This window comes from Pristiophorus japonicus, unplaced genomic scaffold (genome assembly GCF_044704955.1).
Source record: "Pristiophorus japonicus isolate sPriJap1 unplaced genomic scaffold, sPriJap1.hap1 HAP1_SCAFFOLD_346, whole genome shotgun sequence".
Taxonomy (NCBI): domain Eukaryota; kingdom Metazoa; phylum Chordata; class Chondrichthyes; family Pristiophoridae; genus Pristiophorus; species Pristiophorus japonicus.
In genome coordinates this window covers 478,303-622,481 of record NW_027253281.1, presented here as the reverse complement: position 1 = coordinate 622,481, position 144,179 = coordinate 478,303, and positions in this window count along the sequence as shown.

Here is a 144,179-nt window from a genome sequence, read left to right as displayed (position 1 = left end):
TTAGATTGGTGGGATATTAACAGTAATGGGCAGTGAGCAGGAGGTTGGGATTAGACTGGGTGGGATATTAACATTAATGGGCAGTGAGCAGGAGGTTGGGATTAGACTGGGTGGGATATTGAAAGTAATGGGCAGTGAGCAGGAGGTTGGCATTAGACAGGGTGGGATAGTAACATTAATGGACAATGAGCAGGAGGTTGGGATTAGACTGGGTGGGATAATAACAGTAATGGACAGTGAGCAGGAGGTTGGGATGAGACTGGGTGGGATATTAACGGTAATGGACAGTAAGCAGGAGATTGGGATTAGACTGGGTGGGATATTAACAGTAATGGACAGTGAGCAGGCGTTTGGGATTTGACTGGGTGAGATATTAACGGAAATGGACAGTGAGCAGGAGGTTGAGATTAGATTGGGTGGGATATTTACAGTAATGGTAGTTAGCAGGAGGTTGGGATTAGAAAGGGTGGGATATTAACCATAATGGGCAGTGAGCAGGTTGGCATTAGAGGTTGGGATATTAACGGTGATGGGCAGTGACCAGGAAGTTGGGCTTAGACTGGGTGGGATATTAACGGTAATGGGCAGTGAGCAGGAGGTTGGGATTTGACTGGGTAGAATATTAACGGTAATGGGTCGTGAGCAGTATGTTGGGAACAGACTCGGTGGGATATTAACGGTAATGGGTAGTGAGCAGGATATTGGGATCAGACTCGGTGGGATATTAACGGTAATGGGCAGTGAGCAGGAGGTTGGAATTAGACTGGGTGGGATATTAACAGTAATGGACAGTGAGCAGGACGTTGGGATTGGATTGGGTGAGATATTGACAGTAATGGGCAGTGAGAAGGAGGTTGGGATTAGACTGGGTGAGATATTAACGGTAATGGACAGCGAGCAGGAGGTTGGGATTAGACTGGGTGGGATATTGACGGTAATGGACAGTGAGCAGGACGTTGGGATCAGACTGGGTGAGATATTAACAGTAATGGACAGTGAGCAGGAGGTTGGGATTAGACTGGGTGGGATATTAACAGTAAAGGGCAGTGAGCAGGTTGGGATTAGACTGGCTGGGATATTAACAGTAATGGGCAGTGAGCAGGAGGTTCGGATTAGAAAGGGTGGGATATTAACCGGAATGGGCAGTGAGCAGGTTGGGATTAGAAGGTGGGATATTAACGGTAATGGGTAGTGAGCAGGATGTTGGGATTAGACTCGGTGGGATATTAACGGTAGCGGGCAGTGAGCAAGAGGTTGGGATTAGACTGGGTGGGATATTTACAGTAATGGGCAGTGAGCAGGAGGTTGGGATTTGACTGGGTGGGATATGAACGGTAATGGGTAGTGAGCAGGACGTTGGGATCAGACTGGGTGAGATATTAACAGTAATGGACAGTGAGCAGCAGGTTGGGATTAGACTGGGTGGGATATTAACAGTAATGGACAGTGAGCAGAAGGTTGGGATTGGAATGGGTGGGATATTAACAGTACAGGGCAGTGAGCAGGTTGGGATTAGACTGGCTGGGATATTAACAGTAATGTGCAGTGAGCAGGTGGTTGGGATTAGACTGGGTGGGATAATAACAGTAATGGGTAGTGAGCAAGTTGGGATTAGAGGGTGGGATATTAACGGTGATGGGTAACGAGCAGGAAGTTGGGCTTAGACTGTGTGGGATATTTACAGTAATGGGCAGTAAGCAGGAGGTTGGGATGAGACAGGGTGGGTTATTAACAGTAATGGGCAGTGAGCAGGAGGTTGGGATTAGACTGGGTGGGATATTAACAGTAATTGACAGTGAGCAGGAGGTTGGGGTTAGATTGGTGGGATATTAACAGTAATGGGCAGTGAGCAGGAGGTTGGGATTAGACTGGGTGGGATATTAACAGTAATGGGCAGTGAGCAGGAGGTTGGGATTAGACTGGGTGGGATATTGAAAGTAATGGGCAGTGAGCAGGAGGTTGGCATTAGACAGGGTGGGATAGTAACATTAATTGACAATGAGCAGGTTGGCATTAGACTGGGTGGGATATTAACAGTAATGGGCAGTGAGCAGGTTGGGATTAGAAGGTGGGATATTAACAGTAATGGGTAGTGAGCAGGATGTTGGGATCAGACTCGGTGGGATATTAACGGTAATGGGCAGTGAGCAAGAAGTTGGGATGAGACTGGGTGGGATATTAATGGTAATGGGCAGTGAGCAGGAGGTTGGGATTAGACTGGGTGGGATAATTACAGTAATGGGCAGTGAGCAGGAGGTTGGGATTTGACTGGGTGGGATATGAACGGTAATGGGTAGTGAGCAGGACGTTTATATTAGACTGGGTGAGATATTAACAGTAATGGACAGTGAGCAGGAGGTTGGGATGAGATAGGGTGGGATATTAACAGTAATGGGTAGTGAGCAGGAAGTTGGGATTCGACTGGGTGGGATAATAACAGTAATGGACAGTGAGCAGGAGGTTGGGATTAGTCTGGGTGGGAGATTAACATTAATGGGCAGTGAGCAGGGAGGTTGGGGTTAGACAGGGTGGGATATTAACAGTAGTGGGTAGTGAGAAGGAAGTTGGGATTCGACTGGGTGGGATAATAACAGTAATGGACAGTGAGCAGGAGGTTGGGATGAGACTGGTTTGGGATATTTACGGTAATGGACAGTAAGCAGGAGATTGGGATTAGACTGTGTGGGATATTAACAGTAATGGACAGTGAGCAGGACATTGGGATTAGACGGTGAGATATTAACAGGAATGAGCAGTGAGCAGGAGGTTGGGATTAGTCTGGGTGGGATATTAACATTAATGGGCAGTGAGCAGGAGGTTGGGATGAGACAGGGTGGGATATTAACAGTAATGGGTAGTGAGCTGGGAGTTGGGATTCGACTGGGTGGGATATTAACAGTAATGGACAGTGAACAGGAGGTTGGGATTAGACTGGGTGGGATATTAACAGTAATGGACAGTGAGCAGGAGGTTGGGATTAGACAAGGTGGGATATTAACAGTAATGGACAGAGAGCAGGAGGTTGGGATTACACTGGGTGGGATATTAACATTAATGGACAGTGAGCAGGAGGTTGGGATTAGTCTGTGTGGGATATTAACAATAATGGACAGTGAGCAGGAGGTTGGCATTCGACTGGGTGCGATATTAAAAGTAGTTGGCAGTGACAAGTTTGGGATTAGACTGGGTGGGATATTAACAGTAATGGGCAGTGAGCAGGTGGTTGAGATCAGACTGGGTGGGATATTAACAGTAATGGGCAGTGAGCAGGAGGTTGGGATTAGACAGGGTGGGATATTAACATTAATGGACAGTGAGCAGGAGATTGGGATTAGACTGGGTAGGATATTAACAATAATGGACAGTGAGCAGGACATTGGTATTAGTCTGGGTGGGAGATTAACATTAATGGGCAGTGAGCAGGAGGTTGGGGTTAGACAGGGTGGGATATTAACAGTAATGGGTAGTGAGCAGGAAGTTGGGATTCGACTGGGTGGGATAATAACAGTAATGGACAGTGAGCAGGAGGTTGGGATGAGACTGGTTTGGGATATTTACGGTAATGGACAGTAAGCAGGAGATTGGGATTAGACTGTGTGGGATATTAACAGTAATGGACAGTGAGCAGGACATTGGGATTAGACGGTGAGATATTAACAGGAATGAGCAGTGAGCAGGAGGTTGGGATTAGTCTGGGTGGGATATTAACATTAATGGATAGTGAGGAGGAGGTTGGGATTAGACAGGGTGGGATATTAACAGGAATGAGCAGTGAGCAGGAGGTTGGGATTTGACTGGGTGGGATATTTACAGTAATGGACAGTGAGCAGGAATTTGGGATGAGACTGGGTTGGATATTAACAGTAATTGACAGTGAGCAGGAGGTTGGGATTAGACTGGGTGGGATATTGAAAGCAATGGGCAGTGAGCAGGAGGTTGGGATTTGACTGGGTGAGATATTAACGGAAATGGACAGTGAGCAGGAGGTTGGGATTAGATTGGTTGGGATATTTACAGTAATGGGTAGTGAGCAGGACGTTGGGATTAGACTGGGTGGGATATTAACAGTAATGGACAGTGAGCAGGAGGTTGGGATTAGACTGGGTGGGATATTAAAAGTAATGGGCAGAGAGCAGGAGGTCGGGATTAGACTGGGTGGGATAGTAACATTAATGGACAGTGAGCAGGACATTGGGATTAGACGGTGAGAAAATAACAGGAATGAGCAGGGAGCAGGAGGTTGGGATTAGTCTGGGTGGGATATTAACAGTAATGGACAGTGAGCAGGAGGTTGGGATTAGACTGGGTGGGATATTAACAGTAATGGACAGTGAGCAGGAGGTTGGGATTAGACTGGTTGGGATATTAACAGTAATGGACAGTGAGCAGGAGGTTGGGATTAGACTGGTTGGGATATTAACAGTAATGGACAGTGAGCAGGAGTTTGGGATTAGACTGGGTGGGATATTGACGCTAATGGACAGTGAGCAGGAGGTTGGGATTAGACTGGGTGGGATATTAACAGTAATGGGCAGTGAGCAAGTTGGCATTAGAGGTTGGAATATTAACGGTGATGGGCAGTGAGCAGAAAGTTGGGCTTAGACTGGGTGGGATATTAACAGTAATGGGCAGTGAGCAGGAGGTTGGGATTTGACTGGGTAGGATATTAACGGTAATGGGTAGTGAGCAGGATGTTGGGATCAGACTCGGTGGGATATTAACGGTAATGGGCAGTGAGCAGGAGTTTGTGATTAGACTGGGTGGGATATTAACAGTAATTGACAGTGAGCAGGAGGTTGGGGTTCGACTGGGTGGGATATTGACAGTAATGAAAAGTGAGCAGGAGGTTGGGATTAGATTAGGTGGGATATTAACAGTAATGGGCAGTGCGCAGTAGGTTGGGATGAGACAGGGTGGGATATTAACATTAATGGACAATGAGCAGGAGGTTGGGATTAGACTGGGTGGGATATTAACAGTAATGGGCAGTGAGCAGAAGGTTTGCATTAGACTGGGTGGGATATTTACAGTAATGGTAGTGAGCAGGAGGTTGGGATTAGACTGGGTGGGATATTAACAGTAATGGACAGTGAGCAGGAGCTTGGGATTAGACTGGGTGGGATATTAACAGTAATGGACAGTGAGCAGGAGGTTGGGATTAGACTGGTTGGGATATTAACAGTAATGGACAGTGAGCAGGAGGTTGGGATTAGACTGGTTGGGATATTAACAGTAATGGACAGTGAGCAGGAGTTTGGGATTAGACTGGGTGGGATATTGACGCTAATGGACAGTGAGCAGGAGGTTGGGATTAGACTGGGTGGGATATTAACAGTAATGGGCAGTGAGCAGGTTGGCATTAGAGGTTGGGATATTAACGGTGATGGGCAGTGAGCAGAAAGTTGGGCTTAGACTGGGTGGGATATTAACAGTAATGGACATTGAGCAGGAGGTTGGGGTTCGACTGGGTGGGATATTGACAGTAATGGGCAGTGAGCAGGGGTTTGGGATTAGACTGGGTGGGATATTTACTGTAATGGGCAGTGAGCAGGAGGTTGGGATTTGACTGGGTAGGATATTAACGGTAATGGGTAGTGAGCAGGATGTTGGGATCAGACTCGGTGGGATATTAACGGTAATGGGCAGTGAGCAGGAGTTTGTGATTAGACTGGGTGGGATATTAACAGTAGTTGACAGTGAGAAGGTTGGGATTAGACTGGGTGGGATATTAACAGGAATGGGCAGTGAGCAGGTGGTTGGGATGAGACTGGGTAGGATATTTACAGTAATGGGCAGTGAGCAGGAGGTTGGGATTAGAAAGCGTGCGATATTAACAGTAATGGGCAGTGAGCAGGTTGGGATTAGAGGGTGGGATATTAACAGTGATGGGTAGTGAGCAGGAAGTTGGGCTGACACTGGGTGGGATATTAACGTTAATGGGCAGTGAGCAGGAGGTTGGGATAAGACTGGGTGGGATATTTACAGTCATGGACAATGAGCAGGACATTGGGATTAGACTGGGTGAGATATTAATAGGAATGATCAGTGAGCAGGAGGTTGGGATTAGACTGGGTGGGATATTAACAGTAATGGACAGTGAGCATGAGTTTGGGATTAGACTGGGTGGGATATTAACAGTAATGGGCAGTGAGCAGAAGGTTGGCATTAGACTGGGTGGGATATTAACAATAATGGGCAGTGAGAAGGAGGTTGGGATGAGACAGGGTGGGATATTAATAGTAATGGGCAATGAGCAAGAGGTTGGGATTAGACTGGGTGGGGTATTGGCGGATAATGGACAGTGAGCAGGAGGCTGGGATTCGACTGGGTGGGATATTAACGGTAATGGACAGTGAGCAGGAGGTTGGGATTAGACTGGGTGGGATATTAACGGTAATGGACAGTGAGCAGGAGGTTGGGATTAGACTGGGTGGGATATTAACAGTAATGGACAGTGAGCAGGAGGTTGGGATTAGATTGGGTGGGATATTTACAGTAATGGTAGTGAGCAGGAGGTTGGGATTAGACTGGGTGGGATATTAATCGGTAATGGACAGTGAGCAGGAGGTTGGGATGAGACTGGGTCGGATATTAACAGTCATGGGCAGTGAGCAGGTTGGGAATAGACTGGGTGGGATATTAACGGTAATGGGTAGTAAGCAGGAGGTTGGGATTCGACTGGGTGGGATATTAACAGTAATGGACAGTGAGCAGGAGGTTGGGATTAGACTGGGTGGGATATTAACAGTAATGGACAGTGAGCAGGAGGTTGGGATTCGACTGGGTGGGATATTAACGGTAATGGGCAGTGAGCAGGTTGGGATTAGACTGGCTGGGATATTAACAGTAATGGGCAGTGAGCAGGTGGTTGGGATTAGATTGGGTGAGATATTAACAGTGATGGGCAGTGAGCAGGAGGTTGGGATTAGAAAGGGTGGGATAGTAACAGTAATGGGCAGTGAGCAGGTTGGGATTAGAGGGTGGGATATTAACGGTGATGGGTAACGAGCTAGAAGTTGGGCTTAGACTGGGTGGGATATTAACGATCATGGGTAGTGAGCAGGAGGTTGGGATTAGACTGGGTGGGATATTTAGAGTAATGGGCAGTGAGCAGGTTGGGATTAGACTGGGCAGTGAGCAGAAGGTTGGGATTAGAAAGGATGGGATATTAACCGTAATGGGCGGTGAGCAGGTTGGGAGTAGAGGGTGGGATATTAACAGTAATGGACAGAGAGCAGGAGGTTGGGATTAGACTGGGTGGAGTATTGGCGGATAATGGACAGTGAGCAGGAGGCTGGGATTCGACTGGGTGGGATATTAACGGTAATGGACAGTGAGCAGGAGGTTGGGATTCGACTGGGTGGGATATTAACAGTAATGGACAGTGAGCAGGAGGTTGGGATTAGAATGGGTGGGATATTAACGGTAATGGACAGTGAGCAGGAGGTTGGGATTAGACTGGGTGGGATATTAACAGTAATGGACAGTGAGCAGGAGGTTGGAATTAGACTGGGTGGGATATTGAAAGTAATTGGCAGTGAGCAGGAGGTTGGGATTAGACTGGGCCGGATATTAACGGTAATGGGCAGTGAGCAGGATTTAGGATTAGACTGGGTGGGATATTAATAGTAATGGACAGTGCGCAGGACGTTGGGATTAGAGTGGGTGAGATATTAATAGGAATAAGCATTGAGCAGGAGGTTGGGATTAGATTGGGTGGGATATTAACGGTAATGGGCAGTGAGCAGGACGTTGGGGTTAGACTGGGTGAGATATTGAAAGTAATGGGCAGTGAGCAGGTGGTTGGGATTAGAGTGGGTGGGATATTAACAGTAATGGGCAGTGAGCAGGAGGTTGGGATGAGACAGGATGGGATATTACCAGTAATGGGCAGTGAGCAGGAGGTTGGGATTAGATTGGGTGGGATATTTACAGTAATGGGCAGTGAGAAGTTTGGGATTAGTCTGGGTGGGATATTAACAGGAATGGGCAGTGAGCAGGTGGTTGGGATGAGACTGGGTAGGATATTTACAGTAATGGGCAGTGAGCAGGAGGTTGGGATTAGAAAGCGTGCGATATTAACAGTAATGGGCAGTGAGCAGGAGTTTGGGATTAGACTGGGTGGGATATTAACAGTAATTGACAGTGAGCAGGAGGTTGAGGTTAAACTGGGTGGGATATTAATAGTAATGGGCAATGAGCAAGCGGTTGGGATTAGACTGGCTGGGATATTAAGAGTAATGGGCAGTGAGCAGAAGGTTGGCATTAGACTGGGTGGGATATTAACAATAATGGGCAGTGAGCAGGAGGTTGGGATGAGACAGGATGGGATATTAACAGTAATTGACAGTGAGCAGGAGGTTGAGGTTAAACTGGGTGGGATATTAACGGTAATGGGCAGTGAGCAAGAAGTTGGGATGAGACTAGGTGGGATATTAATGGTAATGGGCAGTGAGCAGGAGGTTGGGATTAGACTGGGTGGGATATTTACAGTAATGGGCAGTGAGCAGGAGGTTGGGATTTGACTGGGTGGGATATGAACGGTAATGGGTAGTGAGCAGGATGTTGATATTAGACTGGTTGAGATATTAACAGTAATGGACAGTGAGCAGGAGGTTGGGATCAGACTGGGTGGGATATTGACGGTAATGGACAGTGAGCAGGAGGTTGGGATTAGACTGGGTCGGATATTAACGGTAATGGGCAGTGAGCAGGACGTTGGGATTTGACTGGGTGGGATATTAACGGTAATGGACAGTGAGCAGGAGGTTGGGATTAGAGTGGGTGGGATATTAACAGTAATGGGCAGTGAGCAGGAGGTTGGGATTAGATTGGGTGGGATATTTACAGTAATGGGCAGTGAGAAGGTTGGGATTAGACTGGGTGGGATATTAACAGGAATGGGCAGTGAGCAGGTGGTTGGGATGAGACTGGGTAGGATATTTACAGTAATGGGCAGTGAGCAGGAGGTTGGGATTAGAAAGCGTGCGATATTATCAGTAATGGGCAGTGAGCAGGTTGGGATTAGAGGGTGGGATATTAACAGTGATGGGTAGTGAGCAGGAAGTTGGGCTGACACTGGGTGGGATATTAACGTTAATGGGCAGTGAGCAGGAGGTTGGGATAAGACTGGGTGGGATATTTACAGTCATGGACAATGAGCAGGACATTGGGATTAGACTGGGTGAGATATTAATAGGAATGATCAGTGAGCAGGAGGTTGGGATTAGACTGGGTGGGATATTAACAGTAATGGACAGTGAGCATGAGTTTGGGATTAGACTGGGTGGGATATTAACAGTAATTGACAGTGAGCAGGAGGTTGAGGTTAAACTGGGTGGGATATTAACAGTAATGGGCATTGAGCAGGAGGTTGGGATTAGACTGGGTGGGATATTAACAGTAATGGGCAGTGAGCAGGAGGTTGGGATGAGACAGGGTGGGATATTAATAGTAATGGGCAATGAGCAAGAGGTTGGGATTAGACTGGCTGGGATATTAACAGTAATGGGCAGTGAGCAGAAGGTTGGCATTAGACTGGGTGGGATATTAACAATAATGGGCAGTGAGAAGGAGGTTGGGATGAGACAGGGTGGGATATTAACAGTAATGGGCAGTGAGCAGGTTGGCATTAGACTGGGTGGGATATTAACAGTAATGGGCAGTGAGCAGGTTGGGATTAGAAGGTGGGATATTAACGGTAATGGGTAGTGAGCAGGATGTTGGGATCAGACTCGGTGGGATATTAACGGTAATGGGCAGTGAGCAAGAAGTTGGGATGAGACTGGGTGGGATATTAATGGTAATGGGCAGTGAGCAGGAGGTTGGGATTAGACTGGGTGGGATAATTACAGTAATGGGCAGTGAGCAGGAGGTTGGGATTTGACTGGGTGGGATATGAACGGTAATGGGTAGTGAGCTGGACGTTTATATTAGACTGGGTGAGATATTAACAGTAATGGACAGTGAGCAGGAGGTTGGGATTAGACTGGGTGGGATATTGACGGTAGTGGACAGTGAGCAGGAGGTTGGGATTAGACTGGGTGGGATATTGAAAGTAATGGGCAGTGAGCAGGAGGTTGGGATTAGAGTGGGTGGGATATTAACAGTAATGGGCAGTGAGCAGGAGGTTGGTGTGAGACAGGGTGGGATATTAACCGTAATGGGCAGTGAGCAGGAGGTTGGGATTAGAGAGTGGGATATTAACGGTAATGGGTAGTGAGCAGGAGGTTGGGATTAGATTGGGTGGGATATTAACAGTAATGGACAGTGAGCAGGAGGTTGGGATTAGACTGGGTATAATATTAACAGTAATAGACAGTGAGCAGGAGGTTGGGATTAGAGTGGGTGGGATATTAACAGTAATGGGCAGTGAGCAGGAGGTTGGGATTAGATTGGGTGGGATATTTACAGTAATGGGCAGTGAGAAGGTTGGGATTAGACTGGGTGGGATATTAACAGGAATGGGCAGTGAGCAGGTGGTTGGGATGAGACTGGGTAGGATATTTACAGTAATGGGCAGTGAGCAGGAGGTTGGGATTAGAAAGCGTGCGATATTAACAGTAATGGGCAGTGAGCAGGTTGGGATTAGAGGGTGGGATATTAACAGTGATGGGTAGTGAGCAGGAAGTTGGGCTGACACTGGGTGGGATATTAACGTTAATGGGCAGTGAGCAGGAGGTTGGGATAAGACTGGGTGGGATATTTACAGTCATGGACAATGAGCAGGACATTGGGATTAGACTGGGTGAGATATTAATAGGAATGATCAGTGAGCAGGAGGTTGGGATTAGACTGGGTGGGATATTAACAGTAATGGACAGTGAGCATGAGTTTGGGATTAGACTGGGTGGGATATTAACAGTAATTGACAGTGAGCAGGAGGTTGAAGTTAAACTGGGTGGGATATTAACAGTAATGGGCATTGAGCAGGAGGTTGGGATTAGACTGGGTGGGATATTAACAGTAATGGGCAGTGAGCAGGAGGTTGGGATGAGACAGGGTGGGATATTAATATTAATGGGCAATGAGCAAGAGGTTGGGATTAGACTGGCTGGGATATTAACAGTAATGGGCAGTGAGCAGGAGGCTGGGATTAGAAATTGTGGGATATTAACCAGAATGTGCAGTGAGCAAGTTGGGATGAGAAGGTGGGATATTAACGGTGATGGGTAATGAGCAGGAAGTTGGGCTTATACTGGGTGGGATATTAACGGTCATGGGTCGTGAGCAGGAGGTTGGGATTAGACTGGGTGGGACATTTACAGTAATGGGCAGTGAGCAGGAGGTTGGGATGAGACAGGGTGGGATGTTAACAGAAATGGGCAGTGAGCAGGACTTGGGATGAGACAGGGTGGGATATTTACAGTAATGGGCAGTGAGCAGGAGGTTGGGATTAGACTGGGTGGGATATTTACAGTAATGGGCAGTGAGCAGGAGGTTGGGATTAGACTGGGTGGGATATTAACAGTAATTGACAGTGAGCAGGACGTTGGGATGAGATAGGGTGGGATATTAACAGTAATGGGCAGTGAGCAGGAGGTTGGGATTAGACTGGGTGGGATATTAACAGTAATGGGCAGTGAGCAGGAGGTTGGGATGAGATAGGGTGGGATATTAACAGTAATGGGCAGTGAGCAGGAGGTTGGGATTAGACTGGGTGGGATATTGAAAGTAATGGGCAGTGAGCAGGAGGTTGGCATTAGACAGGGTGGGATAGTAACATTAATGGACAATGAGCAGGAGGTTGGGATTAGACTGGGTGGGATAATAACAGTAATGGACAGTGAGCAGGAGGTTGGGATGAGACTGGGTGGGATATTAACGGTAATGGACAGTAAGCAGGAGATTGGGATTAGACTGGGTGGGATATTAACAGTAATGGACAGTGAGCAGGCGTTTGGGATTTGACTGGGTGAGATATTAACGGAAATGGACAGTGAGCAGGAGGTTGGGATTAGATTGGGTGGGATATTTACAGTAATGGTAGTTAGCAGGAGGTTGGGATTAGAAAGGGTGGGATATTAACCATAATGGGCAGTGAGCAGGTTGGCATTAGAGGTTGGGATATTAACGGTAATGGGCAGTGAGCAGGAGGTTGGGATTTGACTGGGTAGAATATTAACGGTAATGGGTCGTGAGCAGTATGTTGGGAACAGACTCGGTGGGATATTAACGGTAATGGGTAGTGAGCAGGATATTGGGATCAGACTCGGTGGGATATTAACGGTAATGGGCAGTGAGCAGGAGGTTGGAATTAGACTGGGTGGGATATGAACGGTAATGGGGAGTGAGCAGGACGTTGGGATTAGACTGGGTGCGATATTGAAAGTAATGGGCAGTGAGCAGGAGGTTGGGATTAGAGTTGGTGGGATATTAACAGTAATGGGCAGTGAGCAGGAGGTTGGGATGAGACAGGGTGGGATATTAACCGTAATGGGCAGTGAGCAGGAGGTTGGGATTAGAGGGTGGGAAATTCACGGTAATGGGTAGTGAGCAGGAGGTTGGGATTAGATTGGGTGGGATATTAACAGTAATGGACAGTGAGCAGAATGTTGGGATTCGACTGGGTGGGATATTAACAGTACAGGGCAGTGTGCAGGTTGGGATTAGACTGGCTGGGATATTAACAGTAATGGGCAGTGAGCAGGAGGTTCGGATTAGAAAGGGTGGGATATTAACCGTAATGGGCAGTGAGCAGGTTGGGATTAGAAGGTGGGATATTAACGGTAATGGGTCGTGAGCAGGATGTTGGGATCAGACTCGGTGGGATATTAACGGTAATGGGCAGTGAGCAAGAGGTCGGGATTAGACTGGGTGGGATATTAATGGTAATGGGCAGTGAACAGGAGGTTGGGATTAGACTGGGTGGGATATTAACAGTAATGGGCAGTGAGCAGGAGGTTGGGATGAGACCGGGTGGTATATTAACCGTAATGGGCAGTGAGCAGGAGGTTGGGATTAGAGGGTGGGATATTAACGGTAATGGGTAGTGAGCAGGAGGTTGGGATTAGATTGGGTGGGATATTAACAGTAATGGACAGTGAGCAGGAGGTTGGGATGAGATAGGGTGGGATATTAACAGTAATGGGCAGTGAGCAGGAGGTTGGGATTAGACTGGGTGGGATATTGAAAGTAATGGGCAGTGAGCAGGAGGTTGGCATTAGACTGGGTGGGATAGTAACATTAATGGACAATGAGCAGGAGGTTGGGATTAGACTGGGTGGGATAATAACAGTAATGGACAGTGAGCAGGAGGTTGGGATGAGACTGGGTGGGATATTAACAGTAATGGACAGTGAGCAGGCGTTTGGGATTTGACTGGGTGAGATATTAACGGAAATGGACAGTGAGCAGGAGGTTGGGATTAGATTGGGTGGGATATTTACAGTAATGGTAGTAAGCAGGAGGTTGGGATTAGACTGGGTGGGATATTAACCATAATGGGCAGTGAGCAGGTTGGCATTAGAGGTTGGGATATTAACGGTGATGGGCAGTGACCAGGAAGTTGGGCTTAGACTGGGTGGGATATTAACGGTAATGGGCAGTGAGCAGGAGGTTGGGATTTGACTGGGTAGCATATTAACGGTAATGGGTAGTGAGCAGTATGTTGGGATCAGACTCGGTGGGATATTAACAGTAATGGACAGTGAGCAGGAGGTTGGGATTCGACTGGGTGGGATATTAACAGTAATGGACAGTGAGCAGGAGGTTGGCATTCGACTGGGTGGGATATTAACAGTAATGGACAGTGAGCAGGAGGTTGGCATTCGACTGGGTGGGATATTAACAGTAATGGGCAGTGACCAGTTTGGGATTAGACTGGGTGGGATATTAACAGTAATGGGCAGTGAGCAGGTGGTTGAGTTAAGAATGGTGGTATATTAACAGTAAAGGGCAGTGAGCAGGAGGCTGGGATTAGAAATTGTGGGATATTAACCAGAATGGGCAGTGAGCAAGTTGGGATGAGAAGGTGGGATATTAACGGTGATGGGTAATGAGCAGGAAGTTGGGCTTATACTGGGTGGGATATTAACGGTCATGGGTCGTGAGCAGGAGGTTGGGATTAGACTGGGTGGGACATTTACAGTAATGGGCAGTGAGCAGGAGGTTGGGATGAGACAGGTGGGATGTTAACAGAAATGGGCAGTGAGCAGGACTTGGGATGAGACAGGGTGGGATATTTACAGTAATGGGCAGTGAGCAGGAGGTTGGGATTAGACTGGGTGGGATATTAACGGTAATGGGCACTGAGCAGGACGTTGGGATTAGACTGGGTGAGATATTAACGGTAATGGACAGCGAGCAGGAGGTTGGGATTAGACTGGGTGGGATATTGACGGTAATGGACAGTGAGCAGGACGTTGGGATCAGACTGGGTGAGATATTAACAGTAATGGACAGTGAGCAGGAGGTTGGGATTAGACTGGGTGGGATATTAACAGTAAAGGGCAGTGAGCAGGTTGGGATTAGACTGGCTGGGATATTAACAGTAATGGGCAGTGAGCAGGAGGTTCGGATTAGAAAGGGTGGGATATTAACCGGAATGGGCAGTGAGCAGGTTGGGATTAGAAGGTGGGATATTAACGGTAATGGGTAGTGAGCAGGATGTTGGGATTAGACTCGGTGGGATATTAACGGTAGCGGGCAGTGAGCAAGAGGTTGGGATTAGACTGGGTGGGATATTTACAGTAATGGGCAGTGAGCAGGAGGTTGGGATTTGACTGGGTGGGATATGAACGGTAATGGGTAGTGAGCAGGACGTTGGGATCAGACTGGGTGAGATATTAACAGTAATGGACAGTGAGCAGCAGGTTGGGATTAGACTGGGTGGGATATTGACGGTAATGGACAGTGAGCAGGAGGTTGCGATTAGACTGGGTGGGATATTGAAAGTAATGGGCAGTGAGCAGGAGGTTGGGATTAGATTGGGTGGGATATTAACAGTAATGGACAGTGAGCAGGAGGTTGGGATTAGACTGGGTGGGATATTAACAATAATGGACAGTGAGCAGGAGGTTGGGATTAGACTGGGTGGGATATTAACAGTAATGTACAGTGAGAAGGTTGGGATTTGACTGGGTGGGATATTAACAGTACAGGGCAGTGAGCAGGTTGGGATTAGACTGGCTGGGATATTAACAGTAATGGGCAGTGAGCAGGTGGTTGGGATTAGACTGGGTGGGATAATAACAGTAATGGGCAGTGAGCAAGTTGGTATTAGAGGGTGGGATATTAACGGTGATGGGTAACGAGCAGGAAGTTGGGCTTAGACTGGGTGGGATATTAACGGTCATGGGTAGTGAGCAGGAGGTTGGGATTAGACTGGGTGGGATATTAACAGTAATGGGCAGTGACCAGTTTGGGATTAGACTGGGTGGGATATTAACAGTAATGGGCAGTGAGCAGGTGGTTGAGTTAAGAATGGTGGTATATTAACAGTAAAGGGCAGTGAGCAGGAGGCTGGGATTAGAAATTGTGGGATATTAACCAGAATGGGCCGTGAGCAAGTTGGGATGAGAAGGTGGGATATTAACGGTGATGGGTAATGAGCAGGAAGTTGGGCTTATACTGGGTGGGATATTAACGGTCATGGGTCGTGAGCAGGAGGTTGGGATTAGACTGGGTGGGACATTTACAGTAATGGGCAGTGAGCAGGAGGTTGGGATGAGACAGGGTGGGATGTTAACAGAAATGGGCAGTGAGCAGGACTTGGGATGAGACAGGGTGGGATATTTACAGTAATGGGCAGTGAGCAGGAGGTTGGGATTAGACTGGGTGGGATATTAACGGTAATGGGCACTGAGCAGGACGTTGGGATTAGACTGGGTGAGATATTAACGGTAATGGACAGCGAGCAGGAGGTTGGGATTAGACTGGGTGGGATATTTACAGTAATGGGCAGTGAGCAGGAGGTTGGGATGAGACAGGATGGGATATTAACAGTAATGGGCAGTGAGCAGGAGGTTGGGATTAGACTGGGTGGGATAATAACAGTAATGGGCAGTGAGCAGGAGGTTGGGAATAGACTGGGTGGGATATTAACAGTAATGGACAGTGAGCAGGAGGTTGGGATTAGACTGGGTGGGATATTAACAGTAATGGACAGTGAGCAGGAGGTTGGCATTCGACTGGGTGGGATATTAACAGTAATGGGCAGTGACCAGTTTGGGATTAGACTGGGTGGGATATTAACAGTAATGGGCAGTGAGCAGGTGGTTGAGTTAAGAATGGTGGTATATTAACAGTAAAGGGCAGTGAGCAGGAGGCTGGGATTAGAAATTGTGGGATGTTAACCAGAATGGGCAGTGAGCAAGTTGGGATGAGAAGGTGGGATATTAACGGTGATGGGTAATGAGCAGGAAGTTGGGCTTATACTGGGTGGGATATTAACGGTCATGGGTCGTGAGCAGGAGGTTGGGATTAGACTGGGTGGGACATTTACAGTAATGGGCAGTGAGCAGGAGGTTGGGATTAGACTGGGTGGGATATTAACGGTAATGGACAGCGAGCAGGAGGTTGGGATTAGACTGGGTGGGATATTGACGGTAATGGACAGTGAGCAGGACGTTGGGATCAGACTGGGTGAGATATTAACAGTAATGGACAGTGAGCAGGAGGTTGGGATTAGACTGGGTGGGATATTAACAGTAAAGGGCAGTGAGCAGGTTGGGATTAGACTGGCTGGGATATTAACAGTAATGGGCAGTGAGCAGGAGGTTCGGATTAGAAAGGGTGGGATATTAACCGGAATGGGCAGTGAGCAGGTTGGGATTAGAAGGTGGGATATTAACGGTAATGGGTAGTGAGCAGGATGTTGGGATTAGACTCGGTGGGATATTAACGGTAGCGGGCAGTGAGCAAGAGGTTGGGATTAGACTGGGTGGGATATTTACAGTAATGGGCAGTGAGCAGGAGGTTGGGATTTGACTGGGTGGGATATGAACGGTAATGGGTAGTGAGCAGGACGTTGGGATCAGACTGGGTGAGATATTAACAGTAATGGACAGTGAGCAGCAGGTTGGGATTAGACTGGGTGGGATATTAACAGTAATGGACAGTGAGCAGCAGGTTGGGATTAGACTGGGTGGGATATTAACAGTAATGTGCAGTGAGCAGGTGGTTGGGATTAGACTGGGTGGGATAATAACAGTAATGGGTAGTGAGCAAGTTGGGATTAGAGGGTGGGATATTAACGGTGATGGGTAACGAGCAGGAAGTTGGGCTTAGACTGTGTGGGATATTTACAGTAATGGGCAGTAAGCAGGAGGTTGGGATGAGACAGGGTGGGTTATTAACAGTAATGGGCAGTGAGCAGGAGGTTGGGATTAGACTGGGTGGGATATTAACAGTAATTGACAGTGAGCAGGAGGTTGGGGTTAGATTGGTGGGATATTAACAGTAATGGGCAGTGAGCAGGAGGTTGGGATTAGACTGGGTGGGATATTAACATTAATGGGCAGTGAGCAGGAGGTTGGGATTAGACTGGGTGGGATATTGAAAGTAATGGGCAGTGAGCAGGAGGTTGGCATTAGACAGGGTGGGATAGTAACATTAATGGACAATGAGCAGGAGGTTGGGATTAGACTGGGTGGGATAATAACAGTAATGGACAGTGAGCAGGAGGTTGGGATGAGACTGGGTGGGATATTAACGGTAATGGACAGTAAGCAGGAGATTGGGATTAGACTGGGTGGGATATTAACAGTAATGGACAGTGAGCAGGCGTTTGGGATTTGACTGGGTGAGATATTAACGGAAATGGACAGTGAGCAGGAGGTTGAGATTAGATTGGGTGGGATATTTACAGTAATGGTAGTTAGCAGGAGGTTGGGATTAGAAAGGGTGGGATATTAACCATAATGGGCAGTGAGCAGGTTGGCATTAGAGGTTGGGATATTAACGGTGATGGGCAGTGACCAGGAAGTTGGGCTTAGACTGGGTGGGATATTAACGGTAATGGGCAGTGAGCAGGAGGTTGGGATTTGACTGGGTAGAATATTAACGGTAATGGGTCGTGAGCAGTATGTTGGGAACAGACTCGGTGGGATATTAACGGTAATGGGTAGTGAGCAGGATATTGGGATCAGACTCGGTGGGATATTAACGGTAATGGGCAGTGAGCAGGAGGTTGGAATTAGACTGGGTGGGATATTAACAGTAATGGACAGTGAGCAGGACGTTGGGATTGGATTGGGTGAGATATTGACAGTAATGGGCAGTGAGAAGGAGGTTGGGATTAGACTGGGTGAGATATTAACGGTAATGGACAGCGAGCAGGAGGTTGGGATTAGACTGGGTGGGATATTGACGGTAATGGACAGTGAGCAGGACGTTGGGATCAGACTGGGTGAGATATTAACAGTAATGGACAGTGAGCAGGAGGTTGGGATTAGACTGGGTGGGATATTAACAGTAAAGGGCAGTGAGCAGGTTGGGATTAGACTGGCTGGGATATTAACAGTAATGGGCAGTGAGCAGGAGGTTCGGATTAGAAAGGGTGGGATATTAACCGGAATGGGCAGTGAGCAGGTTGGGATTAGAAGGTGGGATATTAACGGTAATGGGTAGTGAGCAGGATGTTGGGATTAGACTCGGTGGGATATTAACGGTAGCGGGCAGTGAGCAAGAGGTTGGGATTAGACTGGGTGGGATATTTACAGTAATGGGCAGTGAGCAGGAGGTTGGGATTTGACTGGGTGGGATATGAACGGTAATGGGTAGTGAGCAGGACGTTGGGATCAGACTGGGTGAGATATTAACAGTAATGGACAGTGAGCAGCAGGTTGGGATTAGACTGGGTGGGATATTAACAGTAATGGACAGTGAGCAGAAGGTTGGGATTGGAATGGGTGGGATATTAACAGTACAGGGCAGTGAGCAGGTTGGGATTAGACTGGCTGGGATATTAACAGTAATGTGCAGTGAGCAGGTGGTTGGGATTAGACTGGGTGGGATAATAACAGTAATGGGTAGTGAGCAAGTTGGGATTAGAGGGTGGGATATTAACGGTGATGGGTAACGAGCAGGAAGTTGGGCTTAGACTGTGTGGGATATTTACAGTAATGGGCAGTAAGCAGGAGGTTGGGATGAGACAGGGTGGGTTATTAACAGTAATGGGCAGTGAGCAGGAGGTTGGGATTAGACTGGGTGGGATATTAACAGTAATTGACAGTGAGCAGGAGGTTGGGGTTAGATTGGTGGGATATTAACAGTAATGGGCAGTGAGCAGGAGGTTGGGATTAGACTGGGTGGGATATTAACAGTAATGGGCAGTGAGCAGGAGGTTGGGATTAGACTGGGTGGGATATTGAAAGTAATGGGCAGTGAGCAGGAGGTTGGCATTAGACAGGGTGGGATAGTAACATTAATTGACAATGAGCAGGTTGGCATTAGACTGGGTGGGATATTAACAGTAATGGGCAGTGAGCAGGTTGGGATTAGAAGGTGGGATATTAACAGTAATGGGTAGTGAGCAGGATGTTGGGATCAGACTCGGTGGGATATTAACGGTAATGGGCAGTGAGCAAGAAGTTGGGATGAGACTGGGTGGGATATTAATGGTAATGGGCAGTGAGCAGGAGGTTGGGATTAGACTGGGTGGGATAATTACAGTAATGGGCAGTGAGCAGGAGGTTGGGATTTGACTGGGTGGGATATGAACGGTAATGGGTAGTGAGCAGGACGTTTATATTAGACTGGGTGAGATATTAACAGTAATGGACAGTGAGCAGGAGGTTGGGATGAGATAGGGTGGGATATTAACAGTAATGGGTAGTGAGCAGGAAGTTGGGATTCGACTGGGTGGGATAATAACAGTAATGGACAGTGAGCAGGAGGTTGGGATTAGTCTGGGTGGGAGATTAACATTAATGGGCAGTGAGCAGGGAGGTTGGGGTTAGACAGGGTGGGATATTAACAGTAGTGGGTAGTGAGAAGGAAGTTGGGATTCGACTGGGTGGGATAATAACAGTAATGGACAGTGAGCAGGAGGTTGGGATGAGACTGGTTTGGGATATTTACGGTAATGGACAGTAAGCAGGAGATTGGGATTAGACTGTGTGGGATATTAACAGTAATGGACAGTGAGCAGGACATTGGGATTAGACGGTGAGATATTAACAGGAATGAGCAGTGAGCAGGAGGTTGGGATTAGTCTGGGTGGGATATTAACATTAATGGGCAGTGAGCAGGAGGTTGGGATGAGACAGGGTGGGATATTAACAGTAATGGGTAGTGAGCTGGGAGTTGGGATTCGACTGGGTGGGATATTAACAGTAATGGACAGTGAACAGGAGGTTGGGATTAGACTGGGTGGGATATTAACAGTAATGGACAGTGAGCAGGAGGTTGGGATTAGACAAGGTGGGATATTAACAGTAATGGACAGAGAGCAGGAGGTTGGGATTACACTGGGTGGGATATTAACATTAATGGACAGTGAGCAGGAGGTTGGGATTAGTCTGTGTGGGATATTAACAATAATGGACAGTGAGCAGGAGGTTGGCATTCGACTGGGTGCGATATTAAAAGTAGTTGGCAGTGACAAGTTTGGGATTAGACTGGGTGGGATATTAACAGTAATGGGCAGTGAGCAGGTGGTTGAGATCAGACTGGGTGGGATATTAACAGTAATGGGCAGTGAGCAGGAGGTTGGGATTAGACAGGGTGGGATATTAACATTAATGGACAGTGAGCAGGAGATTGGGATTAGACTGGGTAGGATATTAACAATAATGGACAGTGAGCAGGACATTGGTATTAGTCTGGGTGGGAGATTAACATTAATGGGCAGTGAGCAGGAGGTTGGGGTTAGACAGGGTGGGATATTAACAGTAATGGGTAGTGAGCAGGAAGTTGGGATTCGACTGGGTGGGATAATAACAGTAATGGACAGTGAGCAGGAGGTTGGGATGAGACTGGTTTGGGATATTTACGGTAATGGACAGTAAGCAGGAGATTGGGATTAGACTGTGTGGGATATTAACAGTAATGGACAGTGAGCAGGACATTGGGATTAGACGGTGAGATATTAACAGGAATGAGCAGTGAGCAGGAGGTTGGGATTAGTCTGGGTGGGATATTAACATTAATGGATAGTGAGGAGGAGGTTGGGATTAGACAGGGTGGGATATTAACAGGAATGAGCAGTGAGCAGGAGGTTGGGATTTGACTGGGTGGGATATTTACAGTAATGGACAGTGAGCAGGAATTTGGGATGAGACTGGGTTGGATATTAACAGTAATTGACAGTGAGCAGGAGGTTGGGATTAGACTGGGTGGGATATTGAAAGCAATGGGCAGTGAGCAGGAGGTTGGGATTTGACTGGGTGAGATATTAACGGAAATGGACAGTGAGCAGGAGGTTGGGATTAGATTGGTTGGGATATTTACAGTAATGGGTAGTGAGCAGGACGTTGGGATTAGACTGGGTGGGATATTAACAGTAATGGACAGTGAGCAGGAGGTTGGGATTAGACTGGGTGGGATATTAAAAGTAATGGGCAGAGAGCAGGAGGTCGGGATTAGACTGGGTGGGATAGTAACATTAATGGACAGTGAGCAGGACATTGGGATTAGACGGTGAGAAAATAACAGGAATGAGCAGGGAGCAGGAGGTTGGGATTAGTCTGGGTGGGATATTAACAGTAATGGACAGTGAGCAGGAGGTTGGGATTAGACTGGGTGGGATATTAACAGTAATGGACAGTGAGCAGGAGGTTGGGATTAGACTGGTTGGGATATTAACAGTAATGGACAGTGAGCAGGAGGTTGGGATTAGACTGGTTGGGATATTAACAGTAATGGACAGTGAGCAGGAGTTTGGGATTAGACTGGGTGGGATATTGACGCTAATGGACAGTGAGCAGGAGGTTGGGATTAGACTGGGTGGGATATTAACAGTAATGGGCAGTGAGCAAGTTGGCATTAGAGGTTGGAATATTAACGGTGATGGGCAGTGAGCAGAAAGTTGGGCTTAGACTGGGTGGGATATTAACAGTAATGGGCAGTGAGCAGGAGGTTGGGATTTGACTGGGTAGGATATTAACGGTAATGGGTAGTGAGCAGGATGTTGGGATCAGACTCGGTGGGATATTAACGGTAATGGGCAGTGAGCAGGAGTTTGTGATTAGACTGGGTGGGATATTAACAGTAATTGACAGTGAGCAGGAGGTTGGGGTTCGACTGGGTGGGATATTGACAGTAATGAAAAGTGAGCAGGAGGTTGGGATTAGATTAGGTGGGATATTAACAGTAATGGGCAGTGCGCAGTAGGTTGGGATGAGACAGGGTGGGATATTAACATTAATGGACAATGAGCAGGAGGTTGGGATTAGACTGGGTGGGATATTAACAGTAATGGGCAGTGAGCAGAAGGTTTGCATTAGACTGGGTGGGATATTTACAGTAATGGTAGTGAGCAGGAGGTTGGGATTAGACTGGGTGGGATATTAACAGTAATGGACAGTGAGCAGGAGCTTGGGATTAGACTGGGTGGGATATTAACAGTAATGGACAGTGAGCAGGAGGTTGGGATTAGACTGGTTGGGATATTAACAGTAATGGACAGTGAGCAGGAGGTTGGGATTAGACTGGTTGGGATATTAACAGTAATGGACAGTGAGCAGGAGTTTGGGATTAGACTGGGTGGGATATTGACGCTAATGGACAGTGAGCAGGAGGTTGGGATTAGACTGGGTGGGATATTAACAGTAATGGGCAGTGAGCAGGTTGGCATTAGAGGTTGGGATATTAACGGTGATGGGCAGTGAGCAGAAAGTTGGGCTTAGACTGGGTGGGATATTAACAGTAATGGACATTGAGCAGGAGGTTGGGGTTCGACTGGGTGGGATATTGACAGTAATGGGCAGTGAGCAGGGGTTTGGGATTAGACTGGGTGGGATATTTACTGTAATGGGCAGTGAGCAGGAGGTTGGGATTTGACTGGGTAGGATATTAACGGTAATGGGTAGTGAGCAGGATGTTGGGATCAGACTCGGTGGGATATTAACGGTAATGGGCAGTGAGCAGGAGTTTGTGATTAGACTGGGTGGGATATTAACAGTAGTTGACAGTGAGAAGGTTGGGATTAGACTGGGTGGGATATTAACAGGAATGGGCAGTGAGCAGGTGGTTGGGATGAGACTGGGTAGGATATTTACAGTAATGGGCAGTGAGCAGGAGGTTGGGATTAGAAAGCGTGCGATATTAACAGTAATGGGCAGTGAGCAGGTTGGGATTAGAGGGTGGGATATTAACAGTGATGGGTAGTGAGCAGGAAGTTGGGCTGACACTGGGTGGGATATTAACGTTAATGGGCAGTGAGCAGGAGGTTGGGATAAGACTGGGTGGGATATTTACAGTCATGGACAATGAGCAGGACATTGGGATTAGACTGGGTGAGATATTAATAGGAATGATCAGTGAGCAGGAGGTTGGGATTAGACTGGGTGGGATATTAACAGTAATGGACAGTGAGCATGAGTTTGGGATTAGACTGGGTGGGATATTAACAGTAATGGGCAGTGAGCAGAAGGTTGGCATTAGACTGGGTGGGATATTAACAATAATGGGCAGTGAGAAGGAGGTTGGGATGAGACAGGGTGGGATATTAATAGTAATGGGCAATGAGCAAGAGGTTGGGATTAGACTGGGTGGGGTATTGGCGGATAATGGACAGTGAGCAGGAGGCTGGGATTCGACTGGGTGGGATATTAACGGTAATGGACAGTGAGCAGGAGGTTGGGATTAGACTGGGTGGGATATTAACGGTAATGGACAGTGAGCAGGAGGTTGGGATTAGACTGGGTGGGATATTAACAGTAATGGACAGTGAGCAGGAGGTTGGGATTAGATTGGGTGGGATATTTACAGTAATGGTAGTGAGCAGGAGGTTGGGATTAGACTGGGTGGGATATTAATCGGTAATGGACAGTGAGCAGGAGGTTGGGATGAGACTGGGTCGGATATTAACAGTCATGGGCAGTGAGCAGGTTGGGAATAGACTGGGTGGGATATTAACGGTAATGGGTAGTAAGCAGGAGGTTGGGATTCGACTGGGTGGGATATTAACAGTAATGGACAGTGAGCAGGAGGTTGGGATTAGACTGGGTGGGATATTAACAGTAATGGACAGTGAGCAGGAGGTTGGGATTCGACTGGGTGGGATATTAACGGTAATGGGCAGTGAGCAGGTTGGGATTAGACTGGCTGGGATATTAACAGTAATGGGCAGTGAGCAGGTGGTTGGGATTAGATTGGGTGAGATATTAACAGTGATGGGCAGTGAGCAGGAGGTTGGGATTAGAAAGGGTGGGATAGTAACAGTAATGGGCAGTGAGCAGGTTGGGATTAGAGGGTGGGATATTAACGGTGATGGGTAACGAGCTAGAAGTTGGGCTTAGACTGGGTGGGATATTAACGATCATGGGTAGTGAGCAGGAGGTTGGGATTAGACTGGGTGGGATATTTAGAGTAATGGGCAGTGAGCAGGTTGGGATTAGACTGGGCAGTGAGCAGAAGGTTGGGATTAGAAAGGATGGGATATTAACCGTAATGGGCGGTGAGCAGGTTGGGAGTAGAGGGTGGGATATTAACAGTAATGGACAGAGAGCAGGAGGTTGGGATTAGACTGGGTGGAGTATTGGCGGATAATGGACAGTGAGCAGGAGGCTGGGATTCGACTGGGTGGGATATTAACGGTAATGGACAGTGAGCAGGAGGTTGGGATTCGACTGGGTGGGATATTAACAGTAATGGACAGTGAGCAGGAGGTTGGGATTAGAATGGGTGGGATATTAACGGTAATGGACAGTGAGCAGGAGGTTGGGATTAGACTGGGTGGGATATTAACAGTAATGGACAGTGAGCAGGAGGTTGGAATTAGACTGGGTGGGATATTGAAAGTAATTGGCAGTGAGCAGGAGGTTGGGATTAGACTGGGCCGGATATTAACGGTAATGGGCAGTGAGCAGGATTTAGGATTAGACTGGGTGGGATATTAATAGTAATGGACAGTGCGCAGGACGTTGGGATTAGAGTGGGTGAGATATTAATAGGAATAAGCATTGAGCAGGAGGTTGGGATTAGATTGGGTGGGATATTAACGGTAATGGGCAGTGAGCAGGACGTTGGGGTTAGACTGGGTGAGATATTGAAAGTAATGGGCAGTGAGCAGGTGGTTGGGATTAGAGTGGGTGGGATATTAACAGTAATGGGCAGTGAGCAGGAGGTTGGGATGAGACAGGATGGGATATTACCAGTAATGGGCAGTGAGCAGGAGGTTGGGATTAGATTGGGTGGGATATTTACAGTAATGGGCAGTGAGAAGTTTGGGATTAGTCTGGGTGGGATATTAACCGGAATGGGCAGTGAGCAGGTGGTTGGGATGAGACTGGGTAGGATATTTACAGTAATGGGCAGTGAGCAGGAGGTTGGGATTAGAAAGCGTGCGATATTAACAGTAATGGGCAGTGAGCAGGAGTTTGGGATTAGACTGGGTGGGATATTAACAGTAATTGACAGTGAGCAGGAGGTTGAGGTTAAACTGGGTGGGATATTAATAGTAATGGGCAATGAGCAAGCGGTTGGGATTAGACTGGCTGGGATATTAAGAGTAATGGGCAGTGAGCAGAAGGTTGGCATTAGACTGGGTGGGATATTAACAATAATGGGCAGTGAGCAGGAGGTTGGGATGAGACAGGATGGGATATTAACAGTAATTGACAGTGAGCAGGAGGTTGAGGTTAAACTGGGTGGGATATTAACGGTAATGGGCAGTGAGCAAGAAGTTGGGATGAGACTAGGTGGGATATTAATGGTAATGGGCAGTGAGCAGGAGGTTGGGATTAGACTGGGTGGGATATTTACAGTAATGGGCAGTGAGCAGGAGGTTGGGATTTGACTGGGTGGGATATGAACGGTAATGGGTAGTGAGCAGGATGTTGATATTAGACTGGTTGAGATATTAACAGTAATGGACAGTGAGCAGGAGGTTGGGATCAGACTGGGTGGGATATTGACGGTAATGGACAGTGAGCAGGAGGTTGGGATTAGACTGGGTGGGATATTAACAGTAATGGGCAGTGAGCAGGTGGTTGAGTTAAGAATGGTGGTATATTAACAGTAAAGGGCAGTGAGCAGGAGGCTGGGATTAGAAATTGTGGGATATTAACCAGAATGGGCCGTGAGCAAGTTGGGATGAGAAGGTGGGATATTAACGGTGATGGGTAATGAGCAGGAAGTTGGGCTTATACTGGGTGGGATATTAACGGTCATGGGTCGTGAGCAGGAGGTTGGGATTAGACTGGGTGGGACATTTACAGTAATGGGCAGTGAGCAGGAGGTTGGGATGAGACAGGGTGGGATGTTAACAGAAATGGGCAGTGAGCAGGACTTGGGATGAGACAGGGTGGGATATTTACAGTAATGGGCAGTGAGCAGGAGGTTGGGATTAGACTGGGTGGGATATTAACGGTAATGGGCACTGAGCAGGACGTTGGGATTAGACTGGGTGAGATATTAACGGTAATGGACAGCGAGCAGGAGGTTGGGATTAGACTGGGTGGGATATTTACAGTAATGGGCAGTGAGCAGGAGGTTGGGATGAGACAGGATGGGATATTAACAGTAATGGGCAGTGAGCAGGAGGTTGGGATTAGACTGGGTGGGATAATAACAGTAATGGGCAGTGAGCAGGAGGTTGGGAATAGACTGGGTGGGATATTAACAGTAATGGACAGTGAGCAGGAGGTTGGGATTAGACTGGGTGGGATATTAACAGTAATGGACAGTGAGCAGGAGGTTGGCATTCGACTGGGTGGGATATTAACAGTAATGGGCAGTGACCAGTTTGGGATTAGACTGGGTGGGATATTAACAGTAATGGGCAGTGAGCAGGTGGTTGAGTTAAGAATGGTGGTATATTAACAGTAAAGGGCAGTGAGCAGGAGGCTGGGATTAGAAATTGTGGGATGTTAACCAGAATGGGCAGTGAGCAAGTTGGGATGAGAAGGTGGGATATTAACGGTGATGGGTAATGAGCAGGAAGTTGGGCTTATACTGGGTGGGATATTAACGGTCATGGGTCGTGAGCAGGAGGTTGGGATTAGACTGGGTGGGACATTTACAGTAATGGGCAGTGAGCAGGAGGTTGGGATTAGACTGGGTGGGATATTAACGGTAATGGACAGCGAGCAGGAGGTTGGGATTAGACTGGGTGGGATATTGACGGTAATGGACAGTGAGCAGGACGTTGGGATCAGACTGTGTGAGATATTAACAGTAATGGACAGTGAGCAGGAGGTTGGGATTAGACTGGGTGGGATATTAACAGTAAAGGGCAGTGAGCAGGTTGGGATTAGACTGGCTGGGATATTAACAGTAATGGGCAGTGAGCAGGAGGTTCGGATTAGAAAGGGTGGGATATTAACCGGAATGGGCAGTGAGCAGGTTGGGATTAGAAGGTGGGATATTAACGGTAATGGGTAGTGAGCAGGATGTTGGGATTAGACTCGGTGGGATATTAACGGTAGCGGGCAGTGAGCAAGAGGTTGGGATTAGACTGGGTGGGATATTTACAGTAATGGGCAGTGAGCAGGAGGTTGGGATTTGACTGGGTGGGATATGAACGGTAATGGGTAGTGAGCAGGACGTTGGGATCAGACTGGGTGAGATATTAACAGTAATGGACAGTGAGCAGCAGGTTGGGATTAGACTGGGTGGGATATTAACAGTAATGGACAGTGAGCAGCAGGTTGGGATTAGACTGGGTGGGATATTAACAGTAATGTGCAGTGAGCAGGTGGTTGGGATTAGACTGGGTGGGATAATAACAGTAATGGGTAGTGAGCAAGTTGGGATTAGAGGGTGGGATATTAACGGTGATGGGTAACGAGCAGGAAGTTGGGCTTAGACTGTGTGGGATATTTACAGTAATGGGCAGTAAGCAGGAGGTTGGGATGAGACAGGGTGGGTTATTAACAGTAATGGGCAGTGAGCAGGAGGTTGGGATTAGACTGGGTGGGATATTAACAGTAATTGACAGTGAGCAGGAGGTTGGGGTTAGATTGGTGGGATATTAACAGTAATGGGCAGTGAGCAGGAGGTTGGGATTAGACTGGGTGGGATATTAACATTAATGGGCAGTGAGCAGGAGGTTGGGATTAGACTGGGTGGGATATTGAAAGTAATGGGCAGTGAGCAGGAGGTTGGCATTAGACAGGGTGGGATAGTAACATTAATGGACAATGAGCAGGAGGTTGGGATTAGACTGGGTGGGATAATAACAGTAATGGACAGTGAGCAGGAGGTTGGGATGAGACTGGGTGGGATATTAACGGTAATGGACAGTAAGCAGGAGATTGGGATTAGACTGGGTGGGATATTAACAGTAATGGACAGTGAGCAGGCGTTTGGGATTTGACTGGGTGAGATATTAACGGAAATGGACAGTGAGCAGGAGGTTGAGATTAGATTGGGTGGGATATTTACAGTAATGGTAGTTAGCAGGAGGTTGGGATTAGAAAGGGTGGGATATTAACCATAATGGGCAGTGAGCAGGTTGGCATTAGAGGTTGGGATATTAACGGTGATGGGCAGTGACCAGGAAGTTGGGCTTAGACTGGGTGGGATATTAACGGTAATGGGCAGTGAGCAGGAGGTTGGGATTTGACTGGGTAGAATATTAACGGTAATGGGTCGTGAGCAGTATGTTGGGAACAGACTCGGTGGGATATTAACGGTAATGGGTAGTGAGCAGGATATTGGGATCAGACTCGGTGGGATATTAACGGTAATGGGCAGTGAGCAGGAGGTTGGAATTAGACTGGGTGGGATATTAACAGTAATGGACAGTGAGCAGGACGTTGGGATTGGATTGGGTGAGATATTGACAGTAATGGGCAGTGAGAAGGAGGTTGGGATTAGACTGGGTGAGATATTAACGGTAATGGACAGCGAGCAGGAGGTTGGGATTAGACTGGGTGGGATATTGACGGTAATGGACAGTGAGCAGGACGTTGGGATCAGACTGGGTGAGATATTAACAGTAATGGACAGTGAGCAGGAGGTTGGGATTAGACTGGGTGGGATATTAACAGTAAAGGGCAGTGAGCAGGTTGGGATTAGACTGGCTGGGATATTAACAGTAATGGGCAGTGAGCAGGAGGTTCGGATTAGAAAGGGTGGGATATTAACCGGAATGGGCAGTGAGCAGGTTGGGATTAGAAGGTGGGATATTAACGGTAATGGGTAGTGAGCAGGATGTTGGGATTAGACTCGGTGGGATATTAACGGTAGCGGGCAGTGAGCAAGAGGTTGGGATTAGACTGGGTGGGATATTTACAGTAATGGGCAGTGAGCAGGAGGTTGGGATTTGACTGGGTGGGATATGAACGGTAATGGGTAGTGAGCAGGACGTTGGGATCAGACTGGGTGAGATATTAACAGTAATGGACAGTGAGCAGCAGGTTGGGATTAGACTGGGTGGGATATTAACAGTAATGGACAGTGAGCAGAAGGTTGGGATTGGAATGGGTGGGATATTAACAGTACAGGGCAGTGAGCAGGTTGGGATTAGACTGGCTGGGATATTAACAGTAATGTGCAGTGAGCAGGTGGTTGGGATTAGACTGGGTGGGATAATAACAGTAATGGGTAGTGAGCAAGTTGGGATTAGAGGGTGGGATATTAACGGTGATGGGTAACGAGCAGGAAGTTGGGCTTAGACTGTGTGGGATATTTACAGTAATGGGCAGTAAGCAGGAGGTTGGGATGAGACAGGGTGGGTTATTAACAGTAATGGGCAGTGAGCAGGAGGTTGGGATTAGACTGGGTGGGATATTAACAGTAATTGACAGTGAGCAGGAGGTTGGGGTTAGATTGGTGGGATATTAACAGTAATGGGCAGTGAGCAGGAGGTTGGGATTAGACTGGGTGGGATATTAACAGTAATGGGCAGTGAGCAGGAGGTTGGGATTAGACTGGGTGGGATATTGAAAGTAATGGGCAGTGAGCAGGAGGTTGGCATTAGACAGGGTGGGATAGTAACATTAATTGACAATGAGCAGGTTGGCATTAGACTGGGTGGGATATTAACAGTAATGGGCAGTGAGCAGGTTGGGATTAGAAGGTGGGATATTAACAGTAATGGGTAGTGAGCAGGATGTTGGGATCAGACTCGGTGGGATATTAACGGTAATGGGCAGTGAGCAAGAAGTTGGGATGAGACTGGGTGGGATATTAATGGTAATGGGCAGTGAGCAGGAGGTTGGGATTAGACTGGGTGGGATAATTACAGTAATGGGCAGTGAGCAGGAGGTTGGGATTTGACTGGGTGGGATATGAACGGTAATGGGTAGTGAGCAGGACGTTTATATTAGACTGGGTGAGATATTAACAGTAATGGACAGTGAGCAGGAGGTTGGGATGAGATAGGGTGGGATATTAACAGTAATGGGTAGTGAGCAGGAAGTTGGGATTCGACTGGGTGGGATAATAACAGTAATGGACAGTGAGCAGGAGGTTGGGATTAGTCTGGGTGGGAGATTAACATTAATGGGCAGTGAGCAGGGAGGTTGGGGTTAGACAGGGTGGGATATTAACAGTAGTGGGTAGTGAGAAGGAAGTTGGGATTCGACTGGGTGGGATAATAACAGTAATGGACAGTGAGCAGGAGGTTGGGATGAGACTGGTTTGGGATATTTACGGTAATGGACAGTAAGCAGGAGATTGGGATTAGACTGTGTGGGATATTAACAGTAATGGACAGTGAGCAGGACATTGGGATTAGACGGTGAGATATTAACAGGAATGAGCAGTGAGCAGGAGGTTGGGATTAGTCTGGGTGGGATATTAACATTAATGGGCAGTGAGCAGGAGGTTGGGATGAGACAGGGTGGGATATTAACAGTAATGGGTAGTGAGCTGGGAGTTGGGATTCGACTGGGTGGGATATTAACAGTAATGGACAGTGAACAGGAGGTTGGGATTAGACTGGGTGGGATATTAACAGTAATGGACAGTGAGCAGGAGGTTGGGATTAGACAAGGTGGGATATTAACAGTAATGGACAGAGAGCAGGAGGTTGGGATTACACTGGGTGGGATATTAACATTAATGGACAGTGAGCAGGAGGTTGGGATTAGTCTGTGTGGGATATTAACAATAATGGACAGTGAGCAGGAGGTTGGCATTCGACTGGGTGCGATATTAAAAGTAGTTGGCAGTGACAAGTTTGGGATTAGACTGGGTGGGATATTAACAGTAATGGGCAGTGAGCAGGTGGTTGAGATCAGACTGGGTGGGATATTAACAGTAATGGGCAGTGAGCAGGAGGTTGGGATTAGACAGGGTGGGATATTAACATTAATGGACAGTGAGCAGGAGATTGGGATTAGACTGGGTAGGATATTAACAATAATGGACAGTGAGCAGGACATTGGTATTAGTCTGGGTGGGAGATTAACATTAATGGGCAGTGAGCAGGAGGTTGGGGTTAGACAGGGTGGGATATTAACAGTAATGGGTAGTGAGCAGGAAGTTGGGATTCGACTGGGTGGGATAATAACAGTAATGGACAGTGAGCAGGAGGTTGGGATGAGACTGGTTTGGGATATTTACGGTAATGGACAGTAAGCAGGAGATTGGGATTAGACTGTGTGGGATATTAACAGTAATGGACAGTGAGCAGGACATTGGGATTAGACGGTGAGATATTAACAGGAATGAGCAGTGAGCAGGAGGTTGGGATTAGTCTGGGTGGGATATTAACATTAATGGATAGTGAGGAGGAGGTTGGGATTAGACAGGGTGGGATATTAACAGGAATGAGCAGTGAGCAGGAGGTTGGGATTTGACTGGGTGGGATATTTACAGTAATGGACAGTGAGCAGGAATTTGGGATGAGACTGGGTTGGATATTAACAGTAATTGACAGTGAGCAGGAGGTTGGGATTAGACTGGGTGGGATATTGAAAGCAATGGGCAGTGAGCAGGAGGTTGGGATTTGACTGGGTGAGATATTAACGGAAATGGACAGTGAGCAGGAGGTTGGGATTAGATTGGTTGGGATATTTACAGTAATGGGTAGTGAGCAGGACGTTGGGATTAGACTGGGTGGGATATTAACAGTAATGGACAGTGAGCAGGAGGTTGGGATTAGACTGGGTGGGATATTAAAAGTAATGGGCAGAGAGCAGGAGGTCGGGATTAGACTGGGTGGGATAGTAACATTAATGGACAGTGAGCAGGACATTGGGATTAGACGGTGAGAAAATAACAGGAATGAGCAGGGAGCAGGAGGTTGGGATTAGTCTGGGTGGGATATTAACAGTAATGGACAGTGAGCAGGAGGTTGGGATTAGACTGGGTGGGATATTAACAGTAATGGACAGTGAGCAGGAGGTTGGGATTAGACTGGTTGGGATATTAACAGTAATGGACAGTGAGCAGGAGGTTGGGATTAGACTGGTTGGGATATTAACAGTAATGGACAGTGAGCAGGAGTTTGGGATTAGACTGGGTGGGATATTGACGCTAATGGACAGTGAGCAGGAGGTTGGGATTAGACTGGGTGGGATATTAACAGTAATGGGCAGTGAGCAAGTTGGCATTAGAGGTTGGAATATTAACGGTGATGGGCAGTGAGCAGAAAGTTGGGCTTAGACTGGGTGGGATATTAACAGTAATGGGCAGTGAGCAGGAGGTTGGGATTTGACTGGGTAGGATATTAACGGTAATGGGTAGTGAGCAGGATGTTGGGATCAGACTCGGTGGGATATTAACGGTAATGGGCAGTGAGCAGGAGTTTGTGATTAGACTGGGTGGGATATTAACAGTAATTGACAGTGAGCAGGAGGTTGGGGTTCGACTGGGTGGGATATTGACAGTAATGAAAAGTGAGCAGGAGGTTGGGATTAGATTAGGTGGGATATTAACAGTAATGGGCAGTGCGCAGTAGGTTGGGATGAGACAGGGTGGGATATTAACATTAATGGACAATGAGCAGGAGGTTGGGATTAGACTGGGTGGGATATTAACAGTAATGGGCAGTGAGCAGAAGGTTTGCATTAGACTGGGTGGGATATTTACAGTAATGGTAGTGAGCAGGAGGTTGGGATTAGACTGGGTGGGATATTAACAGTAATGGACAGTGAGCAGGAGCTTGGGATTAGACTGGGTGGGATATTAACAGTAATGGACAGTGAGCAGGAGGTTGGGATTAGACTGGTTGGGATATTAACAGTAATGGACAGTGAGCAGGAGGTTGGGATTAGACTGGTTGGGATATTAACAGTAATGGACAGTGAGCAGGAGTTTGGGATTAGACTGGGTGGGATATTGACGCTAATGGACAGTGAGCAGGAGGTTGGGATTAGACTGGGTGGGATATTAACAGTAATGGGCAGTGAGCAGGTTGGCATTAGAGGTTGGGATATTAACGGTGATGGGCAGTGAGCAGAAAGTTGGGCTTAGACTGGGTGGGATATTAACAGTAATGGACATTGAGCAGGAGGTTGGGGTTCGACTGGGTGGGATATTGACAGTAATGGGCAGTGAGCAGGGGTTTGGGATTAGACTGGGTGGGATATTTACTGTAATGGGCAGTGAGCAGGAGGTTGGGATTTGACTGGGTAGGATATTAACGGTAATGGGTAGTGAGCAGGATGTTGGGATCAGACTCGGTGGGATATTAACGGTAATGGGCAGTGAGCAGGAGTTTGTGATTAGACTGGGTGGGATATTAACAGTAGTTGACAGTGAGAAGGTTGGGATTAGACTGGGTGGGATATTAACAGGAATGGGCAGTGAGCAGGTGGTTGGGATGAGACTGGGTAGGATATTTACAGTAATGGGCAGTGAGCAGGAGGTTGGGATTAGAAAGCGTGCGATATTAACAGTAATGGGCAGTGAGCAGGTTGGGATTAGAGGGTGGGATATTAACAGTGATGGGTAGTGAGCAGGAAGTTGGGCTGACACTGGGTGGGATATTAACGTTAATGGGCAGTGAGCAGGAGGTTGGGATAAGACTGGGTGGGATATTTACAGTCATGGACAATGAGCAGGACATTGGGATTAGACTGGGTGAGATATTAATAGGAATGATCAGTGAGCAGGAGGTTGGGATTAGACTGGGTGGGATATTAACAGTAATGGACAGTGAGCATGAGTTTGGGATTAGACTGGGTGGGATATTAACAGTAATGGGCAGTGAGCAGAAGGTTGGCATTAGACTGGGTGGGATATTAACAATAATGGGCAGTGAGAAGGAGGTTGGGATGAGACAGGGTGGGATATTAATAGTAATGGGCAATGAGCAAGAGGTTGGGATTAGACTGGGTGGGGTATTGGCGGATAATGGACAGTGAGCAGGAGGCTGGGATTCGACTGGGTGGGATATTAACGGTAATGGACAGTGAGCAGGAGGTTGGGATTAGACTGGGTGGGATATTAACGGTAATGGACAGTGAGCAGGAGGTTGGGATTAGACTGGGTGGGATATTAACAGTAATGGACAGTGAGCAGGAGGTTGGGATTAGATTGGGTGGGATATTTACAGTAATGGTAGTGAGCAGGAGGTTGGGATTAGACTGGGTGGGATATTAATCGGTAATGGACAGTGAGCAGGAGGTTGGGATGAGACTGGGTCGGATATTAACAGTCATGGGCAGTGAGCAGGTTGGGAATAGACTGGGTGGGATATTAACGGTAATGGGTAGTAAGCAGGAGGTTGGGATTCGACTGGGTGGGATATTAACAGTAATGGACAGTGAGCAGGAGGTTGGGATTAGACTGGGTGGGATATTAACAGTAATGGACAGTGAGCAGGAGGTTGGGATTCGACTGGGTGGGATATTAACGGTAATGGGCAGTGAGCAGGTTGGGATTAGACTGGCTGGGATATTAACAGTAATGGGCAGTGAGCAGGTGGTTGGGATTAGATTGGGTGAGATATTAACAGTGATGGGCAGTGAGCAGGAGGTTGGGATTAGAAAGGGTGGGATAGTAACAGTAATGGGCAGTGAGCAGGTTGGGATTAGAGGGTGGGATATTAACGGTGATGGGTAACGAGCTAGAAGTTGGGCTTAGACTGGGTGGGATATTAACGATCATGGGTAGTGAGCAGGAGGTTGGGATTAGACTGGGTGGGATATTTAGAGTAATGGGCAGTGAGCAGGTTGGGATTAGACTGGGCAGTGAGCAGAAGGTTGGGATTAGAAAGGATGGGATATTAACCGTAATGGGCGGTGAGCAGGTTGGGAGTAGAGGGTGGGATATTAACAGTAATGGACAGAGAGCAGGAGGTTGGGATTAGACTGGGTGGAGTATTGGCGGATAATGGACAGTGAGCAGGAGGCTGGGATTCGACTGGGTGGGATATTAACGGTAATGGACAGTGAGCAGGAGGTTGGGATTCGACTGGGTGGGATATTAACAGTAATGGACAGTGAGCAGGAGGTTGGGATTAGAATGGGTGGGATATTAACGGTAATGGACAGTGAGCAGGAGGTTGGGATTAGACTGGGTGGGATATTAACAGTAATGGACAGTGAGCAGGAGGTTGGAATTAGACTGGGTGGGATATTGAAAGTAATTGGCAGTGAGCAGGAGGTTGGGATTAGACTGGGCCGGATATTAACGGTAATGGGCAGTGAGCAGGATTTAGGATTAGACTGGGTGGGATATTAATAGTAATGGACAGTGCGCAGGACGTTGGGATTAGAGTGGGTGAGATATTAATAGGAATAAGCATTGAGCAGGAGGTTGGGATTAGATTGGGTGGGATATTAACGGTAATGGGCAGTGAGCAGGACGTTGGGGTTAGACTGGGTGAGATATTGAAAGTAATGGGCAGTGAGCAGGTGGTTGGGATTAGAGTGGGTGGGATATTAACAGTAATGGGCAGTGAGCAGGAGGTTGGGATGAGACAGGATGGGATATTACCAGTAATGGGCAGTGAGCAGGAGGTTGGGATTAGATTGGGTGGGATATTTACAGTAATGGGCAGTGAGAAGTTTGGGATTAGTCTGGGTGGGATATTAACAGGAATGGGCAGTGAGCAGGTGGTTGGGATGAGACTGGGTAGGATATTTACAGTAATGGGCAGTGAGCAGGAGGTTGGGATTAGAAAGCGTGCGATATTAACAGTAATGGGCAGTGAGCAGGAGTTTGGGATTAGACTGGGTGGGATATTAACAGTAATTGACAGTGAGCAGGAGGTTGAGGTTAAACTGGGTGGGATATTAATAGTAATGGGCAATGAGCAAGCGGTTGGGATTAGACTGGCTGGGATATTAAGAGTAATGGGCAGTGAGCAGAAGGTTGGCATTAGACTGGGTGGGATATTAACAATAATGGGCAGTGAGCAGGAGGTTGGGATGAGACAGGATGGGATATTAACAGTAATTGACAGTGAGCAGGAGGTTGAGGTTAAACTGGGTGGGATATTAACGGTAATGGGCAGTGAGCAAGAAGTTGGGATGAGACTAGGTGGGATATTAATGGTAATGGGCAGTGAGCAGGAGGTTGGGATTAGACTGGGTGGGATATTTACAGTAATGGGCAGTGAGCAGGAGGTTGGGATTTGACTGGGTGGGATATGAACGGTAATGGGTAGTGAGCAGGATGTTGATATTAGACTGGTTGAGATATTAACAGTAATGGACAGTGAGCAGGAGGTTGGGATCAGACTGGGTGGGATATTGACGGTAATGGACAGTGAGCAGGAGGTTGGGATTAGACTGGGTCGGATATTAACGGTAATGGGCAGTGAGCAGGACGTTGGGATTTGACTGGGTGGGATATTAACGGTAATGGACAGTGAGCAGGAGGTTGGGATTAGAGTGGGTGGGATATTAACAGTAATGGGCAGTGAGCAGGAGGTTGGGATTAGATTGGGTGGGATATTTACAGTAATGGGCAGTGAGAAGGTTGGGATTAGACTGGGTGGGATATTAACAGGAATGGGCAGTGAGCAGGTGGTTGGGATGAGACTGGGTAGGATATTTACAGTAATGGGCAGTGAGCAGGAGGTTGGGATTAGAAAGCGTGCGATATTATCAGTAATGGGCAGTGAGCAGGTTGGGATTAGAGGGTGGGATATTAACAGTGATGGGTAGTGAGCAGGAAGTTGGGCTGACACTGGGTGGGATATTAACGTTAATGGGCAGTGAGCAGGAGGTTGGGATAAGACTGGGTGGGATATTTACAGTCATGGACAATGAGCAGGACATTGGGATTAGACTGGGTGAGATATTAATAGGAATGATCAGTGAGCAGGAGGTTGGGATTAGACTGGGTGGGATATTAACAGTAATGGACAGTGAGCATGAGTTTGGGATTAGACTGGGTGGGATATTAACAGTAATTGACAGTGAGCAGGAGGTTGAGGTTAAACTGGGTGGGATATTAACAGTAATGGGCATTGAGCAGGAGGTTGGGATTAGACTGGGTGGGATATTAACAGTAATGGGCAGTGAGCAGGAGGTTGGGATGAGACAGGGTGGGATATTAATAGTAATGGGCAATGAGCAAGAGGTTGGGATTAGACTGGCTGGGATATTAACAGTAATGGGCAGTGAGCAGAAGGTTGGCATTAGACTGGGTGGGATATTAACAATAATGGGCAGTGAGAAGGAGGTTGGGATGAGACAGGGTGGGATATTAACAGTAATGGGCAGTGAGCAGGTTGGCATTAGACTGGGTGGGATATTAACAGTAATGGGCAGTGAGCAGGTTGGGATTAGAAGGTGGGATATTAACGGTAATGGGTAGTGAGCAGGATGTTGGGATCAGACTCGGTGGGATATTAACGGTAATGGGCAGTGAGCAAGAAGTTGGGATGAGACTGGGTGGGATATTAATGGTAATGGGCAGTGAGCAGGAGGTTGGGATTAGACTGGGTGGGATAATTACAGTAATGGGCAGTGAGCAGGAGGTTGGGATTTGACTGGGTGGGATATGAACGGTAATGGGTAGTGAGCTGGACGTTTATATTAGACTGGGTGAGATATTAACAGTAATGGACAGTGAGCAGGAGGTTGGGATTAGACTGGGTGGGATATTGACGGTAGTGGACAGTGAGCAGGAGGTTGGGATTAGACTGGGTGGGATATTGAAAGTAATGGGCAGTGAGCAGGAGGTTGGGATTAGAGTGGGTGGGATATTAACAGTAATGGGCAGTGAGCAGGAGGTTGGTGTGAGACAGGGTGGGATATTAACCGTAATGGGCAGTGAGCAGGAGGTTGGGATTAGAGAGTGGGATATTAACGGTAATGGGTAGTGAGCAGGAGGTTGGGATTAGATTGGGTGGGATATTAACAGTAATGGACAGTGAGCAGGAGGTTGGGATTAGACTGGGTATAATATTAACAGTAATAGACAGTGAGCAGGAGGTTGGGATTAGAGTGGGTGGGATATTAACAGTAATGGGCAGTGAGCAGGAGGTTGGGATTAGATTGGGTGGGATATTTACAGTAATGGGCAGTGAGAAGGTTGGGATTAGACTGGGTGGGATATTAACAGGAATGGGCAGTGAGCAGGTGGTTGGGATGAGACTGGGTAGGATATTTACAGTAATGGGCAGTGAGCAGGAGGTTGGGATTAGAAAGCGTGCGATATTAACAGTAATGGGCAGTGAGCAGGTTGGGATTAGAGGGTGGGATATTAACAGTGATGGGTAGTGAGCAGGAAGTTGGGCTGACACTGGGTGGGATATTAACGTTAATGGGCAGTGAGCAGGAGGTTGGGATAAGACTGGGTGGGATATTTACAGTCATGGACAATGAGCAGGACATTGGGATTAGACTGGGTGAGATATTAATAGGAATGATCAGTGAGCAGGAGGTTGGGATTAGACTGGGTGGGATATTAACAGTAATGGACAGTGAGCATGAGTTTGGGATTAGACTGGGTGGGATATTAACAGTAATTGACAGTGAGCAGGAGGTTGAAGTTAAACTGGGTGGGATATTAACAGTAATGGGCATTGAGCAGGAGGTTGGGATTAGACTGGGTGGGATATTAACAGTAATGGGCAGTGAGCAGGAGGTTGGGATGAGACAGGGTGGGATATTAATATTAATGGGCAATGAGCAAGAGGTTGGGATTAGACTGGCTGGGATATTAACAGTAATGGGCAGTGAGCAGGAGGCTGGGATTAGAAATTGTGGGATATTAACCAGAATGTGCAGTGAGCAAGTTGGGATGAGAAGGTGGGATATTAACGGTGATGGGTAATGAGCAGGAAGTTGGGCTTATACTGGGTGGGATATTAACGGTCATGGGTCGTGAGCAGGAGGTTGGGATTAGACTGGGTGGGACATTTACAGTAATGGGCAGTGAGCAGGAGGTTGGGATGAGACAGGGTGGGATGTTAACAGAAATGGGCAGTGAGCAGGACTTGGGATGAGACAGGGTGGGATATTTACAGTAATGGGCAGTGAGCAGGAGGTTGGGATTAGACTGGGTGGGATATTTACAGTAATGGGCAGTGAGCAGGAGGTTGGGATTAGACTGGGTGGGATATTAACAGTAATTGACAGTGAGCAGGACGTTGGGATGAGATAGGGTGGGATATTAACAGTAATGGGCAGTGAGCAGGAGGTTGGGATTAGACTGGGTGGGATATTAACAGTAATGGGCAGTGAGCAGGAGGTTGGGATGAGATAGGGTGGGATATTAACAGTAATGGGCAGTGAGCAGGAGGTTGGGATTAGACTGGGTGGGATATTGAAAGTAATGGGCAGTGAGCAGGAGGTTGGCATTAGACAGGGTGGGATAGTAACATTAATGGACAATGAGCAGGAGGTTGGGATTAGACTGGGTGGGATAATAACAGTAATGGACAGTGAGCAGGAGGTTGGGATGAGACTGGGTGGGATATTAACGGTAATGGACAGTAAGCAGGAGATTGGGATTAGACTGGGTGGGATATTAACAGTAATGGACAGTGAGCAGGCGTTTGGGATTTGACTGGGTGAGATATTAACGGAAATGGACAGTGAGCAGGAGGTTGGGATTAGATTGGGTGGGATATTTACAGTAATGGTAGTTAGCAGGAGGTTGGGATTAGAAAGGGTGGGATATTAACCATAATGGGCAGTGAGCAGGTTGGCATTAGAGGTTGGGATATTAACGGTAATGGGCAGTGAGCAGGAGGTTGGGATTTGACTGGGTAGAATATTAACGGTAATGGGTCGTGAGCAGTATGTTGGGAACAGACTCGGTGGGATATTAACGGTAATGGGTAGTGAGCAGGATATTGGGATCAGACTCGGTGGGATATTAACGGTAATGGGCAGTGAGCAGGAGGTTGGAATTAGACTGGGTGGGATATGAACGGTAATGGGGAGTGAGCAGGACGTTGGGATTAGACTGGGTGCGATATTGAAAGTAATGGGCAGTGAGCAGGAGGTTGGGATTAGAGTTGGTGGGATATTAACAGTAATGGGCAGTGAGCAGGAGGTTGGGATGAGACAGGGTGGGATATTAACCGTAATGGGCAGTGAGCAGGAGGTTGGGATTAGAGGGTGGGAAATTCACGGTAATGGGTAGTGAGCAGGAGGTTGGGATTAGATTGGGTGGGATATTAACAGTAATGGACAGTGAGCAGAATGTTGGGATTCGACTGGGTGGGATATTAACAGTACAGGGCAGTGTGCAGGTTGGGATTAGACTGGCTGGGATATTAACAGTAATGGGCAGTGAGCAGGAGGTTCGGATTAGAAAGGGTGGGATATTAACCGTAATGGGCAGTGAGCAGGTTGGGATTAGAAGGTGGGATATTAACGGTAATGGGTAGTGAGCAGGATGTTGGGATCAGACTCGGTGGGATATTAACGGTAATGGGCAGTGAGCAAGAGGTCGGGATTAGACTGGGTGGGATATTAATGGTAATGGGCAGTGAACAGGAGGTTGGGATTAGACTGGGTGGGATATTAACAGTAATGGGCAGTGAGCAGGAGGTTGGGATGAGACCGGGTGGTATATTAACCGTAATGGGCAGTGAGCAGGAGGTTGGGATTAGAGGGTGGGATATTAACGGTAATGGGTAGTGAGCAGGAGGTTGGGATTAGATTGGGTGGGATATTAACAGTAATGGACAGTGAGCAGGAGGTTGGGATGAGATAGGGTGGGATATTAACAGTAATGGGCAGTGAGCAGGAGGTTGGGATTAGACTGGGTGGGATATTGAAAGTAATGGGCAGTGAGCAGGAGGTTGGCATTAGACTGGGTGGGATAGTAACATTAATGGACAATGAGCAGGAGGTTGGGATTAGACTGGGTGGGATAATAACAGTAATGGACAGTGAGCAGGAGGTTGGGATGAGACTGGGTGGGATATTAACAGTAATGGACAGTGAGCAGGCGTTTGGGATTTGACTGGGTGAGATATTAACGGAAATGGACAGTGAGCAGGAGGTTGGGATTAGATTGGGTGGGATATTTACAGTAATGGTAGTAAGCAGGAGGTTGGGATTAGACTGGGTGGGATATTAACCATAATGGGCAGTGAGCAGGTTGGCATTAGAGGTTGGGATATTAACGGTGATGGGCAGTGACCAGGAAGTTGGGCTTAGACTGGGTGGGATATTAACGGTAATGGGCAGTGAGCAGGAGGTTGGGATTTGACTGGGTAGCATATTAACGGTAATGGGTAGTGAGCAGTATGTTGGGATCAGACTCGGTGGGATATTAACAGTAATGGACAGTGAGCAGGAGGTTGGGATTCGACTGGGTGGGATATTAACAGTAATGGACAGTGAGCAGGAGGTTGGCATTCGACTGGGTGGGATATTAACAGTAATGGACAGTGAGCAGGAGGTTGGCATTCGACTGGGTGGGATATTAACAGTAATGGGCAGTGACCAGTTTGGGATTAGACTGGGTGGGATATTAACAGTAATGGGCAGTGAGCAGGTGGTTGAGTTAAGAATGGTGGTATATTAACAGTAAAGGGCAGTGAGCAGGAGGCTGGGATTAGAAATTGTGGGATATTAACCAGAATGGGCAGTGAGCAAGTTGGGATGAGAAGGTGGGATATTAACGGTGATGGGTAATGAGCAGGAAGTTGGGCTTATACTGGGTGGGATATTAACGGTCATGGGTCGTGAGCAGGAGGTTGGGATTAGACTGGGTGGGACATTTACAGTAATGGGCAGTGAGCAGGAGGTTGGGATGAGACAGGTGGGATGTTAACAGAAATGGGCAGTGAGCAGGACTTGGGATGAGACAGGGTGGGATATTTACAGTAATGGGCAGTGAGCAGGAGGTTGGGATTAGACTGGGTGGGATATTAACGGTAATGGGCACTGAGCAGGACGTTGGGATTAGACTGGGTGAGATATTAACGGTAATGGACAGCGAGCAGGAGGTTGGGATTAGACTGGGTGGGATATTGACGGTAATGGACAGTGAGCAGGACGTTGGGATCAGACTGGGTGAGATATTAACAGTAATGGACAGTGAGCAGGAGGTTGGGATTAGACTGGGTGGGATATTAACAGTAAAGGGCAGTGAGCAGGTTGGGATTAGACTGGCTGGGATATTAACAGTAATGGGCAGTGAGCAGGAGGTTCGGATTAGAAAGGGTGGGATATTAACCGGAATGGGCAGTGAGCAGGTTGGGATTAGAAGGTGGGATATTAACGGTAATGGGTAGTGAGCAGGATGTTGGGATTAGACTCGGTGGGATATTAACGGTAGCGGGCAGTGAGCAAGAGGTTGGGATTAGACTGGGTGGGATATTTACAGTAATGGGCAGTGAGCAGGAGGTTGGGATTTGACTGGGTGGGATATGAACGGTAATGGGTAGTGAGCAGGACGTTGGGATCAGACTGGGTGAGATATTAACAGTAATGGACAGTGAGCAGCAGGTTGGGATTAGACTGGGTGGGATATTGACGGTAATGGACAGTGAGCAGGAGGTTGCGATTAGACTGGGTGGGATATTGAAAGTAATGGGCAGTGAGCAGGAGGTTGGGATTAGATTGGGTGGGATATTAACAGTAATGGACAGTGAGCAGGAGGTTGGGATTAGACTGGGTGGGATATTAACAATAATGGACAGTGAGCAGGAGGTTGGGATTAGACTGGGTGGGATATTAACAGTAATGTACAGTGAGAAGGTTGGGATTTGACTGGGTGGGATATTAACAGTACAGGGCAGTGAGCAGGTTGGGATTAGACTGGCTGGGATATTAACAGTAATGGGCAGTGAGCAGGTGGTTGGGATTAGACTGGGTGGGATAATAACAGTAATGGGCAGTGAGCAAGTTGGTATTAGAGGGTGGGATATTAACGGTGATGGGTAACGAGCAGGAAGTTGGGCTTAGACTGGGTGGGATATTAACGGTCATGGGTAGTGAGCAGGAGGTTGGGATTAGACTGGGTGGGATATTAACAGTAATGGGCAGTGACCAGTTTGGGATTAGACTGGGTGGGATATTAACAGTAATGGGCAGTGAGCAGGTGGTTGAGTTAAGAATGGTGGTATATTAACAGTAAAGGGCAGTGAGCAGGAGGCTGGGATTAGAAATTGTGGGATATTAACCAGAATGGGCCGTGAGCAAGTTGGGATGAGAAGGTGGGATATTAACGGTGATGGGTAATGAGCAGGAAGTTGGGCTTATACTGGGTGGGATATTAACGGTCATGGGTCGTGAGCAGGAGGTTGGGATTAGACTGGGTGGGACATTTACAGTAATGGGCAGTGAGCAGGAGGTTGGGATGAGACAGGGTGGGATGTTAACAGAAATGGGCAGTGAGCAGGACTTGGGATGAGACAGGGTGGGATATTTACAGTAATGGGCAGTGAGCAGGAGGTTGGGATTAGACTGGGTGGGATATTAACGGTAATGGGCACTGAGCAGGACGTTGGGATTAGACTGGGTGAGATATTAACGGTAATGGACAGCGAGCAGGAGGTTGGGATTAGACTGGGTGGGATATTTACAGTAATGGGCAGTGAGCAGGAGGTTGGGATGAGACAGGATGGGATATTAACAGTAATGGGCAGTGAGCAGGAGGTTGGGATTAGACTGGGTGGGATAATAACAGTAATGGGCAGTGAGCAGGAGGTTGGGAATAGACTGGGTGGGATATTAACAGTAATGGACAGTGAGCAGGAGGTTGGGATTAGACTGGGTGGGATATTAACAGTAATGGACAGTGAGCAGGAGGTTGGCATTCGACTGGGTGGGATATTAACAGTAATGGGCAGTGACCAGTTTGGGATTAGACTGGGTGGGATATTAACAGTAATGGGCAGTGAGCAGGTGGTTGAGTTAAGAATGGTGGTATATTAACAGTAAAGGGCAGTGAGCAGGAGGTTCGGATTAGAAATTGTGGGATATTAACCGGAATGGGCAGTGAGCAGGTTGGGATTAGAAGGTGGGATATTAACGGTAATGGGTAGTGAGCAGGATGTTGGGATTAGACTCGGTGGGATATTAACGGTAGCGGGCAGTGAGCAAGAGGTTGGGATTAGACTGGGTGGGATATTTACAGTAATGGGCAGTGAGCAGGAGGTTGGGATTTGACTGGGTGGGATATGAACGGTAATGGGTAGTGAGCAGGACGTTGGGATCAGACTGGGTGAGATATTAACAGTAATGGACAGTGAGCAGCAGGTTGGGATTAGACTGGGTGGGATATTAACAGTAATGGACAGTGAGCAGCAGGTTGGGATTAGACTGGGTGGGATATTAACAGTAATGTGCAGTGAGCAGGTGGTTGGGATTAGACTGGGTGGGATAATAACAGTAATGGGTAGTGAGCAAGTTGGGATTAGAGGGTGGGATATTAACGGTGATGGGTAACGAGCAGGAAGTTGGGCTTAGACTGTGTGGGATATTTACAGTAATGGGCAGTAAGCAGGAGGTTGGGATGAGACAGGGTGGGTTATTAACAGTAATGGGCAGTGAGCAGGAGGTTGGGATTAGACTGGGTGGGATATTAACAGTAATTGACAGTGAGCAGGAGGTTGGGGTTAGATTGGTGGGATATTAACAGTAATGGGCAGTGAGCAGGAGGTTGGGATTAGACTGGGTGGGATATTAACATTAATGGGCAGTGAGCAGGAGGTTGGGATTAGACTGGGTGGGATATTGAAAGTAATGGGCAGTGAGCAGGAGGTTGGCATTAGACAGGGTGGGATAGTAACATTAATGGACAATGAGCAGGAGGTTGGGATTAGACTGGGTGGGATAATAACAGTAATGGACAGTGAGCAGGAGGTTGGGATGAGACTGGGTGGGATATTAACGGTAATGGACAGTAAGCAGGAGATTGGGATTAGACTGGGTGGGATATTAACAGTAATGGACAGTGAGCAGGCGTTTGGGATTTGACTGGGTGAGATATTAACGGAAATGGACAGTGAGCAGGAGGTTGAGATTAGATTGGGTGGGATATTTACAGTAATGGTAGTTAGCAGGAGGTTGGGATTAGAAAGGGTGGGATATTAACCATAATGGGCAGTGAGCAGGTTGGCGTTAGAGGTTGGGATATTAACGGTGATGGGCAGTGACCAGGAAGTTGGGCTTAGACTGGGTGGGATATTAACGGTAATGGGCAGTGAGCAGGAGGTTGGGATTTGACTGGGTAGAATATTAACGGTAATGGGTCGTGAGCAGTATGTTGGGAACAGACTCGGTGGGATATTAACGGTAATGGGTAGTGAGCAGGATATTGGGATCAGACTCGGTGGGATATTAACGGTAATGGGCAGTGAGCAGGAGGTTGGAATTAGACTGGGTGGGATATTAACAGTAATGGACAGTGAGCAGGACGTTGGGATTGGATTGGGTGAGATATTGACAGTAATGGGCAGTGAGAAGGAGGTTGGGATTAGACTGGGTGAGATATTAACGGTAATGGACAGCGAGCAGGAGGTTGGGATTAGACTGGGTGGGATATTGACGGTAATGGACAGTGAGCAGGACGTTGGGATCAGACTGGGTGAGATATTAACAGTAATGGACAGTGAGCAGGAGGTTGGGATTAGACTGGGTGGGATATTAACAGTAAAGGGCAGTGAGCAGGTTGGGATTAGACTGGCTGGGATATTAACAGTAATGGGCAGTGAGCAGGAGGTTCGGATTAGAAAGGGTGGGATATTAACCGGAATGGGCAGTGAGCAGGTTGGGATTAGAAGGTGGGATATTAACGGTAATGGGTAGTGAGCAGGATGTTGGGATTAGACTCGGTGGGATATTAACGGTAGCGGGCAGTGAGCAAGAGGTTGGGATTAGACTGGGTGGGATATTTACAGTAATGGGCAGTGAGCAGGAGGTTGGGATTTGACTGGGTGGGATATGAACGGTAATGGGTAGTGAGCAGGACGTTGGGATCAGACTGGGTGAGATATTAACAGTAATGGACAGTGAGCAGCAGGTTGGGATTAGACTGGGTGGGATATTAACAGTAATGGACAGTGAGCAGAAGGTTGGGATTGGAATGGGTGGGATATTAACAGTACAGGGCAGTGAGCAGGTTGGGATTAGACTGGCTGGGATATTAACAGTAATGTGCAGTGAGCAGGTGGTTGGGATTAGACTGGGTGGGATAATAACAGTAATGGGTAGTGAGCAAGTTGGGATTAGAGGGTGGGATATTAACGGTGATGGGTAACGAGCAGGAAGTTGGGCTTAGACTGTGTGGGATATTTACAGTAATGGGCAGTAAGCAGGAGGTTGGGATGAGACAGGGTGGGTTATTAACAGTAATGGGCAGTGAGCAGGAGGTTGGGATTAGACTGGGTGGGATATTAACAGTAATTGACAGTGAGCAGGAGGTTGGGGTTAGATTGGTGGGATATTAACAGTAATGGGCAGTGAGCAGGAGGTTGGGATTAGACTGGGTGGGATATTAACAGTAATGGGCAGTGAGCAGGAGGTTGGGATTAGACTGGGTGGGATATTGAAAGTAATGGGCAGTGAGCAGGAGGTTGGCATTAGACAGGGTGGGATAGTAACATTAATTGACAATGAGCAGGTTGGCATTAGACTGGGTGGGATATTAACAGTAATGGGCAGTGAGCAGGTTGGGATTAGAAGGTGGGATATTAACAGTAATGGGTAGTGAGCAGGATGTTGGGATCAGACTCGGTGGGATATTAACGGTAATGGGCAGTGAGCAAGAAGTTGGGATGAGACTGGGTGGGATATTAATGGTAATGGGCAGTGAGCAGGAGGTTGGGATTAGACTGGGTGGGATAATTACAGTAATGGGCAGTGAGCAGGAGGTTGGGATTTGACTGGGTGGGATATGAACGGTAATGGGTAGTGAGCAGGACGTTTATATTAGACTGGGTGAGATATTAACAGTAATGGACAGTGAGCAGGAGGTTGGGATGAGATAGGGTGGGATATTAACAGTAATGGGTAGTGAGCAGGAAGTTGGGATTCGACTGGGTGGGATAATAACAGTAATGGACAGTGAGCAGGAGGTTGGGATTAGTCTGGGTGGGAGATTAACATTAATGGGCAGTGAGCAGGGAGGTTGGGGTTAGACAGGGTGGGATATTAACAGTAGTGGGTAGTGAGAAGGAAGTTGGGATTCGACTGGGTGGGATAATAACAGTAATGGACAGTGAGCAGGAGGTTGGGATGAGACTGGTTTGGGATATTTACGGTAATGGACAGTAAGCAGGAGATTGGGATTAGACTGTGTGGGATATTAACAGTAATGGACAGTGAGCAGGACATTGGGATTAGACGGTGAGATATTAACAGGAATGAGCAGTGAGCAGGAGGTTGGGATTAGTCTGGGTGGGATATTAACATTAATGGGCAGTGAGCAGGAGGTTGGGATGAGACAGGGTGGGATATTAACAGTAATGGGTAGTGAGCTGGGAGTTGGGATTCGACTGGGTGGGATATTAACAGTAATGGACAGTGAACAGGAGGTTGGGATTAGACTGGGTGGGATATTAACAGTAATGGACAGTGAGCAGGAGGTTGGGATTAGACAAGGTGGGATATTAACAGTAATGGACAGAGAGCAGGAGGTTGGGATTACACTGGGTGGGATATTAACATTAATGGACAGTGAGCAGGAGGTTGGGATTAGTCTGTGTGGGATATTAACAATAATGGACAGTGAGCAGGAGGTTGGCATTCGACTGGGTGCGATATTAAAAGTAGTTGGCAGTGACAAGTTTGGGATTAGACTGGGTGGGATATTAACAGTAATGGGCAGTGAGCAGGTGGTTGAGATCAGACTGGGTGGGATATTAACAGTAATGGGCAGTGAGCAGGAGGTTGGGATTAGACAGGGTGGGATATTAACATTAATGGACAGTGAGCAGGAGATTGGGATTAGACTGGGTAGGATATTAACAATAATGGACAGTGAGCAGGACATTGGTATTAGTCTGGGTGGGAGATTAACATTAATGGGCAGTGAGCAGGAGGTTGGGGTTAGACAGGGTGGGATATTAACAGTAATGGGTAGTGAGCAGGAAGTTGGGATTCGACTGGGTGGGATAATAACAGTAATGGACAGTGAGCAGGAGGTTGGGATGAGACTGGTTTGGGATATTTACGGTAATGGACAGTAAGCAGGAGATTGGGATTAGACTGTGTGGGATATTAACAGTAATGGACAGTGAGCAGGACATTGGGATTAGACGGTGAGATATTAACAGGAATGAGCAGTGAGCAGGAGGTTGGGATTAGTCTGGGTGGGATATTAACATTAATGGATAGTGAGGAGGAGGTTGGGATTAGACAGGGTGGGATATTAACAGGAATGAGCAGTGAGCAGGAGGTTGGGATTTGACTGGGTGGGATATTTACAGTAATGGACAGTGAGCAGGAATTTGGGATGAGACTGGGTTGGATATTAACAGTAATTGACAGTGAGCAGGAGGTTGGGATTAGACTGGGTGGGATATTGAAAGCAATGGGCAGTGAGCAGGAGGTTGGGATTTGACTGGGTGAGATATTAACGGAAATGGACAGTGAGCAGGAGGTTGGGATTAGATTGGTTGGGATATTTACAGTAATGGGTAGTGAGCAGGACGTTGGGATTAGACTGGGTGGGATATTAACAGTAATGGACAGTGAGCAGGAGGTTGGGATTAGACTGGGTGGGATATTAAAAGTAATGGGCAGAGAGCAGGAGGTCGGGATTAGACTGGGTGGGATAGTAACATTAATGGACAGTGAGCAGGACATTGGGATTAGACGGTGAGAAAATAACAGGAATGAGCAGGGAGCAGGAGGTTGGGATTAGTCTGGGTGGGATATTAACAGTAATGGACAGTGAGCAGGAGGTTGGGATTAGACTGGGTGGGATATTAACAGTAATGGACAGTGAGCAGGAGGTTGGGATTAGACTGGTTGGGATATTAACAGTAATGGACAGTGAGCAGGAGGTTGGGATTAGACTGGTTGGGATATTAACAGTAATGGACAGTGAGCAGGAGTTTGGGATTAGACTGGGTGGGATATTGACGCTAATGGACAGTGAGCAGGAGGTTGGGATTAGACTGGGTGGGATATTAACAGTAATGGGCAGTGAGCAAGTTGGCATTAGAGGTTGGAATATTAACGGTGATGGGCAGTGAGCAGAAAGTTGGGCTTAGACTGGGTGGGATATTAACAGTAATGGGCAGTGAGCAGGAGGTTGGGATTTGACTGGGTAGGATATTAACGGTAATGGGTAGTGAGCAGGATGTTGGGATCAGACTCGGTGGGATATTAACGGTAATGGGCAGTGAGCAGGAGTTTGTGATTAGACTGGGTGGGATATTAACAGTAATTGACAGTGAGCAGGAGGTTGGGGTTCGACTGGGTGGGATATTGACAGTAATGAAAAGTGAGCAGGAGGTTGGGATTAGATTAGGTGGGATATTAACAGTAATGGGCAGTGCGCAGTAGGTTGGGATGAGACAGGGTGGGATATTAACATTAATGGACAATGAGCAGGAGGTTGGGATTAGACTGGGTGGGATATTAACAGTAATGGGCAGTGAGCAGAAGGTTTGCATTAGACTGGGTGGGATATTTACAGTAATGGTAGTGAGCAGGAGGTTGGGATTAGACTGGGTGGGATATTAACAGTAATGGACAGTGAGCAGGAGCTTGGGATTAGACTGGGTGGGATATTAACAGTAATGGACAGTGAGCAGGAGGTTGGGATTAGACTGGTTGGGATATTAACAGTAATGGACAGTGAGCAGGAGGTTGGGATTAGACTGGTTGGGATATTAACAGTAATGGACAGTGAGCAGGAGTTTGGGATTAGACTGGGTGGGATATTGACGCTAATGGACAGTGAGCAGGAGGTTGGGATTAGACTGGGTGGGATATTAACAGTAATGGGCAGTGAGCAGGTTGGCATTAGAGGTTGGGATATTAACGGTGATGGGCAGTGAGCAGAAAGTTGGGCTTAGACTGGGTGGGATATTAACAGTAATGGACATTGAGCAGGAGGTTGGGGTTCGACTGGGTGGGATATTGACAGTAATGGGCAGTGAGCAGGGGTTTGGGATTAGACTGGGTGGGATATTTACTGTAATGGGCAGTGAGCAGGAGGTTGGGATTTGACTGGGTAGGATATTAACGGTAATGGGTAGTGAGCAGGATGTTGGGATCAGACTCGGTGGGATATTAACGGTAATGGGCAGTGAGCAGGAGTTTGTGATTAGACTGGGTGGGATATTAACAGTAGTTGACAGTGAGAAGGTTGGGATTAGACTGGGTGGGATATTAACAGGAATGGGCAGTGAGCAGGTGGTTGGGATGAGACTGGGTAGGATATTTACAGTAATGGGCAGTGAGCAGGAGGTTGGGATTAGAAAGCGTGCGATATTAACAGTAATGGGCAGTGAGCAGGTTGGGATTAGAGGGTGGGATATTAACAGTGATGGGTAGTGAGCAGGAAGTTGGGCTGACACTGGGTGGGATATTAACGTTAATGGGCAGTGAGCAGGAGGTTGGGATAAGACTGGGTGGGATATTTACAGTCATGGACAATGAGCAGGACATTGGGATTAGACTGGGTGAGATATTAATAGGAATGATCAGTGAGCAGGAGGTTGGGATTAGACTGGGTGGGATATTAACAGTAATGGACAGTGAGCATGAGTTTGGGATTAGACTGGGTGGGATATTAACAGTAATGGGCAGTGAGCAGAAGGTTGGCATTAGACTGGGTGGGATATTAACAATAATGGGCAGTGAGAAGGAGGTTGGGATGAGACAGGGTGGGATATTAATAGTAATGGGCAATGAGCAAGAGGTTGGGATTAGACTGGGTGGGGTATTGGCGGATAATGGACAGTGAGCAGGAGGCTGGGATTCGACTGGGTGGGATATTAACGGTAATGGACAGTGAGCAGGAGGTTGGGATTAGACTGGGTGGGATATTAACGGTAATGGACAGTGAGCAGGAGGTTGGGATTAGACTGGGTGGGATATTAACAGTAATGGACAGTGAGCAGGAGGTTGGGATTAGATTGGGTGGGATATTTACAGTAATGGTAGTGAGCAGGAGGTTGGGATTAGACTGGGTGGGATATTAATCGGTAATGGACAGTGAGCAGGAGGTTGGGATGAGACTGGGTCGGATATTAACAGTCATGGGCAGTGAGCAGGTTGGGAATAGACTGGGTGGGATATTAACGGTAATGGGTAGTAAGCAGGAGGTTGGGATTCGACTGGGTGGGATATTAACAGTAATGGACAGTGAGCAGGAGGTTGGGATTAGACTGGGTGGGATATTAACAGTAATGGACAGTGAGCAGGAGGTTGGGATTCGACTGGGTGGGATATTAACGGTAATGGGCAGTGAGCAGGTTGGGATTAGACTGGCTGGGATATTAACAGTAATGGGCAGTGAGCAGGTGGTTGGGATTAGATTGGGTGAGATATTAACAGTGATGGGCAGTGAGCAGGAGGTTGGGATTAGAAAGGGTGGGATAGTAACAGTAATGGGCAGTGAGCAGGTTGGGATTAGAGGGTGGGATATTAACGGTGATGGGTAACGAGCTAGAAGTTGGGCTTAGACTGGGTGGGATATTAACGATCATGGGTAGTGAGCAGGAGGTTGGGATTAGACTGGGTGGGATATTTAGAGTAATGGGCAGTGAGCAGGTTGGGATTAGACTGGGCAGTGAGCAGAAGGTTGGGATTAGAAAGGATGGGATATTAACCGTAATGGGCGGTGAGCAGGTTGGGAGTAGAGGGTGGGATATTAACAGTAATGGACAGAGAGCAGGAGGTTGGGATTAGACTGGGTGGAGTATTGGCGGATAATGGACAGTGAGCAGGAGGCTGGGATTCGACTGGGTGGGATATTAACGGTAATGGACAGTGAGCAGGAGGTTGGGATTCGACTGGGTGGGATATTAACAGTAATGGACAGTGAGCAGGAGGTTGGGATTAGAATGGGTGGGATATTAACGGTAATGGACAGTGAGCAGGAGGTTGGGATTAGACTGGGTGGGATATTAACAGTAATGGACAGTGAGCAGGAGGTTGGAATTAGACTGGGTGGGATATTGAAAGTAATTGGCAGTGAGCAGGAGGTTGGGATTAGACTGGGCCGGATATTAACGGTAATGGGCAGTGAGCAGGATTTAGGATTAGACTGGGTGGGATATTAATAGTAATGGACAGTGCGCAGGACGTTGGGATTAGAGTGGGTGAGATATTAATAGGAATAAGCATTGAGCAGGAGGTTGGGATTAGATTGGGTGGGATATTAACGGTAATGGGCAGTGAGCAGGACGTTGGGGTTAGACTGGGTGAGATATTGAAAGTAATGGGCAGTGAGCAGGTGGTTGGGATTAGAGTGGGTGGGATATTAACAGTAATGGGCAGTGAGCAGGAGGTTGGGATGAGACAGGATGGGATATTACCAGTAATGGGCAGTGAGCAGGAGGTTGGGATTAGATTGGGTGGGATATTTACAGTAATGGGCAGTGAGAAGTTTGGGATTAGTCTGGGTGGGATATTAACCGGAATGGGCAGTGAGCAGGTGGTTGGGATGAGACTGGGTAGGATATTTACAGTAATGGGCAGTGAGCAGGAGGTTGGGATTAGAAAGCGTGCGATATTAACAGTAATGGGCAGTGAGCAGGAGTTTGGGATTAGACTGGGTGGGATATTAACAGTAATTGACAGTGAGCAGGAGGTTGAGGTTAAACTGGGTGGGATATTAATAGTAATGGGCAATGAGCAAGCGGTTGGGATTAGACTGGCTGGGATATTAAGAGTAATGGGCAGTGAGCAGAAGGTTGGCATTAGACTGGGTGGGATATTAACAATAATGGGCAGTGAGCAGGAGGTTGGGATGAGACAGGATGGGATATTAACAGTAATTGACAGTGAGCAGGAGGTTGAGGTTAAACTGGGTGGGATATTAACGGTAATGGGCAGTGAGCAAGAAGTTGGGATGAGACTAGGTGGGATATTAATGGTAATGGGCAGTGAGCAGGAGGTTGGGATTAGACTGGGTGGGATATTTACAGTAATGGGCAGTGAGCAGGAGGTTGGGATTTGACTGGGTGGGATATGAACGGTAATGGGTAGTGAGCAGGATGTTGATATTAGACTGGTTGAGATATTAACAGTAATGGACAGTGAGCAGGAGGTTGGGATCAGACTGGGTGGGATATTGACGGTAATGGACAGTGAGCAGGAGGTTGGGATTAGACTGGGTCGGATATTAACGGTAATGGGCAGTGAGCAGGACGTTGGGATTTGACTGGGTGGGATATTAACGGTAATGGACAGTGAGCAGGAGGTTGGGATTAGAGTGGGTGGGATATTAACAGTAATGGGCAGTGAGCAGGAGGTTGGGATTAGATTGGGTGGGATATTTACAGTAATGGGCAGTGAGAAGGTTGGGATTAGACTGGGTGGGATATTAACAGGAATGGGCAGTGAGCAGGTGGTTGGGATGAGACTGGGTAGGATATTTACAGTAATGGGCAGTGAGCAGGAGGTTGGGATTAGAAAGCGTGCGATATTATCAGTAATGGGCAGTGAGCAGGTTGGGATTAGAGGGTGGGATATTAACAGTGATGGGTAGTGAGCAGGAAGTTGGGCTGACACTGGGTGGGATATTAACGTTAATGGGCAGTGAGCAGGAGGTTGGGATAAGACTGGGTGGGATATTTACAGTCATGGACAATGAGCAGGACATTGGGATTAGACTGGGTGAGATATTAATAGGAATGATCAGTGAGCAGGAGGTTGGGATTAGACTGGGTGGGATATTAACAGTAATGGACAGTGAGCATGAGTTTGGGATTAGACTGGGTGGGATATTAACAGTAATTGACAGTGAGCAGGAGGTTGAGGTTAAACTGGGTGGGATATTAACAGTAATGGGCATTGAGCAGGAGGTTGGGATTAGACTGGGTGGGATATTAACAGTAATGGGCAGTGAGCAGGAGGTTGGGATGAGACAGGGTGGGATATTAACAGTAATGGGCAGTGAGCAGAAGGTTGGCATTAGACTGGGTGGGATATTAACAATAATGGGCAGTGAGAAGGAGGTTGGGATGAGACAGGGTGGGATATTAACAGTAATGGGCAGTGAGCAGGTTGGCATTAGACTGGGTGGGATATTAACAGTAATGGGCAGTGAGCAGGTTGGGATTAGAAGGTGGGATATTAACGGTAATGGGTAGTGAGCAGGATGTTGGGATCAGACTCGGTGGGATATTAACGGTAATGGGCAGTGAGCAAGAAGTTGGGATGAGACTGGGTGGGATATTAATGGTAATGGGCAGTGAGCAGGAGGTTGGGATTAGACTGGGTGGGATAATTACAGTAATGGGCAGTGAGCAGGAGGTTGGGATTTGACTGGGTGGGATATGAACGGTAATGGGTAGTGAGCTGGACGTTTATATTAGACTGGGTGAGATATTAACAGTAATGGACAGTGAGCAGGAGGTTGGGATTAGACTGGGTGGGATATTGACGGTAGTGGACAGTGAGCAGGAGGTTGGGATTAGACTGGGTGGGATATTGAAAGTAATGGGCAGTGAGCAGGAGGTTGGGATTAGAGTGGGTGGGATATTAACAGTAATGGGCAGTGAGCAGGAGGTTGGTGTGAGACAGGGTGGGATATTAACCGTAATGGGCAGTGAGCAGGAGGTTGGGATTAGAGAGTGGGATATTAACGGTAATGGGTAGTGAGCAGGAGGTTGGGATTAGATTGGGTGGGATATTAACAGTAATGGACAGTGAGCAGGAGGTTGGGATTAGACTGGGTATAATATTAACAGTAATAGACAGTGAGCAGGAGGTTGGGATTAGAGTGGGTGGGATATTAACAGTAATGGGCAGTGAGCAGGAGGTTGGGATTAGATTGGGTGGGATATTTACAGTAATGGGCAGTGAGAAGGTTGGGATTAGACTGGGTGGGATATTAACAGGAATGGGCAGTGAGCAGGTGGTTGGGATGAGACTGGGTAGGATATTTACAGTAATGGGCAGTGAGCAGGAGGTTGGGATTAGAAAGCGTGCGATATTAACAGTAATGGGCAGTGAGCAGGTTGGGATTAGAGGGTGGGATATTAACAGTGATGGGTAGTGAGCAGGAAGTTGGGCTGACACTGGGTGGGATATTAACGTTAATGGGCAGTGAGCAGGAGGTTGGGATAAGACTGGGTGGGATATTTACAGTCATGGACAATGAGCAGGACATTGGGATTAGACTGGGTGAGATATTAATAGGAATGATCAGTGAGCAGGAGGTTGGGATTAGACTGGGTGGGATATTAACAGTAATGGACAGTGAGCATGAGTTTGGGATTAGACTGGGTGGGATATTAACAGTAATTGACAGTGAGCAGGAGGTTGAAGTTAAACTGGGTGGGATATTAACAGTAATGGGCATTGAGCAGGAGGTTGGGATTAGACTGGGTGGGATATTAACAGTAATGGGCAGTGAGCAGGAGGTTGGGATGAGACAGGGTGGGATATTAATAGTAATGGGCAATGAGCAAGAGGTTGGGATTAGACTGGCTGGGATATTAACAGTAATGGGCAGTGAGCAGGAGGCTGGGATTAGAAATTGTGGGATATTAACCAGAATGTGCAGTGAGCAAGTTGGGATGAGAAGGTGGGATATTAACGGTGATGGGTAATGAGCAGGAAGTTGGGCTTATACTGGGTGGGATATTAACGGTCATGGGTCGTGAGCAGGAGGTTGGGATTAGACTGGGTGGGACATTTACAGTAATGGGCAGTGAGCAGGAGGTTGGGATGAGACAGGGTGGGATGTTAACAGAAATGGGCAGTGAGCAGGACTTGGGATGAGACAGGGTGGGATATTTACAGTAATGGGCAGTGAGCAGGAGGTTGGGATTAGACTGGGTGGGATATTTACAGTAATGGGCAGTGAGCAGGAGGTTGGGATTAGACTGGGTGGGATATTAACAGTAATTGACAGTGAGCAGGACGTTGGGATGAGATAGGGTGGGATATTAACAGTAATGGGCAGTGAGCAGGAGGTTGGGATTAGACTGGGTGGGATATTAACAGTAATGGGCAGTGAGCAGGAGGTTGGGATGAGATAGGGTGGGATATTAACAGTAATGGGCAGTGAGCAGGAGGTTGGGATTAGACTGGGTGGGATATTGAAAGTAATGGGCAGTGAGCAGGAGGTTGGCATTAGACAGGGTGGGATAGTAACATTAATGGACAATGAGCAGGAGGTTGGGATTAGACTGGGTGGGATAATAACAGTAATGGACAGTGAGCAGGAGGTTGGGATGAGACTGGGTGGGATATTAACGGTAATGGACAGTAAGCAGGAGATTGGGATTAGACTGGGTGGGACATTTACAGTAATGGGCAGTGAGCAGGAGGTTGGGATGAGACAGGGTGGGATGTTAACAGAAATGGGCAGTGAGCAGGACTTGGGATGAGACAGGGTGGGATATTTACAGTAATGGGCAGTGAGCAGGAGGTTGGGATTAGACTGGGTGGGATATTAACGGTAATGGGCACTGAGCAGGACGTTGGGATTAGACTGGGTGAGATATTAACGGTAATGGACAGCGAGCAGGAGGTTGGGATTAGACTGGGTGGGATATTTACAGTAATGGGCAGTGAGCAGGAGGTTGGGATGAGACAGGATGGGATATTAACAGTAATGGGCAGTGAGCAGGAGGTTGGGATTAGACTGGGTGGGATAATAACAGTAATGGGCAGTGAGCAGGAGGTTGGGAATAGACTGGGTGGGATATTAACAGTAATGGACAGTGAGCAGGAGGTTGGGATTAGACTGGGTGGGATATTAACAGTAATGGACAGTGAGCAGGAGGTTGGCATTCGACTGGGTGGGATATTAACAGTAATGGGCAGTGACCAGTTTGGGATTAGACTGGGTGGGATATTAACAGTAATGGGCAGTGAGCAGGTGGTTGAGTTAAGAATGGTGGTATATTAACAGTAAAGGGCAGTGAGCAGGAGGCTGGGATTAGAAATTGTGGGATGTTAACCAGAATGGGCAGTGAGCAAGTTGGGATGAGAAGGTGGGATATTAACGGTGATGGGTAATGAGCAGGAAGTTGGGCTTATACTGGGTGGGATATTAACGGTCATGGGTCGTGAGCAGGAGGTTGGGATTAGACTGGGTGGGATATTGACGGTAATGGACAGTGAGCAGGACGTTGGGATCAGACTGGGTGAGATATTAACAGTAATGGACAGTGAGCAGGAGGTTGGGATTAGACTGGGTGGGATATTAACAGTAAAGGGCAGTGAGCAGGTTGGGATTAGACTGGCTGGGATATTAACAGTAATGGGCAGTGAGCAGGAGGTTCGGATTAGAAAGGGTGGGATATTAACCGGAATGGGCAGTGAGCAGGTTGGGATTAGAAGGTGGGATATTAACGGTAATGGGTAGTGAGCAGGATGTTGGGATTAGACTCGGTGGGATATTAACGGTAGCGGGCAGTGAGCAAGAGGTTGGGATTAGACTGGGTGGGATATTTACAGTAATGGGCAGTGAGCAGGAGGTTGGGATTTGACTGGGTGGGATATGAACGGTAATGGGTAGTGAGCAGGACGTTGGGATCAGACTGGGTGAGATATTAACAGTAATGGACAGTGAGCAGCAGGTTGGGATTAGACTGGGTGGGATATTAACAGTAATGTGCAGTGAGCAGGTGGTTGGGATTAGACTGGGTGGGATAATAACAGTAATGGGTAGTGAGCAAGTTGGGATTAGAGGGTGGGATATTAACGGTGATGGGTAACGAGCAGGAAGTTGGGCTTAGACTGTGTGGGATATTTACAGTAATGGGCAGTAAGCAGGAGGTTGGGATGAGACAGGGTGGGTTATTAACAGTAATGGGCAGTGAGCAGGAGGTTGGGATTAGACTGGGTGGGATATTAACAGTAATTGACAGTGAGCAGGAGGTTGGGGTTAGATTGGTGGGATATTAACAGTAATGGGCAGTGAGCAGGAGGTTGGGATTAGACTGGGTGGGATATTAACAGTAATGGGCAGTGAGCAGGAGGTTGGGATTAGACTGGGTGGGATATTGAAAGTAATGGGCAGTGAGCAGGAGGTTGGCATTAGACAGGGTGGGATAGTAACATTAATGGACAATGAGCAGGAGGTTGGGATTAGACTGGGTGGGATAATAACAGTAATGGACAGTGAGCAGGAGGTTGGGATGAGACTGGGTGGGATATTAACGGTAATGGACAGTAAGCAGGAGATTGGGATTAGACTGGGTGGGATATTAACAGTAATGGACAGTGAGCAGGCGTTTGGGATTTGACTGGGTGAGATATTAACGGAAATGGACAGTGAGCAGGAGGTTGAGATTAGATTGGGTGGGATATTTACAGTAATGGTAGTTAGCAGGAGGTTGGGATTAGAAAGGGTGGGATATTAACCATAATGGGCAGTGAGCAGGTTGGCATTAGAGGTTGGGATATTAACGGTGATGGGCAGTGACCAGGAAGTTGGGCTTAGACTGGGTGGGATATTAACGGTAATGGGCAGTGAGCAGGAGGTTGGGATTTGACTGGGTAGAATATTAACGGTAATGGGTCGTGAGCAGTATGTTGGGAACAGACTCGGTGGGATATTAACGGTAATGGGTAGTGAGCAGGATATTGGGATCAGACTCGGTGGGATATTAACGGTAATGGGCAGTGAGCAGGAGGTTGGAATTAGACTGGGTGGGATATTAACAGTAATGGACAGTGAGCAGGACGTTGGGATTGGATTGGGTGAGATATTGACAGTAATGGGCAGTGAGAAGGAGGTTGGGATTAGACTGGGTGAGATATTAACGGTAATGGACAGCGAGCAGGAGGTTGGGATTAGACTGGGTGGGATATTGACGGTAATGGACAGTGAGCAGGACGTTGGGATCAGACTGGGTGAGATATTAACAGTAATGGACAGTGAGCAGGAGGTTGGGATTAGACTGGGTGGGATATTAACAGTAAAGGGCAGTGAGCAGGTTGGGATTAGACTGGCTGGGATATTAACAGTAATGGGCAGTGAGCAGGAGGTTCGGATTAGAAAGGGTGGGATATTAACCGGAATGGGCAGTGAGCAGGTTGGGATTAGAAGGTGGGATATTAACGGTAATGGGTAGTGAGCAGGATGTTGGGATTAGACTCGGTGGGATATTAACGGTAGCGGGCAGTGAGCAAGAGGTTGGGATTAGACTGGGTGGGATATTTACAGTAATGGGCAGTGAGCAGGAGGTTGGGATTTGACTGGGTGGGATATGAACGGTAATGGGTAGTGAGCAGGACGTTGGGATCAGACTGGGTGAGATATTAACAGTAATGGACAGTGAGCAGCAGGTTGGGATTAGACTGGGTGGGATATTAACAGTAATGGACAGTGAGCAGAAGGTTGGGATTGGAATGGGTGGGATATTAACAGTACAGGGCAGTGAGCAGGTTGGGATTAGACTGGCTGGGATATTAACAGTAATGTGCAGTGAGCAGGTGGTTGGGATTAGACTGGGTGGGATAATAACAGTAATGGGTAGTGAGCAAGTTGGGATTAGAGGGTGGGATATTAACGGTGATGGGTAACGAGCAGGAAGTTGGGCTTAGACTGTGTGGGATATTTACAGTAATGGGCAGTAAGCAGGAGGTTGGGATGAGACAGGGTGGGTTATTAACAGTAATGGGCAGTGAGCAGGAGGTTGGGATTAGACTGGGTGGGATATTAACAGTAATTGACAGTGAGCAGGAGGTTGGGGTTAGATTGGTGGGATATTAACAGTAATGGGCAGTGAGCAGGAGGTTGGGATTAGACTGGGTGGGATATTAACAGTAATGGGCAGTGAGCAGGAGGTTGGGATTAGACTGGGTGGGATATTGAAAGTAATGGGCAGTGAGCAGGAGGTTGGCATTAGACAGGGTGGGATAGTAACATTAATTGACAATGAGCAGGTTGGCATTAGACTGGGTGGGATATTAACAGTAATGGGCAGTGAGCAGGTTGGGATTAGAAGGTGGGATATTAACAGTAATGGGTAGTGAGCAGGATGTTGGGATCAGACTCGGTGGGATATTAACGGTAATGGGCAGTGAGCAAGAAGTTGGGATGAGACTGGGTGGGATATTAATGGTAATGGGCAGTGAGCAGGAGGTTGGGATTAGACTGGGTGGGATAATTACAGTAATGGGCAGTGAGCAGGAGGTTGGGATTTGACTGGGTGGGATATGAACGGTAATGGGTAGTGAGCAGGACGTTTATATTAGACTGGGTGAGATATTAACAGTAATGGACAGTGAGCAGGAGGTTGGGATGAGATAGGGTGGGATATTAACAGTAATGGGCAGTGAGCAGGAGGTTGGGATTAGACTGGGTGGGATATTGAAAGTAATGGGCAGTGAGCAGGAGGTTGGCATTAGACTGGGTGGGATAGTAACATTAATGGACAATGAGCAGGAGGTTGGGATTAGACTGGGTGGGATAATAACAGTAATGGACAGTGAGCAGGAGGTTGGGATGAGACTGGGTGGGATATTAACAGTAATGGACAGTGAGCAGGCGTTTGGGATTTGACTGGGTGAGATATTAACGGAAATGGACAGTGAGCAGGAGGTTGGGATTAGATTGGGTGGGATATTTACAGTAATGGTAGTAAGCAGGAGGTTGGGATTAGACTGGGTGGGATATTAACCATAATGGGCAGTGAGCAGGTTGGCATTAGAGGTTGGGATATTAACGGTGATGGGCAGTGACCAGGAAGTTGGGCTTAGACTGGGTGGGATATTAACGGTAATGGGCAGTGAGCAGGAGGTTGGGATTTGACTGGGTAGCATATTAACGGTAATGGGTAGTGAGCAGTATGTTGGGATCAGACTCGGTGGGATATTAACAGTAATGGACAGTGAGCAGGAGGTTGGGATTAGACTGGGTGGGATATTAACAGTAATGGACAGTGAGCAGGAGGTTGGCATTCGACTGGGTGGGATATTAACAGTAATGGACAGTGAGCAGGAGGTTGGCATTCGACTGGGTGGGATATTAACAGTAATGGGCAGTGACCAGTTTGGGATTAGACTGGGTGGGATATTAACAGTAATGGGCAGTGAGCAGGTGGTTGAGTTAAGAATGGTGGTATATTAACAGTAAAGGGCAGTGAGCAGGAGGCTGGGATTAGAAATTGTGGGATATTAACCAGAATGGGCAGTGAGCAAGTTGGGATGAGAAGGTGGGATATTAACGGTGATGGGTAATGAGCAGGAAGTTGGGCTTATACTGGGTGGGATATTAACGGTCATGGGTCGTGAGCAGGAGGTTGGGATTAGACTGGGTGGGACATTTACAGTAATGGGCAGTGAGCAGGAGGTTGGGATGAGACAGGGTGGGATGTTAACAATAATGGGCACTGAGCAGGACGTTGGGATTAGACTGGGTGAGCTATTAACGGTAATGGACAGCGAGCAGGAGGTTGGGATTAGACTGGGTGGGATATTGACGGTAATGGACAGTGAGCAGGATGTTGGGATCAGACTGGGTGAGATATTAACAGTAATGGACAGTGAGCAGGAGGTTGGGATTAGACTGGGTGGGATATTAACAGTAAAGGGCAGTGAGCAGGTTGGGATTAGACTGGCTGGGATATTAACAGTAATGGGCAGTGAGCAGGAGGTTCGGATTAGAAAGGGTGGGATATTAACCGGAATGGGCAGTGAGCAGGTTGGGATTAGAAGGTGGGATATTAACGGTAATGGGTAGTGAGCAGGATGTTGGGATTAGACTCGGTGGGATATTAACGGTAGCGGGCAGTGAGCAAGAGGTTGGGATTAGACTGGGTGGGATATTTACAGTAATGGGCAGTGAGCAGGAGGTTGGGATTTGACTGGGTGGGATATGAACGGTAATGGGTAGTGAGCAGGACGTTGGGATCAGACTGGGTGAGATATTAACAGTAATGGACAGTGAGCAGCAGGTTGGGATTAGACTGGGTGGGATATTAACAGTAATGGACAGTGAGCAGAAGGTTGGGATTGGAATGGGTGGGATATTAACAGTACAGGGCAGTGAGCAGGTTGGGATTAGACTGGCTGGGATATTAACAGTAATGTGCAGTGAGCAGGTGGTTGGGATTAGACTGGGTGGGATAATAACAGTAATGGGTAGTGAGCAAGTTGGGATTAGAGGGTGGGATATTAACGGTGATGGGTAACGAGCAGGAAGTTGGGCTTAGACTGTGTGGGATATTTACAGTAATGGGCAGTAAGCAGGAGGTTGGGATGAGACAGGGTGGGTTATTAACAGTAATGGGCAGTGAGCAGGAGGTTGGGATTAGACTGGGTGGGATATTAACAGTAATTGACAGTGAGCAGGAGGTTGGGGTTAGATTGGTGGGATATTAACAGTAATGGGCAGTGAGCAGGAGGTTGGGATTAGACTGGGTGGGATATTAACAGTAATGGGCAGTGAGCAGGAGGTTGGGATTAGACTGGGTGGGATATTGAAAGTAATGGGCAGTGAGCAGGAGGTTGGCATTAGACAGGGTGGGATAGTAACATTAATTGACAATGAGCAGGTTGGCATTAGACTGGGTGGGATATTAACAGTAATGGGCAGTGAGCAGGTTGGGATTAGAAGGTGGGATATTAACAGTAATGGGTAGTGAGCAGGATGTTGGGATCAGACTCGGTGGGATATTAACGGTAATGGGCAGTGAGCAAGAAGTTGGGATGAGACTGGGTGGGATATTAATGGTAATGGGCAGTGAGCAGGAGGTTGGGATTAGACTGGGTGGGATAATTACAGTAATGGGCAGTGAGCAGGAGGTTGGGATTTGACTGGGTGGGATATGAACGGTAATGGGTAGTGAGCAGGACGTTTATATTAGACTGGGTGAGATATTAACAGTAATGGACAGTGAGCAGGAGGTTGGGATGAGATAGGGTGGGATATTAACAGTAATGGGCAGTGAGCAGGAGGTTGGGATTAGACTGGGTGGGATATTGAAAGTAATGGGCAGTGAGCAGGAGGTTGGCATTAGACTGGGTGGGATAGTAACATTAATGGACAATGAGCAGGAGGTTGGGATTAGACTGGGTGGGATAATAACAGTAATGGACAGTGAGCAGGAGGTTGGGATGAGACTGGGTGGGATATTAACAGTAATGGACAGTGAGCAGGCGTTTGGGATTTGACTGGGTGAGATATTAACGGAAATGGACAGTGAGCAGGAGGTTGGGATTAGATTGGGTGGGATATTTACAGTAATGGTAGTAAGCAGGAGGTTGGGATTAGACTGGGTGGGATATTAACCATAATGGGCAGTGAGCAGGTTGGCATTAGAGGTTGGGATATTAACGGTGATGGGCAGTGACCAGGAAGTTGGGCTTAGACTGGGTGGGATATTAACGGTAATGGGCAGTGAGCAGGAGGTTGGGATTTGACTGGGTAGCATATTAACGGTAATGGGTAGTGAGCAGTATGTTGGGATCAGACTCGGTGGGATATTAACAGTAATGGACAGTGAGCAGGAGGTTGGGATTAGACTGGGTGGGATATTAACAGTAATGGACAGTGAGCAGGAGGTTGGCATTCGACTGGGTGGGATATTAACAGTAATGGACAGTGAGCAGGAGGTTGGCATTCGACTGGGTGGGATATTAACAGTAATGGGCAGTGACCAGTTTGGGATTAGACTGGGTGGGATATTAACAGTAATGGGCAGTGAGCAGGTGGTTGAGTTAAGAATGGTGGTATATTAACAGTAAAGGGCAGTGAGCAGGAGGCTGGGATTAGAAATTGTGGGATATTAACCAGAATGGGCAGTGAGCAAGTTGGGATGAGAAGGTGGGATATTAACGGTGATGGGTAATGAGCAGGAAGTTGGGCTTATACTGGGTGGGATATTAACGGTCATGGGTCGTGAGCAGGAGGTTGGGATTAGACTGGGTGGGACATTTACAGTAATGGGCAGTGAGCAGGAGGTTGGGATGAGACAGGGTGGGATGTTAACAATAATGGGCACTGAGCAGGACGTTGGGATTAGACTGGGTGAGCTATTAACGGTAATGGACAGCGAGCAGGAGGTTGGGATTAGACTGGGTGGGATATTGACGGTAATGGACAGTGAGCAGGATGTTGGGATCAGACTGGGTGAGATATTAACAGTAATGGACAGTGAGCAGGAGGTTGGGATTAGACTGGGTGGGATATTAACAGTAAAGGGCAGTGAGCAGGTTGGGATTAGACTGGCTGGGATATTAACAGTAATGGGCAGTGAGCAGGAGGTTCGGATTAGAAAGGGTGGGATATTAACCGGAATGGGCAGTGAGCAGGTTGGGATTAGAAGGTGGGATATTAACGGTAATGGACAGTAAGCAGGAGATTGGGATTAGACTGGGTGGGATATTAACAGTAATGGACAGTGAGCAGGCGTTTGGGATTTGACTGGGTGAGATATTAACGGAAATGGACAGTGAGCAGGAGGTTGGGATTAGATTGGGTGGGATATTTACAGTAATGGTAGTAAGCAGGAGGTTGGGATTAGACTGGGTGGGATATTAACCATAATGGGCAGTGAGCAGGTTGGCATTAGAGGTTGGGATATTAACGGTGATGGGCAGTGACCAGGAAGTTGGGCTTAGACTGGGTGGGATATTAACGGTAATGGGCAGTGAGCAGGAGGTTGGGATTTGACTGGGTAGCATATTAACGGTAATGGGTAGTGAGCAGTATGTTGGGATCAGACTCGGTAGGATATTAACAGTAATGGACAGTGAGCAGGAGGTTGGGATTCGACTGGGTGGGATATTAACAGTAAAGGGCAGTGAGCAGGTTGGGATTAGACTGGCTGGGATATTAACAGTAATGGGCAGTGAGCAGGAGGTTCGGATTAGAAAGGGTGGGATATTAACCGTAATGGGCAGTGAGCAGGTTGGGATTAGAAGGTGGGATATTAACGGTAATGGGCAGTGAGCAGGATGTTGGGATCAGACTCGGTGGGATATTAACGGTAATGGGCAGTGAGCAAGAGGTTGGGATTAGACTGGGTGGGATTTTCATGGTAATGGGCAGTGAGCGGGAGGTTGGGATTAGATTGGGTGGGATATTTACAGTAATGGGCAGTGAGCAGGAGGTTGGGATTTGACTGGGTGGGATATGAACGTTAATGGGCAGTGAGCAGGACGTTGGGATCAGACTGGGTGAGATATTAACAGTAATGGACAGTGAGCAGGAGGTTGGGATTAGACTGGGTGGGATATTGACGGTAATGGACAGTGAGCAGGAGGTTGCGATTAGACTGGGTGGGATATTGAAAGTAATGGGCAGTGAGCAGGAGGTTGGGATTAGACTGGGTGGGATATTAACAATAATGGACAGTGAGCAGGAGGTTGGGCTTAGACTGGGTGGGATATTAACGGTCATGGGTAGTGAGCAGGAGGTTGGGATTAGACTGGGTGGGATATTAACAGTACAGGGCAGTGAGCAGGTTGGGATTAGACTGGCTGGGATATTAACAGTAATGGGCAGTGAGCAGGTGGTTGGGATTAGACTGGGTGGGATAATAACAGTAATGGGCAGTGAGCAAGTTGGTATTAGAGGGTGGGATATTAACGGTGATGGGTAACGAGCAGGAAGTTGGGCTTAGACTGGGTGGGATATTAACGGTCATGCGTAGTGAGCAGGAGGTTGGGATTAGACTGGGTGGGATATTAACGGTCATGGGCAGTGAGCAGGAGGTTGGGATGAGACAGGATGGGATATTAACAGTAATGGGCAGTGAGCAGGAGGTTGGGATTAGACTGGGTGGGATAATAACAGTAATGGGCAGTGAGCAGGAGGTTGGGAATAGACTGGGTGGGATATTAACAGTAATGGACAGTGAGCAGGAGGTTGGGATTAGACTGGGTGGGATATTAACAGTAATGGACAGTGAGCAGGAGGTTGGCATTCGACTGGGTGGGATATTAACAGTAATGGGCAGTGACCAGTTTGGGATTAGACTGGGTGGGATATTAACAGTAATGGGCAGTGAGCAGGTGGTTGAGTTAAGAATGGTGGTATATTAACAGTAAAGGGCAGTGAGCAGGAGGCTGGGATTAGAAATTGTGGGATATTAACCAGAATGGGCAGTGAGCATGTTGGGATGAGAAGGTGGGATATTAACGGTGATGGGTAATGAGCAGGAAGTTGGGCTTATACTGGGTGGGATATTAACGGTCATGGGTCGTGAGCAGGAGGTTGGGATTAGACTGGGTGGGACATTTACAGTAATGGGCAGTGAGCAGGAGGTTGGGATGAGACAGGGTGGGATGTTAACAGAAATGGGCAGTGAGCAGGACTTGGGATGAGACAGGGTGGGATATTTACAGTAATGGGCAGTGAGCAGGAGGTTGGGATTAGACTGGGTGGGATATTAACGGTAATGGGCACTGAGCAGGACGTTGGGATTAGACTGGGTGAGATATTAACGGTAATGGACAGCGAGCAGGAGGTTGGGATTAGACTGGGTGGGATATTGACGGTAATGGACAGTGAGCAGGACGTTGGGATCAGACTGGGTGAGATATTAACAGTAATGGACAGTGAGCAGGAGGTTGGGATTAGACTGGGTGGGATATTAACAGTAAAGGGCAGTGAGCAGGTTGGGATTAGACTGGCTGGGATATTAACAGTAATGGGCAGTGAGCAGGAGGTTCGGATTAGAAAGGGTGGGATATTAACCGGAATGGGCAGTGAGCAGGTTGGGATTAGAAGGTGGGATATTAACGGTAATGGGTAGTGAGCAGGATGTTGGGATTAGACTCGGTGGGATATTAACGGTAGCGGGCAGTGAGCAAGAGGTTGGGATTAGACTGGGTGGGATATTTACAGTAATGGGCAGTGAGCAGGAGGTTGGGATTTGACTGGGTGGGATATGAACGGTAATGGGTAGTGAGCAGGACGTTGGGATCAGACTGGGTGAGATATTAACAGTAATGGACAGTGAGCAGCAGGTTGGGATTAGACTGGGTGGGATATTAACAGTAATGGACAGTGAGCAGAAGGTTGGGATTCGAATTGTTGGGATATTAACAGTACAGGGCAGTGAGCAGGTTGGGATTAGACTGGCTGGGATATTAACAGTAATGTGCAGTGAGCAGGTGGTTGGGATTAGACTGGGTGGGATAATAACAGTAATGGGTAGTGAGCAAGTTGGGATTAGAGGGTGGGATATTAACGGTGATGGGTAACGAGCAGGAAGTTGGGCTTAGACTGTGTGGGATATTTACAGTAATGGGCTGTAAGCAGGAGGTTGGGATCAGACAGGGTGGGTTATTAACAGTAATGGGCAGTGAGCAGGAGGTTGGGATTAGACTGGGTGGGATATTAACAGTAATTGACAGTGAGCAGGAGGTTGGGGTTAGATTGGTGGGATATTAACAGTAATGGGCAGTGAGCAGGAGGTTGGGATTAGACTGGGTGGGATATTAACAGTAATGGGCAGTGAGCAGGAGGTTGGGATGAGATAGGGTGGGATATTAACAGTAATGGGCAGTGAGCAGGAGGTTGGGATTAGACTGGGTGGGATATTGAAAGTAATGGGCAGTGAGCAGGAGGTTGGCATTAGACAGGGTGGGATAGTAACATTAATGGACAATGAGCAGGAGGTTGGGATTAGACTGGGTGGGATAATAACAGTAATGGACAGTGAGCAGGAGGTTGGGATGAGACTGGGTGGGATATTAACGGTAATGGACAGTAAGCAGGAGATTGGGATTAGACTGGGTGGGATATTAACAGTAATGGACAGTGAGCAGGCGTTTGGGATTTGACTGGGTGAGATATTAACGGAAATGGACAGTGAGCAGGAGGTTGGGATTAGATTGGGTGGGATATTTACAGTAATGGTAGTTAGCAGGAGGTTGGGATTAGAAAGGGTGGGATATTAACCATAATGGGCAGTGAGCAGGTTGGCATTAGAGGTTGGGATATTAACGGTGATGGGCAGTGACCAGGAAGTTGGGCTTAGACTGGGTGGGATATTAACGGTAATGGGCAGTGAGCAGGAGGTTGGGATTTGACTGGGTAGAATATTAACGGTAATGGGTCGTGAGCAGTATGTTGGGAACAGACTCGGTGGGATATTAACGGTAATGGGTAGTGAGCAGGATATTGGGATCAGACTCGGTGGGATATTAACGGTAATGGGCAGTGAGCAGGAGGTTGGAATTAGACTGGGTGGGATATTAACAGTAATGGACAGTGAGCAGGACGTTGGGATTAGATTGGGTGAGATATTGACAGTAATGGGCAGTGAGAAGGAGGTTGGGATTAGACTGGGTGGGATATTAACAGTAATGGACAGTGAGCAGGAGGTTGGGATGAGACAGGGTGCGATATTGACGTTAATGGGCAGTGAGCAGGAGGTTGGAATTAGACTGGGTGGGATATGAACGGTAATGGGGAGTGAGCAGGACGTTGGGATCAGACTGGGTGAGATATTAACAGTAATGGACAGTGAGCAGGAGGTTGGGATTAGACTGGGTGCGATATTGAAAGTAATGGGCAGTGAGCAGGAGGTTGGGATTAGAGTTGGTGGGATATTAACAGTAATGGGCAGTGAGCAGGAGGTTGGGATGAGACAGGGTGGGATATTAACCGTAATGGGCAGTGAGCAGGAGGTTGGGATTAGAGGGTGGGAAATTCACGGTAATGGGTAGTGAGCAGGAGGTTGGGATTAGATTGGGTGGGATATTAACAGTAATGGACAGTGAGCAGAATGTTGGGATTCGACTGGGTGGGATATTAACAGTACAGGGCAGTGTGCAGGTTGGGATTAGACTGGCTGGGATATTAACAGTAATGGGCAGTGAGCAGGAGGTTCGGATTAGAAAGGGTGGGATATTAACCGTAATGGGCAGTGAGCAGGTTGGGATTAGAAGGTGGGATATTAACGGTAATGGGTAGTGAGCAGGATGTTGGGATCAGACTCGGTGGGATATTAACGGTAATGGGCAGTGAGCAAGAGGTCGGGATTAGACTGGGTGGGATATTAATGGTAATGGGCAGTGAACAGGAGGTTGGGATTAGACTGGGTGGGATATTAACAGTAATGGACAGTGAGCAGGAGGTTGGGATTAGACTGGGTGGGATATTAACAGTAATGGGCAGTGAGCAGGAGGTTGGGATGAGACCGGGTGGTATATTAACCGTAATGGGCAGTGAGCAGGAGGTTGGGATTAGAGGGTGGGATATTAACGGTAATGGGTAGTGAGCAGGAGGTTGGGATTAGATTGGGTGGGATATTAACAGTAATGGACAGTGAGCAGGAGGTTGGGATGAGATAGGGTGGAATATTAACAGTAATGGGCAGTGAGCAGGAGGTTGGGATTAGACTGGGTGGGATATTGAAAGTAATGGGCAGTGAGCAGGAGGTTGGCATTAGACTGGGTGGGATAGTAACATTAATGGACAATGAGCAGGAGGTTGGGATTAGACTGGGTGGGATAATAACAGTAATGGACAGTGAGCAGGAGGTTGGGATGAGACTGGGTGGGATATTAACAGTAATGGACAGTGAGCAGGCGTTTGGGATTTGACTGGGTGAGATATTAACGGAAATGGACAGTGAGCAGGAGGTTGGGATTAGATTGGGTGGGATATTTACAGTAATGGTAGTAAGCAGGAGGTTGGGATTAGACTGGGTGGGATATTAACCATAATGGGCAGTGAGCAGGTTGGCATTAGAGGTTGGGATATTAACGGTGATGGGCAGTGACCAGGAAGTTGGGCTTAGACTGGGTGGGATATTAACGGTAATGGGCAGTGAGCAGGAGGTTGGGATTTGACTGGGTAGCATATTAACGGTAATGGGTAGTGAGCAGTATGTTGGGATCAGACTCGGTGGGATATTAACAGTAATGGACAGTGAGCAGGAGGTTGGGATTAGACTGGGTGGGATATTAACAGTAATGGACAGTGAGCAGGAGGTTGGCATTCGACTGGGTGGGATATTAACAGTAATGGACAGTGAGCAGGAGGTTGGCATTCGACTGGGTGGGATATTAACAGTAATGGGCAGTGACCAGTTTGGGATTAGACTGGGTGGGATATTAACAGTAATGGGCAGTGAGCAGGTGGTTGAGTTAAGAATGGTGGTATATTAACAGTAAAGGGCAGTGAGCAGGAGGCTGGGATTAGAAATTGTGGGATATTAACCAGAATGGGCAGTGAGCAAGTTGGGATGAGAAGGTGGGATATTAACGGTGATGGGTAATGAGCAGGAAGTTGGGCTTATACTGGGTGGGATATTAACGGTCATGGGTCGTGAGCAGGAGGTTGGGATTAGACTGGGTGGGACATTTACAGTAATGGGCAGTGAGCAGGAGGTTGGGATTAGACTGGGTGGGATATTAACGGTAATGGGCACTGAGCAGGACGTTGGGATTAGACTGGGTGAGATATTAACGGTAATGGACAGCGAGCAGGAGGTTGGGATTAGACTGGGTGGGATATTAACAGTAAAGGGCAGTGAGCAGGTTGGGATTAGACTGGCTGGGATATTAACAGTAATGGGCAGTGAGCAGGAGGTTCGGATTAGAAAGGGTGGGATATTAACCGGAATGGGCAGTGAGCAGGTTGGGATTAGAAGGTGGGATATTAACGGTAATGGGTAGTGAGCAGGATGTTGGGATTAGACTCGGTGGGATATTAACGGTAGCGGGCAGTGAGCAAGAGGTTGGGATTAGACTGGGTGGGATATTTACAGTAATGGGCAGTGAGCAGGAGGTTGGGATTTGACTGGGTGGGATATGAACGGTAATGGGTAGTGAGCAGGACGTTGGGATCAGACTGGGTGAGATATTAACAGTAATGGACAGTGAGCAGCAGGTGGGATTAGACTGGGTGGGATATTAACAGTAATGGACAGTGAGCAGAAGGTTGGGATTCGAATTGTTGGGATATTAACAGTACAGGGCAGTGAGCAGGTTGGGATTAGACTGGCTGGGATATTAACAGTAATGTGCAGTGAGCAGGTGGTTGGGATTAGACTGGGTGGGATAATAACAGTAATGGGTAGTGAGCAAGTTGGGATTAGAGGGTGGGATATTAACGGTGATGGGTAACGAGCAGGAAGTTGGGCTTAGACTGTGTGGGATATTTACAGTAATGGGCAGTAAGCAGGAGATTGGGATGAGACAGGGTGGGTTATTAACAGTAATGGGCAGTGAGCAGGAGGTTGGGATTAGACTGGGTGGGATATTAACAGTAATTGACAGTGAGCAGGAGGTTGGGGTTAGATTGGTGGGATATTAACAGTAATGGGCAGTGAGCAGGAGGTTGGGATTAGACTGGGTGGGATATTAACAGTAATGGGCAGTGAGCAGGAGGTTGGGATTAGACTGGGTGGGATATTGAAAGTAATGGGCAGTGAGCAGGAGGTTGGCATTAGACAGGGTGGGATAGTAACATTAATGGACAATGAGCAGGAGGTTGGGATTAGACTGGGTGGGATAATAACAGTAATGGACAGTGAGCAGGAGGTTGGGATGAGACTGGGTGGGATATTAACGGTAATGGACAGTAAGCAGGAGATTGGGATTAGACTGGGTGGGATATTAACAGAAAAGGGCAGTGAGCAGGTTGGGATTAGACTGGCTGGGATATTAACAGTAATGGGCAGTGAGCAGGAGGTTCGGATTAGAAAGGGTGGGATATTAACCGGAATGGGCAGTGAGCAGGTTGGGATTAGAAGGTGGGATATTAACGGTAATGGACAGTAAGCAGGAGATTGGGATTAGACTGGGTGGGATATTAACAGTAATGGACAGTGAGCAGGCGTTTGGGATTTGACTGGGTGAGATATTAACGGAAATGGACAGTGAGCAGGAGGTTGGGATTAGATTGGGTGGGATATTTACAGTAATGGTAGTAAGCAGGAGGTTGGGATTAGACTGGGTGGGATATTAACCATAATGGGCAGTGAGCAGGTTGGCATTAGAGGTTGGGATATTAACGGTGATGGGCAGTGACCAGGAAGTTGGGCTCAGACTGGGTGGGATATTAACGGTAATGGGCAGTGAGCAGGAGGTTGGGATTTGACTGGGTAGCATATTAACGGTAATGGGTAGTGAGCAGTATGTTGGGATCAGACTCGGTAGGATATTAACAGTAATGGACAGTGAGCAGGAGGTTGGGATTCGACTGGGTGGGATATTAACAGTAAAGGGCAGTGAGCAGGTTGGGATTAGACTGGCTGGGATATTAACAGTAATGGGCAGTGAGCAGGAGGTTCGGATTAGAAAGGGTGGGATATTAACCGTAATGGGCAGTGAGCAGGTTGGGATTAGAAGGTGGGATATTAACGGTAATGGGCAGTGAGCAGGATGTTGGGATCAGACTCGGTGGGATATTAACGGTAATGGGCAGTGAGCAAGAGGTTGGGATTAGACTGGGTGGGATTTTCATGGTAATGGGCAGTGAGCGGGAGGTTGGGATTAGATTGGGTGGGATATTTACAGTAATGGGCAGTGAGCAGGAGGTTGGGATTTGACTGGGTGGGATATGAACGTTAATGGGCAGTGAGCAGGACGTTGGGATCAGACTGGGTGAGATATTAACAGTAATGGACAGTGAGCAGGAGGTTGGGATTAGACTGGGTGGGATATTGACGGTAATGGACAGTGAGCAGGAGGTTGCGATTAGACTGGGTGGGATATTGAAAGTAATGGGCAGTGAGCAGGAGGTTGGGATTAGATTGGGTGGGATATTAACAGTAATGGACAGTGAGCAGGAGGTTGGGATTAGACTGGGTGGGATATTAACAATAATGGACAGTGAGCAGGAGGTTGGGCTTAGACTGGGTGGGATATTTACAGTAATGGGCAGTGAGCAGGAGGTTGGGATGAGACAGGATGGGATATTAACAGTAATGGGCAGTGAGCAGGAGGTTGGGAATAGACTGGGTGGGATATTAACAGTAATGGACAGTGAGCAGGAGGTTGGGATTCGACTGGGTGGGATATTAACAGTAATGGACAGTGAGCAGGAGGTTGGCATTCGACTGGGTGGGATATTAACAGTAATGGGCAGTGACCAGTTTGGGATTAGACTGGGTGGGATATTAACAGTAATGGGCAGTGAGCAGGTGGTTGAGTTAAGAATGGTGGTATATTAACAGTAAAGGGCAGTGAGCAGGAGGCTGGGATTAGAAATTGTGGGATATTAACCAGAATGGGCAGTGAGCAAGTTGGGATGAGAAGGTGGGATATTAACGGTGATGGGTAATGAGCAGGAAGTTGGGCTTATACTGGGTGGGATATTAACGGTCATGGGTCGTGAGCAGGAGGTTGGGATTAGACTGGGTGGGACATTTACAGTAATGGGCAGTGAGCAGGAGGTTGGGATGAGACAGGGTGGGATGTTAACAATAATGGGCACTGAGCAGGACGTTGGGATTAGACTGGGTGAGATATTAACGGTAATGGACAGCGAGCAGGAGGTTGGGATTAGACTGGGTGGGATATTGACGGTAATGGACAGTGAGCAGGATGTTGGGATCAGACTGGGTGAGATATTAACAGTAATGGACAGTGAGCAGGAGGTTGGGATTAGACTGGGTGGGATATTAACAGTAAAGGGCAGTGAGCAGGTTGGGATTAGACTGGCTGGGATATTAACAGTAATGGGCAGTGAGCAGGAGGTTCGGATTAGAAAGGGTGGGATATTAACCGGAATGGGCAGTGAGCAGGTTGGGATTAGAAGGTGGGATATTAACGGTAATGGACAGTAAGCAGGAGATTGGGATTAGACTGGGTGGGATATTAACAGTAATGGACAGTGAGCAGGCGTTTGGGATTTGACTGGGTGAGATATTAACGGAAATGGACAGTGAGCAGGAGGTTGGGATTAGATTGGGTGGGATATTTACAGTAATGGTAGTAAGCAGGAGGTTGGGATTAGACTGGGTGGGATATTAACCATAATGGGCAGTGAGCAGGTTGGCATTAGAGGTTGGGATATTAACGGTGATGGGCAGTGACCAGGAAGTTGGGCTTAGACTGGGTGGGATATTAACGGTAATGGGCAGTGAGCAGGAGGTTGGGATTTGACTGGGTAGCATATTAACGGTAATGGGTAGTGAGCAGTATGTTGGGATCAGACTCGGTAGGATATTAACAGTAATGGACAGTGAGCAGGAGGTTGGGATTCGACTGGGTGGGATATTAACAGTAAAGGGCAGTGAGCAGGTTGGGATTAGACTGGCTGGGATATTAACAGTAATGGGCAGTGAGCAGGAGGTTCGGATTAGAAAGGGTGGGATATTAACCGTAATGGGCAGTGAGCAGGTTGGGATTAGAAGGTGGGATATTAACGGTAATGGGCAGTGAGCAGGATGTTGGGATCAGACTCGGTGGGATATTAACGGTAATGGGCAGTGAGCAAGAGGTTGGGATTAGACTGGGTGGGATTTTCATGGTAATGGGCAGTGAGCGGGAGGTTGGGATTAGATTGGGTGGGATATTTACAGTAATGGGCAGTGAGCAGGAGGTTGGGATTTGACTGGGTGGGATATGAACGTTAATGGGCAGTGAGCAGGACGTTGGGATCAGACTGGGTGAGATATTAACAGTAATGGACAGTGAGCAGGAGGTTGGGATTAGACTGGGTGGGATATTGACGGTAATGGACAGTGAGCAGGAGGTTGCGATTAGACTGGGTGGGATATTGAAAGTAATGGGCAGTGAGCAGGAGGTTGGGATTAGACTGGGTGGGATATTAACAATAATGGACAGTGAGCAGGAGGTTGGGCTTAGACTGGGTGGGATATTAACGGTCATGGGTAGTGAGCAGGAGGTTGGGATTAGACTGGGTGGGATATTAACAGTACAGGGCAGTGAGCAGGTTGGGATTAGACTGGCTGGGATATTAACAGTAATGGGCAGTGAGCAGGTGGTTGGGATTAGACTGGGTGGGATAATAACAGTAATGGGCAGTGAGCAAGTTGGTATTAGAGGGTGGGATATTAACGGTGATGGGTAACGAGCAGGAAGTTGGGCTTAGACTGGGTGGGATATTAACGGTCATGCGTAGTGAGCAGGAGGTTGGGATTAGACTGGGTGGGATATTAACGGTCATGGGCAGTGAGCAGGAGGTTGGGATGAGACAGGATGGGATATTAACAGTAATGGGCAGTGAGCAGGAGGTTGGGATTAGACTGGGTGGGATAATAACAGTAATGGGCAGTGAGCAGGAGGTTGGGAATAGACTGGGTGGGATATTAACAGTAATGGACAGTGAGCAGGAGGTTGGGATTAGACTGGGTGGGATATTAACAGTAATGGACAGTGAGCAGGAGGTTGGCATTCGACTGGGTGGGATATTAACAGTAATGGGCAGTGACCAGTTTGGGATTAGACTGGGTGGGATATTAACAGTAATGGGCAGTGAGCAGGTGGTTGAGTTAAGAATGGTGGTATATTAACAGTAAAGGGCAGTGAGCAGGAGGCTGGGATTAGAAATTGTGGGATATTAACCAGAATGGGCAGTGAGCATGTTGGGATGAGAAGGTGGGATATTAACGGTGATGGGTAATGAGCAGGAAGTTGGGCTTATACTGGGTGGGATATTAACGGTCATGGGTCGTGAGCAGGAGGTTGGGATTAGACTGGGTGGGACATTTACAGTAATGGGCAGTGAGCAGGAGGTTGGGATGAGACAGGGTGGGATGTTAACAGAAATGGGCAGTGAGCAGGACTTGGGATGAGACAGGGTGGGATATTTACAGTAATGGGCAGTGAGCAGGAGGTTGGGATTAGACTGGGTGGGATATTAACGGTAATGGGCACTGAGCAGGACGTTGGGATTAGACTGGGTGAGATATTAACGGTAATGGACAGCGAGCAGGAGGTTGGGATTAGACTGGGTGGGATATTGACGGTAATGGACAGTGAGCAGGACGTTGGGATCAGACTGGGTGAGATATTAACAGTAATGGACAGTGAGCAGGAGGTTGGGATTAGACTGGGTGGGATATTAACAGTAAAGGGCAGTGAGCAGGTTGGGATTAGACTGGCTGGGATATTAACAGTAATGTGCAGTGAGCAGGAGGTTCGGATTAGAAAGGGTGGGATATTAACCGGAATGGGCAGTGAGCAGGTTGGGATTAGAAGGTGGGATATTAACGGTAATGGGTAGTGAGCAGGATGTTGGGATTAGACTCGGTGGGATATTAACGGTAGCGGGCAGTGAGCAAGAGGTTGGGATTAGACTGGGTGGGATATTTACAGTAATGGGCAGTGAGCAGGAGGTTGGGATTTGACTGGGTGGGATATGAACGGTAATGGGTAGTGAGCAGGACGTTGGGATCAGACTGGGTGAGATATTAACAGTAATGGACAGTGAGCAGCAGGTTGGGATTAGACTGGGTGGGATATTAACAGTAATGGACAGTGAGCAGAAGGTTGGGATTCGAATTGTTGGGATATTAACAGTACAGGGCAGTGAGCAGGTTGGGATTAGACTGGCTGGGATATTAACAGTAATGTGCAGTGAGCAGGTGGTTGGGATTAGACTGGGTGGGATAATAACAGTAATGGGTAGTGAGCAAGTTGGGATTAGAGGGTGGGATATTAACGGTGATGGGTAACGAGCAGGAAGTTGGGCTTAGACTGTGTGGGATATTTACAGTAATGGGCAGTAAGCAGGAGGTTGGGATCAGACAGGGTGGGTTATTAACAGTAATGGGCAGTGAGCAGGAGGTTGGGATTAGACTGGGTGGGATATTAACAGTAATTGACAGTGAGCAGGAGGTTGGGGTTAGATTGGTGGGATATTAACAGTAATGGGCAGTGAGCAGGAGGTTGGGATTAGACTGGGTGGGATATTAACAGTAATGGGCAGTGAGCAGGAGGTTGGGATGAGATAGGGTGGGATATTAACAGTAATGGGCAGTGAGCAGGAGGTTGGGATTAGACTGGGTGGGATATTGAAAGTAATGGGCAGTGAGCAGGAGGTTGGCATTAGACAGGGTGGGATAGTAACATTAATGGACAATGAGCAGGAGGTTGGGATTAGACTGGGTGGGATAATAACAGTAATGGACAGTGAGCAGGAGGTTGGGATGAGACTGGGTGGGATATTAACGGTAATGGACAGTAAGCAGGAGATTGGGATTAGACTGGGTGGGATATTAACAGTAATGGACAGTGAGCAGGCGTTTGGGATTTGACTGGGTGAGATATTAACGGAAATGGACAGTGAGCAGGAGGTTGGGATTAGATTGGGTGGGATATTTACAGTAATGGTAGTTAGCAGGAGGTTGGGATTAGAAAGGGTGGGATATTAACCATAATGGGCAGTGAGCAGGTTGGCATTAGAGGTTGGGATATTAACGGTGATGGGCAGTGACCAGGAAGTTGGGCTTAGACTGGGTGGGATATTAACGGTAATGGGCAGTGAGCAGGAGGTTGGGATTTGACTGGGTAGAATATTAACGGTAATGGGTCGTGAGCAGTATGTTGGGAACAGACTCGGTGGGATATTAACGGTAATGGGTAGTGAGCAGGATATTGGGATCAGACTCGGTGGGATATTAACGGTAATGGGCAGTGAGCAGGAGGTTGGAATTAGACTGGGTGGGATATTAACAGTAATGGACAGTGAGCAGGACGTTGGGATTAGATTGGGTGAGATATTGACAGTAATGGGCAGTGAGAAGGAGGTTGGGATTAGACTGGGTGGGATATTAACAGTAATGGACAGTGAGCAGGAGGTTGGGATGAGACAGGGTGCGATATTGACGTTAATGGGCAGTGAGCAGGAGGTTGGAATTAGACTGGGTGGGATATGAACGGTAATGGGGAGTGAGCAGGACGTTGGGATCAGACTGGGTGAGATATTAACAGTAATGGACAGTGAGCAGGAGGTTGGGATTAGACTGGGTGCGATATTGAAAGTAATGGGCAGTGAGCAGGAGGTTGGGATTAGAGTTGGTGGGATATTAACAGTAATGGGCAGTGAGCAGGAGGTTGGGATGAGACAGGGTGGGATATTAACCGTAATGGGCAGTGAGCAGGAGGTTGGGATTAGAGGGTGGGAAATTCACGGTAATGGGTAGTGAGCAGGAGGTTGGGATTAGATTGGGTGGGATATTAACAGTAATGGACAGTGAGCAGAATGTTGGGATTCGACTGGGTGGGATATTAACAGTACAGGGCAGTGTGCAGGTTGGGATTAGACTGGCTGGGATATTAACAGTAATGGGCAGTGAGCAGGAGGTTCGGATTAGAAAGGGTGGGATATTAACCGTAATGGGCAGTGAGCAGGTTGGGATTAGAAGGTGGGATATTAACGGTAATGGGTAGTGAGCAGGATGTTGGGATCAGACTCGGTGGGATATTAACGGTAATGGGCAGTGAGCAAGAGGTCGGGATTAGACTGGGTGGGATATTAATGGTAATGGGCAGTGAACAGGAGGTTGGGATTAGACTGGGTGGGATATTAACAGTAATGGGCAGTGAGCAGGAGGTTGGGATGAGACCGGGTGGTATATTAACCGTAATGGGCAGTGAGCAGGAGGTTGGGATTAGAGGGTGGGATATTAACGGTAATGGGTAGTGAGCAGGAGGTTGGGATTAGATTGGGTGGGATATTAACAGTAATGGACAGTGAGCAGGAGGTTGGGATGAGATAGGGTGGGATATTAACAGTAATGGGCAGTGAGCAGGAGGTTGGGATTAGACTGGGTGGGATATTGAAAGTAATGGGCAGTGAGCAGGAGGTTGGCATTAGACTGGGTGGGATAGTAACATTAATGGACAATGAGCAGGAGGTTGGGATTAGACTGGGTGGGATAATAACAGTAATGGACAGTGAGCAGGAGGTTGGGATGAGACTGGGTGGGATATTAACAGTAATGGACAGTGAGCAGGCGTTTGGGATTTGACTGGGTGAGATATTAACGGAAATGGACAGTGAGCAGGAGGTTGGGATTAGATTGGGTGGGATATTTACAGTAATGGTAGTAAGCAAGAGGTTGGGATTAGACTGGGTGGGATATTAACCATAATGGGCAGTGAGCAGGTTGGCATTAGAGGTTGGGATATTAACGGTGATGGGCAGTGACCAGGAAGTTGGGCTTAGACTGGGTGGGATATTAACGGTAATGGGCAGTGAGCAGGAGGTTGGGATTTGACTGGGTAGCATATTAACGGTAATGGGTAGTGAGCAGTATGTTGGGATCAGACTCGGTGGGATATTAACAGTAATGGACAGTGAGCAGGAGGTTGGGATTAGACTGGGTGGGATATTAACAGTAATGGACAGTGAGCAGGAGGTTGGCATTCGACTGGGTGGGATATTAACAGTAATGGACAGTGAGCAGGAGGTTGGCATTCGACTGGGTGGGATATTAACAGTAATGGGCAGTGACCAGTTTGGGATTAGACTGGGTGGGATATTAACAGTAATGGGCAGTGAGCAGGTGGTTGAGTTAAGAATGGTGGTATATTAACAGTAAAGGGCAGTGAGCAGGAGGCTGGGATTAGAAATTGTGGGATATTAACCAGAATGGGCAGTGAGCAAGTTGGGATGAGAAGGTGGGATATTAACGGTGATGGGTAATGAGCAGGAAGTTGGGCTTATACTGGGTGGGATATTAACGGTCATGGGTCGTGAGCAGGAGGTTGGGATTAGACTGGGTGGGACATTTACAGTAATGGGCAGTGAGCAGGAGGTTGGGATGAGACAGGTGGGATGTTAACAGAAATGGGCAGTGAGCAGGACTTGGGATGAGACAGGGTGGGATATTTACAGTAATGGGCAGTGAGCAGGACGTTGGGATTAGACTGGGTGAGATATTAACGGTAATGGACAGCGAGCAGGAGGTTGGGATTAGACTGGGTGGGATATTGACGGTAATGGACAGTGAGCAGGACGTTGGGATCAGACTGGGTGAGATATTAACAGTAATGGACAGTGAGCAGGAGGTTGGGATTAGACTGGGTGGGATATTAACAGTAAAGGGCAGTGAGCAGGTTGGGATTAGACTGGCTGGGATATTAACAGTAATGGGCAGTGAGCAGGAGGTTCGGATTAGAAAGGGTGGGATATTAACCGGAATGGGCAGTGAGCAGGTTGGGATTAGAAGGTGGGATATTAACGGTAATGGGTAGTGAGCAGGATGTTGGAATTAGACTCGGTGGGATATTAACGGTAGCGGGCAGTGAGCAAGAGGTTGGGATTAGACTGGGTGGGATATTTACAGTAATGGGCAGTGAGCAGGAGGTTGGGATTTGACTGGGTGGGATATGAACGGTAATGGGTAGTGAGCAGGACGTTGGGATCAGACTGGGTGAGATATTAACAGTAATGGACAGTGAGCAGCAGGTTGGGATTAGACTGGGTGGGATATTAACAGTAATGGACAGTGAGCAGAAGGTTGGGATTCGAATTGTTGGGATATTAACAGTACAGGGCAGTGAGCAGGTTGGGATTAGACTGGCTGGGATATTAACAGTAATGTGCAGTGAGCAGGTGGTTGGGATTAGACTGGGTGGGATAATAACAGTAATGGGTAGTGAGCAAGTTGGGATTAGAGGGTGGGATATTAACGGTGATGGGTAACGAGCAGGAAGTTGGGCTTAGACTGTGTGGGATATTTACAGTAATGGGCAGTAAGCAGGAGGTTGGGATGAGACTGGGTGGGATATTAACAGTAATGGGCAGTGAGCAGGAGGTTGGGATTAGACTGGGTGGGATATTGAAAGTAATGGGCAGTGAGCAGGAGGTTGGCATTAGACAGGGTGGGATAGTAACATTAATGGACAATGAGCAGGAGGTTGGGATTAGACTGGGTGGGATAATAACAGTAATGGACAGTGAGCAGGAGGTTGGGATGAGACTGGGTGGGATATTAACGGTAATGGACAGTAAGCAGGAGATTGGGATTAGACTGGGTGGGATATTAACAGTAATGGACAGTGAGCAGGCGTTTGGGATTTGACTGGGTGAGATATTAACGGAAATGGACAGTGAGCAGGAGGTTGGGATTAGATTGGGTGGGATATTTACAGTAATGGTAGTAAGCAGGAGGTTGGGATTAGACTGGGTGGGATATTAACCATAATGGGCAGTGAGCAGGTAGGCATTAGAGGTTGGGATATTAACGGTGATGGGCAGTGACCAGGAAGTTGGGCTTAGACTGGGTGGGAAATTAACGGTAATGGGCAGTGAGCAGGAGGTTGGGATTTGACTGGGTGGGATATTAACAGTAATGGGCAGTGAGCAGGAGGTTGGGATGAGATAGGGTGGGATATTAACAGTAATGGGCAGTGAGCAGGAGGTTGGGATTAGACTGGGTGGGATATTAACCATAATGGGCAGTGAGCAGGTTGGCATTAGAGGTTGGGATATTAACGGTGATGGGCAGTGACCAGGAAGTTGGGCTTAGACTGGGTGGGATATTAACGGTAATGGGCAGTGAGCAGGAGGTTGGGATTTGACTGGGTAGCATATTAACGGTAATGGGTAGTGAGCAGTATGTTGGGATCAGACTCGGTGGGATATTAACAGTAATGGACAGTGAGCAGGAGGTTGGGATTAGACTGGGTGGGATATTAACAGTAATGGACAGTGAGCAGGAGGTTGGCATTCGACTGGGTGGGATATTAACAGTAATGGACAGTGAGCAGGAGGTTGGCATTCGACTGGGTGGGATATTAACAGTAATGGGCAGTGACCAGTTTGGGATTAGACTGGGTGGGATATTAACAGTAATGGGCAGTGAGCAGGTGGTTGAGTTAAGAATGGTGGTATATTAACAGTAAAGGGCAGTGAGCAGGAGGCTGGGATTAGAAATTGTGGGATATTAACCAGAATGGGCAGTGAGCAAGTTGGGATGAGAAGGTGGGATATTAACGGTGATGGGTAATGAGCAGGAAGTTGGGCTTATACTGGGTGGGATATTAACGGTCATGGGTCGTGAGCAGGAGGTTGGGATTAGACTGGGTGGGACATTTACAGTAATGGGCAGTGAGCAGGAGGTTGGGATGAGACAGGTGGGATGTTAACAGAAATGGGCAGTGAGCAGGACTTGGGATGAGACAGGGTGGGATATTTACAGTAATGGGCAGTGAGCAGGACGTTGGGATTAGACTGGGTGAGATATTAACGGTAATGGACAGCGAGCAGGAGGTTGGGATTAGACTGGGTGGGATATTGACGGTAATGGACAGTGAGCAGGACGTTGGGATCAGACTGGGTGAGATATTAACAGTAATGGACAGTGAGCAGGAGGTTGGGATTAGACTGGGTGGGATATTAACAGTAAAGGGCAGTGAGCAGGTTGGGATTAGACTGGCTGGGATATTAACAGTAATGGGCAGTGAGCAGGAGGTTCGGATTAGAAAGGGTGGGATATTAACCGGAATGGGCAGTGAGCAGGTTGGGATTAGAAGGTGGGATATTAACGGTAATGGGTAGTGAGCAGGATGTTGGAATTAGACTCGGTGGGATATTAACGGTAGCGGGCAGTGAGCAAGAGGTTGGGATTAGACTGGGTGGGATATTTACAGTAATGGGCAGTGAGCAGGAGGTTGGGATTTGACTGGGTGGGATATGAACGGTAATGGGTAGTGAGCAGGACGTTGGGATCAGACTGGGTGAGATATTAACAGTAATGGACAGTGAGCAGCAGGTTGGGATTAGACTGGGTGGGATATTAACAGTAATGGACAGTGAGCAGAAGGTTGGGATTCGAATTGTTGGGATATTAACAGTACAGGGCAGTGAGCAGGTTGGGATTAGACTGGCTGGGATATTAACAGTAATGTGCAGTGAGCAGGTGGTTGGGATTAGACTGGGTGGGATAATAACAGTAATGGGTAGTGAGCAAGTTGGGATTAGAGGGTGGGATATTAACGGTGATGGGTAACGAGCAGGAAGTTGGGCTTAGACTGTGTGGGATATTTACAGTAATGGGCAGTAAGCAGGAGGTTGGGATGAGACTGGGTGGGATATTAACAGTAATGGGCAGTGAGCAGGAGGTTGGGATTAGACTGGGTGGGATATTGAAAGTAATGGGCAGTGAGCAGGAGGTTGGCATTAGACAGGGTGGGATAGTAACATTAATGGACAATGAGCAGGAGGTTGGGATTAGACTGGGTGGGATAATAACAGTAATGGACAGTGAGCAGGAGGTTGGGATGAGACTGGGTGGGATATTAACGGTAATGGACAGTAAGCAGGAGATTGGGATTAGACTGGGTGGGATATTAACAGTAATGGACAGTGAGCAGGCGTTTGGGATTTGACTGGGTGAGATATTAACGGAAATGGACAGTGAGCAGGAGGTTGGGATTAGATTGGGTGGGATATTTACAGTAATGGTAGTAAGCAGGAGGTTGGGATTAGACTGGGTGGGATATTAACCATAATGGGCAGTGAGCAGGTTGGCATTAGAGGTTGGGATATTAACGGTGATGGGCAGTGACCAGGAAGTTGGGCTTAGACTGGGTGGGAAATTAACGGTAATGGGCAGTGAGCAGGAGGTTGGGATTTGACTGGGTGGGATATTAACAGTAATGGGCAGTGAGCAGGAGGTTGGGATGAGATAGGGTGGGATATTAACAGTAATGGGCAGTGAGCAGGAGGTTGGGATTAGACTGGGTGGGATATTGAAAGTAATGGGCAGTGAGCAGGAGGTTGGCATTAGACAGGGTGGGATATTAACATTAATGGACAATGAGCAGGAGGTTGGGATTAGACTGGGTGGGATAATAACAGTAATGGACAGTGAGCAGGAGGTTGGGATGAGACTGGGTGGGATATTAACGGTAATGGACAGTAAGCAGGAGATTGGGATTAGACTGGGTGGGATATTAACAGTAATGGACAGTGAGCAGGCGTTTGGGATTTGACTGGGTGAGATATTAACGGAAATGGACAGTGAGCAGGAGGTTGGGATTAGATTGGGTGGGATATTTACAGTAATGGTAGTTAGCAGGAGGTTGGGATTAGAAAGGGTGGGATATTAACCATAATGGGCAGTGAGCAGGTTGGCATTAGAGGTTGGGATATTAACGGTGATGGGCAGTGACCAGGAAGTTGGGCTTAGACTGGGTGGGATATTAACGGTAATGGGCAGTGAGCAGGAGGTTGGGATTTGACTGGGTAGAATATTAACGGTAATGGGTCGTGAGCAGTATGTTGGGAACAGACTCGGTGGGATATTAACGGTAATGGGTAGTGAGCAGGATATTGGGATCAGACTCGGTGGGATATTAACGGTAATGGGCAGTGAGCAGGAGGTTGGAATTAGACTGGGTGGGATATTAACAGTAATGGACAGTGAGCAGGACGTTGGGATTAGATTGGGTGAGATATTGACAGTAATGGGCAGTGAGAAGGAGGTTGGGATTAGACTGGGTGGGATATTAACAGTAATGGACAGTGAGCAGGAGGTTGGGATGAGACAGGGTGCGATATTGACGTTAATGGGCAGTGAGCAGGAGGTTGGAATTAGACTGGGTGGGATATGAACGGTAATGGGGAGTGAGCAGGACGTTGGGATCAGACTGGGTGAGATATTAACAGTAATGGACAGTGAGCAGGAGGTTGGGATTAGACTGGGTGCGATATTGAAAGTAATGGGCAGTGAGCAGGAGGTTGGGATTAGAGTTGGTGGGATATTAACAGTAATGGGCAGTGAGCAGGAGGTTGGGATGAGACAGGGTGGGATATTAACCGTAATGGGCAGTGAGCAGGAGGTTGGGATTAGAGGGTGGGAAATTCACGGTAATGGGTAGTGAGCAGGAGGTTGGGATTAGATTGGGTGGGATATTAACAGTAATGGACAGTGAGCAGAATGTTGGGATTCGACTGGGTGGGATATTAACAGTACAGGGCAGTGTGCAGGTTGGGATTAGACTGGCTGGGATATTAACAGTAATGGGCAGTGAGCAGGAGGTTCGGATTAGAAAGGGTGGGATATTAACCGTAATGGGCAGTGAGCAGGTTGGGATTAGAAGGTGGGATATTAACGGTAATGGGTAGTGAGCAGGATGTTGGGATCAGACTCGGTGGGATATTAACGGTAATGGGCAGTGAGCAAGAGGTCGGGATTAGACTGGGTGGGATATTAATGGTAATGGGCAGTGAACAGGAGGTTGGGATTAGACTGGGTGGGATATTAACAGTAATGGACAGTGAGCAGGAGGTTGGGATTAGACTGGGTGGGATATTAACAGTAACGGGCAGTGAGCAGGAGGTTGGGATGAGACCGGGTGGTATATTAACCGTAATGGGCAGTGAGCAGGAGGTTGGGATTAGAGGGTGGGATATTAACGGTAATGGGTAGTGAGCAGGAGGTTGGGATTAGATTGGGTGGGATATTAACAGTAATGGACAGTGAGCAGGAGGTTGGGATGAGATAGGGTGGGATATTAACAGTAATGGGCAGTGAGCAGGAGGTTGGGATTAGACTGGGTGGGATATTGAAAGTAATGGGCAGTGAGCAGGAGGTTGGCATTAGACTGGGTGGGATAGTAACATTAATGGACAATGAGCAGGAGGTTGGGATTAGACTGGGTGGGATAATAACAGTAATGGACAGTGAGCAGGAGGTTGGGATGAGACTGGGTGGGATATTAACAGTAATGGACAGTGAGCAGGCGTTTGGGATTTGACTGGGTGAGATATTAACGGAAATGGACAGTGAGCAGGAGGTTGGGATTAGATTGGGTGGGATATTTACAGTAATGGTAGTAAGCAGGAGGTTGGGATTAGACTGGGTGGGATATTAACCATAATGGGCAGTGAGCAGGTTGGCATTAGAGGTTGGGATATTAACGGTGATGGGCAGTGACCAGGAAGTTGGGCTTAGACTGGGTGGGATATTAACGGTAATGGGCAGTGAGCAGGAGGTTGGGATTTGACTGGGTAGCATATTAACGGTAATGGGTAGTGAGCAGTATGTTGGGATCAGACTCGGTGGGATATTAACAGTAATGGACAGTGAGCAGGAGGTTGGGATTAGACTGGGTGGGATATTAACAGTAATGGACAGTGAGCAGGAGGTTGGCATTCGACTGGGTGGGATATTAACAGTAATGGACAGTGAGCAGGAGGTTGGCATTCGACTGGGTGGGATATTAACAGTAATGGGCAGTGACCAGTTTGGGATTAGACTGGGTGGGATATTAACAGTAATGGGCAGTGAGCAGGTGGTTGAGTTAAGAATGGTGGTATATTAACAGTAAAGGGCAGTGAGCAGGAGGCTGGGATTAGAAATTGTGGGATATTAACCAGAATGGGCAGTGAGCAAGTTGGGATGAGAAGGTGGGATATTAACGGTGATGGGTAATGAGCAGGAAGTTGGGCTTATACTGGGTGGGATATTAACGGTCATGGGTCGTGAGCAGGAGGTTGGGATTAGACTGGGTGGGACATTTACAGTAATGGGCAGTGAGCAGGAGGTTGGGATGAGACAGGTGGGATGTTAACAGAAATGGGCAGTGAGCAGGACTTGGGATGAGACAGGGTGGGATATTTACAGTAATGGGCAGTGAGCAGGAGGTTGGGATTAGACTGGGTGGGATATTAACGGTAATGGGCACTGAGCAGGACGTTGGGATTAGACTGGGTGAGATATTAACGGTAATGGACAGCGAGCAGGAGGTTGGGATTAGACTGGGTGGGATATTGACGGTAATGGACAGTGAGCAGGACGTTGGGATCAGACTGGGTGAGATATTAACAGTAATGGACAGTGAGCAGGAGGTTGGGATTAGACTGGGTGGGATATTAACAGTAAAGGGCAGTGAGCAGGTTGGGATTAGACTGGCTGGGATATTAACAGTAATGGGCAGTGAGCAGGAGGTTCGGATTAGAAAGGGTGGGATATTAACCGGAATGGGCAGTGAGCAGGTTGGGATTAGAAGGTGGGATATTAACGGTAATGGGTAGTGAGCAGGATGTTGGGATTAGACTCGGTGGGATATTAACGGTAGCGGGCAGTGAGCAAGAGGTTGGGATTAGACTGGGTGGGATATTTACAGTAATGGGCAGTGAGCAGGAGGTTGGGATTTGACTGGGTGGGATATGAACGGTAATGGGTAGTGAGCAGGACGTTGGGATCAGACTGGGTGAGATATTAACAGTAATGGACAGTGAGCAGCAGGTTGGGATTAGACTGGGTGGGATATTAACAGTAATGGACAGTGAGCAGAAGGTTGGGATTCGAATTGTTGGGATATTAACAGTACAGGGCAGTGAGCAGGTTGGGATTAGACTGGCTGGGATATTAACAGTAATGTGCAGTGAGCAGGTGGTTGGGATTAGACTGGGTGGGATAATAACAGTAATGGGTAGTGAGCAAGTTGGGATTAGAGGGTGGGATATTAACGGTGATGGGTAACGAGCAGGAAGTTGGGCTTAGACTGTGTGGGATATTTACAGTAATGGGCAGTAAGCAGGAGGTTGGGATGAGACAGGGTGGGTTATTAACAGTAATGGGCAGTGAGCAGGAGGTTGGGATTAGACTGGGTGGGATATTAACAGTAATTGACAGTGAGCAGGAGGTTGGGGTTAGATTGGTGGGATATTAACAGTAATGGGCAGTGAGCAGGAGGTTGGGATTAGACTGGGTGGGATATTAACAGTAATGGGCAGTGAGCAGGAGGTTGGGATTAGACTGGGTGGGATATTGAAAGTAATGGGCAGTGAGCAGGAGGTTGGCATTAGACAGGGTGGGATAGTAACATTAATGGACAATGAGCAGGAGGTTGGGATTAGACTGGGTGGGATAATAACAGTAATGGACAGTGAGCAGGAGGTTGGGATGAGACTGGGTGGGATATTAACGGTAATGGACAGTAAGCAGGAGATTGGGATTAGACTGGGTGGGATATTAACAGTAATGGACAGTGAGCAGGCGTTTGGGATTTGACTGGGTGAGATATTAACGGAAATGGACAGTGAGCAGGAGGTTGGGATTAGATTGGGTGGGATATTTACAGTAATGGTAGTTAGCAGGAGGTTGGGATTAGAAAGGGTGGGATATTAACCATAATGGGCAGTGAGCAGGTTGGCATTAGAGGTTGGGATATTAACGGTGATGGGCAGTGACCAGGAAGTTGGGCTTAGACTGGGTGGGATATTAACGGTAATGGGCAGTGAGCAGGAGGTTGGGATTTGACTGGGTAGAATATTAACGGTAATGGGTCGTGAGCAGTATGTTGGGAACAGACTCGGTGGGATATTAACGGTAATGGGTAGTGAGCAGGATATTGGGATCAGACTCGGTGGGATATTAACGGTAATGGGCAGTGAGCAGGAGGTTGGAATTAGACTGGGTGGGATATTAACAGTAATGGACAGTGAGCAGGACGTTGGGATTAGATTGGGTGAGATATTGACAGTAATGGGCAGTGAGAAGGAGGTTGGGATTAGACTGGGTGGGATATTAACGGTAATGGGCACTGAGCAGGACGTTGGGATTAGACTGGGTGAGATATTAACGGTAATGGACAGCGAGCAGGAGGTTGGGATTAGACTGGGTGGGATATTGACGGTAATGGACAGTGAGCAGGACGTTGGGATCAGACTGGGTGAGATATTAACAGTAATGGACAGTGAGCAGGAGGTTGGGATTAGACTGGGTGGGATATTAACAGTAAAGGGCAGTGAGCAGGAGGTTGGGATTAGACTGGCTGGGATATTAACAGTAATGGGCAGTGAGCAGGAGGTTCGGATTAGAAAGGGTGGGATATTAACCGGAATGGGCAGTGAGCATGTTGGGATTAGAAGGTGGGATATTAACGGTAATGGGTAGTGAGCAGGATGTTGGGATTAGACTCGGTGGGATATTAACGGTAGCGGGCAGTGAGCAAGAGGTTGGGATTAGACTGGGTGGGATATTTACAGTAATGGGCAGTGAGCAGGAGGTTGGGATTTGACTGGGTGGGATATGAACGGTAATGGGTAGTGAGCAGGACGTTGGGATCAGACTGGGTGAGATATTAACAGTAATGGACAGTGAGCAGCAGGTTGGGATTAGACTGGGTGGGATATTAACAGTAATGGACAGTGAGCAGAAGGTTGGGATTCGAATGGGTGGGATATTAACAGTACAGGGCAGTGAGCAGGTTGGGATTAGACTGGCTGGGATATTAACAGTAATGTGCAGTGAGCAGGTGGTTGGGATTAGACTGGGTGGGATAATAACAGTAATGGGTAGTGAGCAAGTTGGGATTAGAGGGTGGGATATTAACGGTGATGGGTAACGAGCAGGAAGTTGGGCTTAGACTGTGTGGGATATTTACAGTAATGGGCAGTAAGCAGGAGGTTGGGATGAGACAGGGTGGGTTATTAACAGTAATGGGCAGTGAGCAGGAGGTTGGGATTAGACTGGGTGGGATATTAACAGTAATTGACAGTGAGCAGGAGGTTGGGGTTAGATTGGTGGGATATTAACAGTAATGGGCAGTGAGCAGGAGGTTGGGATTAGACTGGGTGGGATATTAACAGTAATGGGCAGTGAGCAGGAGGTTGGGATTAGACTGGGTGGGATATTGAAAGTAATGGGCAGTGAGCAGGAGGTTGGCATTAGACAGGGTGGGATAGTAACATTAATGGACAATGAGCAGGAGGTTGGGATTAGACTGGGTGGGATAATAACAGTAATGGACAGTGAGCAGGAGGTTGGGATGAGACTGGGTGGGATATTAACGGTAATGGACAGTAAGCAGGAGATTGGGATTAGACTGGGTGGGATATTAACAGTAATGGACAGTGAGCAGGCGTTTGGGATTTGACTGGGTGAGATATTAACGGAAATGGACAGTGAGCAGGAGGTTGGGATTAGATTGGGTGGGATATTTACAGTAATGGTAGTTAGCAGGAGGTTGGGATTAGAAAGGGTGGGATATTAACCATAATGGGCAGTGAGCAGGTTGGCATTAGAGGTTGGGATATTAACGGTGATGGGCAGTGACCAGAAAGTTGGGCTTAGACTGGGTGGGATATTAACGGTAATGGGCAGTGAGCAGGAGGTTGGGATTTGACTGGGTAGAATATTAACGGTAATGGGTCGTGAGCAGTATGTTGGGAACAGACTCGGTGGGATATTAACGGTAATGGGTAGTGAGCAGGATATTGGGATCAGACTCGGTGGGATATTAACGGTAATGGGCAGTGAGCAGGAGGTTGGAATTAGACTGGGTGGGATATTAACAGTAATGGACAGTGAGCAGGACGTTGGGATTAGATTGGGTGAGATATTGACAGTAATGGGCAGTGAGAAGGAGGTTGGGATTAGACTGGGTGGGATATTAACAGTAATGGACAGTGAGCAGGAGGTTGGGATGAGACAGGGTGCGATATTGACGTTAATGGGCAGTGAGCAGGAGGTTGGAATTAGACTGGGTGGGATATGAACGGTAATGGGGAGTGAGCAGGACGTTGGGATCAGACTGGGTGAGATATTAACAGTAATGGACAGTGAGCAGGAGGTTGGGATTAGACTGGGTGCGATATTGAAAGTAATGGGCAGTGAGCAGGAGGTTGGGATTAGAGTTGGTGGGATATTAACAGTAATGGGCAGTGAGCAGGAGGTTGGGATGAGACAGGGTGGGATATTAACCGTAATGGGCAGTGAGCAGGAGGTTGGGATTAGAGGGTGGGAAATTCACGGTAATGGGTAGTGAGCAGGAGGTTGGGATTAGATTGGGTGGGATATTAACAGTAATGGACAGTGAGCAGAATGTTGGGATTCGACTGGGTGGGATATTAACAGTACAGGGCAGTGTGCAGGTTGGGATTAGACTGGCTGGGATATTAACAGTAATGGGCAGTGAGCAGGAGGTTCGGATTAGAAAGGGTGGGATATTAACCGTAATGGGCAGTGAGCAGGTTGGGATTAGAAGGTGGGATATTAACGGTAATGGGTAGTGAGCAGGATGTTGGGATCAGACTCGGTGGGATATTAACGGTAATGGGCAGTGAGCAAGAGGTCGGTATTAGACTGGGTGGGATATTAATGGTAATGGGCAGTGAACAGGAGGTTGGGATTAGACTGGGTGGGATATTAACAGTAATGGACAGTGAGCAGGAGGTTGGGATTAGACTGGGTGGGATATTGACGGTAATGGACAGTGAGCAGGAGGTTGGTATTAGACTGGGTGGGATATTGAAAGTAATGGGCAGTGAGCAGGAGGTTGGGATTAGAGTGGGTGGGATATTGACGGTAATGGACAGTGAACAGGAGGTTGGGATTAGACTGGGTGGGATATTGAAAGTAATGGGCAGTGAGCAGGAGGTTGGGATTAGAGTGGGTGGGATATTAACAGTAATGGGCAGTGAGCAGGAGGTTGGGATGAGACCGGGTGGTATATTAACCGTAATGGGCAGTGAGCAGGAGGTTGGGATTAGAGGGTGGGATATTAACGGTAATGGGTAGTGAGCAGGAGGTTGGGATTAGATTGGGTGGGATATTAACAGTAATGGACAGTGAGCAGGAGGTTGGGATGAGATAGGGTGGGATATTAACAGTAATGGGCAGTGAGCAGGAGGTTGGGATTAGACTGGGTGGGATATTGAAAGTAATGGGCAGTGAGCAGGAGGTTGGCATTAGACTGGGTGGGATAGTAACATTAATGGACAATGAGCAGGAGGTTGGGATTAGACTGGGTGGGATAATAACAGTAATGGACAGTGAGCAGGAGGTTGGGATGAGACTGGGTGGGATATTAACAGTAATGGACAGTGAGCAGGCGTTTGGGATTTGACTGGGTGAGATATTAACGGAAATGGACAGTGAGCAGGAGGTTGGGATTAGATTGGGTGGGATATTTACAGTAATGGTAGTAAGCAAGAGGTTGGGATTAGACTGGGTGGGATATTAACCATAATGGGCAGTGAGCAGGTTGGCATTAGAGGTTGGGATATTAACGGTGATGGGCAGTGACCAGGAAGTTGGGCTTAGACTGGGTGGGATATTAACGGTAATGGGCAGTGAGCAGGAGGTTGGGATTTGACTGGGTAGCATATTAACGGTAATGGGTAGTGAGCAGTATGTTGGGATCAGACTCGGTGGGATATTAACAGTAATGGACAGTGAGCAGGAGGTTGGGATTAGACTGGGTGGGATATTAACAGTAATGGACAGTGAGCAGGAGGTTGGCATTCGACTGGGTGGGATATTAACAGTAATGGACAGTGAGCAGGAGGTTGGCATTCGACTGGGTGGGATATTAACAGTAATGGGCAGTGACCAGTTTGGGATTAGACTGGGTGGGATATTAACAGTAATGGGCAGTGAGCAGGTGGTTGAGTTAAGAATGGTGGTATATTAACAGTAAAGGGCAGTGAGCAGGAGGCTGGGATTAGAAATTGTGGGATATTAACCAGAATGGGCAGTGAGCAAGTTGGGATGAGAAGGTGGGATATTAACGGTGATGGGTAATGAGCAGGAAGTTGGGCTTATACTGGGTGGGATATTAACGGTCATGGGTCGTGAGCAGGAGGTTGGGATTAGACTGGGTGGGACATTTACAGTAATGGGCAGTGAGCAGGAGGTTGGGATGAGACAGGTGGGATGTTAACAGAAATGGGCAGTGAGCAGGACTTGGGATGAGACAGGGTGGGATATTTACAGTAATGGGCAGTGAGCAGGACGTTGGGATTAGACTGGGTGAGATATTAACGGTAATGGACAGCGAGCAGGAGGTTGGGATTAGACTGGGTGGGATATTGACGGTAATGGACAGTGAGCAGGACGTTGGGATCAGACTGGGTGAGATATTAACAGTAATGGACAGTGAGCAGGAGGTTGGGATTAGACTGGGTGGGATATTAACAGTAAAGGGCAGTGAGCAGGTTGGGATTAGACTGGCTGGGATATTAACAGTAATGGGCAGTGAGCAGGAGGTTCGGATTAGAAAGGGTGGGATATTAACCGGAATGGGCAGTGAGCAGGTTGGGATTAGAAGGTGGGATATTAACGGTAATGGGTAGTGAGCAGGATGTTGGAATTAGACTCGGTGGGATATTAACGGTAGCGGGCAGTGAGCAAGAGGTTGGGATTAGACTGGGTGGGATATTTACAGTAATGGGCAGTGAGCAGGAGGTTGGGATTTGACTGGGTGGGATATGAACGGTAATGGGTAGTGAGCAGGACGTTGGGATCAGACTGGGTGAGATATTAACAGTAATGGACAGTGAGCAGCAGGTTGGGATTAGACTGGGTGGGATATTAACAGTAATGGACAGTGAGCAGAAGGTTGGGATTCGAATTGTTGGGATATTAACAGTACAGGGCAGTGAGCAGGTTGGGATTAGACTGGCTGGGATATTAACAGTAATGTGCAGTGAGCAGGTGGTTGGGATTAGACTGGGTGGGATAATAACAGTAATGGGTAGTGAGCAAGTTGGGATTAGAGGGTGGGATATTAACGGTGATGGGTAACGAGCAGGAAGTTGGGCTTAGACTGTGTGGGATATTTACAGTAATGGGCAGTAAGCAGGAGGTTGGGATGAGACTGGGTGGGATATTAACAGTAATGGGCAGTGAGCAGGAGGTTGGGATTAGACTGGGTGGGATATTGAAAGTAATGGGCAGTGAGCAGGAGGTTGGCATTAGACAGGGTGGGATAGTAACATTAATGGACAATGAGCAGGAGGTTGGGATTAGACTGGGTGGGATAATAACAGTAATGGACAGTGAGCAGGAGGTTGGGATGAGACTGGGTGGGATATTAACGGTAATGGACAGTAAGCAGGAGATTGGGATTAGACTGGGTGGGATATTAACAGTAATGGACAGTGAGCAGGCGTTTGGGATTTGACTGGGTGAGATATTAACGGAAATGGACAGTGAGCAGGAGGTTGGGATTAGATTGGGTGGGATATTTACAGTAATGGTAGTAAGCAGGAGGTTGGGATTAGACTGGGTGGGATATTAACCATAATGGGCAGTGAGCAGGTAGGCATTAGAGGTTGGGATATTAACGGTGATGGGCAGTGACCAGGAAGTTGGGCTTAGACTGGGTGGGAAATTAACGGTAATGGGCAGTGAGCAGGAGGTTGGGATTTGACTGGGTGGGATATTAACAGTAATGGGCAGTGAGCAGGAGGTTGGGATGAGATAGGGTGGGATATTAACAGTAATGGGCAGTGAGCAGGAGGTTGGGATTAGACTGGGTGGGATATTAACCATAATGGGCAGTGAGCAGGTTGGCATTAGAGGTTGGGATATTAACGGTGATGGGCAGTGACCAGGAAGTTGGGCTTAGACTGGGTGGGATATTAACGGTAATGGGCAGTGAGCAGGAGGTTGGGATTTGACTGGGTAGCATATTAACGGTAATGGGTAGTGAGCAGTATGTTGGGATCAGACTCGGTGGGATATTAACAGTAATGGACAGTGAGCAGGAGGTTGGGATTAGACTGGGTGGGATATTAACAGTAATGGACAGTGAGCAGGAGGTTGGCATTCGACTGGGTGGGATATTAACAGTAATGGACAGTGAGCAGGAGGTTGGCATTCGACTGGGTGGGATATTAACAGTAATGGGCAGTGACCAGTTTGGGATTAGACTGGGTGGGATATTAACAGTAATGGGCAGTGAGCAGGTGGTTGAGTTAAGAATGGTGGTATATTAACAGTAAAGGGCAGTGAGCAGGAGGCTGGGATTAGAAATTGTGGGATATTAACCAGAATGGGCAGTGAGCAAGTTGGGATGAGAAGGTGGGATATTAACGGTGATGGGTAATGAGCAGGAAGTTGGGCTTATACTGGGTGGGATATTAACGGTCATGGGTCGTGAGCAGGAGGTTGGGATTAGACTGGGTGGGACATTTACAGTAATGGGCAGTGAGCAGGAGGTTGGGATGAGACAGGTGGGATGTTAACAGAAATGGGCAGTGAGCAGGACTTGGGATGAGACAGGGTGGGATATTTACAGTAATGGGCAGTGAGCAGGACGTTGGGATTAGACTGGGTGAGATATTAACGGTAATGGACAGCGAGCAGGAGGTTGGGATTAGACTGGGTGGGATATTGACGGTAATGGACAGTGAGCAGGACGTTGGGATCAGACTGGGTGAGATATTAACAGTAATGGACAGTGAGCAGGAGGTTGGGATTAGACTGGGTGGGATATTAACAGTAAAGGGCAGTGAGCAGGTTGGGATTAGACTGGCTGGGATATTAACAGTAATGGGCAGTGAGCAGGAGGTTCGGATTAGAAAGGGTGGGATATTAACCGGAATGGGCAGTGAGCAGGTTGGGATTAGAAGGTGGGATATTAACGGTAATGGGTAGTGAGCAGGATGTTGGAATTAGACTCGGTGGGATATTAACGGTAGCGGGCAGTGAGCAAGAGGTTGGGATTAGACTGGGTGGGATATTTACAGTAATGGGCAGTGAGCAGGAGGTTGGGATTTGACTGGGTGGGATATGAACGGTAATGGGTAGTGAGCAGGACGTTGGGATCAGACTGGGTGAGATATTAACAGTAATGGACAGTGAGCAGCAGGTTGGGATTAGACTGGGTGGGATATTAACAGTAATGGACAGTGAGCAGAAGGTTGGGATTCGAATTGTTGGGATATTAACAGTACAGGGCAGTGAGCAGGTTGGGATTAGACTGGCTGGGATATTAACAGTAATGTGCAGTGAGCAGGTGGTTGGGATTAGACTGGGTGGGATAATAACAGTAATGGGTAGTGAGCAAGTTGGGATTAGAGGGTGGGATATTAACGGTGATGGGTAACGAGCAGGAAGTTGGGCTTAGACTGTGTGGGATATTTACAGTAATGGGCAGTAAGCAGGAGGTTGGGATGAGACTGGGTGGGATATTAACAGTAATGGGCAGTGAGCAGGAGGTTGGGATTAGACTGGGTGGGATATTGAAAGTAATGGGCAGTGAGCAGGAGGTTGGCATTAGACAGGGTGGGATAGTAACATTAATGGACAATGAGCAGGAGGTTGGGATTAGACTGGGTGGGATAATAACAGTAATGGACAGTGAGCAGGAGGTTGGGATGAGACTGGGTGGGATATTAACGGTAATGGACAGTAAGCAGGAGATTGGGATTAGACTGGGTGGGATATTAACAGTAATGGACAGTGAGCAGGCGTTTGGGATTTGACTGGGTGAGATATTAACGGAAATGGACAGTGAGCAGGAGGTTGGGATTAGATTGGGTGGGATATTTACAGTAATGGTAGTAAGCAGGAGGTTGGGATTAGACTGGGTGGGATATTAACCATAATGGGCAGTGAGCAGGTTGGCATTAGAGGTTGGGATATTAACGGTGATGGGCAGTGACCAGGAAGTTGGGCTTAGACTGGGTGGGAAATTAACGGTAATGGGCAGTGAGCAGGAGGTTGGGATTTGACTGGGTGGGATATTAACAGTAATGGGCAGTGAGCAGGAGGTTGGGATGAGATAGGGTGGGATATTAACAGTAATGGGCAGTGAGCAGGAGGTTGGGATTAGACTGGGTGGGATATTGAAAGTAATGGGCAGTGAGCAGGAGGTTGGCATTAGACAGGGTGGGATATTAACATTAATGGACAATGAGCAGGAGGTTGGGATTAGACTGGGTGGGATAATAACAGTAATGGACAGTGAGCAGGAGGTTGGGATGAGACTGGGTGGGATATTAACGGTAATGGACAGTAAGCAGGAGATTGGGATTAGACTGGGTGGGATATTAACAGTAATGGACAGTGAGCAGGCGTTTGGGATTTGACTGGGTGAGATATTAACGGAAATGGACAGTGAGCAGGAGGTTGGGATTAGATTGGGTGGGATATTTACAGTAATGGTAGTTAGCAGGAGGTTGGGATTAGAAAGGGTGGGATATTAACCATAATGGGCAGTGAGCAGGTTGGCATTAGAGGTTGGGATATTAACGGTGATGGGCAGTGACCAGGAAGTTGGGCTTAGACTGGGTGGGATATTAACGGTAATGGGCAGTGAGCAGGAGGTTGGGATTTGACTGGGTAGAATATTAACGGTAATGGGTCGTGAGCAGTATGTTGGGAACAGACTCGGTGGGATATTAACGGTAATGGGTAGTGAGCAGGATATTGGGATCAGACTCGGTGGGATATTAACGGTAATGGGCAGTGAGCAGGAGGTTGGAATTAGACTGGGTGGGATATTAACAGTAATGGACAGTGAGCAGGACGTTGGGATTAGATTGGGTGAGATATTGACAGTAATGGGCAGTGAGAAGGAGGTTGGGATTAGACTGGGTGGGATATTAACAGTAATGGACAGTGAGCAGGAGGTTGGGATGAGACAGGGTGCGATATTGACGTTAATGGGCAGTGAGCAGGAGGTTGGAATTAGACTGGGTGGGATATGAACGGTAATGGGGAGTGAGCAGGACGTTGGGATCAGACTGGGTGAGATATTAACAGTAATGGACAGTGAGCAGGAGGTTGGGATTAGACTGGGTGCGATATTGAAAGTAATGGGCAGTGAGCAGGAGGTTGGGATTAGAGTTGGTGGGATATTAACAGTAATGGGCAGTGAGCAGGAGGTTGGGATGAGACAGGGTGGGATATTAACCGTAATGGGCAGTGAGCAGGAGGTTGGGATTAGAGGGTGGGAAATTCACGGTAATGGGTAGTGAGCAGGAGGTTGGGATTAGATTGGGTGGGATATTAACAGTAATGGACAGTGAGCAGAATGTTGGGATTCGACTGGGTGGGATATTAACAGTACAGGGCAGTGTGCAGGTTGGGATTAGACTGGCTGGGATATTAACAGTAATGGGCAGTGAGCAGGAGGTTCGGATTAGAAAGGGTGGGATATTAACCGTAATGGGCAGTGAGCAGGTTGGGATTAGAAGGTGGGATATTAACGGTAATGGGTAGTGAGCAGGATGTTGGGATCAGACTCGGTGGGATATTAACGGTAATGGGCAGTGAGCAAGAGGTCGGGATTAGACTGGGTGGGATATTAATGGTAATGGGCAGTGAACAGGAGGTTGGGATTAGACTGGGTGGGATATTAACAGTAATGGACAGTGAGCAGGAGGTTGGGATTAGACTGGGTGGGATATTAACAGTAACGGGCAGTGAGCAGGAGGTTGGGATGAGACCGGGTGGTATATTAACCGTAATGGGCAGTGAGCAGGAGGTTGGGATTAGAGGGTGGGATATTAACGGTAATGGGTAGTGAGCAGGAGGTTGGGATTAGATTGGGTGGGATATTAACAGTAATGGACAGTGAGCAGGAGGTTGGGATGAGATAGGGTGGGATATTAACAGTAATGGGCAGTGAGCAGGAGGTTGGGATTAGACTGGGTGGGATATTGAAAGTAATGGGCAGTGAGCAGGAGGTTGGCATTAGACTGGGTGGGATAGTAACATTAATGGACAATGAGCAGGAGGTTGGGATTAGACTGGGTGGGATAATAACAGTAATGGACAGTGAGCAGGAGGTTGGGATGAGACTGGGTGGGATATTAACAGTAATGGACAGTGAGCAGGCGTTTGGGATTTGACTGGGTGAGATATTAACGGAAATGGACAGTGAGCAGGAGGTTGGGATTAGATTGGGTGGGATATTTACAGTAATGGTAGTAAGCAGGAGGTTGGGATTAGACTGGGTGGGATATTAACCATAATGGGCAGTGAGCAGGTTGGCATTAGAGGTTGGGATATTAACGGTGATGGGCAGTGACCAGGAAGTTGGGCTTAGACTGGGTGGGATATTAACGGTAATGGGCAGTGAGCAGGAGGTTGGGATTTGACTGGGTAGCATATTAACGGTAATGGGTAGTGAGCAGTATGTTGGGATCAGACTCGGTGGGATATTAACAGTAATGGACAGTGAGCAGGAGGTTGGGATTAGACTGGGTGGGATATTAACAGTAATGGACAGTGAGCAGGAGGTTGGCATTCGACTGGGTGGGATATTAACAGTAATGGACAGTGAGCAGGAGGTTGGCATTCGACTGGGTGGGATATTAACAGTAATGGGCAGTGACCAGTTTGGGATTAGACTGGGTGGGATATTAACAGTAATGGGCAGTGAGCAGGTGGTTGAGTTAAGAATGGTGGTATATTAACAGTAAAGGGCAGTGAGCAGGAGGCTGGGATTAGAAATTGTGGGATATTAACCAGAATGGGCAGTGAGCAAGTTGGGATGAGAAGGTGGGATATTAACGGTGATGGGTAATGAGCAGGAAGTTGGGCTTATACTGGGTGGGATATTAACGGTCATGGGTCGTGAGCAGGAGGTTGGGATTAGACTGGGTGGGACATTTACAGTAATGGGCAGTGAGCAGGAGGTTGGGATGAGACAGGTGGGATGTTAACAGAAATGGGCAGTGAGCAGGACTTGGGATGAGACAGGGTGGGATATTTACAGTAATGGGCAGTGAGCAGGAGGTTGGGATTAGACTGGGTGGGATATTAACGGTAATGGGCACTGAGCAGGACGTTGGGATTAGACTGGGTGAGATATTAACGGTAATGGACAGCGAGCAGGAGGTTGGGATTAGACTGGGTGGGATATTGACGGTAATGGACAGTGAGCAGGACGTTGGGATCAGACTGGGTGAGATATTAACAGTAATGGACAGTGAGCAGGAGGTTGGGATTAGACTGGGTGGGATATTAACAGTAAAGGGCAGTGAGCAGGTTGGGATTAGACTGGCTGGGATATTAACAGTAATGGGCAGTGAGCAGGAGGTTCGGATTAGAAAGGGTGGGATATTAACCGGAATGGGCAGTGAGCAGGTTGGGATTAGAAGGTGGGATATTAACGGTAATGGGTAGTGAGCAGGATGTTGGGATTAGACTCGGTGGGATATTAACGGTAGCGGGCAGTGAGCAAGAGGTTGGGATTAGACTGGGTGGGATATTTACAGTAATGGGCAGTGAGCAGGAGGTTGGGATTTGACTGGGTGGGATATGAACGGTAATGGGTAGTGAGCAGGACGTTGGGATCAGACTGGGTGAGATATTAACAGTAATGGACAGTGAGCAGCAGGTTGGGATTAGACTGGGTGGGATATTAACAGTAATGGACAGTGAGCAGAAGGTTGGGATTCGAATTGTTGGGATATTAACAGTACAGGGCAGTGAGCAGGTTGGGATTAGACTGGCTGGGATATTAACAGTAATGTGCAGTGAGCAGGTGGTTGGGATTAGACTGGGTGGGATAATAACAGTAATGGGTAGTGAGCAAGTTGGGATTAGAGGGTGGGATATTAACGGTGATGGGTAACGAGCAGGAAGTTGGGCTTAGACTGTGTGGGATATTTACAGTAATGGGCAGTAAGCAGGAGGTTGGGATGAGACAGGGTGGGTTATTAACAGTAATGGGCAGTGAGCAGGAGGTTGGGATTAGACTGGGTGGGATATTAACAGTAATTGACAGTGAGCAGGAGGTTGGGGTTAGATTGGTGGGATATTAACAGTAATGGGCAGTGAGCAGGAGGTTGGGATTAGACTGGGTGGGATATTAACAGTAATGGGCAGTGAGCAGGAGGTTGGGATTAGACTGGGTGGGATATTGAAAGTAATGGGCAGTGAGCAGGAGGTTGGCATTAGACAGGGTGGGATAGTAACATTAATGGACAATGAGCAGGAGGTTGGGATTAGACTGGGTGGGATAATAACAGTAATGGACAGTGAGCAGGAGGTTGGGATGAGACTGGGTGGGATATTAACGGTAATGGACAGTAAGCAGGAGATTGGGATTAGACTGGGTGGGATATTAACAGTAATGGACAGTGAGCAGGCGTTTGGGATTTGACTGGGTGAGATATTAACGGAAATGGACAGTGAGCAGGAGGTTGGGATTAGATTGGGTGGGATATTTACAGTAATGGTAGTTAGCAGGAGGTTGGGATTAGAAAGGGTGGGATATTAACCATAATGGGCAGTGAGCAGGTTGGCATTAGAGGTTGGGATATTAACGGTGATGGGCAGTGACCAGGAAGTTGGGCTTAGACTGGGTGGGATATTAACGGTAATGGGCAGTGAGCAGGAGGTTGGGATTTGACTGGGTAGAATATTAACGGTAATGGGTCGTGAGCAGTATGTTGGGAACAGACTCGGTGGGATATTAACGGTAATGGGTAGTGAGCAGGATATTGGGATCAGACTCGGTGGGATATTAACGGTAATGGGCAGTGAGCAGGAGGTTGGAATTAGACTGGGTGGGATATTAACAGTAATGGACAGTGAGCAGGACGTTGGGATTAGATTGGGTGAGATATTGACAGTAATGGGCAGTGAGAAGGAGGTTGGGATTAGACTGGGTGGGATATTAACGGTAATGGGCACTGAGCAGGACGTTGGGATTAGACTGGGTGAGATATTAACGGTAATGGACAGCGAGCAGGAGGTTGGGATTAGACTGGGTGGGATATTGACGGTAATGGACAGTGAGCAGGACGTTGGGATCAGACTGGGTGAGATATTAACAGTAATGGACAGTGAGCAGGAGGTTGGGATTAGACTGGGTGGGATATTAACAGTAAAGGGCAGTGAGCAGGAGGTTGGGATTAGACTGGCTGGGATATTAACAGTAATGGGCAGTGAGCAGGAGGTTCGGATTAGAAAGGGTGGGATATTAACCGGAATGGGCAGTGAGCATGTTGGGATTAGAAGGTGGGATATTAACGGTAATGGGTAGTGAGCAGGATGTTGGGATTAGACTCGGTGGGATATTAACGGTAGCGGGCAGTGAGCAAGAGGTTGGGATTAGACTGGGTGGGATATTTACAGTAATGGGCAGTGAGCAGGAGGTTGGGATTTGACTGGGTGGGATATGAACGGTAATGGGTAGTGAGCAGGACGTTGGGATCAGACTGGGTGAGATATTAACAGTAATGGACAGTGAGCAGCAGGTTGGGATTAGACTGGGTGGGATATTAACAGTAATGGACAGTGAGCAGAAGGTTGGGATTCGAATGGGTGGGATATTAACAGTACAGGGCAGTGAGCAGGTTGGGATTAGACTGGCTGGGATATTAACAGTAATGTGCAGTGAGCAGGTGGTTGGGATTAGACTGGGTGGGATAATAACAGTAATGGGTAGTGAGCAAGTTGGGATTAGAGGGTGGGATATTAACGGTGATGGGTAACGAGCAGGAAGTTGGGCTTAGACTGTGTGGGATATTTACAGTAATGGGCAGTAAGCAGGAGGTTGGGATGAGACAGGGTGGGTTATTAACAGTAATGGGCAGTGAGCAGGAGGTTGGGATTAGACTGGGTGGGATATTAACAGTAATTGACAGTGAGCAGGAGGTTGGGGTTAGATTGGTGGGATATTAACAGTAATGGGCAGTGAGCAGGAGGTTGGGATTAGACTGGGTGGGATATTAACAGTAATGGGCAGTGAGCAGGAGGTTGGGATTAGACTGGGTGGGATATTGAAAGTAATGGGCAGTGAGCAGGAGGTTGGCATTAGACAGGGTGGGATAGTAACATTAATGGACAATGAGCAGGAGGTTGGGATTAGACTGGGTGGGATAATAACAGTAATGGACAGTGAGCAGGAGGTTGGGATGAGACTGGGTGGGATATTAACGGTAATGGACAGTAAGCAGGAGATTGGGATTAGACTGGGTGGGATATTAACAGTAATGGACAGTGAGCAGGCGTTTGGGATTTGACTGGGTGAGATATTAACGGAAATGGACAGTGAGCAGGAGGTTGGGATTAGATTGGGTGGGATATTTACAGTAATGGTAGTTAGCAGGAGGTTGGGATTAGAAAGGGTGGGATATTAACCATAATGGGCAGTGAGCAGGTTGGCATTAGAGGTTGGGATATTAACGGTGATGGGCAGTGACCAGAAAGTTGGGCTTAGACTGGGTGGGATATTAACGGTAATGGGCAGTGAGCAGGAGGTTGGGATTTGACTGGGTAGAATATTAACGGTAATGGGTCGTGAGCAGTATGTTGGGAACAGACTCGGTGGGATATTAACGGTAATGGGTAGTGAGCAGGATATTGGGATCAGACTCGGTGGGATATTAACGGTAATGGGCAGTGAGCAGGAGGTTGGAATTAGACTGGGTGGGATATTAACAGTAATGGACAGTGAGCAGGACGTTGGGATTAGATTGGGTGAGATATTGACAGTAATGGGCAGTGAGAAGGAGGTTGGGATTAGACTGGGTGGGATATTAACAGTAATGGACAGTGAGCAGGAGGTTGGGATGAGACAGGGTGCGATATTGACGTTAATGGGCAGTGAGCAGGAGGTTGGAATTAGACTGGGTGGGATATGAACGGTAATGGGGAGTGAGCAGGACGTTGGGATCAGACTGGGTGAGATATTAACAGTAATGGACAGTGAGCAGGAGGTTGGGATTAGACTGGGTGCGATATTGAAAGTAATGGGCAGTGAGCAGGAGGTTGGGATTAGAGTTGGTGGGATATTAACAGTAATGGGCAGTGAGCAGGAGGTTGGGATGAGACAGGGTGGGATATTAACCGTAATGGGCAGTGAGCAGGAGGTTGGGATTAGAGGGTGGGAAATTCACGGTAATGGGTAGTGAGCAGGAGGTTGGGATTAGATTGGGTGGGATATTAACAGTAATGGACAGTGAGCAGAATGTTGGGATTCGACTGGGTGGGATATTAACAGTACAGGGCAGTGTGCAGGTTGGGATTAGACTGGCTGGGATATTAACAGTAATGGGCAGTGAGCAGGAGGTTCGGATTAGAAAGGGTGGGATATTAACCGTAATGGGCAGTGAGCAGGTTGGGATTAGAAGGTGGGATATTAACGGTAATGGGTAGTGAGCAGGATGTTGGGATCAGACTCGGTGGGATATTAACGGTAATGGGCAGTGAGCAAGAGGTCGGTATTAGACTGGGTGGGATATTAATGGTAATGGGCAGTGAACAGGAGGTTGGGATTAGACTGGGTGGGATATTAACAGTAATGGACAGTGAGCAGGAGGTTGGGATTAGACTGGGTGGGATATTGACGGTAATGGACAGTGAGCAGGAGGTTGGTATTAGACTGGGTGGGATATTGAAAGTAATGGGCAGTGAGCAGGAGGTTGGGATTAGAGTGGGTGGGATATTGACGGTAATGGACAGTGAACAGGAGGTTGGGATTAGACTGGGTGGGATATTGAAAGTAATGGGCAGTGAGCAGGAGGTTGGGATTAGAGTGGGTGGGATATTAACAGTAATGGGCAGTGAGCAGGAGGTTGGGATGAGACCGGGTGGTATATTAACCGTAATGGGCAGTGAGCAGGAGGTTGGGATTAGAGGGTGGGATATTAACGGTAATGGGTAGTGAGCAGGAGGTTGGGATTAGATTGGGTGGGATATTAACAGTAATGGACAGTGAGCAGGAGGTTGGGATGAGATAGGGTGGGATATTAACAGTAATGGGCAGTGAGCAGGAGGTTGGGATTAGACTGGGTGGGATATTGAAAGTAATGGGCAGTGAGCAGGAGGTTGGCATTAGACTGGGTGGGATAGTAACATTAATGGACAATGAGCAGGAGGTTGGGATTAGACTGGGTGGGATAATAACAGTAATGGACAGTGAGCAGGAGGTTGGGATGAGACTGGGTGGGATATTAACGGTAATGGACAGTAAGCAGGAGATTGGGATTAGACTGGGTGGGATATTAACAGTAATGGACAGTGAGCAGGCGTTTGGGATTTGACTGGGTGAGATATTAACGGAAATGGACAGTGAGCAGGAGGTTGGGATTAGATTGGGTGGGATATTTACAGTAATGGTAGTAAGCAGGAGGTTGGGATTAGACTGGGTGGGATATTAACCATAATGGGCAGTGAGCAGGTTGGTATTAGAGGTTGGGATATTAACGGTGATGGGCAGTGACCAGGAAGTTGGGCTTAGACTGGGTGGGATATTAACGGTAATGGGCAGTGAGCAGGAGGTTGGGATTTGACTGGGTAGCATATTAACGGTAATGGGTAGTGAGCAGTATGTTGGGATCAGACTCGGTGGGATATTAACAGTAATGGACAGTGAGCAGGAGGTTGGGATTCGACTGGGTGGGATATTAACAGTAAAGGGCAGTGAGCAGGTTGGGATTAGACTGGCTGGGATATTAACAGTAATGGGAAGTGAGCAGGAGGTTCGGATTAGAAAGGGTGGGATATTAACCGTAATGGGCAGTGAGCAGGTTGGGATTAGAAGGTGGGATATTAACGGTAATGGGTAGTGAGCAAGTTGGGATTAGAAGGTGGGATATTAACGGTGATGGGTAACGAGCAGGAAGTTGGGCTTAGACTGTGTGGGATATTTACAGTAATGGGCAGTGAGCAGGAGGTTGGGATGAGACAGGGTGGGTTATTAACAGTAATGGGCAGTGAGCAGGAGGTTGGGATTAGACTGGGTGGGATATTAACAGTAATTGACAGTGAGCAGGAGGTTGGGGTAAGATTGGTGGGATATTAACAGTAATGGGCAGTGAGCAGGAGGTTGGGATTATACTGGGTGGGATATTAACAGTAATGGGCAGTGAGCAGGAGGTTGGGATGAGATAGGGTGGGATATTAACAGTAATGGGCAGTGAGCAGGAGGTTGGGATTAGACTGGGTGGGATAATAACAGTAATGGACAGTGAGCAGGAGGTTGGGATGAGACTGGGTGGGATATTAACGGTAATGGACAGTAAGCAGGAGATTGGGATTAGACTGGGTGGGATATTAACAGTAATGGACAGTGAGCAGAAGGTTGGGATTCGAATTGTTGGGATATTAACAGTACAGGGCAGTGAGCAGGTTGGGATTAGACTGGCTGGGATATTAACAGTAATGTGCAGTGAGCAGGTGGTTGGGATTAGACTGGGTGGGATAATAACAGTAATGGGTAGTGAGCAAGTTGGGATTAGAGGGTGGGATATTAACGGTGATGGGTAACGAGCAGGAAGTTGGGCTTAGACTGTGTGGGATATTTACAGTAATGGGCAGTAAGCAGGAGGTTGGGATGAGACAGGGTGGGTTATTAACAGTAATGGGCAGTGAGCAGGAGGTTGGGATTAGACTGGGTGGGATATTAACAGTAATTGACAGTGAGCAGGAGGTTGGGGTTAGATTGGTGGGATATTAACAGTAATGGGCAGTGAGCAGGAGGTTGGGATTAGACTGGGTGGGATATTAACAGTAATGGGCAGTGAGCAGGAGGTTGGGATTAGACTGGGTGGGATATTGAAAGTAATGGGCAGTGAGCAGGAGGTTGGCATTAGACAGGGTGGGATAGTAACATTAATGGACAATGAGCAGGAGGTTGGGATTAGACTGGGTGGGATAATAACAGTAATGGACAGTGAGCAGGAGGTTGGGATGAGACTGGGTGGGATATTAACGGTAATGGACAGTAAGCAGGAGATTGGGATTAGACTGGGTGGGATATTAACAGTAATGGACAGTGAGCAGGCGTTTGGGATTTGACTGGGTGAGATATTAACGGAAATGGACAGTGAGCAGGAGGTTGGGATTAGATTGGGTGGGATATTTACAGTAATGGTAGTTAGCAGGAGGTTGGGATTAGAAAGGGTGGGATATTAACCATAATGGGCAGTGAGCAGGTTGGCATTAGAGGTTGGGATATTAACGGTGATGGGCAGTGACCAGGAAGTTGGGCTTAGACTGGGTGGGATATTAACGGTAATGGGCAGTGAGCAGGAGGTTGGGATTTGACTGGGTAGAATATTAACGGTAATGGGTCGTGAGCAGTATGTTGGGAACAGACTCGGTGGGATATTAACGGTAATGGGTAGTGAGCAGGATATTGGGATCAGACTCGGTGGGATATTAACGGTAATGGGCAGTGAGCAGGAGGTTGGAATTAGACTGGGTGGGATATTAACAGTAATGGACAGTGAGCAGGACGTTGGGATTAGATTGGGTGAGATATTGACAGTAATGGGCAGTGAGAAGGAGGTTGGGATTAGACTGGGTGGGATATTAACGGTAATGGGCACTGAGCAGGACGTTGGGATTAGACTGGGTGAGATATTAACGGTAATGGACAGCGAGCAGGAGGTTGGGATTAGACTGGGTGGGATATTGACGGTAATGGACAGTGAGCAGGACGTTGGGATCAGACTGGGTGAGATATTAACAGTAATGGACAGTGAGCAGGAGGTTGGGATTAGACTGGGTGGGATATTAACAGTAAAGGGCAGTGAGCAGGAGGTTGGGATTAGACTGGCTGGGATATTAACAGTAATGGGCAGTGAGCAGGAGGTTCGGATTAGAAAGGGTGGGATATTAACCGGAATGGGCAGTGAGCATGTTGGGATTAGAAGGTGGGATATTAACGGTAATGGGTAGTGAGCAGGATGTTGGGATTAGACTCGGTGGGATATTAACGGTAGCGGGCAGTGAGCAAGAGGTTGGGATTAGACTGGGTGGGATATTTACAGTAATGGGCAGTGAGCAGGAGGTTGGGATTTGACTGGGTGGGATATGAACGGTAATGGGTAGTGAGCAGGACGTTGGGATCAGACTGGGTGAGATATTAACAGTAATGGACAGTGAGCAGCAGGTTGGGATTAGACTGGGTGGGATATTAACAGTAATGGACAGTGAGCAGAAGGTTGGGATTCGAATGGGTGGGATATTAACAGTACAGGGCAGTGAGCAGGTTGGGATTAGACTGGCTGGGATATTAACAGTAATGTGCAGTGAGCAGGTGGTTGGGATTAGACTGGGTGGGATAATAACAGTAATGGGTAGTGAGCAAGTTGGGATTAGAGGGTGGGATATTAACGGTGATGGGTAACGAGCAGGAAGTTGGGCTTAGACTGTGTGGGATATTTACAGTAATGGGCAGTAAGCAGGAGGTTGGGATGAGACAGGGTGGGTTATTAACAGTAATGGGCAGTGAGCAGGAGGTTGGGATTAGACTGGGTGGGATATTAACAGTAATTGACAGTGAGCAGGAGGTTGGGGTTAGATTGGTGGGATATTAACAGTAATGGGCAGTGAGCAGGAGGTTGGGATTAGACTGGGTGGGATATTAACAGTAATGGGCAGTGAGCAGGAGGTTGGGATTAGACTGGGTGGGATATTGAAAGTAATGGGCAGTGAGCAGGAGGTTGGCATTAGACAGGGTGGGATAGTAACATTAATGGACAATGAGCAGGAGGTTGGGATTAGACTGGGTGGGATAATAACAGTAATGGACAGTGAGCAGGAGGTTGGGATGAGACTGGGTGGGATATTAACGGTAATGGACAGTAAGCAGGAGATTGGGATTAGACTGGGTGGGATATTAACAGTAATGGACAGTGAGCAGGCGTTTGGGATTTGACTGGGTGAGATATTAACGGAAATGGACAGTGAGCAGGAGGTTGGGATTAGATTGGGTGGGATATTTACAGTAATGGTAGTTAGCAGGAGGTTGGGATTAGAAAGGGTGGGATATTAACCATAATGGGCAGTGAGCAGGTTGGCATTAGAGGTTGGGATATTAACGGTGATGGGCAGTGACCAGAAAGTTGGGCTTAGACTGGGTGGGATATTAACGGTAATGGGCAGTGAGCAGGAGGTTGGGATTTGACTGGGTAGAATATTAACGGTAATGGGTCGTGAGCAGTATGTTGGGAACAGACTCGGTGGGATATTAACGGTAATGGGTAGTGAGCAGGATATTGGGATCAGACTCGGTGGGATATTAACGGTAATGGGCAGTGAGCAGGAGGTTGGAATTAGACTGGGTGGGATATTAACAGTAATGGACAGTGAGCAGGACGTTGGGATTAGATTGGGTGAGATATTGACAGTAATGGGCAGTGAGAAGGAGGTTGGGATTAGACTGGGTGGGATATTAACAGTAATGGACAGTGAGCAGGAGGTTGGGATGAGACAGGGTGCGATATTGACGTTAATGGGCAGTGAGCAGGAGGTTGGAATTAGACTGGGTGGGATATGAACGGTAATGGGGAGTGAGCAGGACGTTGGGATCAGACTGGGTGAGATATTAACAGTAATGGACAGTGAGCAGGAGGTTGGGATTAGACTGGGTGCGATATTGAAAGTAATGGGCAGTGAGCAGGAGGTTGGGATTAGAGTTGGTGGGATATTAACAGTAATGGGCAGTGAGCAGGAGGTTGGGATGAGACAGGGTGGGATATTAACCGTAATGGGCAGTGAGCAGGAGGTTGGGATTAGAGGGTGGGAAATTCACGGTAATGGGTAGTGAGCAGGAGGTTGGGATTAGATTGGGTGGGATATTAACAGTAATGGACAGTGAGCAGAATGTTGGGATTCGACTGGGTGGGATATTAACAGTACAGGGCAGTGTGCAGGTTGGGATTAGACTGGCTGGGATATTAACAGTAATGGGCAGTGAGCAGGAGGTTCGGATTAGAAAGGGTGGGATATTAACCGTAATGGGCAGTGAGCAGGTTGGGATTAGAAGGTGGGATATTAACGGTAATGGGTAGTGAGCAGGATGTTGGGATCAGACTCGGTGGGATATTAACGGTAATGGGCAGTGAGCAAGAGGTCGGTATTAGACTGGGTGGGATATTAATGGTAATGGGCAGTGAACAGGAGGTTGGGATTAGACTGGGTGGGATATTAACAGTAATGGACAGTGAGCAGGAGGTTGGGATTAGACTGGGTGGGATATTGACGGTAATGGACAGTGAGCAGGAGGTTGGTATTAGACTGGGTGGGATATTGAAAGTAATGGGCAGTGAGCAGGAGGTTGGGATTAGAGTGGGTGGGATATTGACGGTAATGGACAGTGAACAGGAGGTTGGGATTAGACTGGGTGGGATATTGAAAGTAATGGGCAGTGAGCAGGAGGTTGGGATTAGAGTGGGTGGGATATTAACAGTAATGGGCAGTGAGCAGGAGGTTGGGATGAGACCGGGTGGTATATTAACCGTAATGGGCAGTGAGCAGGAGGTTGGGATTAGAGGGTGGGATATTAACGGTAATGGGTAGTGAGCAGGAGGTTGGGATTAGATTGGGTGGGATATTAACAGTAATGGACAGTGAGCAGGAGGTTGGGATGAGATAGGGTGGGATATTAACAGTAATGGGCAGTGAGCAGGAGGTTGGGATTAGACTGGGTGGGATATTGAAAGTAATGGGCAGTGAGCAGGAGGTTGGCATTAGACTGGGTGGGATAGTAACATTAATGGACAATGAGCAGGAGGTTGGGATTAGACTGGGTGGGATAATAACAGTAATGGACAGTGAGCAGGAGGTTGGGATGAGACTGGGTGGGATATTAACGGTAATGGACAGTAAGCAGGAGATTGGGATTAGACTGGGTGGGATATTAACAGTAATGGACAGTGAGCAGGCGTTTGGGATTTGACTGGGTGAGATATTAACGGAAATGGACAGTGAGCAGGAGGTTGGGATTAGATTGGGTGGGATATTTACAGTAATGGTAGTAAGCAGGAGGTTGGGATTAGACTGGGTGGGATATTAACCATAATGGGCAGTGAGCAGGTTGGTATTAGAGGTTGGGATATTAACGGTGATGGGCAGTGACCAGGAAGTTGGGCTTAGACTGGGTGGGATATTAACGGTAATGGGCAGTGAGCAGGAGGTTGGGATTTGACTGGGTAGCATATTAACGGTAATGGGTAGTGAGCAGTATGTTGGGATCAGACTCGGTGGGATATTAACAGTAATGGACAGTGAGCAGGAGGTTGGGATTCGACTGGGTGGGATATTAACAGTAAAGGGCAGTGAGCAGGTTGGGATTAGACTGGCTGGGATATTAACAGTAATGGGAAGTGAGCAGGAGGTTCGGATTAGAAAGGGTGGGATATTAACCGTAATGGGCAGTGAGCAGGTTGGGATTAGAAGGTGGGATATTAACGGTAATGGGTAGTGAGCAAGTTGGGATTAGAAGGTGGGATATTAACGGTGATGGGTAACGAGCAGGAAGTTGGGCTTAGACTGTGTGGGATATTTACAGTAATGGGCAGTGAGCAGGAGGTTGGGATGAGACAGGGTGGGTTATTAACAGTAATGGGCAGTGAGCAGGAGGTTGGGATTAGACTGGGTGGGATATTAACAGTAATTGACAGTGAGCAGGAGGTTGGGGTAAGATTGGTGGGATATTAACAGTAATGGGCAGTGAGCAGGAGGTTGGGATTATACTGGGTGGGATATTAACAGTAATGGGCAGTGAGCAGGAGGTTGGGATGAGATAGGGTGGGATATTAACAGTAATGGGCAGTGAGCAGGAGGTTGGGATTAGACTGGGTGGGATAATAACAGTAATGGACAGTGAGCAGGAGGTTGGGATGAGACTGGGTGGGATATTAACGGTAATGGACAGTAAGCAGGAGATTGGGATTAGACTGGGTGGGATATTAACAGTAATGGACAGTGAGCAGGCGTTTGGGATTTGACTGGGTGAGATATTAACGGAAATGGACAGTGAGCAGGAGGTTGGGATTAGATTGGGTGGGATATTTACAGTAATGGTAGTAAGCAGGAGGTTGGGATTAGAAAGGGTGGGATATTAACCATAATGGGCAGTGAGCAGGTTGGTATTAGAGGTTGGGATATTAACGGTGATGGGCAGTGACCAGGAAGTTGGGCTTAGACTGGGTGGGATATTAACGGTAATGGGCAGTGAGCAGGAGGTTGGGATTTGACTGGGTAGAATATTAACGGTAATGGGTCGTGAGCAGTATGTTGGGAACAGACTCGGTGGGATATTAACGGTAATGGGTAGTGAGCAGGATATTGGGATCAGACTCGGTGGGATATTAACGGTAATGGGCAGTGAGCAGGAGGTTGGAATTAGACTGGGTGGGATATTAACAGTAATGGACAGTGAGCAGGAGGTTGGGATGAGACAGGGTGCGATATTGACGTTAATGGGCAGTGAGCAGGCGGTTGGAATTAGACTGGGTGGGATATGAACGGTAATGGGGAGTGAGCAGGACGTTGGGATCAGACTGGGTGAGATATTAACAGTAATGGACAGTGAGCAGGAGGTTGGGATTAGACTGGGTGCGATATTGAAAGTAATGGGCAGTGAACAGGAGGTTGGGATTAGAGTTGGTGAGATATTAACAGTAATGGGCAGTGAGCAGGAGGTTGGGATGAGACAGGGTGGGATATTAACCGTAATGGGCAGTGAGCAGGAGGTTGGGATTAGAGGGTGGGAAATTCACGGTAATGGGTAGTGAGCAGGAGGTTGGGATTAGATTGGGTGGGATATTAACAGTAATGGACAGTGAGCAGAATGTTGGGATTCGACTGGGTGGGATATTAACAGTACAGGGCAGTGTGCAGGTTGGGATTAGACTGGCTGGGATATTAACAGTAATGGGCAGTGAGCAGGAGGTTCGGATTAGAAAGGGTGGGATATTAACCGTAATGGGCAGTGAGCAGGTTGGGATTAGAAGGTGGGATATTAACGGTAATGGGTAGTGAGCAGGATGTTGGGATCAGACTCGGTGGGATATTAACGGTAATGGGCAGTGAGCAAGAGGTCGGGATTAGACTGGGTGGGATATTAATGGTAATGGGCAGTGAACAGGAGGTTGGGATTAGACTGGGTGGGATATTAACAGTAATGGACAGTGAGCAGGAGGTTGGGATTAGACTGGGTGGGATATTGACGGTAATGGACAGTGTGCAGGAGGTTGGTATTAGACTGGGTGGGATATTGAAAGTAATGGGCAGTGAGCAGGAGGTTGGGATTAGACTGGGTGGGATATTAACAGTAATGGACAGTGAGCAGGCGTTTGGGATTTGACTGGGTGAGATATTAACGGAAATGGACAGTGAGCAGGAGGTTGGGATTAGATTGGGTGGGATATTTACAGTAATGGTAGTAAGCAGGAGGTTGGGATTAGACTGGGTGGGATATTAACCATAATGGGCAGTGAGCAGGTTGGCATTAGAGGTTGGGATATTAACGGTGATGGGCAGTGACCAGGAAGTTGGGCTTAGACTGGGTGGGATATTAACGGTAATGGGCAGTGAGCAGGAGGTTGGGATTTGACTGGGTAGCATATTAACGGTAATGGGTAGTGAGCAGTATGTTGGGATCAGACTCGGTAGGATATTAACAGTAATGGACAGTGAGCAGGAGGTTGGGATTCGACTGGGTGGGATATTAACAGTAAAGGGCAGTGAGCAGGTTGGGATTAGACTGGCTGGGATATTAACAGTAATGGGCAGTGAGCAGGAGGTTCGGATTAGAAAGGGTGGGATATTAACCGTAATGGGCAGTGAGCAGGTTGGGATTAGAAGGTGGGATATTAACGGTAATGGGCAGTGAGCAGGATGTTGGGATCAGACTCGGTGGGATATTAACGGTAATGGGCAGTGAGCAAGAGGTTGGGATTAGACTGGGTGGGATTTTCATGGTAATGGGCAGTGAGCGGGAGGTTGGGATTAGATTGGGTGGGATATTTACAGTAATGGGCAGTGAGCAGGAGGTTGGGATTTGACTGGGTGGGATATGAACGGTAATGGGCAGTGAGCAGGACGTTGGGATCAGACTGGGTGAGATATTAACAGTAATGGACAGTGAGCAGGAGGTTGGGATTAGACTGGGTGGGATATTGACGGTAATGGACAGTGAGCAGGAGGTTGCGATTAGACTGGGTGGGATATTGAAAGTAATGGGCAGTGAGCAGGAGGTTGGGATTAGATTGGGTGGGATATTAACAGTAATGGACAGTGAGCAGGAGGTTGGGATTAGACTGGGTGGGATATTAACAATAATGGACAGTGAGCAGGAGGTTGGGCTTAGACTGGGTGGGATATTAACGGTCATGGGTAGTGAGCAGGAGGTTGGGATTAGACTGGGTGGGATATTTACAGTAATGGGCAGTGAGCAGGAGGTTGGGATGAGACAGGATGGGATATTAACAGTAATGGGCAGTGAGCAGGAGGTTGGGATTAGACTGGGTGGGATAATAACAGTAATGGGCAGTGAGCAGGAGGTTGGGAATAGACTGGGTGGGATATTAACAGTAATGGACAGTGAGCAGGAGGTTGGGATTAGACTGGGTGGGATATTAACAGTAATGGACAGTGAGCAGGAGGTTGGCATTCGACTGGGTGGGATATTAACAGTAATGGGCAGTGACCAGTTTGGGATTAGACTGGGTGGGATATTAACAGTAATGGGCAGTGAGCAGGTGGTTGAGTTTAGAATGGTGGTATATTAACAGTAATGGGCAGTGAGCAGGAGGCTGGGATTAGAAATTGTGGGATATTAACCAGAATGGGCAGTGAGCAAGTTGGGATGAGAAGGTGGGATATTAACGGTGATGGGTAATGAGCAGGAAGTTGGGCTTATACTGGGTGGGATATTAACGGTCATGGGTCGTGAGCAGGAGGTTGGGATTAGACTGGGTGGGACATTTACAGTAATGGGCAGTGAGCAGGAGGTTGGGATGAGACAGGGTGGGATGTTAACAGAAATGGGCAGTGAGCAGGACTTGGGATGAGACAGGGTGGGATATTTACAGTAATGGGCAGTGAGCAGGAGGTTGGGATTAGACTGGGTGGGATATTAACGGTAATGGGCACTGAGCAGGACGTTGGGATTAGACTGGGTGAGATATTAACGGTAATGGACAGCGAGCAGGAGGTTGGGATTAGACTGGGTGGGATATTGACGGTAATGGACAGTGAGCAGGACGTTGGGATCAGACTGGGTGAGATATTAACAGTAATGGACAGTGAGCAGGAGGTTGGGATTAGACTGGGTGGGATATTAACAGTAAAGGGCAGTGAGCAGGTTGGGATTAGACTGGCTGGGATATTAACAGTAATGGGCAGTGAGCAGGAGGTTCGGATTAGAAAGGGTGGGATATTAACCGGAATGGGCAGTGAGCAGGTTGGGATTAGAAGGTGGGATATTAACGGTAATGGGTAGTGAGCAGGATGTTGGGATTAGACTCGGTGGGATATTAACGGTAGCGGGCAGTGAGCAAGAGGTTGGGATTAGACTGGGTGGGATATTTACAGTAATGGGCAGTGAGCAGGAGGTTGGGATTTGACTGGGTGGGATATGAACGGTAATGGGTAGTGAGCAGGACGTTGGGATCAGACTGGGTGAGATATTAACAGTAATGGACAGTGAGCAGCAGGTTGGGATTAGACTGGGTGGGATATTAACAGTAATGGACAGTGAGCAGAAGGTTGGGATTCGAATGGGTGGGATATTAACAGTACAGGGCAGTGAGCAGGTTGGGATTAGACTGGCTGGGATATTAACAGTAATGTGCAGTGAGCAGGTGGTTGGGATTAGACTGGGTGGGATAATAACAGTAATGGGTAGTGAGCAAGTTGGGATTAGAGGGTGGGATATTAACGGTGATGGGTAACGAGCAGGAAGTTGGGCTTAGACTGTGTGGGATATTTACAGTAATGGGCAGTAAGCAGGAGGTTGGGATGAGACAGGGTGGGTTATTAACAGTAATGGGCAGTGAGCAGGAGGTTGGGATTAGACTGGGTGGGATATTAACAGTAATTGACAGTGAGCAGGAGGTTGGGGTTAGATTGGTGGGATATTAACAGTAATGGGCAGTGAGCAGGAGGTTGGGATTAGACTGGGTGGGATATTAACAGTAATGGGCAGTGAGCAGGAGGTTGGGATGAGATAGGGTGGGATATTAACAGTAATGGGCAGTGAGCAGGAGGTTGGGATTAGACTGGGTGGGATATTGAAAGTAATGGGCAGTGAGCAGGAGGTTGGCATTAGACAGGGTGGGATAGTAACATTAATGGACAATGAGCAGGAGGTTGGGATTAGACTGGGTGGGATAATAACAGTAATGGACAGTGAGCAGGAGGTTGGGATGAGACTGGGTGGGATATTAACGGTAATGGACAGTAAGCAGGAGATTGGGATTAGACTGGGTGGGATATTAACAGTAATGGACAGTGAGCAGGCGTTTGGGATTTGACTGGGTGAGATATTAACGGAAATGGACAGTGAGCAGGAGGTTGGGATTAGATTTGGTGGGATATTTACAGTAATGGTAGTTAGCAGGAGGTTGGGATTAGAAAGGGTGGGATATTAACCATAATGGGCAGTGAGCAGGTTGGCATTAGAGGTTGGGATATTAACGGTGATGGGCAGTGACCAGGAAGTTGGGCTTAGACTGGGTGGGATATTAACGGTAATGGGCAGTGAGCAGGAAGTTGGGATTTGACTGGGTAGAATATTAACGGTAATGGGTCGTGAGCAGTATATTGGGAACAGACTCGGTGGGATATTAACGGTAATGGGTAGTGAGCAGGATATTGGGATCAGACTCGGTGGGATATTAACGGTAATGGGCAGTGAGCAGGAGGTTGGAATTAGACTGGGTGGGATATTAACAGTAATGGACAGTGAGCAGGACGTTGGGATTAGATTGGGTGAGATATTGACAGTAATGGGCAGTGAGAAGGAGGTTGGGATTAGACTGGGTGGGATATTAACAGTAATGGACAGTGAGCAGGAGGTTGGGATGAGACAGGGTGCGATATTGACGTTAATGGGCAGTGAGCAGGAGGTTGGAATTAGACTGGGTGGGATATGAACGGTAATGGGGAGTGAGCAGGAGGTTGGGATTAGAGTTGGTGGGATATTAACAGTAATGGGCAGTGAGCAGGAGGTTGGGATGAGACAGGGTGGGATATTAACCGTAATGGGCAGTGAGCAGGAGGTTGGGATTAGAGGGTGGGAAATTCACGGTAATGGGTAGTGAGCAGGAGGTTGGGATTAGATTGGATGGGATATTAACAGTAATGGACAGTGAGCAGAATGTTGGGATTCGACTGGGTGGGATATTAACAGTACAGGGCAGTGTGCAGGTTGGGATTAGACTGGCTGGGATATTAACAGTAATGGGCAGTGAGCAGGAGGTTCGGATTAGAAAGGGTGGGATATTAACCATAATGGGCAGTGAGCAGGTTGGGATTAGAAGGTGGGATATTACCGGTAATGGGTAGTGTGCAGGATGTTGGGATCAGACTCGGTGGGATATTAACGGTAATGGGCAGTGAGCAAGAGGTCGGGATTAGACTGGGTGGGATATTAATGGTAATGGGCAGTGAACAGGAGGTTGGGATTAGACTGGGTGGGATATTAACAGTAATGGACAGTGAGCAGGAGGTTGGGATTAGACTGGGTGGGATATTAACAGTAATGGGCAGTGAGCAGGAGGTTGGGATGAGACCGGGTGGGATATTGACGGTAATGGACAGTGAGCAGGAGGTTGCGATTAGACTGGGTGGGATATTGAAAGTAATGGGCAGTGAGCAGGAGGTTGGGATTAGATTGGGTGGGATATTAACAGTAATGGACAGTGAGCAGGAGGTTGGGATTAGACTGGGTGGGATATTAACAATAATGGACAGTGAGCAGGAGGTTGGGATTAGACTGGGTGGGATATTAACAGTAAAGGGCAGTGAGCAGGTTGGCATTAGAGGTTGGGATATTAACGGTGATGGGCAGTGACCAGGAAGTTGGGCTTAGACTGGGTGGGATATTAACGGTAATGGGCAGTGAGCAGGAGGTTGGGATTTGACTGGGTAGCATATTAACGGTAATGGGTAGTGAGCAGTATGTTGGGATCAGACTCGGTGGGATATTAACAGTAATGGACAGTGAGCAGGAGGTTGGGATTCGACTGGGTGGGATATTAACAGTAAAGGGCAGTGAGCAGGTTGGGATTAGACTGGCTGGGATATTAACAGTAATGGGAAGTGAGCAGGAGGTTCGGATTAGAAAGGGTGGGATATTAACCGTAATGGGCAGTGAGCAGGTTGGGATTAGAAGGTTGGATATTAACGGTAATGGGCAGTGAGCAGGATGTTGGGATCAGACTCGGTGGGATATTAACGGTAATGGGCAGTGAGCAAGAGGTTGGGATTAGACTGGGTGGGATTTTCATGGTAATGGGCAGTGAGCGGGAGGTTGGGATTAGATTGGGTGGGATATTTACAGTAATGGGCAGTGAGCAGGAGGTTGGGATTTGACTGGGTGGGATATGAACGGTAATGGGCAGTGAGCAGGACGTTGGGATCAGACTGGGTGAGATATTAACAGTAATGGACAGTGAGCAGGAGGTTGGGATTAGACTGGGTGGGATATTGACGGTAATGGACAGTGAGCAGGAGGTTGCGATTAGACTGGGTGGGATATTGAAAGTAATGGGCAGTGAGCAGGAGGTTGGGATTAGATTGGGTGGGATATTAACAGTAATGGACAGTGAGCAGGAGGTTGGGATTAGACTGGGTGGGATATTAACAATAATGGACAGTGAGCAGGAGGTTGGGATTAGACTGGGTGGGATATTAACAATAATGTACAGTGAGCAGAAGGTTGGGATTTGACTGGGGGGGATATTAACAGTACAGGGCAGTGAGCAGGAGGTTGGGATTAGACTGGGTGGGATATTTACAGTAATGGGCAGTGAGCAGGAGGTTGGGATGAGACAGGATGGGATATTAACAGTAATGGGCAGTGAGCAGGAGGTTGGGATTAGACTGGGTGGGATAATAACAGTAATGGGCAGTGAGCAGGAGGTTGGGAATAGACTGGGTGGGATATTAACAGTAATGGACAGTGAGCAGGAGGTTGGCATTAGACTGGGTGGGATATTAACAGTAATGGACAGTGAGCAGGAGGTTGGCATTCGACTGGGTGGGATATTAACAGTAATGGGCAGTGACCAGTTTGGGATTAGACTGGGTGGGATATTAACAGTAATGGGCAGTGAGCAGGTGGTTGAGTTAAGAATGGTGGTATATTAACAGTAAAGGGCAGTGAGCAGGAGGCTGGGATTAGAAATTGTGGGATATTAACCAGAATGGGCAGTGAGCAAGTTGGGATGAGAAGGTGGGATATTAACGGTGATGGGTAATGAGCAGGAAGTTGGGCTTATACTGGGTGGGATATTAACGGTCATGGGTCGTGAGCAGGAGGTTGGGATTAGACTGGGTGGGACATTTACAGTAATGGGCAGTGAGCAGGAGGTTGGGATTAGACTGGGTGGGATATTAACGGTAATGGGCACTGAGCAGGACGTTGGGATTAGACTGGGTGAGATATTAACGGTAATGGACAGCGAGCAGGAGGTTGGGATTAGACTGGGTGGGATATTGACGGTAATGGACAGTGAGCAGGACGTTGGGATCAGACTGGGTGAGATATTAACAGTAATGGACAGTGAGCAGGAGGTTGGGATTAGACTGGGTGGGATATTAACAGTAAAGGGCAGTGAGCAGGTTGGGATTAGACTGGCTGGGATATTAACAGTAATGGGCAGTGAGCAGGAGGTTCGGATTAGAAAGGGTGGGATATTAACCGGAATGGGCAGTGAGCAGGTTGGGATTAGAAGGTGGGATATTAACGGTAATGGGTAGTGAGCAGGATGTTGGGATTAGACTCGGTGGGATATTAACGGTAGCGGGCAGTGAGCAAGAGGTTGGGATTAGACTGGGTGGGATATTTACAGTAATGGGCAGTGAGCAGGAGGTTGGGATTTGACTGGGTGGGATATGAACGGTAATGGGTAGTGAGCAGGACGTTGGGATCAGACTGGGTGAGATATTATCAGTAATGGACAGTGAGCAGCAGGTTGGGATTAGACTGGGTGGGATATTAACAGTAATGGACAGTGAGCAGAAGGTTGGGATTCGAATGGGTGGGATATTAACAGTACAGGGCAGTGAGCAGGTTGGGATTAGACTGGCTGGGATATTAACAGTAATGTGCAGTGAGCAGGTGGTTGGGATTAGACTGGGTGGGATAATAACAGTAATGGGTAGTGAGCAAGTTGGGATTAGAGGGTGGGATATTAACGGTGATGGGTAACGAGCAGGAAGTTGGGCTTAGACTGTGTGGGATATTTACAGTAATGGGCAGTAAGCAGGAGGTTGGGATGAGACAGGGTGGGTTATTAACAGTAATGGGCAGTGAGCAGGAGGTTGGGATTAGACTGGGTGGGATATTAACAGTAATTGACAGTGAGCAGGAGGTTGGGGTTAGATTGGTGGGATATTAACAGTAATGGGCAGTGAGCAGGAGGTTGGGATTAGACTGGGTGGGATATGAACGGTAATGGGGAGTGAGCAGGACGTTGGGATCAGACTGGGTGAGATATTAACAGTAATGGACAGTGAGCAGGAGGTTGGGATTAGATTGGGTGGGATATTAACAGTAATGGACAGTGAGCAGAATGTTGGGATTAGACTGGGTAGGATATTAACAGTAATGGACAGTGAGCAGGAGGTTGGGATTAGACTGGGTGGGATATTAACAGTAATTGACAGTGAGCAGGAGGTTGGGGTTAGATTGGTGGGATATTAACAGTAATGGGCAGTGAGCAGGAGGTTGGGATCAGACTCGGTGGGATATTAACGGTAATGGGCAGTGAGCAGGAGGTTGGAATTAGATTGGGTGGGATATTAACAGTAATGGACAGTGAGCAGGACGTTGGGATTAGATTGGGTGAGATATTGACAGTAATGGGCAGTGAGAAGGAGGTTGGGATTAGACTGGGTAGGATATTAACAGTAATGGACAGTGAGCAGGAGGTTGGGATGAGACAGGGTGCGATATTGACGTTAATGGGCAGTGAGCAGGAGGTTGGAATTAGACTGGGTGGGATATGAACGGTAATGGGGAGTGAGCAGGACGTTGGGATCAGACTGGGTGAGATATTAACAGTAATGGACAGTGAGCAGGAGGTTGGGATTAGATTGGGTGGGATATTAACAGTAATGGACAGTGAGCAGAATGTTGGGATTCGACTGGGTGGGATATTAACAGTACAGGGCAGTGTGCAGGTTGGGATTAGACTGGCTGGGATATTAACAGTAATGGGCAGTGAGCAGGAGGTTCGGATTAGAAAGGGTGGGATATTAACCGTAATGGGCAGTGAGCAGGTTGGGATTAGAAGGTGGGATATTAACGGTAATGGGTAGTGAGCAGGATGTTGGGATCAGACTCGGTGGGATATTAACGGTAATGGGCAGTGAGCAAGAGGTCGGGATTAGACTGGGTGGGATATTAATGGTAATGGGCAGTGAACAGGAGGTTGGGATTAGACTGGGTGGGATATTAACAGTAATGGACAGTGAGCAGGAGGTTGGGATTAGACTGGGTGGGATATTGACGGTAATGGACAGTGAGCAGGAGGTTGGTATTAGACTGGGTGGGATATTGAAAGTAATGGGCAGTGAGCAGGAGGTTGGGATTAGAGTGGGTGGGATATTGACGGTAATGGACAGTGAACAGGAGGTTGGGATTAGACTGGGTGGGATATTGAAAGTAATGGGCAGTGAGCAGGAGGTTGGGATTAGAGTGGGTGGGATATTAACAGTAATGGGCAGTGAGCAGGAGGTTGGGATGAGACTGGGTGGTATATTAACCGTAATGGGCAGTGAGCAGGAGGTTGGGATTAGAGGGTGGGATATTAACGGTAATGGGTAGTGAGCAGGAGGTTGGGATTAGATTGGGTGGGATATTAACAGTAATGGACAGTGAGCAGGAGGTTGGGATGAGATAGGGTGGGATATTAACAGTAATGGGCAGTGAGCAGGAGGTTGGGATTAGACTGGGTGGGATATTGAAAGTAATGGGCAGTGAGCAGGAGGTTGGCATTAGACTGGGTGGGATAGTAACATTAATGGACAATGAGCAGGAGGTTGGGATTAGACTGGGTGGGATAATAACAGTAATGGACAGTGAGCAGGAGGTTGGGATGAGACTGGGTGGGATATTAACGGTAATGGACAGTAAGCAGGAGATTGGGATTAGACTGGGTGGGATATTAACAGTAATGGACAGTGAGCAGGCGTTTGGGATTTGACTGGGTGAGATATTAACGGAAATGGACAGTGAGCAGGAGGTTGGGATTAGATTGGGTGGGATATTTACAGTAATGGTAGTAAGCAAGAGGTTGGGATTAGACTGGGTGGGATATTAACCATAATGGGCAGTGAGCAGGTTGGCATTAGAGGTTGGGATATTAACGGTGATGGGCAGTGACCAGGAAGTTGGGCTTAGACTGGGTGGGATATTAACGGTAATGGGCAGTGAGCAGGAGGTTGGGATTTGACTGGGTAGCATATTAACGGTAATGGGTAGTGAGCAGTATGTTGGGATCAGACTCGGTGGGATATTAACAGTAATGGACAGTGAGCAGGAGGTTGGGATTCGACTGGGTGGGATATTAACAGTAAAGGGCAGTGAGCAGGTTGGGATTAGACTGGCTGGGATATTAACAGTAATGGGAAGTGAGCAGGAGGTTCGGATTAGAAAGGGTGGGATATTAACCGTAATGGGCAGTGAGCAGGTTGGGATTAGAAGGTGGGATATTAACGGTAATGGGCAGTGAGCAGGATGTTGGGATCAGACTCGGTGGGATATTAACGGTAATGGGCAGTGAGCAAGAGGTTGGGATTAGACTGGGTGGGATTTTCATGGTAATGGGCAGTGAGCAGGAGGTTGGGATTTGACTGGGTGGGATATGAACGGTAATGGGCAGTGAGCAGGACGTTGGGGTCAGACTGGGTGAGATATTAACAGTAATGGACAGTGAGCAGGAGGTTGGGATTAGACTGGGTGGGATATTGACGGTAATGGACAGTGAGCAGGAGGTTGCGATTAGACTGGGTGGGATATTGAAAGTAATGGGCAGTGAGCAGGAGGTTGGGATTAGACTGGGTGGGATAATAACAGTAATGGGCAGTGAGCAAGTTGGTATTAGAGGGTGGGATATTAACGGTGATCGGTAACGAGCAGGAAGTTGGGCTTAGACTGGGTGGGATATTAACGGTCATGGGTAGTGAGCAGGAGGTTGGGATTAGACTGGGTGGGATATTTACAGTAATGGGCAGTGAGCAGGAGGTTGGGATGAGACAGGATGGGATATTAACAGTAATGGGCAGTGAGCAGGAGGTTGGGATCAGACTGGGTGGGATATTAACAGAAATGGACAGTGAGCAGGAGGTTGGGAATAGACTGGGTGGGATATTAACAGTAATGGACAGTGAGCAGGAGGTTGGGATTAGACTGGGTGGGATATTAACAGTAATGGACAGTGAGCAGGAGGTTGGCATTCGACTGGGTGGGATATTAACAGTAATGGGCAGTGACCAGTTTGGGATTAGACTGGGTGGGATATTAACAGTAATGGGCAGTGAGCAGGTGGTTGAGTTAAGAATGGTGGTATATTAACAGTAAAGGGCAGTGAGCAGGAGGCTGGGATTAGAAATTGTGGGATATTAACCAGAATGGGCAGTGAGCAAGTTGGGATGAGAAGGTGGGATATTAACGGTGATGGGTAATGAGCAGGAAGTTGGGCTTATACTGGGTGGGATATTAACGGTCATGGGTCGTGAGCAGGAGGTTGGGATTAGACTGGGTGGGACATTTACAGTAATGGGCAGTGAGCAGGAGGTTGGGATGAGACAGGGTGGGATGTTAACAGAAATGGGCAGTGAGCAGGAGGTTGGGATGAGACAGGGTGGGATATTTACAGTAATGGACAGTGAGCAGGAGGTTGGGATTAGACTGGGTGGGATATTAACGGTAATGGGCACTGAGCAGGACGTTGGGATTAGACTGGGTGAGATATTAACGGTAATGGACAGCGAGCAGGAGGTTGGGATTAGACTGGGTGGGATATTGACGGTAATGGACAGTGAGCAGGACGTTGGGATCAGACTGGGTGAGATATTAACAGTAATGGACAGTGAGCAGGAGGTTGGGATTAGACTGGGTGGGATATTAACAGTAAAGGGCAGTGAGCAGGTTGGGATTAGACTGGCTGGGATATTAACAGTAATGGGCAGTGAGCAGGAGGTTCGGATTAGAAAGGATGGGATATTAACCGGAATGGGCAGTGAGCAGGTTGGGATTAGAAGGTGGGATATTAACGGTAATGGGTAGTGAGCAGGATGTTGGGATTAGACTCGGTGGGATATTAACGGTAGCGGGCAGTGAGCAAGAGGTTGGGATTAGACTGGGTGGGATATTTACAGTAATGGGCAGTGAGCAGGAGGTTGGGATTTGACTGGGTGGGATATGAACGGTAATGGGTAGTGAGCAGGACGTTGGGATCAGACTGGGTGAGATATTAACAGTAATGGACAGTGAGCAGCAGGTTGGGATTAGACTGGGTGGGATATTAACAGTAATGGACAGTGAGCAGAAGGTTGGGATTCGAATGGGTGGGATATTAACAGTACAGGGCAGTGAGCAGGTTGGGATTAGACTGGCTGGGATATTAACAGTAATGTGCAGTGAGCAGGTGGTTGGGATTAGACTGGGTGGGATAATAACAGTAATGGGTAGTGAGCAAGTTGGGATTAGAGGGTGGGATATTAACGGTGATGGGTAACGAGCAGGAAGTTGGGCTTAGACTGTGTGGGATATTTACAGTAATGGGCAGTAAGCAGGAGGTTGGGATGAGACAGGGTGGGTTATTAACAGTAATGGGCAGTGAGCAGGAGGTTGGGATTAGACTGGGTGGGATATTAACAGTAATTGACAGTGAGCAGGAGGTTGGGGTTAGATTGGTGGGATATTAACAGTAATGGGCAGTGAGCAGGAGGTTGGGATTAGACTGGGTGGGATATTAACAGTAATGGGCAGTGAGCAGGAGGTTGGGATGAGATAGGGTGGGATATTAACAGTAATGGGCAGTGAGCAGGAGGTTGGGATTAGACTGGGTGGGATATTGAAAGTAATGGGCAGTGAGCAGGAGGTTGGCATTAGACAGGGTGGGATAGTAACATTAATGGACAATGAGCAGGAGGTTGGGATTAGACTGGGTGGGATAATAACAGTAATGGACAGTGAGCAGGAGGTTGGGATGAGACTGGGTGGGATATTAACGGTAATGGACAGTAAGCAGGAGATTGGGATTAGACTGGGTGGGATATTAACAGTAATGGACAGTGAGCAGGCGTTTGGGATTTGACTGGGTGAGATATTAACGGAAATGGACAGTGAGCAGGAGGTTGGGATTAGATTGGGTGGGATATTTACAGTAATGGTAGTTAGCAGGAGGTTGGGATTAGAAAGGGTGGGATATTAACCATAATGGGCAGTGAGCAGGTTGGCATTAGAGGTTGGGATATTAACGGTGATGGGCAGTGACCAGGAAGTTGGGCTTAGACTGGGTGGGATATTAACGGTAATGGGCAGTGAGCAGGAGGTTGGGATTTGACTGGGTAGAATATTAACGGTAATGGGTCGTGAGCAGTATGTTGGGAACAGACTCGGTGGGATATTAACGGTAATGGGTAGTGAGCAGGATATTGGGATCAGACTCGGTGGGATATTAACGGTAATGGGCAGTGAGCAGGAGGTTGGAATTAGACTGGGTGGGATATTAACAGTAATGGACAGTGAGCAGGACGTTGGGATTAGATTGGGTGAGATATTGACAGTAATGGGCAGTGAGAAGGAGGTTGGGATTAGACTGGGTGGGATATTAACAGTAATGGACAGTGAGCAGGAGGTTGGGATGAGACAGGGTGCGATATTGACGTTAATGGGCAGTGAGCAGGAGGTTGGAATTAGACTGGGTGGGATATGAACGGTAATGGGGAGTGAGCAGGACGTTGGGATCAGACTGGGTGAGATATTAACAGTAATGGACAGTGAGCAGGAGGTTGGGATTAGACTGGGTGCGATATTGAAAGTAATGGGCAGTGAGCAGGAGGTTGGGATTAGAGTTGGTGGGATATTAACAGTAATGGGCAGTGAGCAGGAGGTTGGGATGAGACAGGGTGGGATATTAACCGTAATGGGCAGTGAGCAGGAGGTTGGGATTAGAGGGTGGGAAATTCACGGTAATGGGTAGTGAGCAGGAGGTTGGGATTAGATTGGGTGGGATATTAACAGTAATGGACAGTGAGCAGAATGTTGGGATTCGACTGGGTGGGATATTAACAGTACAGGGCAGTGTGCAGGTTGGGATTAGACTGGCTGGGATATTAACAGTAATGGGCAGTGAGCAGGAGGTTCGGATTAGAAAGGGTGGGATATTAACCGTAATGGGCAGTGAGCAGGTTGGGATTAGAAGGTGGGATATTAACGGTAATGGGTAGTGAGCAGGATGTTGGGATCAGACTCGGTGGGATATTAACGGTAATGGGCAGTGAGCAAGAGGTCGGGATTAGACTGGGTGGGATATTAATGGTAATGGGCAGTGAACAGGAGGTTGGGATTAGACTGGGTGGGATATTAACAGTAATGGACAGTGAGCAGGAGGTTGGGATTAGACTGGGTGGGATATTAACAGTAATGGGCAGTGAGCAGGAGGTTGGGATGAGACCGGGTGGTATATTAACCGTAATGGGCAGTGAGCAGGAGGTTGGGATTAGATTGGGTGGGATATTAACAGTAATGGACAGTGAGCAGGAGGTTGGGATGAGATAGGGTGGGATATTAACAGTAATGGGCAGTGAGCAGGAGGTTGGGATTAGACTGGGTGGGATATTGAAAGTAATGGGCAGTGAGCAGGAGGTTGGCATTAGACTGGGTGGGATAGTAACATTAATGGACAATGAGCAGGAGGTTGGGATTAGACTGGGTGGGATAATAACAGTAATGGACAGTGAGCAGGAGGTTGGGATGAGACTGGGTGGGATATTAACGGTAATGGACAGTAAGCAGGAGATTGGGATTAGACTGGGTGGGATATTAACAGTAATGGACAGTGAGCAGGCGTTTGGGATTTGACTGGGTGAGATATTAACGGAAATGGACAGTGAGCAGGAGGTTGGGATTAGATTGGGTGGGATATTTACAGTAATGGTAGTAAGCAGGAGGTTGGGATTAGACTGGGTGGGATATTAACCATAATGGGCAGTGAGCAGGTTGGCATTAGAGGTTGGGATATTAACGGTGATGGGCAGTGACCAGGAAGTTGGGCTTAGACTGGGTGGGATATTAACGGTAATGGGCAGTGAGCAGGTGGTTGGGATTTGACTGGGTAGCATATTAACGGTAATGTGTAGTGAGCAGTATGTTGGGATCAGACTCGGTGGGATATTAACAGTAATGGACAGTGAGCAGGAGGTTGGGATTCGACTGGGTGGGATATTAACAGTAAAGGGCAGTGAGCAGGTTGGGATTAGACTGGCTGGGATATTAACAGTAATGGGCAGTGAGCAGGAGGTTCGGATTAGAAAGGGTGGGATATTAACCGTAATGGGCAGTGAGCAGGTTGGGATTAGAAGGTGGGATATTAACGGTAATGGGCAGTGAGCAGGATGTTGGGATCAGACTCGGTGGGATATTAACGGTAATGGGCAGTGAGCAAGAGGTTGGGATTAGACTGGGTGGGATTTTCATGGTAATGGGCAGTGAGCGGGAGGTTGGGATTAGATTGGGTGGGATATTTACAGTAATGGGCAGTGAGCAGGAGGTTGGGATTTGACTGGGTGGGATATGAACGGTAATGGGCAGTGAGCAGGACGTTGGGATCAGACTGGGTGAGATATTAACAGTAATGGACAGTGAGCAGGAGGTTGGGATTAGACTGGGTGGGATATTGACGGTAATGGACAGTGAGCAGGAGGTTGCGATTAGACTGGGTGGGATATTGAAAGTAATGGGCAGTGAGCAGGAGGTTGGGATTAGATTGGGTGGGATATTAACAGTAATGGACAGTGAGCAGGAGGTTGGGATTAGACTGGGTGGGATATTAACAATAATGGACAGTGAGCAGGAGGTTGGGATTAGACTGGGTGGGATATTAACAGTAATGTACAGTGAGCAGAAGGTTGGGATTTGACTGGGTGGGATATTAACAGTACAGGGCAGTGAGCAGGTTGGGATTAGACTGGCTGGGATATTAACAGTAATGGGCAGTGAGCAGGTGGTTGGGATTAGACTGGGTGGGATAATAACAATAATGGGCAGTGAGCAAGTTGGTATTAGAGGGTGGGATATTAACGGTGATGGGTAACGAGCAGGAAGTTGGGCTTAGACTGGGTGGGATATTAACGGTCATGGGTAGTGAGCAGGAGGTTGGGATTAGACTGGGTGGGATATGAACGGTAATGGGGAGTGAGCAGGACGTTGGGATCAGACTGGGTGAGATATTAACAGTAATGGACAGTGAGCAGGAGGTTGGGATTAGACTGGGTGCGATATTGAAAGTAATGGGCAGTGAGCAGGAGGTTGGGATTAGAGTTGGTGGGATATTAACAGTAATGGGCAGTGAGCAGGAGGTTGGGATGAGACAGGGTGGGATATTAACCGTAATGGGCAGTGAGCAGGAGGTTGGGATTAGAGGGTGGGAAATTCACGGTAATGGGTAGTGAGCAGGAGGTTGGGATTAGATTGGGTGGGATATTAACAGTAATGGACAGTGAGCAGAATGTTGGGATTCGACTGGGTGGGATATTAACAGTACAGGGCAGTGTGCAGGTTGGGATTAGACTGGCTGGGATATTAACAGTAATGGGCAGTGAGCAGGAGGTTCGGATTAGAAAGGGTGGGATATTAACCGTAATGGGCAGTGAGCAGGTTGGGATTAGAAGGTGGGATATTAACGGTAATGGGTAGTGAGCAGGATGTTGGGATCAGACTCGGTGGGATATTAACGGTAATGGGCAGTGAGCAAGAGGTCGGGATTAGACTGGGTGGGATATTAATGGTAATGGGCAGTGAACAGGAGGTTGGGATTAGACTGGGTGGGATATTAACAGTAATGGACAGTGAGCAGGAGGTTGGGATTAGACTGGGTGGGATATTAACAGTAATGGGCAGTGAGCAGGAGGTTGGGATGAGACCGGGTGGTATATTAACCGTAATGGGCAGTGAGCAGGAGGTTGGGATTAGATTGGGTGGGATATTAACAGTAATGGACAGTGAGCAGGAGGTTGGGATGAGATAGGGTGGGATATTAACAGTAATGGGCAGTGAGCAGGAGGTTGGGATTAGACTGGGTGGGATATTGAAAGTAATGGGCAGTGAGCAGGAGGTTGGCATTAGACTGGGTGGGATAGTAACATTAATGGACAATGAGCAGGAGGTTGGGATTAGACTGGGTGGGATAATAACAGTAATGGACAGTGAGCAGGAGGTTGGGATGAGACTGGGTGGGATATTAACGGTAATGGACAGTAAGCAGGAGATTGGGATTAGACTGGGTGGGATATTAACAGTAATGGACAGTGAGCAGGCGTTTGGGATTTGACTGGGTGAGATATTAACGGAAATGGACAGTGAGCAGGAGGTTGGGATTAGATTGGGTGGGATATTTACAGTAATGGTAGTAAGCAGGAGGTTGGGATTAGACTGGGTGGGATATTAACCATAATGGGCAGTGAGCAGGTTGGCATTAGAGGTTGGGATATTAACGGTGATGGGCAGTGACCAGGAAGTTGGGCTTAGACTGGGTGGGATATTAACGGTAATGGGCAGTGAGCAGGTGGTTGGGATTTGACTGGGTAGCATATTAACGGTAATGTGTAGTGAGCAGTATGTTGGGATCAGACTCGGTGGGATATTAACAGTAATGGACAGTGAGCAGGAGGTTGGGATTCGACTGGGTGGGATATTAACAGTAAAGGGCAGTGAGCAGGTTGGGATTAGACTGGCTGGGATATTAACAGTAATGGGCAGTGAGCAGGAGGTTCGGATTAGAAAGGGTGGGATATTAACCGTAATGGGCAGTGAGCAGGTTGGGATTAGAAGGTGGGATATTAACGGTAATGGGCAGTGAGCAGGATGTTGGGATCAGACTCGGTGGGATATTAACGGTAATGGGCAGTGAGCAAGAGGTTGGGATTAGACTGGGTGGGATTTTCATGGTAATGGGCAGTGAGCGGGAGGTTGGGATTAGATTGGGTGGGATATTTACAGTAATGGGCAGTGAGCAGGAGGTTTGGATTTGACTGGGTGGGATATGAACGGTAATGGGCAGTGAGCAGGACGTTGGGATCAGACTGGGTGAGATATTAACAGTAATGGACAGTGAGCAGGAGGTTGGGATTAGACTGGGTGGGATATTGACGGTAATGGACAGTGAGCAGGAGGTTGCGATTAGACTGGGTGGGATATTGAAAGTAATGGGCAGTGAGCAGGAGGTTGGGATTAGATTGGGTGGGATATTAACAGTAATGGACAGTGAGCAGGAGGTTGGGATTAGACTGGGTGGGATATTAACAATAATGGACAGTGAGCAGGAGGTTGGGATTAGACTGGGTGGGATATTAACAGTAATGTACAGTGAGCAGAAGGTTGGGATTTGACTGGGTGGGATATTAACAGTACAGGGCAGTGAGCAGGTTGGGATTAGACTGGCTGGGATATTAACAGTAATGGGCAGTGAGCAGGTGGTTGGGATTAGACTGGGTGGGATAATAACAATAATGGGCAGTGAGCAAGTTGGTATTAGAGGGTGGGATATTAACGGTGATGGGTAACGAGCAGGAAGTTGGGCTTAGACTGGGTGGGATATGAACGGTCATGGGTAGTGAGCAGGAGGTTGGGATTAGACTGGGTGGGATATTAACAGTAATGGGCAGTGAGCAGGAGGTTGGGATTAGACTGGGTGGGATAATAACAGTAATGGGCAGTGAGCAGGAGGTTGGGAATAGACTGGGTGGGATATTAACAGTAATGGACAGTGAGCAGGAGGTTGGGATTAGACTGGGTGGGATATTAACAGTAATGGACAGTGAGCAGGAGGTTGGCATTCGACTGGGTGGGATATTAACAGTAATGGGCAGTGACCAGTTTGGGATTAGACTGGGTGGGATATTAACAGTAATGGGCAGTGAGCAGGTGGTTGAGTTAAGAATGGTGGTATATTAACAGTAAAGGGCAGTGAGCAGGAGGCTGGGATTAGAAATTGTGGGATATTAACCAGAATGGGCAGTGAGCAAGTTGGGATGAGAAGGTGGGATATTAACGGTGATGGGTAATGAGCAGGAAGTTGGGCTTATACTGGGTGGGATATTAACGGTCATGGGTCGTGAGCAGGAGGTTGGGATTAGACTGGGTGGGACATTTACAGTAATGGGCAGTGAGCAGGAGGTTGGGATGAGACAGGGTGGGATGTTAACAGAAATGGGCAGTGAGCAGGACTTGGGATGAGACAGGGTGGGATATTTACAGTAATGGGCAGTGAGCAGGAGGTTGGGATTAGACTGGGTGGGATATTAACGGTAATGGGCACTGAGCAGGACGTTGGGATTAGACTGGGTGAGATATTAACGGTAATGGACAGCGAGCAGGAGGTTGGGATTAGACTGGGTGGGATATTGACGGTAATGGACAGTGAGCAGGACGTTGGGATCAGACTGGGTGAGATATTAACAGTAATGGACAGTGAGCAGGAGGTTGGGATTAGACTGGGTGGGATATTAACAGTAAAGGGCAGTGAGCAGGTTGGGATTAGACTGGCTGGGATATTAACAGTAATGGGCAGTGAGCAGGAGGTTCGGATTAGAAAGGGTGGGATATTAACCGGAATGGGCAGTGAGCAGGTTGGGATTAGAAGGTGGGATATTAACGGTAATGGGTAGTGAGCAGGATGTTGGGATTAGACTCGGTGGGATATTAACGGTAGCGGGCAGTGAGCAAGAGGTTGGGATTAGACTGGGTGGGATATTTACAGTAATGGGCAGTGAGCAGGAGGTTGGGATTTGACTGGGTGGGATATGAACGGTAATGGGTAGTGAGCAGGACGTTGGGATCAGACTGGGTGAGATATTAACAGTAATGGACAGTGAGCAGCAGGTTGGGATTAGACTGGGTGGGATATTAACAGTAATGGACAGTGAGCAGAAGGTTGGGATTCGAATGGGTGGGATATTAACAGTACAGGGCAGTGAGCAGGTTGGGATTAGACTGGCTGGGATATTAACAGTAATGTGCAGTGAGCAGGTGGTTGGGATTAGACTGGGTGGGATAATAACAGTAATGGGTAGTGAGCAAGTTGGGATTAGAGGGTGGGATATTAACGGTGATGGGTAACGAGCAGGAAGTTGGGCTTAGACTGTGTGGGATATTTACAGTAATGGGCAGTAAGCAGGAGGTTGGGATGAGACAGGGTGGGTTATTAACAGTAATGGGCAGTGAGCAGGAGGTTGGGATTAGACTGGGTGGGATATTAACAGTAATTGACAGTGAGCAGGAGGTTGGGGTTAGATTGGTGGGATATTAACAGTAATGGGCAGTGAGCAGGAGGTTGGGATTAGACTGGGTGGGATATTAACAGTAATGGGCAGTGAGCAGGAGGTTGGGATGAGATAGGGTGGGATATTAACATTAATGGGCAGTGAGCAGGAGGTTGGGATTAGACTGGGTGGGATATTGAAAGTAATGGGCAGTGAGCAGGAGGTTGGCATTAGACAGGGTGGGATAGTAACATTAATGGACAATGAGCAGGAGGTTGGGATTAGACTGGGTGGGATAATAACAGTAATGGACAGTGAGCAGGAGGTTGGGATGAGACTGGGTGGGATATTAACGGTAATGGACAGTAAGCAGGAGATTGGGATTAGACTGGGTGGGATATTAACAGTAATGGACAGTGAGCAGGCGTTTGGGATTTGACTGGGTGAGATATTAACGGAAATGGACAGTGAGCAGGAGGTTGGGATTAGATTGGGTGGGATATTTACAGTAATGGTAGTTAGCAGGAGGTTGGGATTAGAAAGGGTGGGATATTAACCATAATGGGCAGTGAGCAGGTTGGCATTAGAGGTTGGGATATTAACGGTGATGGGCAGTGACCAGGAAGTTGGGCTTAGACTGGGTGGGATATTAACGGTAATGGGCAGTGAGCAGGAGGTTGGGATTTGACTGGGTAGAATATTAACGGTAATGGGTCGTGAGCAGTATGTTGGGAACAGACTCGGTGGGATATTAACGGTAATGGGTAGTGAGCAGGATATTGGGATCAGACTCGGTGGGATATTAACGGTAATGGGCAGTGAGCAGGAGGTTGGAATTAGACTGGGTGGGATATTAACAGTAATGGACAGTGAGCAGGACGTTGGGATTAGATTGGGTGAGATATTGACAGTAATGGGCAGTGAGAAGGAGGTTGGGATTAGACTGGGTGGGATATTAACAGTAATGGACAGTGAGCAGGAGGTTGGGATGAGACAGGGTGCGATATTGACGTTAATGGGCAGTGAGCAGGAGGTTGGAATTAGACTGGGTGGGATATGAACGGTAATGGGGAGTGAGCAGGACGTTGGGATCAGACTGGGTGAGATATTAACAGTAATGGACAGTGAGCAGGAGGTTGGGATTAGACTGGGTGCGATATTGAAAGTAATGGGCAGTGAGCAGGAGGTTGGGATTAGAGTTGGTGGGATATTAACAGTAATGGGCAGTGAGCAGGAGGTTGGGATGAGACAGGGTGGGATATTAACCGTAATGGGCAGTGAGCAGGAGGTTGGGATTAGAGGGTGGGAAATTCACGGTAATGGGTAGTGAGCAGGAGGTTGGGATTAGATTGGGTGGGATATTAACAGTAATGGACAGTGAGCAGAATGTTGGGATTCGACTGGGTGGGATATTAACAGTACAGGGCAGTGTGCAGGTTGGGATTAGACTGGCTGGGATATTAACAGTAATGGGCAGTGAGCAGGAGGTTCGGATTAGACTGGGTGGGATATTAACCGTAATGGGCAGTGAGCAGGAGGTTGGGATCAGACTCGGTGGGATATTAACGGTAATGGGCAGTGAGCAAGAGGTCGGGATTAGACTGGGTGGGATATTAATGGTAATGGGCAGTGAACAGGAGGTTGGGATTAGACTGGGTGGGATATTAACAGTAATGGACAGTGAGCAGGAGGTTGGGATTAGACTGGGTGCGATATTGACGGTAATGGACAGTGAGCAGGAGGTTGGTATTAGACTGGGTGGGATATTGAAAGTAATGGGCAGTGAGCAGGAGGTTGGGATTAGAGTGGGTGGGATATTGACGGTAATGGACAGTGAACAGGAGGTTGGGATTAGACTGGGTGGGATATTGAAAGTAATGGGCAGTGAGCAGGAGGTTGGGATTAGAGTGGGTGGGATATTAACAGTAATGGGCAGTGAGCAAGAGGTTGGGATGAGACCGGGTGGTATATTAACCGTAATGGGCAGTGAGCAGGAGGTTGGGATTAGAGGGTGGGATATTAACGGTAATGGGTAGTGAGCAGGAGGTTGGGATTAGATTGGGTGGGATATTAACAGTAATGGACAGTGAGCAGGAGGTTGGGATGAGATAGGGTGGGATATTAACAGTAATGGGCAGTGAGCAGGAGGTTGGGATTAGACTGGGTGGGATATTGAAAGTAATGGGCAGTGAGCAGGAGGTTGGCATTAGACTGGGTGGGATAGTAACATTAATGGACAATGAGCAGGAGGTTGGGATTAGACTGGGTGGGATAATAACAGTAATGGACAGTGAGCAGGAGGTTGGGATGAGACTGGGTGGGATATTAACGGTAATGGACAGTAAGCAGGAGATTGGGATTAGACTGGGTGGGATATTAACAGTAATGGACAGTGAGCAGGCGTTTGGGATTTGACTGGGTGAGATATTAACGGAAATGGACAGTGAGCAGGAGGTTGGGATTAGATTGGGTGGGATATTTACAGTAATGGTAGTAAGCAGGAGGTTGGGATTAGACTGGGTGGGATATTAACCATAATGGGCAGTGAGCAGGTTGGAATTAGAGGTTGGGATATTAACGGTGATGGGCAGTGACCAGGAAGTTGGGCTTAGACTGGGTGGGATATTAACGGTAATGGGCAGTGAGCAGGAGGTTGGGATTTGACTGGGTAGCATATTAACGGTAATGGGTAGTGAGCAGTATGTTGGGATCAGACTCGGTGGGATATTAACAGTAATGGACAGTGAGCAGGAGGTTGGGATTCGACTGGGTGGGATATTAACAGTAAAGGGCAGTGAGCAGGTTGGGATTAGACTGGCTGGGATATTAACAGTAATGGGAAGTGAGCAGGAGGTTCGGATTAGAAAGGGTGGGATATTAACCGTAATGGGCAGTGAGCAGGTTGGGATTAGAAGGTGGGATATTAACGGTAATGGGCAGTGAGCAGGATGTTGGGATCAGACTCGGTGGGATATTAACGGTAATGGGCAGTGAGCAAGAGGTTGGGATTAGACTGGGTGGGATTTTCATGGTAATGGGCAGTGAGCGGGAGGTTGGGATTAGATTGGGTGGGATATTTACAGTAATGGGCAGTGAGCAGGAGGTTGGGATTTGACTGGGTGGGATATGAACGGTAATGGGCAGTGAGCAGGACGTTGGGATCAGACTGGGTGAGATATTAACAGTAATGGACAGTGAGCAGGAGGTTGGGATTAGACTGGGTGGGATATTAACAGTAATGGGCAGTGAGCAGGAGGTTGGGATTAGACGGTGGGATATTGAAAGTAATGGGCAGTGAGCAGGAGGTTGGGATTAGATTGGGTGGGATATTAACAGTAATGGACAGTGAGCAGGAGGTTGGGATTAGACTGGGTGGGATATTAACAGTAATGGACAGTGAGCAGGAGGTTGGCATTCGACTGGGTGGGATATTAACAGTAATGGGCAGTGACCAGTTTGGGATTAGACTGGGTGGGATATTAACAGTAATGGGCAGTGAGCAGGTGGTTGAGTTAAGAATGGTGGTATATTAACAGTAAAGGGCAGTGAGCAGGAGGCTGGGATTTGAAATTGTGGGATATTAACCGGAATGGGCAGTGAGCAAGTTGGGATGAGAAGGTGGGATATTAACGGTGATGGGTAATGAGCAGGAAGTTGGGCTTATACTGGGTGGGATATTAACGGTCATGGGTCGTGAGCAGGAGGTTGGGATTAGACTGGGTGGGACATTTACAGTAATGGGCAGTGAGCAGGAGGTTGGGATGAGACAGGGTGGGATGTTAACAGAAATGGGCAGTGAGCAGGACTTGGGATGAGACAGGGTGGGATATTTACAGTAATGGGCAGTGAGCAGGAGGTTGGGATTAGACTGGGTGGGATATTAACGGTAATGGGCACTGAGCAGGACGTTGGGATTAGACTGGGTGAGATATTAACGGTAATGGACAGCGAGCAGGAGGTTGGGATTAGACTGGGTGGGATATTGACGGTAATGGACAGTGAGCAGGACGTTGGGATCAGACTGGGTGAGATATTAACAGTAATGGACAGTGAGCAGGAGGTTGGGATTAGACTGGGTGGGATATTAACAGTAAAGGGCAGTGAGCAGGTTGGGATTAGACTGGCTGGGATATTAACAGTAATGGGCAGTGAGCAGGAGGTTCGGATTAGAAAGGGTGGGATATTAACCGGAATGGGCAGTGAGCAGGTTGGGATTAGAAGGTGGGATATTAACGGTAATGGGTAGTGAGCAGGATGTTGGGATTAGACTCGGTGGGATATTAACGGTAGCGGGCAGTGAGCAAGAGGTTGGGATTAGACTGGGTGGGATATTTACAGTAATGGGCAGTGAGCAGGAGGTTGGGATTTGACTGGGTGGGATATGAACGGTAATGGGTAGTGAGCAGGACGTTGGGATTCGAATGGGTGGGATATTAACAGTACAGGGCAGTGAGCAGGTTGGGATTAGACTGGCTGGGATATTAACAGTAATGTGCAGTGAGCAGGTGGTTGGGATTAGACTGGGTGGGATAATAACAGTAATGGGTAGTGAGCAAGTTGGGATTAGAGGGTGGGATATTAACGGTGATGTGTAACGAGCAGGAAGTTGGGCTTAGACTGTGTGGGATATTTACAGTAATGGGCAGTAAGCAGGAGGTTGGGATGAGACAGGGTGGGTTATTAACAGTAATGGGCAGTGAGCAGGAGGTTGGGATTAGACTGGGTGGGATATTAACAGTAATTGACAGTGAGCAGGAGGTTGGGGTTAGATTGGTGGGATATTAACAGTAATGGGCAGTGAGCAGGAGGTTGGGATTAGACTGGGTGGGATATTAACAGTAATGGGCAGTGAGCAGGAGGTTGGGATGAGATAGGGTGGGATATTAACAGTAATGGGCAGTGAGCAGGAGGTTGGGATTAGACTGGGTGGGATATTGAAAGTAATGGGCAGTGAGCAGGAGGTTGGCATTAGACTGGGTGGGATAGTAACATTAATGGACAATGAGCAGGAGGTTGGGATTAGACTGGGTGGGATAATAACAGTAATGGACAGTGAGCAGGAGGTTGGGATGAGACTGGGTGGGATATTAACGGTAATGGACAGTAAGCAGGAGATTGGGATTAGACTGGGTGGGATATTAACAGTAATGGACAGTGAGCAGGCGTTTGGGATTTGACTGGGTGAGATATTAACGGAAATGGACAGTGAGCAGGAGGTTGGGATTAGATTGGGTGGGATATTTACAGTAATGGTAGTAAGCAGGAGGTTGGGATTAGACTTGGTGGGATATTAACCATAATGGGCAGTGAGCAGGTTGGCATTAGAGGTTGGGATATTAACGGTGATGGGCAGTGACCAGGAAGTTGGGCTTAGACTGGGTGGGATATTAACGGTAATGGGCAGTGAGCAGGAGGTTGGGATTTGACTGGGTAGCATATTAACGGTAATGGGTAGTGAGCAGTATGTTGGGATCAGACTCGGTGGGATATTAACAGTAATGGACAGTGAGCAGGAGGTTGGGATTCGACTGGGTGGGATATTAACAGTAAAGGGCAGTGAGCAGGTTGGGATTAGACTGGCTGGGATATTAACAGTAATGGGAAGTGAGCAGGAGGTTCGGATTAGAAAGGGTGGGATATTAACCGTAATGGGCAGTGAGCAGGTTGGGATTAGAAGGTCGGATATTAACGGTAATGGGCAGTGAGCAGGATGTTGGGATCAGACTCGGTGGGATATTAACGGTAATGGGCAGTGAGCAAGAGGTTGGGATTAGACTGGGTGGGGTTTTCATGGTAATGGGCAGTGAGCGGGAGGTTGGGATTAGATTGGGTGGGATATTTACAGTAATGGGCAGTGAGCAGGAGGTTGGGATTTGACTGGGTGGGATATGAACGGTAATGGGCAGTGAGCAGGACGTTGGGATCAGACTGGGTGAGATATTAACAGTAATGGACAGTGAGCAGGAGGTTGGGATTAGACTGGGTGGGATATTGACGGTAATGGACAGTGAGCAGGAGGTTGCGATTAGACTGGGTGGGATATTGAAAGTAATGGGCAGTGAGCAGGAGGTTGGGATTAGATTGGGTGGGATATTAACAGTAATGGACAGTGAGCAGGAGGTTGGGATTAGACTGGGTGGGATATTAACAATAATGGACAGTGAGCAGGAGGTTGGGATTAGACTGGGTGGGATATTAACAGTAATGTACAGTGAGCAGAAGGTTGGGATTTGACTGGGGGGGATATTAACAGTACAGGGCAGTGAGCAGGAGGTTGGGATTAGACTGGGTGGGATATTTACAGTAATGGGCAGTGAGCAGGAGGTTGGGATGAGACAGGATGGGATATTAACAGTAATGGGCAGTGAGCAGGAGGTTGGGATTAGACTGGGTGGTATAATAACAGTAATGGGCAGTGAGCAGGAGGTTGGGAATAGACTGGGTGGGATATTAACAGTAATGGGCAGTGAGCAGGAGGTTGGGATTAGACTGGGTGGGATATTAACAGTAATGGACAGTGAGCAGGAGGTTGGCATTCGACTGGGTGGGATATTAACAGTAATGGGCAGTGACCAGTCTGGGATTAGACTGGGTGGGATATTAACAGTAATGGGCAGTGAGCAGGTGGTTGAGTTAAGAATGGTGGTATATTAACAGTAAAGGGCAGTGAGCAGGAGGCTGGGATTAGAAATTGTGGGATATTAACCAGAATGGGCAGTGAGCAAGTTGGGATGAGAAGGTGGGATATTAACGGTGATGGGTAATGAGCAGGAAGTTGGGCTTATACTGGGTGGGATATTAACGGTCATGGGTCGTGAGCAGGAGGTTGGGATTAGACTGGGTGGGACATTTACAGTAATGGGCAGTGAGCAGGAGGTTGGGATTAGACTGGGTGGGATATTAACAGTAATGGACAGTGAGCAGAAGGTTGGGATTCGAATGGGTGGGATATTAACAGTACAGGGCAGTGAGCAGGTTGGGATTAGACTGGCTGGGATATTAACAGTAATGTGCAGTGAGCAGGTGGTTGGGATTAGACTGGGTGGGATAATAACAGTAATGGGTAGTGAGCAAGTTGGGATTAGAGGGTGGGATATTAACGGTGATGGGTAACGAGCAGGAAGTTGGGCTTAGACTGTGTGGGATATTTACAGTAATGGGCAGTAAGCAGGAGGTTGGGATGAGACAGGGTGGGTTATTAACAGTAATGGGCAGTGAGCAGGAGGTTGGGATTAGACTGGGTGGGATATTAACAGTAATTGACAGTGAGCAGGAGGTTGGGGTTAGATTGGTGGGATATTAACAGTAATGGGCAGTGAGCAGGAGGTTGGGATTAGACTGGGTGGGATATTAACAGTAATGGGCAGTGAGCAGGAGGTTGGGATGAGATAGGGTGGGATATTAACAGTAATGGGCAGTGAGCAGGAGGTTGGGATTAGACTGGGTGGGATATTGAAAGTAATGGGCAGTGAGCAGGAGGTTGGCATTAGACAGGGTGGGATAGTAACATTAATGGACAATGAGCAGGAGGTTGGGATTAGACTGGGTGGGATAATAACAGTAATGGACAGTGAGCAGGAGGTTGGGATGAGACTGGGTGGGATATTAACGGTAATGGACAGTAAGCAGGAGATTGGGATTAGACTGGGTGGGATATTAACAGTAATGGACAGTGAGCAGGCGTTTGGGATTTGACTGGGTGAGATATTAACGGAAATGGACAGTGAGCAGGAGGTTGGGATTAGATTGGGTGGGATATTTACAGTAATGGTAGTTAGCAGGAGGTTGGGATTAGAAAGGGTGGGATATTAACCATAATGGGCAGTGAGCAGGTTGGCATTAGAGGTTGGGATATTAACGGTGATGGGCAGTGACCAGGAAGTTGGGCTTAGACTGGGTGGGATATTAACGGTAATGGGCAGTGAGCAGGAGGTTGGGATTTGACTGGGTAGAATATTAACGGTAATGGGTCGTGAGCAGTATGTTGGGAACAGACTCGGTGGGATATTAACGGTAATGGGTAGTGAGCAGGATATTGGGATCAGACTCGGTGGGATATTAACGGTAATGGGCAGTGAGCAGGAGGTTGGAATTAGACTGGGTGGGATATTAACAGTAATGGACAGTGAGCAGGACGTTGGGATTAGATTGGGTGAGATATTGACAGTAATGGGCAGTGAGAAGGAGGTTGGGATTAGACTGGGTAGGATATTAACAGTAATGGACAGTGAGCAGGAGGTTGGGATGAGACAGGGTGCGATATTGACGTTAATGGGCAGTGAGCAGGAGGTTGGAATTAGACTGGGTGGGATATGAACGGTAATGGGGAGTGAGCAGGACGTTGGGATCAGACTGGGTGAGATATTAACAGTAATGGACAGTGAGCAGGAGGTTGGGATTAGACTGGGTGCGATATTGAAAGTAATGGGCAGTGAGCAGGAGGTTGGGATTAGAGTTGGTGGGATATTAACAGTAATGGGCAGTGAGCAGGAGGTTGGGATGAGACAGGGTGGGATATTAACCGTAATGGGCAGTGAGCAGGAGGTTGGGATTAGAGGGTGGGAAATTCACGGTAATGGGTAGTGAGCAGGAGGTTGGGATTAGATTGGGTGGGATATTAACAGTAATGGACAGTGAGCAGAATGTTGGGATTCGACTGGGTGGGATATTAACAGTACAGGGCAGTGTGCAGGTTGGGATTAGACTGGCTGGGATATTAACAGTAATGGGCAGTGAGCAGGAGGTTCGGATTAGAAAGGGTGGGATATTAACCGTAATGGGCAGTGAGCAGGTTGGGATTAGAAGGTGGGATATTAACGGTAATGGGTAGTGAGCAGGATGTTGGGATCAGACTCGGTGGGATATTAACGGTAATGGGCAGTGAGCAAGAGGTCGGGATTAGACTGGGTGGGATATTAATGGTAATGGGCAGTGAACAGGAGGTTGGGATTAGACTGGGTGGGATATTAACAGTAATGGACAGTGAGCAGGAGGTTGGGATTAGACTGGGTGGGATATTGACGGTAATGGACAGTGAGCAGGAGGTTGGTATTAGACTGGGTGGGATATTGAAAGTAATGGGCAGTGAGCAGGAGGTTGGGATTAGAGTGGGTGGGATATTGACGGTAATGGACAGTGAACAGGAGGTTGGGATTAGACTGGGTGGGATATTGAAAGTAATGGGCAGTGAGCAGGAGGTTGGGATTAGAGTGGGTGGGATATTAACAGTAATGGGCAGTGAGCAGGAGGTTGGGATTAGAGGGTGGGATATTAACGGTAATGGGTAGTGAGCAGGAGGTTGGGATTAGATTGGGTGGGATATTAACAGTAATGGACAGTGAGCAGGAGGTTGGGATGAGATAGGGTGGGATATTAACAGTAATGGGCAGTGAGCAGGAGGTTGGGATTAGACTGGGTGGGATATTGAAAGTAATGGGCAGTGAGCAGGAGGTTGGCATTAGACTGGGTGGGATAGTAACATTAATGGACAATGAGCAGGAGGTTGGGATTAGACTGGGTGGGATAATAACAGTAATGGACAGTGAGCAGGAGGTTGGGATGAGACTGGGTGGGATATTAACGGTAATGGACAGTAAGCAGGAGATTGGGATTAGACTGGGTGGGATATTAACAGTAATGGACAGTGAGCAGGCGTTTGGGATTTGACTGGGTGAGATATTAACGGAAATGGACAGTGAGCAGGAGGTTGGGATTAGATTGGGTGGGATATTTACAGTAATGGTAGTAAGCAAGAGGTTGGGATTAGACTGGGTGGGATTTTAACCATAATGGGCAGTGAGCAGGTTGGCATTAGAGGTTGGGATATTAACGGTGATGGGCAGTGACCAGGAAGTTGGGCTTAGACTGGGTGGGATATTAACGGTAATGGGCAGTGAGCAGGAGGTTGGGATTTGACTGGGTAGCATATTAACGGTAATGGGTAGTGAGCAGTATGTTGGGATCAGACTCGGTGGGATATTAACAGTAATGGACAGTGAGCAGGAGGTTGGGATTCGACTGGGTGGGATATTAACAGTAAAGGGCAGTGAGCAGGTTGGGATTAGACTGGCTGGGATATTAACAGTAATGGGAAGTGAGCAGGAGGTTCGGATTAGAAAGGGTGGGATATTAACCGTAATGGGCAGTGAGCAGGTTGGGATTAGAAGGTGGGATATTAACGGTAATGGGCAGTGAGCAGGATGTTGGGATCAGACTCGGTGGGATATTAACGGTAATGGGCAGTGAGCAAGAGGTTGGGATTAGACTGGGTGGGATTTTCATGGTAATGGGCAGTGAGCGGGAGGTTGGGATTAGATTGGGTGGGATATTTACAGTAATGGGCAGTGAGCAGGAGGTTGGGATTTGACTGGGTGGGATATGAACGGTAATGGGCAGTGAGCAGGACGTTGGGGTCAGACTGGGTGAGATATTAACAGTAATGGACAGTGAGCAGGAGGTTGGGATTAGACTGGGTGGGATATTGACGGTAATGGACAGTGAGCAGGAGGTTGCGATTAGACTGGGTGGGATATTGAAAGTAATGGGCAGTGAGCAGGAGGTTGGGATTAGATTGGGTGGGATATTAACAGTAATGGACAGTGAGCAGGAGGTTGGGATTAGACTGGGTGGGATATTAACAATAATGGACAGTGAGCAGGAGGTTGGGATTAGACTGGGTGGGATATTAACAGTAATGTACAGTGAGCAGAAGGTTGGGATTTGACTGGGTGGGATATTAACAGTACAGGGCAGTGAGCAGGTTGGGATTAGACTGGCTGGGATATTAACAGTAATGGGCAGTGAGCAGGTGGTTGGGATTAGACTGGGTGGGATAATAACAGTAATGGGCAGTGAGCAAGTTGGTATTAGAGGGTGGGATATTAACGGTGATCGGTAACGAGCAGGAAGTTGGGCTTAGACTGGGTGGGATATTAACGGTCATGGGTAGTGAGCAGGAGGTTGGGATTAGACTGGGTGGGATATTTACAGTAATGGGCAGTGAGCAGGAGGTTGGGATGAGACAGGATGGGATATTAACAGTAATGGGCAGTGAGCAGGAGGTTGGGATCAGACTGGGTGGGATATTAACAGAAATGGACAGTGAGCAGGAGGTTGGGAATAGACTGGGTGGGATATTAACAGTAATGGACAGTGAGCAGGAGGTTGGGATTAGACTGGGTGGGATATTAACAGTAATGGACAGTGAGCAGGAGGTTGGCATTCGACTGGGTGGGATATTAACAGTAATGGGCAGTGACCAGTTTGGGATTAGACTGGGTGGGATATTAACAGTAATGGGCAGTGAGCAGGTGGTTGAGTTAAGAATGGTGGTATATTAACAGTAAAGGGCAGTGAGCAGGAGGCTGGGATTAGAAATTGTGGGATATTAACCAGAATGGGCAGTGAGCAAGTTGGGATGAGAAGGTGGGATATTAACGGTGATGGGTAATGAGCAGGAAGTTGGGCTTATACTGGGTGGGATATTAACGGTCATGGGTCGTGAGCAGGAGGTTGGGATTAGACTGGGTGGGACATTTACAGTAATGGGCAGTGAGCAGGAGGTTGGGATGAGACAGGGTGGGATGTTAACAGAAATGGGCAGTGAGCAGGACTTGGGATGAGACAGGGTGGGATATTTACAGTAATGGGCAGTGAGCAGGAGGTTGGG